We start from the raw sequence: 144,179 nt of genomic DNA, 5'->3' as shown, positions 1-144,179 counted from the left end.
GGTGTCAGAGATTTCAAATTCCTATAGTGTCCTTGCGCTTACTTCCTTTCCAGTCTTCCCTAAGTCTTCTTGTTGAAAAAGAGTCTGTGTGATGCATCTCTTTTATTTTAGTTCAATGATGCAATGTTGGTGTGGTGATAAATTGTGGGAGAGGGGGTGTATCTTATAACTTTCCAATTAAATCTCTGGCCTAGATTTTTACAGAGCTTTTTCTTTATAGCTCCCACCCTTTCCGCTTCAGGCCGTGACAAGATGACAAGAGGAGTCTGTAATGGGAGGAATGTCCTTCTTCCATGGCTCTAAGATGTGGCTGTATTACAGTATTTCCCTCCTGGAAAATTGATTGTTCATAATGATGGGATTAGCCATTCATCTTGCATTATATTGAGGTACATTGGCATTACCTTGGTGGAAAATTTATATGAGAGTTATGTATTATACTCAAAGACAGAAAGATACAGTACAACTAAATTTTTGGAAATTTATTTACATTGTTCTTCTATCTGATCAGCCACTACCCATTTTATAAGAAATAATTTGAGATTCATCTCCCTAAGGAAGCCTAGCTAAAACAAAGTGCAATTATCATATGACACTATATATATTAATCCAGCTATTGCCACTGTTATATGTAAGTCCCTAGGGGCAGAGTCCATCTATTATCATTTATTATAGTGTCCACAGAGTCAAACACAGGATTTGTTACACCATAATTTTTCAATACATGTATGTTACATTAATGTCTAAATATTTTTTCTTTTTCTTTAGAATTTTCTGTGCATTTCAAATTTTTCACAAACATAGGTTAAATATATTTTATAATCAGAAGAAAACAATATAGAACAATGAAAACCTCTACTTAGAAACTGACCTATTCTCACTTGCTGTTTCTTCTGGCATTATCCCTTCTTTTGACGAGATTTTTATTGCATATCTTATTTTACCTTATCTCCTTAGATGCTAATCTTCCTTTTAGTACATAAACTTTTCAAGTAAGAGAACAAAATTGTTTTTGCAGAGTTTTGAACGAAAGTTATAAACATTGGAAAATTTCTCTCAGTGGTAGACTGTTACTAAATAATTAGATGCAGTGCACATCTGTATGCATCTCTTCAAGTATGTATTTAAACACTATTTAAAAGGCAGCCATCAAGCACAAATGCTAGCTCTTAAACCTTTAGTAAACTACATCAGATTTTTTACTCTTTCCACTTCACCAGCAGGGTGTTGTTTATGTTGGTTATTTAAATATATATGCATATACAATGAAAAAATGTAGTTAAAATGGATACTTAGTTTCTCTATAATCTTCTACCTACAAGAGACTGCTGAGTTATGTTTAATCACAAAGCACATAGAAATCATTTTGTGAGACGCTATAATGCAATCTGTGTTTTCTTTACTTCTTCAGTTTTATTTAACCAATTTATATTTTCTTTTCATTGACTGAGAGACAAAGGAAGAGGAGATGGTTGGTTTTATAGCAATCTCTACCCAGTGTTAAAGAAAAATATTACCAGACCAGTTAAAGAGTCAAGGGAGGCTTTATTCAACACTATTGTGAAGGAGAAAGAATGACTCCACTCCACTCAAACAGAAGTTGGGTAAATTCTTAAGCACCAGGGGAAGCTACTGGAAAAGTACTGGAAGACAATGATGTTATCAAATAGGTTGTGCAATGTTATTAGGCCATTTGTGTTGCTAGTTGGTATTTATCTACAACTCCTATCATTTCACTGAAACTAGGAGACAAGGGTTCTTTCTTTCCTATTACTTTTCAAATTGATGATTCCCAGATACTTGAGACAGATATTACATCATCAGCAAATAAAAAATTAACATTTGCAATTTTTCTGAAGTAAGTGCTCCAAGAAAAGATTGGTCAGGGGCCTATAGTCAGGAAGACTTTAGTAAAGTTGAGATAAATTTTAAATCTTCTTGATCACCAGGCTGCAATTTATCACTCCTGAACCACACCTTTCCTTTGACTTAAAACAAAACCAAAACAAAACGAACAAAAAAATTGTTTCTTTATATCCTTGAGTTTATATATCTTATATCAATGCAATGCTTATGATTACACTTTACTCAGAAGCCTAATACATATTTACTTTATTCAGTTGACAGGATTATGTAAACTGAACCCATATTGACTGAGAAGACCTCTGGAAAATTATGACAAAGACACAAGGGGTATAGTTCAAGAAATGCAAAAGATTTAATAGCATTTGGGCTGAAGTTCTGAAACCAAATCTCATTTCTGTTCAATGGTACTTTTTTCAGGGTTCCCTCATAACTACATAAAATCCAGTTGCAACTCTAATACATGCTAAATAACCATTTTAAGTCAAATTCTTATTGCTCCTTGTCCTAGAGTGTATATCTTGATTTCTTGTTTCTACTCCATGTTGGGTTGTATTCCTTTCAACATGGCAGGGTTTCCTATTTATCTGTAGATAGAGAAAAACAAAACAAACAAACAATATTATTTTTCATTGATCTTATATGACTATAGTAACTATATTTTTTGTGTTTCAGAATTATTTTTCTATACACTTAATCTCTAAAGTCTTCAATAAGAATATCTTTTTTTTTGTATTATACTTTAAGTTTTAGGGTACATGTGCACATTGTGCAGGTTAGTTACAAATGTATACATGTGCCATGCTGGTGCGCTGCACCCAGTAAACTATCGCAAGAATAAGAATATCTTGATAAAACAATAGGAAATTAAATAAATCTTCACACTAAATAATTTTTTGAACAATTACTGTTTCCAACTTTGTTTTCTTTAAAATGCTTGCTATTTTTATTTTAATGATAAAAATAAATATTTTAAAATGACTGTAGATAAAATAATTTAATATTCACAAATAAAATAATGAGACATTGCTTAATTTTACATACCATTAAGTAACAGAGTGGGGACTGAAACTCAGAAATGTTGCTCTGATCTCTCCTGTGTACTCCAATGGTGCATTAATCCATATGGACTGTTGTAAAAATATGCTATAAACTAGGTAGCTTGTCAATAATAGAAATTTATTTTTTGACAGTTCTGGAGGCTGGAAGTCCAAGATTAAGGTGCTGGCAAATTCAAGGCTAGTGAAGGTGAAGGCCTGCTTTCTGGTTCATAGATGGTTGACTTCTACTGTATCCTCACATGGTGGTAGGTGCAGACTAGCTCTCTAGGGTCTCTTTTGTAAGGGCACTAATCGCGGTCCTTAGGATTCTGCTTCATGATCTAATCACCTCCCCAGAGCTCTACCTTTTCATACCATGTCTTTCAAGGTTAGGATTTCAACATTAAATTTTAGAGGACACAAACATTCAGACCACAAGAAATGATTTAAAAAGAGTTGGCAAAAGTATGTGTGCAGCCTAAGGGGAAACAATGTTAACAAGTAAATAGGGCTGAGTCAATCGTTTCAAAATATTGGCCTGAGAAAATGCTTTCAGAGTCACAGTAAGTGAATCTTAAATTTATATTTAGAATACAACAGTGTGACCTAGAGCCTGTTTGACTTGCAATTTTCTGTAACGTTGAAAGTATAGTTATTTGAACATTATTTGGTTACATTTATTCTGTTTTATCCTAGGTTAAAGAAAATTAAAACCTTGGGTAGGAGTCAGTTGTAATGGACATGACTTATTAAGATTATAGGCATATTTACTAGTTTATTTTTACTTGACTCACTCATTTGTTAAAATATGATTGTGCAGTTTCACATTCCCCCAAACTTTCTTTGTAGGGAGGCACATATTTTTGTGGTATACCATTTATATATCTTTATTATTTTATTATTCAGATTTTATCCACTCATGCAAAGAGAAGTGTTGGACAAATTTGTAACTAATTTAATTAATTTATGTATTCACTCTAAAAAATTTGAACCAATAAAACCACTTTTATTTTGAACAAGTTTATTTATTTTGATTACCTAAATAATAGTCCTTACCACCTATTCAAATTTGCTTACAGAGAAACCGCATTTTGAATTAAGAACCATGATTTTATGGGGTAGAATTTTCTTCAAAAACAATAGAAGAAAGCATTCTAAAATTACAAAGCTCTTTTATTTTAAATGCTTTTCTAAACAATGTTTTATTTTTATACCTAATTTTAAAATTCCTTTCTCATATGGATTGAAAGCTTGTCAGCCAAGTTTTAGTCCAAAAAAACCTTTACTGTAAAAATATAATTTTAGAGCGAAAATTTTGTGGATATGTATCTATATTCATGTTTTGATTTATTTATATAAAATTATATAATCATTGGCATAATTCTACCTAAGTCCACCCAAAGATATCTTTTATTGGTGTTTTAATTGTATAAGTAAAATTTTACTCCACCGATGGTTATTGTACCTGTTATAGCTGTGCATTTTAAGGCAAAGAAACAATTTGCCCTCTGCTAAGGAACCACAATAAACCCTGATATTAGTATAGCAGTATATTTGCGGCTTGAAAAGCTAAAAGTTTGCACATTTTATACAGATTCTTTACATTATTATAATATAACTCCTTTCGTTTCCTTCTACAATAGTGAAAAATAAATTTGTATTAAGTATACATCTCGTATTTATCAATTTCAGTAGAGAAAAGTGGCTTTTATGGCATTGATCCTGAAACATAAGCCGGTGAGCTCTGTTACCATTGAATATTTATATGCATCGTATCAAAACATCATACAGACAGAATATACAGCACCCAGAACTCAATTTCTTTATGACGTTAATGACCTGTATTTAAATGTATTCCGGCATTATTCACAATAGCAAAGACTTGGAACCAACCCAAATGTCCAACAATGATAGACTGGATTAAGAAAATGTGGCACATATACACCATGGAATACTATGCAGCCATAAAAAATGATGAGTTCATGTCCTTTATAGGGACATGGATGAAATTGGAAATCATCATTCTCAGTAAACTATCACAAGAACAAAAAACCAAACACCGCATATTCTCACTCATAGGTGGGAACTGAACAATGAGATCACATGGACACAGGAAGGGGAACATCACACTCTGGGGACTGTTGTGGGGTGGGGGGAGGGGGGAGGGATAGCATTGGGAGATATATCTAATGCTAGATGATGAGTTAGTGGGTGCAGCGCACCAGCATGGCACATGTATACATATGTAACTAACCTGCACAATGTGCACATGTACCCTAAAACTTAAAGTATAATAAAAAAGAAAAAAAAAATAAATGTATTCCTAGGGTCTCTGTGATCATAAGCCTTCGGTGACACATTGTTAAAACAAACAAATCACATGAACGATGTATAGCTCATTCATTATTAAAATGCCTCTAAGAGAACAAAGTTATTATCCTTTCACAATAGCGATATATTACATCCAGATGTATAACAAAACCATATCTCTTAAGACCACTCTTAGAATATTTTTATAGAAAGAACAATTTCCATTGCATTTCAGCTAAATAAAATGAAGTTGATATTATTCATAAAAGCCAGTTGTAGACATTTTTTGAGATACCTGAATTCTGAAGTGAATATGTACTTGTTCATTCCATATCTATTACTTAGGCATCTATTCATTTCTATTTTTTCCCTTACATACCAGATGGGCTAATTGGCTCTTCAGCATTTATTTAAAAAAATACTATGTGGGCAGAATTTTAGTGTCTTGGCAGAGTATGATAGGACATATAGTTGAAAGGGAATTTTATTCAGGACAAACTGCCTCTTGTTTGCACTTAAAATAATTTTAATACACAATTTATGTTTAATGCAACATAATTTGACACAGAAACTCTCTGATTATAAGATTGAAATGATAAATTTTTTGTCCGATTAAATAGAGCTAATTTTGGAAAATATAAACTTTCCAGTAAGTTATAACTTACTTGTGTTATTTTAGATAGCTTGAGATAACTGAAATTAGAGGTTAAGTAAACTCTTAATATAGTATGCATAATGGTTCTTTTATTCTTTTATCTTTGATATCATGACCTGCTAAATGAAGGACAAAAACTGAGTTTAGAAATGTCAGAAACAGCATTAGCAAAATTTAGTATCCATTCACATTTTTAGGTGCTACATTTACCTGCATATCTTCCATTCTGTCATTTTAAGCTCATCAATCAAATTTTATCATTTTTTCTTCCTCTTATTATACATATCATATTATTATCTCATCATCAGTGCTTTCCACTGTAAATGCTATTTAATCATGTTTATGAAACCAACAGGGTTAATCCTAGCTGTGTCTATAGACCAAGATAGTCAGAAAACTTTCCTCCATTATGCAAAAAGAAAATTGTCTATATTATTAAAAAATAATGTCTTTATATAAATGGCATAAATATGTGGTACCCATGAAAATATCCCTCTCAGGCTTCATAGTAGTGCTTGCATAGTTGACTGATGGCCCCAGCTGCTGCACTCTACATTCCATTGCCACATTGATGTTGAGGCCATACTTCTCCAGGGCTGCTCTCAGGCAGTGAATGTTTGTAGATGGTGAAATGCTTTGAATATTTGTTCCTTCCAAAATGTATGTTGACATCTATTCCCCAATGAGAGGTGGGGCCTTAAAAGGGTGGTGGGGTAAGGAGGGCTCTACCTTCATGAATAGATTACTCCATTAATTAGTTACTGAATTAATGGATTAATTCATTCATGGGTTATTGGATTACTGGATTACTGAGTTAATGAATGAATAGATTATCATGGGAGTCAAATTAGTGGTTTTATAAGAAAAGGAAGTAAAATATGAGCTAGCATGCTCAGTCCCTTCCTCGTGCAATACCCCATGCTTCCTTGGGACTCTACAGAAAGTCCCTACAGCAAGAAGGATCTCATAAATTGCAACCTGAATTTCTCATTCCAATAACTGTAAGAAGTAAATTTATTTTCTTTACAAATTATGCAGTTTCAGGTATTCTGCTATAAGCAAAGAAAATGGACTAAAACAGATGGCATAATAAGGTAGGCTAGTTTCTGTGAGACACAGAACCCCTCTGATGGACAACTTTGGCTTAAAGACTTGGCATTGCAGAAAATTTCTTAGAAATGCACTGCAGTCTGAGTCTTCCATGCAACCTTTTTTCTTCTTCTTTTCTCTTGTCAATGAACAGACCTGTAACAGGATCTAATGGCTCTCACAGCATTCATTATGTACCTCCCTATTTTCCCTCACTAGCATTTCATCCAAAAAAATCTTGTACATATAATCCTGTCTTGTCATCTACTTTTGGGAGGACCCAGAAAAACACAAGTGGATATGTGAAAACAGATATTAAGATTGGAATTTGGGACCAGCTCACTTATTAGACACAGGCAAAAAGAACACCATTTAAGTTGTTAGGTGATGCAGGGGAGTCTCTTGCCTAAAGTAGGGCCCCAGTTGCTAAAAATTTTACCAAAGGTGCCTTGGAAAATATTCAGGTTGAGGGGAATGTTTTTACAAGTGCGATCATCTGGGCATTTGAATGATAATTGGGTAAGTAATGCATACAGCTACAGTGGAGTTAGCTGACTACCAAGTTGTATTTAACCTCTTCCCTTCAAAAAATAAGAACTGAGGGTGACTTATAATCAGATAACGGCTACTTGTGTGAGAGTAAGGGGTTCCCCACAGTAGCTTACAAAACAGGCCTTATTTCTCCCCGGAGAAGAGCTGACAATGCTGAGCAACAGGATGTAAATACAATAGAGTTGCAAAGCTCAAGAGACATTTGAGTGTTCAGCCACTAGGATATCTTGAAGCACAGAAGGCATACCAAAAGTTACTAGGAATAGATGGGTCTACTCTTGCAGCCCCAGAACACTCACGGGGGTCTGCATACCAGCATGCTCAGAGGCATCCCTTTAGATAAACCCATTCCATGTTTTACAACCCCAGGTTTTCTCTACCAGACTATCGTCCTGTGCTCCAAGACACCACAGAGGCCTCTTCCAGCAGGAAACAAGTACATTGTTTTATCACCTCAAGACCTTTCTCAACCTCTTCTCTTAGCTCTCAGGCTGAAAAGTAGGAGTAAGTCTAAGCATAACTCACCTGGGAACATTATGGTCCTGAAAACGATTATGCTCTAAAAGGATTGTAAGAATTTGGTAACATGTACAAGCAAAAATCAAAGCAGTAATATTGAGATTGGGTTATGAGATTGCTTGACCAAAGAAAGCCTAAATATCAGAATGAATAAGCCAAAATGTATTAGGTTGGGGGTACTTTCTCAAGATACAGAATTTGACATTATGGAAAAGTTTCCGGGGGTGGGTCAAACTTGCTGCTGTGGTGGTAGCTCTTTGAAATCTGGAGGAGATACTGGCAAAGCCTAAAGTAGTGGAAATGCCCGAGTTGTCCTAGAAGGTAGTGAAGGGAAAATTAGAGAGGCTGAGGAAATTGGGCAATTGGGAATGAACGTTAGGCTAGAAAACTCATCAGAAGATTATATCACATGGGAGGGCCCAAAGAACACAACATTCACCAAGGCCACTAGAAAAGTGCTAGTGAGGGGGCACCAGCATCCCTGAGATGCTGTCATGTGTCTCTTCTGCAGTGCAGTACTGACAATGGGACAAATAGTCACAGAGCTGGGCTAATTAATACCCATATGGATAATACAGCCCTGTAGCAATACAAGCTAGGGAGCATCAGTTTAACATCAGGAAGCAGGAGGCTACAATTACCTAAAATACTGGCAAAGTCAGAGGACCAAGCAAGGGATCTTAACCTTCAGCTAGTTGTAGAGATGGCTAGAAGAGCTTGGTGTCCCTAAGGACAAAATAGATGAGATTAATATTTATAACATTAAAAATATCAAAAAGTCAAGAAGCAAAAAGTGAAAGTATAGTGATGAAAATGTCAGTAATATGTGCGATCTCTTGTCAAGTTTCTAATACTGAGGTAGTTTTCAAATCAGAAATCCACTGGGTCACTAGGTGATATTACACAACTATGCTATTGCAAGCATACACTACACTGGGAGAAGGGGGACATGGAGACATTTTGGGAGTTATTAGATAAAAGATCTGAGTTGACATTGGTACCTGCAGATGCAAAGCATCATTACTTCACTTCCACCCATATTAGCGTGAGCTTATAGGATCCAGAGAATAACTGGAATCTTAACTTCTGACCAAAGACCAACTCGCAGTATCCTCACTGGATTCATGAACATGCACCAGGATAATTTTCCCATTTTTAAAGGATATAATTAGAATTCATATACTTGGCAACTGGAGTAGCCCCCACATTATTCCCCTGACTTATGATGTAAGAGTGATCATAGTGGGAAAGCTGAATGAAAAACCTCTCAAACTGCCCTGTCCAAGATAGTAAATCGAAAACAATATTAACTCCTGGAAATGGGAAAATATTGAGGTAAGTAACTCTATTATATTGCACAAGCATGCAGGATTTGTGGTTCCTATCATGTTATATCTTTATGAAGTATACCAGTCTTGCCCTGCAGAAACTGGATGAACCTGGGAGAATGACTGTAGACTCTCACAGCATCAATTAAATAGTGGCCTTGGTCCCAGTTGTTGTGCTAAACATGGTATCATTTTAGAGCAGATTAATAAGATCTCAGGTACACGAGATATGGCCAGTGATTTGCAATTATATTCCTATATTCTATTCCTATAGAGTATACTTGCATACTCTATTCTAATGAGAAAGGAGTATCATAAATAACATACATTTAAGTGAAACACAAAAGAATATTTATTTACAGTTTTACCGCATGTCTAAGCAAATTCTCTCTCCCTATGTCATAATATAATCCAGAAGGATCTGGACTGCCTGGACATACTGCAGAATATCATACTGGCATTGTTGGTATCATGCTAAGTGGATGGGGCAAAAAATGTATGTATTGGTGCAAGGATTCCTTAAGATACAGTAGCTCCAAAAGGTGAGAGATGGACTCTATGAAGATTCAGGGATTACCTATTTTCAGTAATGTGTTTAGGAGGTCGAATGGTCAAGGGATGCCAGGATACCACAGTCAAAGCAAAAGAGAAATTGCTTTGTATGTATCTTCTACCAAAAAGAAGGAAACACAGAATCTCATTGGACCATTTGGGTTCTAGAGATAACACATTCCATGTGTAGATATGTGGCTCTAGCCTACATTCTGGGTAGCACAGAAGTCTGCCAGCTTCCAGTGAAATCTGGAGGAGGAAAGGGCTTCTAGTGAAGTCTGGAGGAGGAAAGGCTCTGCTGCAGGTACAGTTGCAACACAATAAACCTGTTGCTGGGACCATATTTCTGGCAGACCTTAAGGCTTGGGAAATGTCAGTGGTGGAAAAATACATGGTATACATTTTATGGCAAGCTCATACCCATGGACATAGAGGAGACCACATAGAGGAGATGACCAACAAAAACAACAAAAAAACATGTTGAGTTTAGATATGGTTTCAATGCAAACTATAAGTGGATGGTGGTTGCATTATAACACTATTCAGGGGTGGTTTTGAAAAGACATTGGAAGCTGAGCAGTAGCATTTGCCTGTAAGTCTAGCTACCCAGGATGCTAAGGCAAGAGGATTGCCTGAGCCCAAGAGTTTAGGGCTATAGTATGCTATGATCACATTTGTGAATAATCACTCCACTCTAGCTTGGGCAACATAATGAGACCCCATCTCTCAAACAAACAAACAAACAAAAAACAGTATAAAATGGTGAGGAGGGAAAATTTTTTCCATGCAGTAGATTCGCAACTGAGCTACTAGGAAACTGTTTATTCAGTTTGTGTGGAAAGAGAAGTGACCTGAAGTTAGTTAGAGTGTGAGTGTGCGTGTGTGTGTGTGCGTGTGTGTGTGTGTGTAGGAAGTGGGTAATGGTATGGTCACCTAGTTAGGGGTGTGGAAGAATAAAACCCGGAAATTCAAAAGCAAGGAGATCTGAGGGAGAGGCATAAAAATGAATGTATGCAAGTGAAGATAACATGTTAATATTTTTGCTTCACATATTAACACCCACGCAAAGCATCCATTCACTGTGGAGAAGGCACTAGACAACCTTCTAGTGGAGAAGGCAGTAGACAAAATGACTGAGTCAGTTGACATTATTAACCCTTTATCATTGAGTGCTCCAAAACCGATATAATGGGTATATGAGTATATGAGCATAGTGGCTACAGTGGCAGAGATGGCGCCTAGCATTAGCTTAATAGCATGGCCTCCAACTTACCAAGGTTGATACAACTTCACAGAAACAGAGAAATATGCTCTTCTAATGGAGACCAACCAGCTGATTAAGCCACCTTTATTGTACTCCTTCCGTTCTGGAAAGGCCACCAGTTTTTCCTAAGGATAGACACCTATTCCGGGTATTGATTTGCCTTTCCTACTGAGCTTCAGCCATCACTGCTATGTAGGTACTTATAGAATGTATGATACAGAAGCATATCATACCATCTAACCAGGAGACAGACTTTGCAGTGAAAGACATGCATGAGACAGACAATAACCATAAGATCCACTAGCTGTGTTGTATATCTCCCTATGCTGAAGCAGTCTGTCTCACACAATTCTAGGAAAGCCTTTTACAGCTGAAGCACCAGTTCAGAGGCAACCTGCTGAAAGGATGGGTGCCACCCTTCAGGGTGCAGTATATGCATGAAATTAGATACCTCTATATGGTGCATTGTTCCCAATAGAAAGAATATATAATCTGGCAATTAAGGGGGAAAGCACTAGTGTTTGCAATTACCATCACTTCCAATGATTCACTGGGAGATTTTGTTCTTTCTGTCCCTCAACTCTGGTCCCTATAGTTACCTTCCTGACAGCAGACACAGTACAGTTCCTATAGAATTATACATCACCATGCTGCCAGGGCACTTTGGACACATGTTCCGAGAGATTTGGAGACAAGAAGAGGAGTCACTGTCTGGCAGGAGTAATCAACCCTCATCTACAAGAGTTCATAGGACTGCTTTTCACAGTAGGAACAATAATAAGGATATTTGGATCTTTATTATATGTAAATTACCCAGTCTGTGATATTCTGTGACAGCAGCACACAATGAACTAAGACACTGTGTTGACATGTTTAAACTTTGCCGCTGTCTCACTTTCATTGACTCCAGGATGCTAAGACAGTGGTAAAGCTAATCATGGGAAGATAATTATCATCTCCAGAATTAATGATGTAGACCTCACTGTCTCTTATGGCAGCAAAACAAGAGGGTGAGGCATCTATATGCCCTGCAACTCCCTCTCCCCATTATACCTGTGAACAAATTCATACAGAAATCCCAACCAGAAAAAAAAATATATGGTATCCAAGAGTTTCAACCTCTGAGAAATAGAAGGATTGTGAAGGAAATAGAGAATGAGTTGCTGGTCTGAGATCAACTGCAGCCAAAGGGCTGTAGTTTATCCTGTCAATTCTTTTCTTATTTCTTCTTAGAAAGAGAGGCTCTGGGGGATCATGGAGTAGGTGGCCCGGAACTTGTTTGAGATAAGAAGTGTAGTATGGCGATAATGGAAATATACCATTCAAATCTCCTGTAAAAAGCGTAATTGACACTCTGAAGGTGTGTTGGCCTTCTGTGGGCACTTTTCATTTTTCCTCCCTGCCATTTCCCTCAGTAAACCTCTTGCACAGCTAATACTGTCTTGGTTATGCTTCTTGGAGGACCTATGCTATACTTTGATAGGCATTCAAGTATTTGTTAGAATTTCTTTACTTATTTTGTAGTTTTTTCATATCTCTATTTTTCTTTTTTTTTTCACATTTCTGAGTCTATAGTCCCCTTAAGTATTTAAACTAATCATGTAAATACAAAATGCTTGTTTCCTTCAGTGCCTTAACACTTTTCCTAGAACATTCTCAAAATAAACTAATTATAAGATGACCAAGTTATGCAATGGCATTGTAAAAATTACATTCAACTTTAAAAGTGATGATAATGTCAATGTACTTTCTTGGCTTCACATGTACTGTTTAATGGTGAGAGTTTCTATTAATGATGGATTTACATGAATGCATTTTAATTTGTAGAGATGGGGTCTCACTATATTGCCCAGACTGGTTTCAAACTCCTGGCCTCAAGAGATTGCCTACCTTGGCTCCACAAAATGCTGAAATTACAGATGTGAACCAACATATATGGGACATGGATTCATTTTTTACATTTAGAACACATCCAAAATATGGAAAATAAATGTATGGCCTGAAAAGCAAGGATATTTAGATAAATAAAGAGTAGTATAAGTCAAGTTTACTTTTGGACTGAGTTAATGGCTTATGGAGTATATGTTCTATTATATAACATCTTACTAAAGTTACTAGTTAATATTTTACAAATGTTAAAAATCAATTGATAATACATATACAACTGCTGTTACAAAAAGTCTCTGTTAATGTCACCAAAAAATCCTTTCTTGAATTATTTAATACATTCCACTACTATATACAAAGGCAGTTATTTAACAATAAAGAAAAATAAATAAAAACATATCCATAGGTTAAAAAATTAAGGTAACCCTTTTATGAATGATGCTAGATCAATATGTTTAACAATATCATATAATTTTAAACTTTAAGTGTATTCCAGCAGTGTGATGTAATTTTAGTTAACATATGATGTCATTCTATTCAGATAATAGCAATTTGTATTATAGATTGTTTTATATTATAAAGTTATTAATAAGTAGTAAAATATTAACATTTCTAAATATAACTATTTTTAAAAGACATTAATTAAATGTCAGCTATTGGTAGGAATAAATGTCTAAGATGTACATTAGGTTCATTATGGAGAACATATAGTCAAAATAATGAGCCTGGAAGTACTGAAAGGAATAAACAGACCAAGAACAGATACAGCATTTGAGGAAAAATGCTTTCATTTTTTTATATTTCTTAAAGCAACATTTGCATCATTTATGATCAGTTTAATTCATGGCTCTTCCCTACTTGTCAGAGGCAAGCATACATATATTATAAATAAATTATTAAGATAAAAATGGCATGGATATTTTAATGGTCTATTAAGAAACACCTTTGTTGTGTGATGATGCATGAAACTACTGTTGAAGTGTTGCCTGCAGTATTAATGGGGTGCTAAAATAAAATCCAGTAATAATGTTACGTTCTTCTAAATAATGTTAAAATTAAGTCAGCACTATGTGATCTGTCCTCTTAAAACAATTGATGCAATTAAACATTACATATTTGTATTATAATAGGTTTTCTATTTTCTTCTACTTTATAAATATAGGGTTAAGACAAAGAATACAAAACTATTTTATTTAAGCATATTAAACTTTTCTTTCATATGACAATCAGCATTAACTTTTATTAATCTTTTCATAAAAGTCAGATTATTAAAAATAGTTTTTTATTTGCATGCTTTAAAATACACCTTTAGGCCAGGTGCGGTGGCTCATGCCTGTAATCCCAGCACTTTGGGAGGCTGAGGTGGGAGGATCACTTGAGACCAGGAGTTGAAGACATGCGGGCAACATGGTGAAACCTCGTCTCTACCAAAAATACAAAAATTAGCCAGGTGCAGTGGCGCACCCCTGTCATCCCAGCGACCCAGGAGGCTGAGGTAGGAGAATCGCTTGAACCTGGGAGGTGGAGGCTGCAGTGGGCTGAGATCGTGCCACTGCACTCTAGCATGGATGACAGAGCGAGACTCAAAATAAAAAAAAATAATAAAATAAAAAACACCTTTAGAACTGTGACACAAATCCCATTTGACAATACAATTATACAGTTAAAAAACATGGCCTCAAGACAACATAACATTGACAGACCATGTGCATGTAGGTATCATTATGCCATAAGTTGTTTTTTAAAATTGAAATGAATGGTCTAATAATGTATAAACACTTACCCCTCACACTTGAAGTAACCTCTCACAGCCTGAAGTTCATAAACCATGAATTATTTTGACTTCATTAGCAAAAGTGATACTAGTAATGGTAATGGTGTAATTCACAGAACGTATTAGCCACATTCCATATTCCAAAAGTATATTCTCAGTGTCTGTACAAAACAACTACATAAATAGTTCAATATGTTAAGTTCAAAATATAAGAAAATTCTGTGGCTCTTTGAATGAACTAATTGGATTCTATTTTGATTTAATGAGTTTTTGAAATGGCTCTTGTCATTGCATGGGCTCTCAGATGATCTAACAAAACACCATTTGTAAGTTTGTAATAGCCTTAAAGGATGGCTATGAAGTCCTCCTTCTGCTGTTCTTTTATTTGTTATGTGTTATGCTCATGAGATTTATGTATGAAACCACTTGGAGCTCAGATGCCATATCTTGTGAACATTAGTAAAATTTTAATAAATAAAGAAGGAAGAACTTTGATCGATGTAGGAAATGTAAATTCAATTTGGGTCGGCTGAGCTTTTTCTTGCATCCAGCTTGGACTGAATGTTTTTCCCTCTTTCAAATGCTTCTTTACCTGCCTCACCCTCTTGTTTTGCTGCCATAAGAGACAGTGAGGTCTACATCATTAATTCTGGAGATGATAATTATCTTCCCATGATTAGCTTTACCACTGTCTTAGTGTCCTGGAGTCAATGAAAGGTGAGACAGCGGCAGAGTTTAAACATGTCAACACAGTGTCTTACTTCATTGTGTGCTGCTGTCACAGAATATCACAGACTGGGTAATTTACATAGAACAGAAATATATTTCTTGCAGTTCTAAAGACTGAGAAAGAGAAGACCAAGACACCGACATATTATCTTGGAGGGCCTTCTTGCTGTGTCTTCACATGGCAAAAATTAGAAAGGCAAGCTAGCCAAATGTTACATAAAGCCTCTTCTATGAGGGCTTTAATCCCATACCAGGGAAGAGCACTTATGGCCAAATTACCTCTTAAAGGCCCCACCTTTTCCTATGATGGTAGAGGAAACACTGGAATTTTGTAGGGGACATATTCAAACCATAGCAGAGACAATGAGCTGATAATTTGATTTCAAAGGACATGATTACCTCTGCTTTTCAGACTTAATTGCTGTGTTCTTGAGACAATTTGAACTTCTACTTTAGAATATGGAAATAGATGCTTCTGGCTTTAAAATGAAACCAAGTGGTGAAGTTACCTGGACAACCCCTTAAATATGGATAGAAACAGGAACCTGATAGAAAAAGTACAACTAATTTCAAACCAGCCATGTAATGCTCCTCTGTGCTGTGAAGGACGTCTAGCTTAAAATGTGATTCCCTTTTCCAAAATCCTCCCCTCAGAGACCTAGTTTGTTGTTTAATTTCCCTCTTTCTTAAACTTTTGAATTAGAAACATTTAAATGGCTACTGATTTAGCTTATAAGGAAATATGACTCTCAGACAAACTCCATGCTGGCAATATAGTTTTTATCTCATCATGTTGGTTGGAAAAACAGATAAATGATTGATTTGGGTAGAAATATCACCTTTTCTTCCATTACAAAAAATAAAAATAAAAAACCAATTTTGCAATGCTATGCTGCATCCAATCAAACTTAGAATGAGAAGAATTGAAAATGTATTTCTCCTTTTCATTTTTACAATTTTCATTAATCTATCATCTACGTGATATTCACAATATTATTGTAGCTCTCTTGTTTTCCTTCCTTTCTTCTTTATGACATTGAATTAGCATCTGAGAAATTAATTGCCTCACCACTCTGTGCCAGCAGTTCTGTTGTCTGATATTGGCCCCTCTGTCCAAGATTGTTCTACTTACATCACTGAGCAAAGAGCAGCATACATCTTTTCAGTGTTTGCTTCCTGACAGCTCTTGTCTTCAATTATAGCAAAACAGAGCTTTGAGAGGCTCTATTAAATAGAATTACTGAGTTTGTTTCTGCTTTTGCAGTACATAAACAAGCCTGAAAAAATATGTATATGCTGAAAATCCTATCTAGTATAATTCCCAGGTATGTTGTCCCAAATGATTTGCTTTTGAATTGTGAATTCCGTTTCTGTGGGGTAGGGACATAATCTGAGGTTCAGACACAAATTGTTGATGTGAGAAATAAAATTGTTGCCTTAATGAATCAATACAAAGACACTGTCTTAATTTGAGCAATAGGAATCCGTTATTATGGGACTGAATGAATGAATATTGGAAAACTAGCGCAGGAGGTGGAACTTTAAGTCATGGAAACAAAAACTAAATCTGGCTAAAATTCAGCCACAAGCAATAAAATTCGGCCTCAAAGTCCTCTTGACTTTATTGTTCTTGCTGTAAACCTTTCCTGAGGGTAAAGTAGGTAGAAAAATAAATGAAGACAACACTCTTGGGCAGATGCGTCTATTTAGCTAATTAATAATCCAATTTTTACCAAGAGGCAAAACAAATGAGATGTTTGGCTTTTACTTTTACCAGTATTAAAAATATAGCTTAAGAAATTTAAAAGAAGAATCTAAAATTTGGTGCTATAAGTTACTAGTAATTACAGGATGTGCTATTATTTTGTTTGATTTCCTGTCTTTTTGTTTTGTTTTTAGAAACAGTATAAAAAGTAAAATTTTACTTTATATTTTGGAAAAGTAAATTTTTTTACAGTGACATTTGAACTATGCTAGTCCATGAAATGCAGATCTGTCACTCAACTCCCTAGGTTTCACTCATTTGTGAAAGAGTGATATCTTCTTTACCTTATTCTGGAGATGGCAGAGGCTAAGCCAAGTGTGACTTACAAGAACTTGCTATTTTATATGCTACAAGGTGCTGGGGGTGACGGTTGTGAACATTCTGGGCAACATAAATAATACGTAAATATCTGCACACTCTCCAATAAGCTGTAACTGGAGAGGTTTTCCATAAACAATAAAACTAACATAGTATATTGCCTGATGCAGAATAAGAAATATGTGATTGTCCTAATATGCCTCTTGGGCTTTTTTAGTTCACTAAAATGTTTTTAGTGATTCAAAATTATCTCAGCTGAAAATTATCTGCTGCTCCATAAGGTAGAAGAAAAAATTATTTTCTGACATTTCTCCCTTTCTCTGTTTTGTCTTTTTTTTAATTGGCCAAGTAGTGTACTCTTTAAAGAGATAAAGATGGGTAAATTGGAGGAAGAGTTTCTTGAAGCTGGCAGTAATGAAGGAAGCTCTGTCTCTGAACTTAGATTTAGAAAGAGCGATTCTTGTGCTCCCATTCTCATAAAAGAGATTGGTTGAGGATTAAATCAATCTATTCCTTGAAGAAAAATAAGGATGCTTAATCTGAAGCAGGTTTTTCAAAGATTTATCAAATAAGAATCTATTCAGACTTAATGGGATTATTATGAAGACCAGTGAGATAGTATACTTTAACACTGTTAGATTCCTCAAGGAGGAGCATATTGAAGTGAGTAAAAGTACTATTATTGTGAAGTCATAGAATGCCGTAAAGCTAAAATATCATTTCTCAAAACCACTTCTTGCAAACTGTGAAACTATAAGCACAGCCGTTTCTACACTTTCTTTTTAAATCCAAGGAAAGTGCAGCCAACTAACTACTATTTAATAAAAGTAATAGAAGCTCTTTCTTTTGCAGAAAACATTTTTTATCTACCAACTGCAGAGAAGGAATATTAATATTGATTCAGACTCAGATATGAATCCTGACCTCAAAAGTACTGAATGTGATTTGCCTGTATGTGCATTGGCCCCATGGATTATGAATTCTGACTTTTTTCCTTGATGATGACATTTTAAATAAAAGAAGTTTGAGCTTTCTATAGTAACACTGAAGACTTGTATATTTTCAAATGCTTTTGCAACAGACTGTAAAGGACAGAAAACTAGATCTTTATTCACAGTAATTCTGTACAACACTATTCTATGTACTATTAGAATTCATTTCCTCAAAACAATTTTGGTGAAATCAAAGTGGTAGAATATGGTAAATATATGTTTTTCTTAGCCAACGATATAGATGAGATCCTGAGGGTAAAATGAGGAGATTCATAGATAATGACATGCATTACTTTAATTTTAAAAGAAGCTTTCTGGTCATAACAGCGTATTGATTCTAAAGCATGTGGGTGCCAAGTGCAGTTAAAATCAAAGAACTGTATATTTCTAAACGCCCTCTATGAATTTATGTGATTTTAAAATGTAATACTTCTCTAAAATGAGCGATTCTTTGTGATATCAAAAACGCAAATTTAAATAACACAGTTTTCAAGTTCGGCCATGTTAATGTTGAAATGATATTTATTACTAGCCAAAATTCTCATTCCAGTTTCAAAAACATTGTGAGCAGATTATTTTTTGTCTTTGACACCTCCCTAAATTTCTTCTTGGTGATGTACAGGCTGTATAGCGCATATTGTTTGTTGAAAATGACCCATGCACTCAAATATAAACATATGCATTTCTTTAAAGTTCACTTTTTTTGGTCTCAAATCAGTTATTCTCTTCCCCCAACCCCATTGTTTTTTCTTTCTTTTCCCTTCAGTTTCTGTATTTTTCTCATTTCTTTTCTCCCTTGTCTTGTTTCCCTTTCCCACATATATTGACTATTGAGAAATTTAAATTAACCACGTTATCCCTAAGTAGATCATGGGCCTTTAATGTATAGAGACATACCAGTATATCATTTAGGTACTTGATTCCCACTGATGCTGTATTGACTAAAAAGTGCAAAACCAAAGAGAATGACCCGTTCAAGAGAGTCAAAAAATGTGTACACATTAAAACAAAAATAAATTCAGCCACTTTCACCCCATAAGGATTTGATGAAAATAGAGTATAATTTGAAATGTGGTTCTTAAAATTTTTTAACAAGGTCTATAGTGTTTTCATTACTTCACTTATCAACTCTCCACACTCTTGAGGTGCTGCCCTGGTTACTGTGACCCTAGTAGCTTTAAGAAAGAATGATTTTTTTTTGCTTGTGAATGTGTGTTCTGTGGTGATTTTAATTATTTAAAATTATGTTGCAGAAATAGTTCACCTGTAGAGACTGACCAAGTGTTTGGTTTCAAAAAATGTTCTGGCCCCAAACTCCTTTGGGTTTTGCCTTTTTCACTTTTTCCTTTATGTAGTAAAATTACTGTATGATTTCTAGAATTTGCATGATTAATTATGCCTTTCAAAGTATCATCAGCTTCCTTTAGGGGTTTTGATTATTTATGCATTATCATTGGCTTTTGGTGATAAACAGTAAAATTGCTTTATTTTGTAGATCCTTCAGGAAATTATGCTTGATTATATGACCCCACAAAGTATCCCTTATTGTTTATAATTAAGGATCAATGAGAGGAAAATCATAAGAGCCAGCTGGCAGTTGAAATAACTAAAGGTGAACAGAGGTAAGTTGGAAAATTGTCACTAGGGGATTGATTCTCTCTTGTGTGCAGTTTAAGATGCCCTCCTGCCTACATCCTTCTTTGTCCCTCTGCCCATTTAACAAACACTGATGGAATAACTGTTATGATAGATCTATACAAGACAAAGGAAATACAGGAAATTTCATTAGGAGCCCACAAAGCAGACAAATGAACACACAGCTGAGGGATCTGATGGGCACAATTACTGTAAGGAAGATGAAGGGCTTCTGGGTATCTCCTGTGACAACTAGGACACAAGATGTTGTTGAGTTTCTCTGAGTGCTTTAGAAGCTTCTGAAATGTTCTCTAGGGCAAAGTGGCTTGAATCAGCCCAGTGCAGTATTCAGTAAACTAGACAGATATATTTCTTTCACAGATATTAATATCTGTTAAATTTTGTGCTGCCTTTGATTTTATGTGGCAAAAGCAAATAAAAATTTAGGCACTTAAGGTTATGAAATCATTACATTAATATGGAAGAGACTTTATTCTGATTAGAACTTATTAGCAAATATCACTTAAAGTGCAACCTATAACATGATACAAAATTTCTTAGATATCAAACAATAACAAACTAAGTAGCAAAGTGATATTTTCAAGAAGTTAAATAAATAAATGCTGCTCTATGGTCTATTTTATGAAAGAAAATTATGGAAGAGGTATTTTAAAATAGAATTTGTCTGATAGGTAAAACAGGTATGACCCATAAAAAAAAGAAAACTCATTAAGTAAGGAATTTCAAGAAATAAATATCTTTATATCTTTCCCAAAAGGAATATGGAGAGACCCTAGTGGAAAGCTAAAATAGAATGCACTGTGAAATTAACTAGTATGGCTGGAAAAAGAGAAAGTATAGAAAATTAGTTGTGTTAATAACAATAATTAGTTTTAAAGTTATATTCCATATGTACCAGTTTTCAATTTATTTTGCCTAATTTTATTCTGCTTATTATAACCCTGCTGTGGATTACCATCACATTTCTTGTTGGGGAGGCAACTGTCACGTGGAACTGAGGCTATTCATCTCACTTATTGAATCATAACAATTATACCATCTTAGCAGGAGAGCTGTAGAAGATAGTTGTGTACGAAAATTTATATCAAGAAAGATGGACCTAAAATGAGTAGACTTGTAGCCTTAAAGTTATGATTTGATAAACATAAAAACTCAACACATCCAATTCATTCGTGGGATTTCCTGCCACTACCTTTGACCTATATCTAGAATCTGAGCATGTTTTACCATTTCCATCATTGCCACTCAGCAGATACCTGTGGCCATGTCTTAAATTATTGCAATCCCCTCTGGACTGGTCCTTCTGCTCTCTCTCATATGCCGTTATAGATTGTTCACCCATTAATATGTAAGTCTAAGTACAACATGTGGCCACTTATGCCACTCAGGGTAGAAGCCAAAGTCTTCAGAGTGACCTGGTCCTTTGTCATGTCCCTAGCCTCCTCCTTTCCCACTCTCTTTGTTGTTCTGTTCTCTCTAGCAACAAGCTTGTAAAAGATGAAGCAAACTCCTTCCTCAGGACTTTTGAGGCATGCTGTTTCCCTTACCTGAGGTATTCTACTCCCAGATACTTGTTTGTATGCTTCTTTACCACCTTAAGGCCTTTACTTTAATATACTGTTGGTTCCTGGTTGTTAATGCAGTTTAATAATTTTGCTTAATGTTTAATGTTTTATTACTTTCATTAAACTACAGTTACATATTATGATAGAAAATCAAATGATATCATCTCACTAGATCTAATCAATTAAGTTCAGGTTTTAGGATGACTCAAATGGTAAAAAAAGATTGATAACCTTAAACACCCATTCTATGTTCTACTCCATTTATGTATTAATTCCTGAGTTCCTGTATATAGAATCAAGACATAAGTAGAATTCAGGATGTCATCATACAAATATGTACAATAATTTTTAAAAGGTTATATTATCAATGTCAATAATTAGTCATACGTATAATTTTAAAACAAATGAGCCATAATTTTAAAATATATAATCCCTTATAATTTGAAATCAGTACAAAGTGATTATGCATTTATACATGTTATTAAGTTTTTAATCTTATTATACATTTATTTATGAATATCTCAAACTTCCTAAGGTTTCAAGCTGTATAGAAAATAGATTTTTAAGCCAAACTATGCAGTTCAATGCATCCATTAGTGAGAATTTGAGGCCATTAAAATTTTACTCAAAACTTTTTTTGTTGACTAAGTTTTTATTTGTACTTTTTTAGGTAACATGTATAATTTCCTTAATTTAGGGGAGGAAGACAGTATGTGATATAAATATATGTAGTGGTCATTAAAATCTCCAAATACTAATTTTCAGTTTTAACAAATTCTTTGCCTTCAAAGTTCAGTTTTTTTAATCCTAAATATGCCCTTGCTTTAGCTGTTACATGTATAGGCAACATGAAAAAACATGTTTTAACTAATATAGTCAATTGTTCCTACTAACTAACATGTAAACATAGTCATCTTATAATAAGCTGCCATCAGTAAAAAAACTTCGGGTTGACATTGTCCACTATATTTTTAAATGTGTTTTTATTGTACATATTTGAGAAGTACATGATGTTTTAATGCATATATGTAGTGAAATAATTACTGCAAACACTTTTGCATACCCTACTCTATTTTTTGAGTAGTTCTCAGGTCTCATATATATTTGTGTCAAATGAAAGGAGAAAATAAAAGTGATCTCTGTGTGAACCCACAAAAATATAAAACCCTTCACTATTCTCCCATAGTCAAAGTCCCTTGGTGATTTTCTCTGAAGGCTTGACTCACATCACCTGATATACAAGGGCATTTATATTTCTAGTCATATTTCTTGGCACTTTCAGAAATTATAGTAAATGTTTCTCCTGTTTATTCCAGAAAAAACACCATTCATATTTTAACCATTTTTTAAACTGTTGAATTTTTATCTTCACACTTCTTGCACTTACTGCTTTATTGTTTTAATGCACATTTGGTGTAAATATCCTATTTAAATGGAATAGGTAATATTGTTCAAGCATGCTTTTATCATAGTCTTTTTTCTCTGTATTTTTGGAATTTTTGCATTCATAGGTACAAACAATATTTAAATTTATTGTATTATAGAATTCAAATTAATTTAACATTTTCTTAACCCAACCATCTTTCGTTTGTCAAAAGAGTTGAGTTATTTTTCAAACAGGTTTGGTTGACTATAACCCCACTTGCTTTTTCTCTGAACAAATTGAATTTTTAAAAATTCATAGGGGAATGGCCTTTTATTCTTTATTCATTATTTATGAAAAGTAAAAGTATTATCTTTATGATAGTGATCCATAAAACTTTGGGTAAAATTGCAAATGAATCTTCAAGTGAAATAAGATACAAATATTTGAGTGTGAAATTGAAACCTGTAGTGAAAAGGACTTTGACGTAAAGGAATTTTTTTTGTTGTTGGTACGAGAACACCAAACCAAACCAAACCTGAACAAACAACAAAAAACGAGACTATACAACACTGGATCTATATTCAAACATGTTACCCCATTATTCTGTTATATTAATGCTCTTTAATACAGTCCCAGAACATTGAGGCCAGTAAGTGTAGAACTCAAGTAGACTGAAAAAAAAAAATGTCTGTACCCTTTACTAGTCCTTTTCTAAAATTAACTCTGAATACTCAGATTTAACTCATATATAATACTTCTGGAAACATTTGTTTTTTTTTTTTTTGAGACTATTTGTTAGGCAAAGGATTAGGTATGTTAGATTTCATAGAATAATATCAAAATAATAAAACAGCACAAGGAAAATCACATAATTTAAATATGTTAACATGAAATTAAAACTTTTTATTAGTTGCTATCTCATTTACAACTAAAGATGCTTTTATTAGTTGCTATCTCATTTACAGTTAAAGATGCCGTGAACACATAAGGAATGTGGATACATGAACTGTATTTCATGAGCTTTAAATCATTCAAAAGAAAAACTGTAACATTTTATATATATATGTATAATATATGTGCTCATTTAAGTCAGAATATATATATATGTATATATACACACACATATATTCTGACTTAAATGAGCATCACTCTCAGTTGGTAAATTAGTATTTTCAATATTTACTCAGTACATTTCTTTAAAATGCCTTTAAAACTTGTTTCTAACTGCAAATATAATAATAAAAATAGAATAATTGTTATCGTGGTTCAATTATGGGTGTTTCCTTTTTTTCTGCAAAGTTTTATCTAAATATGTTTTCACAATCTTAATTAATAATAAAGAATGACTGAGATGTTGGGCAATTGGGGAAGGATGTTACGTACAATTACTTACTCATTTGAATCAATGGTATTAAAAGATTGTGTGTCAGTATTCCAAATCAGAACAGCTTTATCCACAAAGCAGGAAGTGAGCATAAACTTCTTCACATTCATTTTTACCCTTCTCCAACCTAAAACCCCTCACCATTACATTTCCTCTTTTATTCTCCCTAAAAGACCATTTATTCACACCTAAATGGGGATAATAACAGTAATAGCAATTTTTTTTTTTTTTTTTGAGATGGAGTCTCGCTCTGTCGGCCAGGCTGGAATGCAGTGGAGCAATCTCGGCTCACTGCAAACTCTGCCTACTGGGTTCAAGCAATTCTCTGCCTCGGCCTCCCGAGTAGCTGGTATTACAAGCGCCCACCACCACGCCCGGCTAATTTTTGCATTTTTAGTAGAGACAGGGTTTCACCATCTTGGCCGGGCTGGTCTTGAACTCCTGACCTCGTGATCTGCCCGCCTCAGCCTCCCAAAGTGCTGGGATTACAGGCGTGAGCCACCTTGGATGGCCAATAGCAAATATTTTTATAACATTTATTATATTACAGACCCACTGTAAAAGCATTGCATGAATTCGCTCCTTCAGCCTTCACACTAATCCTAAGGGGCTGGCTTTGTTATTTTCTCCATTTTTCAGATGAGAAAAACAAGGCACAGAAATGTTTTGTAAGTTGCATAACGTCACCTATCCTTTCAAGAGGAAAGACCACTTGAACCCAGCCAGTCTGGCTCCACAGTGCCTGCTCTTAATCACGATATCAGTACTTCCCAAGTGCATTACCCCCAGATCTTACTGAAATGTAGACACTAATGAACAGATCTATGCTAGAAGCTCCCCTTGTGCATTTCTAATAAGCTCCCAGGTGCTGCTGCTGCTCTGCAGAGCAGATGTCAAGCAGCAAAGCATTACACTATGCTATCTGTGTATGTTAGGCATGGGTAGAACAAATGTGAAATAAGAAAGGACCCTTTTCTGTCATGAAGGCTTTCCATGGCATCGTGCTCCTCGGTGCGATCTATGTATAATCTGTTAACACTATTTGGAAAACAAATAAACACAAATTTGCCTTCAAAACAAAAACAAAAACTAAACAAGCAGATGGTTTGAGGTGCCTGGCATTTAGGCAAGATACATCTGTCCTCATTGCACTTGGTATATTAGCACGTTGTCCTATAATTAGTTCATTTTAATTTTTGAGGAAAAAGAGTACTCTCAATATGGACTAAAGGCATAGTCTATGTCCATGTAGGCTTTTGAAAGTTTTTGTTAGGCAAATTATTGGAAGAATTTAATGTTATTATAAGACAACCTTCAAAGCCAGCTGTGAGATTATATAAGATGTCTCATGTCTTGTCTCTTCTAGGCTCTCTTTTAAATAATTCAAAATTTTCTCTAAAATGAACTTTTATATTCTTCCTAGGATTTGGAATTTCTTTAAGGCTATTCTAGTGTAGTAGAATTTTTTTTCTGGAAAGTATATATTTTTTAATAATTTTGGGGATACGTGTAATTTAAATCACCTTCCTTTAACATCCAAAAAACCATAGGAAAAGGATTTAGCTGAAATATTTATATCCTTTTTTTAAAAAGATTGCTTCCATTTAGAGGGGGTGATTTTTAGCCTTGTCCTATTCTAGGCTTTGGCTTTTTGACAGTCTTTTTATTGATTCCTTGGGATCTTTCAGCATTCTTTACAATTTCTCTAAAGCTTTTACTTTAGAGATTTGTTATTTTGACAGGTGATAAGCAGTTCTTAAATTTATTGTGTTTTATATTTGATGACCTTGGTTAGCTCTGACACATGCTTCTCTTTGATACATTAAGACTTTTTATCTTTGGGTGGTTTTTGCATAATGTGTATGCATTAGCACGCAACTAGCGTGTTCTGACTTCTAAGCAACAGGTAGAACAATAATATACATTATTAAAGAGTCTCTGGGAAAAGTAGTAAGTTATTTGAAACAATTACAGGTAGTTTACTTTGAAAAGTTGAAGTAGCTGAGATTTTAAATGTTAATTTAATGAGTCTTTTCTGATGATGATCAATTCCCAACTGCTTAAGGTTAATCAAGGGTCTGTAAGTTTATATCTCTCCCATGAGAAGAAGCAGTCCTCAAGGATTCTCAAGGCTCCTTTGCCCATAATATAAAGTGTACCTGCACTAATTAAATCTTTTGATTTCAGCATTTTACTGATCAGGTTATGTTTTTATTTCAATTGATTTGAAATTATTTTTGAACCAGCTATTCAAACCACTTAAAATGAATACATTAACCCCATTCAGAATATATTGTTGCTTTTGAAAGTTATTTAAGAAAAAGACAAAAATATATAAAATGATACTCAAGTCTAAGTATATAAGCAATTTCCACCCTGAAGAACAGTCAGATTAGGAAAGAAGGCTAGGCATCTCTTAGTGAACTATCGGGAACTGAGCTTTCTTGGGAAGGCAGCCGACCTGTTGTGGGTAGTAGCTGTTTCCAAGGTCCACAAGAGTGGAGCTCCGTAGCACAGAGATGGTTGAATAGAGGGTGAAATTTTAGAACCAAACAGTCTGACAGAGAGGGAGAGCATTTCTCTCCAGCAAGAAAATATGAGCATTTAGAATTGTGAAACGTATAATTAGGATTTTTAAAGTTAAAATATCTTGTAAAATGAAAGAAGAAGGTAATTGTGAGGTGAGAGCTACAATTCTATTTAGAACAAACAGAAGAGTTGAAAGGATATAGCTATAGCCTGAAAAGGGAAAGCACTGACATTATTCAAGAGAAAGAGAATTAGTAACTGCATTAATGAAATTCCAACAAATTGATTAAGGCAAAATTTTAAAACACAGCATATCCAACTGTTGGATATAAGGGATCCAGGACATGGCAGACTCTAAAGTAAATGTAAAAATCTCTCCACTTTGGAATAGCAATTATTTTGTCAGTAAAGGAATAAAAAAAGAGCATTTACAGGATAAATAACTATGACATTTATAAAAATGCTTACATTAGAAATAGGCAGAAATATCAGAGCTTCCACTGTAAAGTTTGTGCATCTGAAATTTATCACATTCAACAGAAAGTCTCTACAAGTGCACTTTTTCAAATAAATGCCCTGAAATATTGGTCTTGTTATTCTTCAGTGAAGTGTATAAGTTCCAGTAAAACCCATTTACCAGTTTAATACCTTTTTTATGATAGCATAACTATATACAACTCTGATTTATAAAAAGAAAAGCTCAAGCTCTTAACTTCTAGAATGAGTTTTCTTCACAGGGAAAGTGCACAAATTGAAAGAAATAGAAGAAAATGCTAATATGATGTGAAAATTAGAATTTGAAATGCATATAATGGGAGTCAAAGCTTCTCATTTGGTTATTTTTGTATTGAGTCACATGGAATGATTATGTATTTTTTTAGGCAAAGAAAAAAGACCAATGGAAATTCATTCATTCCCCCATCCCCACCCCAGATATATCCTCTGAATTTCCTTTTATTTTGGCAGTATGCTGAACTGGTATTTATATTATAACCCGGATCTTACTATTGACATTGAAAGTCACAATGAATGCTACAGGTCATCTAAATTACAAATATGTTAATTTTTTTGTTTATCATCACCTCAACTTTTTGAGTTAGAAAGTTATACACTGATATCCCCACACTCTGGAATTTAGGATATAGATAATTTTAAGTTATTTGTCCAAAGTCAGTGATAGATGAGGATCTCTAATTTTTATTCTAGAATGTTCTATCTTTTAGTAATGACGAATTTAATATATAAAAAGTAAACAAGAATAAAACACATTTTTAGAGTCCATCTTTCACCCTTAGAATACAATCTTCCTAGGTACTGTTAAGACCATGAAAATATTGAGATAGGAACCTTTCAAAAATGGTGACAGAAAATTTTTCCAGATCAAGAAGAGATTTGCTAAGAATAGGTTGAAAGATCCTTCCCACTTCTATATTTATGAACACATTGTTTTCACCCTGCATAATTCCTAAGAGTATGGGTAGGCATTATTTAGTACTTATCTTCAATTCAATTGCTAAAAATCCATAGTGTCACATGCACATATTCCAGCTTGCTTCTATTGCATGGAAAGGAATTGTGAAGTCGAAGTTTCCCTTTCCCTTATTTAAAGTAGATCAACGAGCATTATAACAATGAAGCTTTCACTTAATTTTCAAATATAATCACTGATGTTAAAAATGGCTAAAGTGCCAATTTTTAAAATATTTAACACACACATGCCACTTGCCACTTTCTATTACTAAGTAAGATGCATGTTGCCATTTTAATAAAATATTCAAAAAAACAAGATTTTGGAAGCATCAAAGACAAGCAATATGTGAATATTTCTGTAACTGTATTGAGCAGGGATTTACCTTTTTCTTTTTCTTTTCTTTTTTTTTTTAATTTATTTTTTGAGATGGAGTCTCATTCTCTTGCCCAAATGTTGCGATCTCTTGCAGTGGTGTGATCTCTTGCAGTGATGTGATCTCAGCTCACTGCAACTTCCGCCTCCCGGGTTCACACAATTCTCCTGTATCAGCCTCCAGAGTAGCTGGGACTACAGGCATGTGCCACCACGCCCAGCTAATTTTTGTATTTTTAGTAGAGATGGGGTTTCATCATATTGGTCAGAGTGGTCTCGAACTCCTGACCTCAAGTGATCTACCCACCTCAACTTCCCAAAGTGCTGGGATTACAGGAGAGAGAGCCACCAGGCCGGGCCACTGATTTACCTTTTCAAGGAGCATGCCATTTCTATATTTTTACATTAGTTCTAATTTGTGATTTCAATAATCATATTGCTATGTAGTAGCTAAGCTGTATTTAAGATTTCTATGCTAGGCACTCTGCTGGCATTTTGTCATGGTTTAACTTACATAATGCTTATAACCACCTCATGGGATAGCTAGACAATTCTCATATATCGCAGAAAAAGAAATTGAGACCACAAGTTAAGTAACTTATTAAGGTTACACAGTTTAAAAGATTAGTGCCAGGAATACAACCCAGGTCTTTTTGACTAAAAAAGCACGTTCTGAATCATTTTGTTCCTACAGTGTGGCTCATAAGGTGTTCTATAAGTGTTTCATTTTGTTCTTATTGGGCGTTCTTTAGAGTAGTAACTCAAACCAACAATCATCCCATATTTCATAAGTCAATTCTGTATTATCGGTTTAGAGCCAAGCATAATATAGGTTGAAAAAGCACTGATTAATTGTCTATCAAATACAGATTCGTCTTTTCTTGCTTACTAATATAACATGATTTCATTAAGAATGGCAATGTGCATAGCTAAAAAGAATATATTTCACAGCCTTCCTTGTGGCTAGCAATGGCAAAGTGAAACTATTTTGAACAATCAGATGTAAGCAAAAGTGTTGAGATAGGAATTCTGGAATGGCTTTTTCAGGGAACCATTTCATCTCAAACACACCTTTTAAAATCTTTGCTTTCTTCCTTCATTTAGTTTGAAACAAAAAAAATGATTCCCACATATCTGGCAGCCTTTTTGACACAGTGAAGGGAAGAGTAAGTTCCACAATGATGGCAAAGCTTAAAGAGCCTGAATGTCTATCTTTGGGTTTCTTTGTTTATGAGAAATAACCAATCCCCATTTTACAGTTGAAAACATTTTCCGTTTCTGGGTGTCTCTTAACAACTGAATATGATTTCTACTTGACACAATATGTAAAATTAAACTAATAATAATTGTTCTTGTCCTAGGTAAGTTTGATTCAAATTATTTGCTTTCTTAGGCCCTGTTAAAATCAAAAATTTAGCTGAATGAAATTTAAGGGAGTTTAATTGTGTAGTGAATGATTCACTAATTGGGCAGCCCCCAGAATCACATCAGATTCAGAGAAATTCCAGTGCAGCCACATGGTGGAAAAAAATTTATTGACAGCAAAAGGAAAGTGACATACAGAAAATGAAGGTGAAGAACAGAAACAACTGGATTGGTTACAGCTTGGCATTTGCCGTATTTGAACACAGTTTGAACAGTTGGCTACATTTGATTGGCCAAAACTCAGTGATTGGCAAAGGTGTGAGCTATGGTTGGTTTATACTGCCCCTTATTATAATTCATGATGTACAGAAAAACCTTTAGGCCAAACTTAAATATGTAAGGAGGCAGCTTTAGGCTAAGCTTGATTTAACAGCCCTCAGAGGAAAGTGTACTCTATGAAAAAAGATGCTCATATACTGTTTAGAAGAATGTGTTTTTCCAGTGGCTAAAGATGCATTTGATTTCAAAATTAACAGAATTAAAAAATTGATTTTGCAAAGACCGTATGTGGTTTGAAAGTTAAACTATTCTAATCACATCATATTTTAATTTTGTAGTCATTTGGTCTTATTTCAATGTAATTTTTACTTTTCAAAAAAACTTTTCATCTAATGGCTCCAAGATAAAAAATACATATCTAGAGGAAATCTCTTAGGCAATACTGTATTAGTCTGTTTTCACACTGCTATAACAAAATCCTGAGACTGGATAATTCATAAAGGAAAGAGGTTTAATTGACTCACAGTTCCACATGGCTGGGGAGGCCTTAGGAAACTTACAATCATGGCAGAAGGCGAAGCAAACACATCCTCCTTCACAATGCAGCAGAAGAAAGAAGTGCAGATTGATGGGAGAAGAGCCCCTTATAAAACCATAAGATCTCAATCCACTCACTATCACGAGAACAGCATGGGGGAGCTGCCCTCATGATCCAGTCACCTCCTGCAAGGTCCCTTCCCCAACATGTGGGAATTACAAATAGGATTGCAGGTCAAGATGAGATTTGGGTTGGGACACAGAGCTAAGACCATATTATTCCACCCTTTGCCCCTTCCAAATCTCATTTTTCTCACATTTTAAAACACAATCATGCCTTCCCAACAGTCTCCAAAGTCTTAACTTATTCCAGCATTAACTCAAAAGTCCAACTTCAAAGCTCATCTGACAGAAAGCAAGTCCCATCCACCTAGGAGCCTGTAAAATCATAAGAGTTATAGTTACTTCCTGTAAGGTTGGTGCAAAAGTAATTGCTGTTTTTGCCATTACTTTGCACGAACTTAATAGATACAATGAGGGTAAAGGCATTGAATCAGTGCTCTGATTCTAAATGGGAGAAATTGACCAAAAGAAAGGGGCTACAGGACCCATGCAAATCCAAAATCCAATAGGGCATTCATTATATCTTAAAGCTCCAAAATAATCTTTAACTCCAAGTCTCACATCCAGGGTACGCTGATGCAAGAGGCCTTGGGCAGCTCCCACGGCCTTGGGCAGCTCTGCCTCTGTGGCTTTGCAGGGTATACACCCCTTCCATCTATTTTCACATGGGCTAACATTGAATGTGTGTGGCTTTTTTAGTTGCATAGTGCAAGTTGTTGGTGGATCTATCATTCTGGGGTCTGGAGGACAGTGGCCCTCTTCTCACAGCTCTGCTAGGCAGTGCCCCAGTGAGGACTCTATGTGGGGGCTCCAACCACACATTTCCCTTCTGGACTTCCCTAGCAGAGGTTCTCCATGAGGGCTCCACCACTGCAGGAAACTTCTGCCTGGATACCCAGGTGTTTCCATACATCCTCTGAAATTTAGGTGGAGGTTCTCAAACCTCAGTTCTTGACTTCTGTGCACCCATAGGCCAAACACCATGTGGAAGCCACCAAGGCTTGAGGCTTGCCCCCTCTAAAGCAATGGCCTGAGCTATACCTTGACCCCTTTTAGCCTTGGATGGAGCTGGAGCATCTGGAGCTGGACCTGGAGCTGAAAGCAGGGCACCATGTCCCAAGGCTGCATAGAGCAGCAGGGCCCTGAGCCTGGCCCATGAAACCAGTTTTTCTTCCTAGGCCTCTTGGCCTGTGATGGGAAGAGCTGCTTTGAAGGTCTCTGACATGCCCAGGAGTAATTATCCCCATTGTCTTGGCTATTAACGTTCAGCTCTTCATTGCTCATGCAAATTTCTGCAGCTAGCATGAAATCCTCTGCAGAATTTTTCTTTTTTTTGTAATACATGGTCAGGCTGCCCGTTTTCCAAACTTTTATGCTTTGCTTCCCCTTTAAACATAAATTTCAATTTCAAACAACCTCATTGTGAGCATACATAACTGAACACTTTCAGAATCAATCAGGTGACCTCTTGAATGCTTTGCTGCTTAGAAATTTCTTCTACCAGATACTCCAAAATCATTTCTCTCAAGCTCAAAGTTCCACAGATCTCTAGGGCAGGGGCAAAATGCTGCCAGTCTCTTTGCATAGCAAGAGTGACCTTTTTTCCAGTTCCCAAGAAGTTCCTCATTTCCATCTGAGACCACTTCAACCTGGACTTTATTGTCCACATCATTATCAGCATTTTGATCTTAACCATTCAACAAGTCTCTAGGAAGCTCCAAACTTTCCCAAATCCTCTCTTCTTCTGAGTACCCCAGACTTTTCCAACCTGTGCCTGTTACCCAGTTCCAAAGTTGCTTCCACATTTTTGGGTATGTTTACAGCAAATCCTCACTACCTCGGTACCAATTTACTGTATTCATCAGTTCTCACCCTGCTATGAAGAAATACCCAAGATGGGGTAATTTATAGAGGAAAGAGGTTTAATGGACTCACAGTTCCACATGGCTGGGGATGTCTCAGGAGACTTCCGATCATGGCAGAAGGGGAAGCAATCACATCTTTCTCTACAAAATGGCAAGAGAGGAAAGTGTAGAGTGAAGGGGGAACAGCTCCTTATAAAATCACTAGCTCTCATGAGAACTCACTCACTTTCATGAGAACAGCATGAGGGAGCCACCTCCATAATCCAATCACCTCCCACAAAGTCCCTTTCCCAACACATGAGAATTACAATTCAGATGACAATTCAAGATGCAATTTAGGTGGAGGCACAGAGCCAGATGATATTAAATCCCCATGTTACATCCAAATAATCAAACAAAACCATGATAAAAATTAAAATTGCTTATGAAAATGTAAAAGAAATGAAGGAAAAAGAAAGGAAAAAGAAAAAATAGAAGAACAAAAATAATAATACACTAGTTCACTGTATAAAAAATAAAATATATTTTATTCAATGGTAAAGATAAACTAGTGTTATAAATTGCTCAACTTTAATTCTGTTATATTTTATAAGATTTCAATATATAAAATGAGACTGACCTATTTCAACCTTTACTATTTTGCTAAAGAACTATTATATTTCTTGTACAAAATACAGCCAAGGTGAGCTTTTATACATCAAAATGAATTCCGAAAAGGGGACATGCAGTTTTACATTTGCTTTGTTTAGAACAAAAATTATGAAAAAAAGAAAGCTTAGCGAAAGTAGAAAATGACTTTCATAAACAGGAAAAATACCAATTGAATTATACATTCTGAAGAGCAAAATTTCTAAATCTATTTTTCTTATAAAAGAGAATAAATAACTGTAGTAATGATTCTGTAAGATATACGTGTCATGGTACTAAGGAGGTATGGGGAAAGAATAAAAATTTAAAAAAAATAAATAAAAACTGAAAACTAAAATTGGAAAAGTAAATATTAACTATTCTCATATAGAACACATATGAATAGAAATGTATATTACGCTATTCAGGAACACAATTTTACTTTTTCCTGTAGTCTGTCTTTTCTCTTTATTATCTTCAAAGAATTAGATGTTTATCAACAATGGAGTTTCAGAAAGTAGCCCCTATGGGCATCCAATTACTTTCTTCTTCTGCAACCAGCTACTGGAAGATGAAACTTGATTGACAGATAACTCTAGAGTGTAATCCTCCAGGCTCAGTGGTGTTCCTCAGATTGAATCAATGTTAAGACTTTTCCAAGACTCTTCCAAGAACACCCTGGGGGACCCTAATTGAACTCCAGGGGATGGGGCTTAATTCATTTTCAACTCTTGATAGCTCTCAGCCTAAAGAAATCTCCTTAGGCTGAGAAACAGCTTGCAGTTGTAGAAAAAAGTAACAAAAGCCAAAACAGATCTAGACCCCTACTGCATCAGCATATCTGTCTTAATATGCAAGATAAGCTTCATGCTTTTGATAGTGGATAGTGCTATTCCCTCTGCCTGGACTGTCCTGTCTCAGTTCATTTTGACTGCTATAACAAAATATGACAAACTGGGCAGCTTATAAATAACACGAATTTATTTCTTACAGTTCTGGAGACTGAGAAGTCCAAGATCAAGGAACCTGGAACCTGCAAATTTGGTGTCGAGAGAGGGCCTGCTGTCTGGTTCATAGACAGCACCACCTTGCACTGTTCTCAAATAGTGTAAGCAACAAAGCAGCTCTCTGATATCTCTTTTATAAGAGCACTAATGTCATTCATGAGGGCTCTGCCTTCAGGACCAAATTGCCTCCTAAGGGCCCCACCTTCTAATAACATCACATTGATTGGGTTTCAGCATATGAATTTTGAGGGTGATATAGGCCAGGTGAGCCCCCAAATTGAGGCTTTGCCCATAAGTTTACCATCCCTTTCCATGGAAGCAACCTGGAAATTACCATCCCTTTCCTAAAAATTTCTGAATAACCGTCTTAATTTGCATATAATCAGAAATGGGTGTAAATACAAATGCAAAACTACTTCTAAGCTGCTACTCTGGGCACAGTACCTATGAGGTAGCCCTGCTCTGCTACGAGCAGTACTTCTGTATCCAAGGGCAAGCTGGTGGTGTTAGACATCAACTATTATTGATGCAACACTGTACAGCAGTAGCAGAGATACTGCTCCTAGCAGAGCAGAGCTACTCAGAGGCAGTGTGCTCAGAATATCAGCCTAAAATTAGTTTTGCAGTTGTATTTATACACACTTTTAATTACATGCAAATTAAGAGGCAGGTTATTCAGAAATTTTTAGAAAAAGGATGGTAATTTCCAGGTCACAGCCATGGAAAGGGGTGGTAACTTCTGGGTGTTGCCATGGTAATAGTAAACTGATGTGACACTCGTGGACTTGTCTCAGAGAGAAGTGCTTTCACTTCTTCCTTGTTTCAATGACTATTCAGTCTTGTGCAGAATTTGAGCCCTATCTCTGAAGTCACCTCAGGGAAACACAAACATTCAGACTATAGCACTCATACACAAGATGAGCTTCTTGGTTTTGGTAGTGGATACTGCTACTCCATCTGACTGGAATGTCCTTACTGTTCTCTGTTTCTTTCTAAAATTCTGCATATCCTTTAAAGTGTACATCTAAAGTCACCTTCCCTGAGAATCTTTTCCTAGGCTCCCACATCATCCTCTGAGTTTGCAGACTGTTTTATTATGGGCACTTATATTAGGTCTTCTATAGTAAGTGTTTGCTTATTTATTTGTGACAGCATCATGAAAAGGAAAGTGTAATTTCTTTTCTCTTACATATCCTTTTTTGTACTTACAACAGAGGGCTCAGTAAGTCCAATATGAATAAAAGTATTCTGGCCCAATTCATCAGACATCTCTATGTCTACTTCCTTTTATATAGAATGTGAATAATAAATTATGTCTCAGGGAAAATTGTTTTTGGGATAACCAAACATGAATGTGTTTTAGAATGTATGTAGTTTGAGGCTGTATATAAATATCAACCATAAATAAAAAAACAAATCACACATAGTATGTTGTATTCCACTTTTGTGAACTTTTATAAAATGAATTGGATAACACCAGAAAAGAGGTCCTGGGGTTTCACTACCTGCCTTGATAATCTGTAAATTATAAGATGGGACTCACTGTTTACTGGGAGTTGTAAAAATTCCTCCTGGGTCTGACTCACTGTGTCTCCAGATGTTTAGAAAGTACAGATATGCCAGGCTTGTAGGAACACAGCACAAGTATTTCCCAGTCCAGCTACATTTTAGCTTCTGGAAATGGCTCTGAGAGTGAAATTAGCATACGGCCAATTTGCTGGATGCCCAGAGGTTCCTGGATCATGCTGATACATCTTTATCTACTCATTAGCATTATGGCCTGAAATTTGGTTTTCTTGAGTTTATGCCTTTTACTCTTGAAGTATTGTAGATGAACAGTTCATTCACATTAAGCTTCCCTTTCTCCTTTGACAAAATGGGTTAATCAACACTAAACTACAAAATATATGTAGTAAATATCTTGACCTGCATCCAATTATATGTAATTTGTTCTCAATGGGCCAGGAATAGAAAATGACCTTCGCATTATATATACACCTATAGTGTTATTTGTATAGATTTTTGTTATTAATAGAGACACATTTAAGGCAGTATACAAATGTTTTGGTTTTATTATTTTTTATATTCATATAGTCTCTTTCAGGAAAATTTAAATTTAATTTGTCCCCTTAGCATTGACACCAACTTGTTGAACAAGCTTATCTTAATGTGATCTGAATGAAATTAAATTTTGCCTTTTATTTCACATAGAAAAATTTACTCAAGATCAGGTTGTTCAGTTTCCATGTAGTTGTGCGGTTTTGAGTGAGTTTCTTTTTTCCTTTGTTTCTTTCTTTTTTTTTTTTTTTTTTGAGACGGAGTTTCACTCTTGTTGCCCAGGCTGGAGTGCAATGGCATGATCTCGGCTCATCAAAACCTCTGCCTCCTAGGTTCAAGCCATTCTTCTGATTCAGCCTCCCAAGTAGCTAGGATTACAGTCATGCGCCATCATGCCCAGCTAATTTTGTAGTTTTAATAGAGATGGGGTTTCTCCATGTTGGTCAGGCTGGTCTTGAACTCCTGACCTCAGGTGATCCACCAGCCTCAGCCTCCTAAAGTGCTGGGATTACAGGCATGAGCCACTGCGCCGAGCCTTGAGTGAGTTTCTTAATCCTGGGTTCTAATTCGATTGCACCATGGTCTGAGAGACGGTTTTTTATGATTTCTGTTATTCTGCATTTGCTGAGGAGTGTTTTACTTCCAATTATGTGGTCAATTTTAGAATAAGTGCAATATGGTGCTGAGAAGAATCTATATTCTGTTGATCTGTGGTGGAAAGTTTTGTAAATGTCTATTAGTTCCCCTTGGTCCAGAGCTGAGTTCAAGTTCTGAATAACCTTGTTAATTTTCTGTCCCATTGATCTGTCTGATATTGAAAGTAGGGTGTTAAAGTCTCCCACTATTATGGTGTGGGAGTCTAAGTCTCTTTGCAGGTCTCTAAGAACTTGCTTTATGAATTTGGGTGCTCCTCTATTGGGTGCATATATATTTAGAATAGTTAGCTCTTCTTGTTGCATTGATCCTTTCATCACTACGTAATGCCTGTCTTTTGTCTCTTTTGATCTTTGTTGGTTTAAAATCTGTTTTATCAGCGACTGGGATTGCAACCCCTGCTCTTTTTTTGCTTTCCATTTGCTTGGCAAATATTCCTCCATCCCTTTATTTTGAGCCTATGTGTGTCTTTGTATGTGTGTCTTTGCATGGGTCTCCTGAATACAGCACACAGATGGGTCTTGACTCTATCCAATTTGCCAGTCTGTGTCTTTTAATTAGGGCATTTAGCCAATTTACATTTAAGGTTACCATTGTTATGTGTGAATTTGATCCTGTCATTATGATGTTATGCTGGTTATTTTGCCCCTTAGTTGATGTAGTTTCTTCATAGTTTCAATAGTCTTTACAATTTGGTATGTTTTTGCAGTTGCTGGTACCAGTTTTTCCTTTGCATATTCAGTGCTTCCTTCAGGAGCTCTTATAAGGCAAGCCTGGTGATGACAAAATCTCTCAGCATTTGTTTGTCTGTAAAGGATTTTATTTCTCCTTTTCTTATGAAGCTTAAAATTTAGGCAGAAGTAAATAAGTTATTTGAAACCAATGAGAACAAAGATACAACGTACCAGAATTTCTGGGACACAGTTAAGCAGTGTTTAGAAGGACATTTATAGCACTAAATCCCCACAGGAGAAAGCAGGAAAGATCGAAAATAGACACCATAACATCACAATTAAAATAACTAGAGAAACAAGAGCAAACAAATTAAAAAGCTAGCAGAAGACAAGAAATAACTAAGATCAGAGCAGAACTGAAGGAGATAGAGATACAAAAAACCCTTCAAAAAATCAATGCATCCAGGAGCTGGGTTTTGAAAAGATTAACAAAATAGATAGACTGCTAGGCAAACTAATACAGAAAAAAAAAAAGAATCAAATAGACATAATAAAAAATGATAAATGGGATATCACCACTGATCCCACAGAAATACAAACTGCAATCAGAGAATACTATAAACAACTCAATGCAAATAAACTAGAAAATCTAGAAGAAAAGGATAAATTCCTCGACACTTACATCCTCCCGAGACTAAACAATAAAGTTGAATCCCTGACTAGACCAATAACAAGCTCTGAATTTGAAATTGTAATTAATAGCCTACCAACCAAAAAAAGCCCAGGACCAGATGGATTCACAGCTGAGTTCTACCAGAGGTACAAAGAGGAGCTGATACCGTTCCTTCTGAAACTATTCCAAACAATAGAAAAAAAGATACTCCTCCATAATTCATTTTATGAGGCTAGGATCATCCTGATATGAAAACCTGGCAGAGACACAACAACAAAAAAAATCAGGCTAATATCCCTGATGAACATTGATGTGAAAATCCTCAATAAAATACTGGCAACCCAATCCAGCAGCACAACAAAAAGTTTATCCACCATGATCAAGTTGGCTTCATCCCTGGAATGCAAGGCTGGCATACACAAATCAATAAACTAATCCATCACATAAACAAAACCAATGACAAAAACCACATGATTATCTCAATAGATGCAGGAAAGGCCTTCAATAAAATTCAACACCTCTTCATGCTAAACACTCTCAACAAACTAGATCTCAATAGAATGTAATTTGAAAATACTAGAGCTATTTTTTAGAAACCCACAGCCAATATCATACAGAATGGGCAAAACCTGGTTTTGAAAAAATGGAACAAGACAAGGATGCCGTCTCTGACCACTCCTATTCAACATAATATTAAAAGTTCTGGCCAGGGCAATCAGGCAAGAGAAATAAATAAAGGATATTCAAATAGGAAGAGAGGAAGTCAAATTGCTTCTGTTTGCAGATGACATGTTTGTATATTTAGAAATCCCCATCATCTCAGTACAAAATCTCCTTAAGCTAATAAACAACTTCAGCAAAGTCTCAGGATACAAAATCAATGGGCAAAAATCACAAGCATTCCTATACACAAATAAGAGACAAACAGAGAGCCAAATCATGAGTGAACTCGCATTCACAACTGTTGCAAAGACAATAAAATACCTAGGAATACAACTTACAAGGGATGGGAAGGACCTGTTCAAGGAGAACTACAAACCACTGCTCAAGGAAATAAGACAGGACACAAATAGAAAAACATTACATGCTCATGGATAGGAAGAATCAATATCGTGGAAATGGCCGTATTGCCCAAAATGTTATCCCCATCAAGCTACCATTAACTTTCTTCACAGAATTAAAGAAAACTACTTTAAGTTTCATATGGAACCAAAAAAGAGCCCATATACCCAAGACAATTCTAAGCAAAAAGAGCAAAGCTGGAGGCATCACACTACCTGACTTCAAACTATACTACAAGGCTACAGTAACAAAAACAGCATGGTACTGGTACCAAAGCAGATATATAGACCAAATGGAACAGAACAGAGGCCTTAGAAATAACACATCTACAACAATCTGATCTTTGAAAAACCTGATGAAAACAAGCAATAATAGGGAAAGGATACTCTATTTAATAAATGGTGTTGGGAAAACGGGCTAGTCATATTAAGAAAACATAAACTGGACCACTTCCTTACACTTTATACAAAAATTAACTCAAGATGGATTAAAGCATTAAAGGTAAGACATAAAACCATAAAAGTCCTAGAAGAAAACCTAGGCAATACCATTCAGGACATAGGCATGGGCAAAGTCTTCATGACTAAAACACCAAAAGCAATGGCAACAAAAGCCAAAATAGGCACATGGGATCCAATTAAACTAAAGAGCTTCTGCACAGCAGAAGAAACTATCATCAGAGTGAACAGGCAACCAACAGAATGGGAGAAAATTTTTGCAATCTATCCATCTGACAAAGGGCTAATATCCAGAATCTACAAGGAACTTAAACAAATTTACAGGAAAAAAACAAACAACCCCATCAAAAGTGGGCAAAGGATATGAACAGACACTTCTCAAAAGAAGACATTTATGTGGCCAACAAACATATGAAAAAAAGTTCATCATCACTGGTCATTAGAGAAATGCAAATCAAAACCACAATGAGATACAATCTCACACCTGTTAGAATGGCGATCATTAGAAAGTCAGGAAACAACAGATGCTGGTGAGGATGTGGAGAAATAGGAACACTTTTACACTGTTGGTGGGAGTGTAAATTAGTTCAACCATTGTGGAAGACAGTGTGGTGATTCCTCAATGATCTAGAACCAGAAATACCATTTGACCCTGCAATCCCATTACTGGGTATAAATCCAAAGAATTATAAATGATTCTACTATAAAGACACATGCACATATATGTTTATTGCAGCAGTGTTCACAATAGCAAAGACTTGGAACCAACCCAAATGCCCATCAATGATAGACTGGATAAAGAAAATGTGGCACATATACAACATGGAATAATATGCAGCCATAAAAAGGATGGGTTCATGTCATTTTCAGGGATGTGGATGAAGGTGGAAACCACCATTCTCAGCAAACTAACACAGGAACAGAAAACCAAACACCACATGTTCTCACTCATAAGTTGGAGTCAAACAATGGGAACACATACACAGGGCATGGAACATCACAGCCTGGGCCCTTTTGGGGGGTGGGGGGCTAGGGGAGGGATAGCATTAGGAGAAATACCTAATGTAGATGACGGGTTGATGGTGCAGCAAACCACCACTGTATGTGTGTACCTATGTAACAAAGCTGCACATTCTGCACATGTATCCCAGAACTTAAAGTATGATAATAAGAAAAAGAATGTACTCAATGAGTAAAGTTTTCCCCTATCCTTAGATAATATTAGGTGGATCTCAAGGATTCTCTACTCAACTTCTTACTATTAATGAACTTCTAGGTTACAAAAACATTCTCAATTCAGATATTATAATGCCCAACCTGATGAAATAATCATAACTCTGAACCCAAATTGCTATCATTTCACCTCACCAGTTACACGTGGTGGGGCAATAAAATGAACACTTATAGAAAAAGTAAAAACAAAAACAAAATGTCTGGGCCTGCATGGTATAACTATGAGGAGGGGGAAGGCAGAGAGAATTGGAATTTGAGCTCAGCGTGGTGGCTCACGGCTGTAAGCTCAACATCTTGGGAGGCCAAGGCAGGAGGATTGCTTGAGCCCAGGAGTTCAAGACCAGCCTGGGTAATATAGGAAGACTGTCATCTCTACAAAAAAAATCAAAATATTAGCTGCATATGGTGGTGTATGACTGTAGTCCTTGCTTCTCAGGTACTTAGGAGTCTGACATGGGAGGAGGATTGCTTTATCCTGAGAGGTGGAGGCTGCAATGAGCTGTGATCATGCCACTACAGTCTAGCTTATGTAAGAGAGGGAGACTCTGTCTCAATAAAAAGAAAAAAAAAAGAAATAGACTCTTATGATTGTGGTAAAGAAGGAAAAATAAGTTAATTTTTTCTGATATTGGGGTTGCAATGGTTGCTAAGTGAGAAAGAGAGAAGTCTCAGCCTCACGGGGATAGCGAATATTACTCAAAAAAGGAGAGACATGATTTTGAGGAGTGTCACTTCTCTGAGGATGTATTGGGAACCTGAGAGCAGAAGCTTAGAAACATCAACAAGACTACCAACTACTTTCAAATATTTAAGGCAGATCAAGAGGCTTAGCAGACTGTGGAAACAAAGACAAGCCTTCATGGAGGTAGGATTTAAAAGAGCTAAGGAATGCCAGATCCTGGAAAATAAATTTCAGCAGAGAGCAAAGGAAGATACTTTCAGGACATTGCTGGAGAGAAATGCTGAAAAAGATACCAGATAATTGAGAGATCTAGACATGAAGTTTGCTTGAAGAGTTAACTGTTACAAATGTGAGCAACCTGTAAAAGTGGAGAGTATCTGAGGGGAAGCTCAGGCTCAGTGTAACTAACTCTGGGATTGCAAACACAGAGGCTAAGGTAGAGAATAAAAAAAGAAAATTAAACATACACACACACACACACACATATGGCTGGGCCTGGTGGCTCACGCTTGTAATCCCAGCACTTTGGGAGGTTGAGGAGGTGGGTCACCTGAGGTCAGAAGTTTGAGACCAGCCTGGCCAACATAGCAAAACCCTGTTTCTACTAAATATATATATATATATATATAAAATATTTATATATAAATTATATGTATATATATATTTATATATAGATAGACATGTATCTTACATACACATATCTTAAAATTCCTCCTATATGTGTGTGCTTATGTATATGTATATGCATATCACATCTGTGTGTGTGTGGAAGCTAGGGAAGAGGAAAATGATGAGATTAGACCTAGCAAAATTCTGCAACTGTGTTTCAAATTGCAACCTCAAAGGAGGGAGGTAATCTGAATAGGTGGTGGATTTATTTATTCTTGTATTTTGAGAGCTTATTAACACTTTAAGAGAAGTTAACTGAATTCAAGTATTATACACTATGGACATCACTGGCTGGCAAGTCTTAAACATTCAGTCTTTCTTTTTCTTTTATTATCTGTATCATAGTTCACAAATTATACTAGTCTATGTTCTAATTACCGGGGAAATTCTCTTGGGGAAAAAATGGTGGTGACAGTCTAATCTTTGTAAATATGGTAACTGGACCCTTGGATAAATTAACTAATAATATTTGTGAGGGCAGTTTTTACTTACAGAATGCTTTTAGTAGCTTATTTCTAGGTGAAGATTGCACATGGCAAACACAATATATATATATATATATTTATGAAGCATTGTTCTTTGGAGAATGTTGTACAACTTATATACTCTTGTAGTATAAAATGGCACTATTTCATAAATAAAATACTCCCTGCTGTATTAGATGACTAATCAAACCCATTTGAGTCCTCATCTATGACTCTGGGCCAAAAACACAAGTCCATTGTGGAAAGAAAGAACGTGGGATGCAACATGGAATGCCCCAGGCTTCTGCCTTCTTCGTCTCTTCCTCTAAAATAGAGTTCGATACTGGGTAAGATCTATGAAGTGTGGTAATCTGACTGGACAATCCGATCTGATATATTGGTGTCCACTCAGATCACTCAGATTTGTGCTATGAAAATTAATGTCCTTCGGTTCAATGAATCAAAATTTTGGCAAGAAAATTGAATGGATAGAAAATATAGTGAAAATAAAATAGTGGATGATTGCTACTCACCTTAGTATAAATAGATAAAAGATTTGATGCAAATTACTGTAAATGAGTCTTACCAATGGGATTTGGAAGACATAGGCATCAACTAGGATAAATTAAGGAAGTCAATTGATAACAAATGCAAGGCTAAGGAAAATGTGGCAAAAAATTATATTTATTTGCTGCTGTAACAGTTCTAGTAAAATCTATATCAGCACTGTCCAATAGAAATATAATGTGAGCCACAAATGCAAGCTGTATTTATAATTTAAAATTTTCCAGTAGCTCCAGTCACTAGAGTAAAAAAAGGTGAAATTAATTTTGATTAAACAATTAATTCAAAATATTATTCAAAATATTATTTTACCATGTAATCAATATAAAATTTATTAAAAGGCTATTCTATATTAATATCTTATACTAAAACTTTGCAAACCAGAGTGTATTTTAACACTTAGAAGGTGTCTCTGTTTGGACTAGACATATTTCTAGTGCTCAATGTATGCTCAACATATGGCTAGTGGTGAGTGTGCTGGATAGAGCAGGCCTAAGTCTAGATAAAAACAAAAAGAGGAGAGAAAGATGAGAGTATGAGAGTAAAAGATAATTCTGCAGGACTAGTTTTTTCTATCTCTGGATAATGTTCTTATAATTTTTTTTGCTAGCTGCAAGATTTATATTAACCTGCAAATTGAAGCAAATAAGGTCATTGATTAACCAAAAGACTGTATAGGTAGCCAGAGACTAAATTCAGATGACTATATAATGTGAATGCATTCTAGTAAACAACTGATATATTTTTAGAAGTAAATTATAACAGACAACTGTTGAATCATTATTGGTATAGATTCTTAGGTTTAATGATCAGGAGGGAACTTTGCTAATTTTAGATACTATTGAATTAAAGGGATTACTTGGTTGAACACAGATGCCAAGGTGGCTACAAGTTTTTGTGAGCAGATGCATCTACATGGTATGGCAGCTGATCTATTGCTGTGATTTAGGTGCTGGTTGAACAGACCTAACTTGGGAGGGTAGCAAGCAATCTTACCTTCTGCCCTCTGCCTCAAATTTAATACTCCGTTTTAAGGGTCTGGAATACTATTTGCACAGGTAATCTGAGACTATACTTTTTTGACGACTAGAGAGACACAACTAATTTAACACTGCTGTTAGTTTAACTCATATAGATACAGCTACACTGAATGAGGCTGGGTCTCTGTAGTGTTGTGCACTGTATATGACATTGTTCCTGAATATCCAGTTTCTATAAAAACTTGTACTATAATATGTGGTATATGATCATGTCCACAAACCAGGTGAAATCCAAAATTTACTGAAGAGTGGTCTCCATTCACAACCCTAGTCACTGGAAATGTGCAGTAAGTGGGAAAATTTCATTACTATTTGGCAGAGATAACTTGCCATTTTAGCTGAAATGTGATACATAAAACATTAGTTTAATCTTTCCATCTCAATTACATGATGTATCAAAGTGTTTATAAGTTTACTGACGAAATGAAATAAAAATGTGAGGCCAGGCATGGTAGCTCATGCCTGTAATCCCAACACTTATGGAGGACAAGGCCGGCGAATCACCTGAAGCCAGGAGTTCTAGCACAGCCTGGCCAACAAGGTATAACCCTGTCTCTATTAAAAATACAAAAATCGGCTGGACATGGGGATGCATGCCTGTAGTCTCAGCCACTCAGGAAGTTAAGGCAGGAGAGTCTCTTCAACCTGGGAGGCAGAGATTGCAGTGAGCCAAGATCGTGCCACTGCACTACAACCTGGGGAACAGAGCCAGACTCCATCTCCAAAATAAATTAATAAATAAAAGGGATATATGTCAATGATAATTCATAGGATAGGTAAAAATTTTTTATTTACTTTAAATTCTGAGATACATGTACAGAACATGCAGGTTTGTTACATAGGTATACACGTGCCATGGTGGTTTGCTGTACCCATCAACCCGTTACCTATATTAGGTATTTCTCCTAATGCTATAACTCCCCTAGCCCCCCACCCCCCAATACGGACCAGGGTGTGATGTTCCCTGCCCTGTGTATGTGTTCTCATTGTTCAACTCCGACTTATGAGTGAGAATATGTGGTGTTTGGTTTTCTGTTCCTGTGTTAGTTTGCTGAGAATGATGGTTTCCAGCTTCATCCATGTCCCTGCAAATGACATAAACTCATCCTTTTTTATGGCATAGTATTCCATGTTGTACATGTGCCACATTTTCTTTATCCAGTCTATCATTGATGGGCATCTGGGTTGGTTCCAAGTCTTTGCTACTTTGAATAGTGCAGCAATAAACATACATGTGCATGTATCTTTATAGTACAATGATTTATTATCCTTTGGATATAAACTCAGTAATGGGATTGCAGGGTCAAATGGTATTTCTGGTTCTAGATCCTTGAGGAATCACCACACTGTTTTCCACAATGTTGACCTAATTTATATTCCCACCAACAGTGTAAAAGTGTTCCTATTTCTTCACAAACTCTCCAGCATCTGTTGTTTCCTAATTTTTAAATGATTGCCATTCTAACTGGGGTGAGCTGATATCTCATTGTGGTTTTGATTTGCATTTCTCTAATGACCAGTGATGATGAGAATTTTTTCGTATATTTGTTGGCTGCATAAATGTCTTCTTTTTAGACATGTCTGTTCATATCCCTCACCCACTTTTTGTTTGTTTGTTTTTTTCTTGTAAATTTAAGTTCTTTGTAGATTCTGCATATTAGCCCTTTGCCAGATGGATAGATTGCAAAATTTTTCTCTCGTTCTGTAGGTTACCTGTTCACTCTGATGATAGTTTGTTTTGCCATGCAGAAGCTCTTTAGTTTAATTAGATCCCATTTGTCAATTTTGGTTTTTGTTGCCATTGCTTTTGGTATTTTAGTCATGAACACTTTGCCCATGCCTGTGTCCTGAATAGTATTGCCTACGTTTTCTTCTAGGGTTTTTATGGTTTTAGGTCTTATGTTTAAGTCTTTAATCCATCTTGGGTTAATTTTTGTATAAGGTGTAAGGAAGGGGTCCAGTTTCACTTTTCTGCATATGGCTAGCCAGTTTTCCCAACACCATTTATTAAACAGGGAATCCTTTCCCCATTGCTTGTTTTTGTCAAGTTTTTTAAAGATCAGATGGTTGTAGATGTGTGGTGTTATTTCTGAGGCCTCTGTTCTGTTCCTTTTGTCTATTTATCTGTTTTGATACCAGTACCATGATGTTTTTGTTACTGTAGCCTTGTAATATAGTTTGAAGTCAGGTAACGTGATGCTTCCAGCTTTATTCTTTTTTGCTTAGGATTGTCGTGGGTATATGGGCTTTTTTTTTTTTGTTCCATATGAAATTTAAAGTAGTTTTTCTAATTCCATGAAAAAAGTCAATGGTAGCTTGATGGGGATAGCATTGAATCTATAAATTACTTTGGGCAGTATGGCCATTTTCATTGATATTGATTCTTTCTATCAATGAGCATGGAATGTTTTTCCATTTGTGTCCTGTCTTATTTCCTTGAGCAGTGTTTTGCAGTTCTCCTTGAAAAGGTCTTCACATCCCTTGTAAGTTTTATTTCTAGGTATTTTATTCTCTTTGTAGCTATTGTGAATAGGAGTTCACTCATGATTTGACTCTCTGTCTATTATTGGTGTACAGGAATGCTTGTGATTTTTGCACATTGATTTCATATCCTAAGGCTTGGTGAAGTTGCTTGTCAGCTTAAGGAGATTTGGGGCTGAGATGATGGGGTTTTCTTAGCATACAAACATGCCAACTGCAAACAGAGATAATTTGACTTTCTCTCTTCCTATTTGAATACCCTTTATTTCTTTTTCTTGCCTTATTGCCCTGGCCGGAACTTCCAATACCATGTTGAATAGGAATGGTGAGAGAGGGCATCCTTGTCTTGTGCCGGTTTTCAAAGGGAATGCTTCCAGCTTTTGCCCCTTTAATATGATATTGGCTATGGGTTTGTCTAGAAACTGATGGAACTTATTTTTTTTTTTTTGAGACAGAGTTTCCCTCTTATTGCCCATGCTATAGTGCAGTGGCCTAATCTCAGCTCACTGCAACCTCCGCCTCCTGGGTTCAGGTGATTCTCCTTTCTCTGCCTCCTGAGAAGCTTGGATTACAGGCTCCTGCTACCACGCCCAGATAATTTTATGTATTTTTAGTACAGACAGGGTTTCATCATGTTGACCAGACTGATCTCAATCTCCTGACCTTAGGTGATGCACCCACCGCAGCTTCCCGAAGTGCTGGGATTAGACATGAGCCGCCACTCCCGGTCAAATAAGTAAATATTTTTGGAAATTTAGTGGCAGTTTATTTGAAGCTCCCAACTGATGAAATGCCTATGGAGACAGACTAACTGGGAAACATAAATTTGGCTATGAAAATTATCCATGAAAATAAATGTCTCCATCAGCATGGATACATTGATTCAAATAATCACGAATGGTAGAGGAAAAAGAGTACATAATCTGGACAAAGATTATCATAAATATGGTCACAAATAATTGAACAAATATCAAAGAATATGGTCACAAGTAACATGCTTAACAGAGAGAATTTACATCCCTATTCATGGTTCAAATCCTATTATTCATCTAGTAGTTAATTGGCATATTATTTTATATGTTGCAGAAAATTGTGGAATATCTATAAAATGCAATGAGGAGATAATATCCAAGGTCAGATGTGTAGCAGGCAAGAAAAAGTTACAGCTGCTGAACTGTGCTCAATTTCTTCCATGATTGGTAGGTGGGCGAACACTTTGGGAAAAATAAAAAAGGCTAGTAACCTTGTGTAATCAATTTCAATTTCCTTGTAAATATGATTTTTGAACTTCTTGGTAAGTAGACTAATGATACTAGTCACTGTCTATGTAATGACCTTAATAAGATGTCTCTGGATTCAAATTTCTCAAGTAAACAATTTATGGAGAATGTTACAAAAACAACTCTCTGGGTTATAAGACATAGATGTTTCGTAACTGAAATCCTCCTTGCTATATGTGACACCTAAAGCTGGAATAGCAACCCCTTCTGTTTTCCTGGAGCAGAAATCCCTTGTCTTATGTGGCAATCAAGGGCCTAGAGAGCCACATGGGATGATCCAAGTCTCTCTCTCTATTTTGTCTGGATTCCTGACTGTGTGATTCTAACGTATTAGTAAAGTTCCATACTGTGTAAATTAACTTGGGTGATCCTAGATTGGATTTTTTGGGGTTCTGAAAACACTGATTTGCTGAAAAAAATCTGTTTAAGATAAAATTGGTGTTTGGATTATAAGCAGCTGTTATTGCACATGAATTTTGAAATTTTATTTCATTTTTCTATTTTTTTTTCATGGGCATCTAGTGTTGTTATATTCTTATGTCCTGCCTTGCCTCTAAGAGCATAACATGAGCAAATTGGAGTTGGGGTAACCCAATGGTGGAGGTGTGAAAGGGGAGATGGTCTGGAAAAGATGGTAGAATCCACTGATTGAGAGAAGGAGACTCCAAACAGGCACCCGAGTGAAAGATTTTTGGCTTGCCTGGAACAGGATAAGAAAATTGAGTGGCAGAAATGCTTTTATATATGTATTGTGGAACATTAATTTCACTGTGGAATCAATAGTTTCACTTGAAAATGTGAAAGGTTCTCACTGTTAAAGTTAATGGAGTAGAAATAAATTTGAAGTACTTCATATTGCTAGCATTGTGATGTTATATGGCATACATCACATGACCTTTACACAGTGAGCTTGGATAGACAAATGCCTTCGCATTAATCAAGATGGGAGCTAGAAGATTAAAATTTTGTTCTAGAGCTTTGTGTTCTTGGAGAAAACTAACGATTGTCTTCTAACTTTCGATTTCTGAGTCATCTGTGGCTAAAACATATATGCCATTGTTTGAAGTAAAAATGCATGTTACATCAATGAGAAGAAGGAGGAAAAAAAAAGAAAAACTCGAGGTTTAGGTAAGATACTTGACACTCAAGTTTCCTCCTTCATGGGCACAGCTATACTCTTGGTTTAAAACAGTCTGAATTTTAAGCCCAATAGATAAAAATTAATAACAATAAATGTGGAAAATTTGGCTTCTAGGAAGAGTATAAAGTTCCTTCTTCTCCCTTCTGTTATTCATTTTTTCTCAAATACAGGTCAGATTCAGTGAATGATAAATATTCGGCACAATTTCTCTGAAAATCTATCATTCTTCATCTCTCTTTGCAGTATCTCTGTACCATCCACTTGAGCAATAATATAAGAGGATATCAGGCTGCCCTTTACTGTTTGAGAAGAAACTTCATACTAAGGAAAGTTTGGGGAATAGATATGATTGATACTTCCGTGTATTTCACTGCATTTTTTCTCCTTGATGTCTTTTGCCTTGGGTTGCCTTCCTTTAGTATGTCAATCTAGAGAGTCTGCATTCAGGATCCAAAAACCACTCAACACATTTCTGCCAACTGCACTCAGTGGCTGCTTAATGATTGTTGACTAAATCAAGGTGCTAGGCCTTACTCTAAAAATAGGGAGATTTTTGTTTTATATAACCTTTCTAAAAGTCTCTTTTGCAAGTCTGTGTCAGAAGAAAGCAAGTGGTCAGGGATTTTGGCTTTTGGGATTGTGGTTCTCAGCCAAGTATTATTTTATCCTGACTAACACTCACATTGTGCTTTATCACCACCTGTGACTTCATTCATGGAATTGACTGGGCATCGCAGGGTGAATAAGTGAAACATTACTCCTGTATTTTTGAAAATATTGTATCATTTTATGAATATTTGGAAATGTCAGGGTGAGTGCCCCTTGTGTAATACTTTCTTTTCTTGGTAGCTAATAATAATAATAATAATCCATGCAGATATACCTGTTAGTTGGGAATGAAGCCAAATCATTGATTTAAGATTTCATCATGAGCAGATGCTGCTAGAGGTCTCCCTTGCTTCACTTATTATGAAAATCATGTCTTTAAAAGAAGCATCATATCTCTTAAATCAACTTTAGTTGGTGGTGATAACACAGTAATAAAGTTTATCCTTTGAGTAAAGAAAGGGCAAGAAATTGTGAATTCTGTCTTTTATAAGAACATGCCAGTTTGCTATAATATCTATTCAAATCCCTAGATTCATCAAATGTGTAGAGTTAGCATTTGAAACTTATAATGAACAGCCACACTTCAATTGCAGTGTAGCAAGCGGGAGAGAAAAAATAACGTCAATTATCTGCTTTACTTCAACAAGACTATAAAGTATGTTGTATTTGCCGACTCTGTTTTTCTAGTAACCCTGGGTTATCAGAGATGAAAATAAGAAAAATTTACACCTGGGTAATTGTTTGGGTTACCAAAATGACTACTAATATTAGGTTGGTGCAAATGTAATTGTGGTTTTTGCCATTACTTTTGCACCAACCTAATAATAAAACCAGTGATTCAATTCCAAATAATACAGGTTTAATTTCTACTAATTAATACCAAAACATTACCTAAATTCTTTAAACCAGACTGTATTGGGACACATAATGTCTCTAGAACATTTAGGGCTCTTCACAACATTTTTTTCTATTAATTTTTTATTTTAGAAATAAGTCAAGCTGGGTGCAATGGCTCACGCCTGTAATCTCAAAACTTTGGGAACCCAAAGCAGGTGGATCACCTGATGTTAGGAGCTCAAGACAAGCCTGACCAACATGGTGAAACCCTATCTCTACTAAAAACACAACAATTAGCTGGGCATGGTGGCATGTACCTGTAGTCCCAGCTATTCGGGAGGCTGAGGCAGGAGAGTCACTTGAACCCGGAGGTGGAGGTGGCAGTGAGCCAACATCGCACCACTGCACTCCAGCCTGGGGACAGAGAGAGACTCTGTCTCAAAAAATAATAATAATAAAATAAATTAAAAAATAAGTGAAGATATATCCCCCTCCTTTTATTCAGTTTCATCTTTCTCATTGGCTGAGGAAGATAGATTTCTATCAAAAGATAGATTTCTGCTACCTCAGATTCAATAGTTTAAGTGCTAAATTTTCTTTATATCCATATATCTCATTCATGGAGAAGGTAAAAAACTGAGAAACTCAAAACCAATTTCATTTAAATCTCATTGAACTGTGTATTTATTTGTTTAGGATGCCTTTAAATTATGACTTATGATGAGCTGATTGAAAACCATTTTATAAATATTTGAGTTCTACTACCTTTTGGTCACATTTTAGGTACTGATGGGTATCACAGTAAACAAAAGAGCCATACATATTTGTTCTCATGGAACTTTTATTTATGATTTTGGTTGGAGGCAAAAAATCAAATAAATAAGATATATAATTGCAGGTAATAGGTGTTCAATACTATGGGAAAAAATAAAGGAGTATGGGGAAAAAGAAGTTCCACAAGAATGCCATTATAGATAGGATAAGAAAGTGAATTTTGACAAGAGATGTGAAGAAAGCTGCAATTATCTGAGAAAAATGTATGTCAGGTACTGATAACATCAAGGGAAAAGGCAGAAGCACTCTACGTAGCTGAAGTGCAATGAACTTGAAGAAAATCAGGAGGTTAAGAAAGAGAAGAGGCCAGGAGCTTAATCACATAGTTCATTGTAAACCATGGGGGAGACTATGAATTTTACCCTGATGTGATGAGAAAATAGTACAAATTTTGAATAGGGAAGCAATATAATTTGATGCATTTCCGGCATTTCCATTTTATGATAATAGCCATAAATGTTATTACATGCACATAAAAAGTAGAATAATGGATGAAGTTGGTTGAGCAAATAATATTTAGAATTTTTTCTAAAAAAAAAATTTCCAAAGAATTTAGAGTTTTTTTTTTTTTTTTTGGACAGTTTATCACTGTCTCACTCAGACTGGAGTACAATGGTGCAATGGCTCACTGCAACATCAAACTCCTCGGCTCCTGGGCTCAAGCGATCCTTCCACCTCAGCTTCCTGAGTAGTTGGTACTACCAGTGAGTGCCACCATGCCTGGCTATTATTATTGTTTTTGTAAAGACAGATTCTCACTATGTTGTCCCGGCTTGTATTAAACTACTGGCCTCAAACAATCCTCCCACCTCAGCCTCCCACAGTGCTGGGATTATAGGCCTGCCTGAGCAATGAGCCTGGCCAGTGAGAGAGATTTCATGCGTAGTTCCTTAAAATTGTATGCCATAAAATTCTCTCATAGACTAATTTGTGATTTTGAGGATGCAAAATCATCTATATTTACTATGTCTCCCCTTAAAAGCATTGATTAAAATACATATATATAAGCACACATATGTATTGTATATGTTATATATAAAATGTTTTCTATATATAAATATGTTAAACTTCTTTGGAATATGTATAGGAAATAAATTCTATCCAAAAACCACAAAATATTTTAATAGCAATTACATTTTACATAGATCTCATAAAATATATTTTGAAAGATAAAAATCTAAAAAAATTAATAAAATTATATTTTAGATAGTAGTTTTTTAACTAAAAAGTTTTACATTTAATGTCTTACCTTAAGTTTATATGTCATTGAGATGCCAATGTTTTAATGAAAAAGTAGACAATAGAGTATAAAATTCAGTATCACCTATTTGTCTCAAATAAAAGTACAGTGAGTATTAAATAAGAATGACAATATGGTAACAATAACAGAACTTGTAGGTTTTCCCAAATTGAATTAACTCTATTTATCTGAGTTCAAGGAGTACGGAAAATTGAATGTTTGATCTCTCAGCAGTTATTACATTATCAGTTTAACACTATTCAAACACTACAGACGGCATTTCTCTATTCACATTGACTTCTTAACTAAGTGTGCATATGCTGAGCTATAAATAGTTTTTTTCCATGTTTAGTCTCTAAGCACTAAATACGTAGACTTCAGATCAGTCTATGCAACCCAGTGGCCCTCTCTCCAGAGGCATCAGTAATGCATTTGGTAAATGCCTTGAACCATGAATTGTCAATTAACATAGTTATAATCTTGATAATATGAAAAAAGAGTTCCAAATACTTATTTTTTAAATGATAACATTAGAAAAAAGAAACAAACTACAATTATCATCATTTCTATTTCCTGAAAATTCATTTGAGGCAACCTCTGCAAGTCACAGCTCCACATTTACATACAGTTCTGACCCTCTTTTTGGCTGAGCTGTGGTCAATAAACTCTGAAGATATATCCCCAGAACTTTTTGTTTGATTGTCAAAAATCAACTCTTCTCCAGCATTTATAGTTCTCATGGAACACAGAGCTATTTAGGGAAGGCCAGTGTCAAGTTATCAATGAAAACATTGAACATATGAAGTTTTGGGTCACTACTATGATTCACAAAATGAGATACAGTTCCATATTGAGCTGCATCCTCTGTGAATTCATCAGATTCATAGTCCAGATCATTTGTTGTCATATAACTGCCCTCATCTTTCAGCTTCGTCACTTGTGATTACCTTTCCAACTTATTCCATGACAAAACTTATTCTTTTAATCTTCACATGGGTTTTTACACCCCAGCCATGGTCATTGATACTGTGAAAGATGCAAAGTGAATTACTGTGTGCCTTTTTGTACAATCCTATTGGTACAGTGAGGTCCACATTGACAGATTGAGATGCATTTATAGATGGGAGTAACAGGTGGGATTTTAATTTGTTGGTTTTTACTATAAGCCAAAAGAATTCCAGCTTCACCAAGACAACATTTTTCAAAGAAGCAATCTGTGCATGAACAACAAAAGGTAGCTTCATTTACTAAGCTGATTCCAGGAGCTGGTTTGTATTCATCAATATAGCAGAAGTCTGAAGGTGGGCCTTCTAAGTGAACCCTATTTTCAACAAATATCACTCCTTTATTATTCTGTCTTCTGCTGAGTTCATCTTGCCATCTCTGCAGAACTATCCTTTGTTTGGCCTTCTTTACAATGTACTTGGCAATGGCAGGTTTTGAAGTTTTGTTATTGTCTTTTGGAATTATTGCTTTGCCTTTATTTACCTGAGATAAATAATTATGCTCACTATTAAAGAATTGCTGAAACAGTCATGGGCCCTTGAGATTTTGCAAAGGTTCCTAAGTATTTGTAGAATCTAGCCATCATTTTCATTTTACAAGATAAAATTCCATATGCTTCACTGCCTTGTAGTCACACAAGTAGTCCACCAATAGATTGATTCCAATCTATTTACATGTGTGCTTTTCTTTTCTGCATATTTCCTGAAGAATATCAAGTGTAACTAGCCAAGGCACCATACCAAGCTCCTTTGTGCCTTACCCGCAGCTGCTGCCATCTTGTGGATATTTCATTCAAGGTCTAACAGGATAGCTCAGGTGACCTAATGCCCACCCTTGCTCAGCCCTGTGAGACTTGGGGCTAATGCTGGGGGTCTGGTACCTGAGCATCTTGACATCACTGGAGGCCCACTTGGGCTACAGTGTCCCAATACTGTATTGTTTTAATAACTACTTTACTAGACACTTACTATATGTCATCATCTCTCAGTATGGTACATATATTATTTAATATCTAACACTCTTTGTGTAGGCATTGTTATCTCAAATTTTCAGACAAGGAACTTGAGACTCAGATACAGTAAAATAATTAACCACAACTTGCTCAGATAATTAACATCATGGCTAAGTAGCAAATCAAGTTGTGGGTGATTGAAATACAAAATCTTAAGCACTACACCGTAATGCCTGGCATAGGAATCCATACTATGTATCATAAGCAATATCCTAAGATCATGATATTATATAGATACATTTGACAATCTTACTCTTTAGTACTGGTATTTTTGTATGACAAAGAAATCTACTCCACATAGAACAAATTATATCATTGGGTGATTTTCTTGAAAAGTTAACCTAATCTATATAATTGAGGGCCGTATATATGTAACTAAACTCCACTGGATTAACTCTGCACATTTTGAATTTATTTGAAAATATTTAGCTTTCAATGTTTATTTGTTTCACCTAAGGAGAATATCTCTCTGCCCAATGCCTTACACGATATGAATTATATTATGTGCCACCAAGGACTTTTATTCACTCCCAAACATCAATACACCATTAATTAAAAATTAGAAAAATCAAAAATGTTCATTAAAAAATTAATTTTTGGCAAAGTGCACTATTTAGGGAAACTCTTTGCACTTGTTCTTTCTTCCAATAATACATAGTTTTTTATTGCAAAGATGATTGAAGAATGACCTTAGAACAGCAAAGATTTGGCTGTATCGTCTGATAAGAAATATAAAACATTGTATTAAGTAATAATAGAATATTGCAATACATCTCCCATGCTGTATCTTTATGAATCTGTGCCACTGCTTTATATATTTAAGCACCCAGTAATTTTATTCTTCAATAATCAAAGATGTCTTAATATAACTACTTTATTTAATTTAATGCCTTAAGTTAAATCCCTTATGTTTAATGGGTATTCATATATGTATTTCAATTAATTGTTCCATTTTGTAGTTGTTACCACCTTATAAATGAGCAAAGCATTTTACATTTTTTTTCACTTTTAGGTGAAAACAAGAATAATTAAAAAACTGACACGTTTATTAAGCTCCAATGAAATGACATTTATTTTGACTGAAATATAAAATTCTTTATCATGTCATCCCAGCTTTTTTTCCCCAGCTTTCTTGCCACTATCTTTTGCCAAGCATTATAGGGTCTTATAACATGACTTTGTTCTTTCCCAAATGCTCAACACATGCTCATGCCTCAGGCCTTCATGAGTTTGTTTCTTTTCACGTTGTTCCTTCTCTTGGAATGCCTTCTTTACCTGTTAAAATTTTATTCATGTTTAAGCTGATTTATCCTCAGTCTTTCTTCAAGGAGAACTTATCACTCATTAATTCATTCTGATGAAATTTGAACAATAGATTTATTTTCTGATTCATTTATCTAGTTACTTATCAAATTCTTTATAAGTGCTAGCTACAGTGGGAAATCGAATAGTTAATAGAATATTCATAAATGCTTCATTTACACAATCTTTGTAATACATTTACATTACACGTGTTTTGTTATGATGTCATATTTATCTATCCCTCTCCCAAGAGGTGATGAAAGGATAGAGAGGCTATGGAGTAGAGTTTTTTGCTTATGTTTGTATCTTCAGCACTGAGCATTGCTACCTAATACATTCTTTAAATGTTTAAAGATGAACACATAGCAGCTTTTAAGTTCCATATATCTGAAAAATAAGGAAGTGAGAAGCAAAACTTAGATTTTCTAAATCCTATACTGTCAACTGTATTGTAATGGCTCCAATAAGAATTCACTAGGAATAATAATCATTCTACTGATCTCTCTGTGATTCAACCATTTTTTGTTTTTAATGGATGAAATTCACCGATTGCTTTCAAGCATCAAATTAGTGTCAAGTGTAAACTAGGCATATAAGTGAGGTGTTGCTAGTCCCTTTATTTGTTTTGAATACATTGCTAAGGAGTCCACAAATTGGGGACAATCATTATGGATGGTCAATTGTTTTAATATGTGGTGTAATAGTCTAAACCACATAATGGTTTAATAGTCTAAACCACATAATGGTTTAATAGTTTAGAGAGACGTTAGAAATTCTTTTAACCAAAGACAAAACTAGATCTATAGCACGGGTCAATAAACAGAGAATATTGATATGGTTTTGCTGTGCCCCCACCCAAATCTCAACTTGAATTGTATCTTCCAGAATGCCCACGTATTGTGGGAGGGACCCAGGGGGAGGTAATTGAAACATGGGGGCCTGTCTTTCCAGTGCTATTCTTGTGATAGTGAGTAAGTCTCACGAGATCTCATGGGTTTATCAGGTGCTTCTGCTTTTGCTTCCTCCTCATTTTCTTTTTCTGCTGCTATGTAAAATGTGCGATTCACCTCCTGCCATGATTCTGACACCTCCCTAGCCATGTGAAACTGTTAAGTCCAATTAAACGTTTTTTCTTTCCAGTCTTTGGTACGTCTTTGTCAGCACCATCAAAACAGACTAATACAAACATTAATTATAACTAAAAGAAAACGCCCTCCCCATAAAAAATCCTCTGCAATACCAAAAGAAGTCAATATGTGTGTCTTCACATTTGAATACAGCACATGATTACAAAGATCATAAAGATAATTTTAAAGCTTTTTATACGAATTAGGAAGCTGTGTCTTTTCAGTTACAAGCAAAGGATTACTGAACACTAAAGAGTCTCAATATTATATGTAAGCTATAATTACATGCCTGTGATATTGGCTTATGCTAGTTTTTGTTGTATTAGGTAACAAAAACTTCAAACATGTCTCCAAAATGATGGCAATAATCTTTCCAGTCATCAGATTAAGATAAAAGTCTGTAAGAAAAATGTGTCTACTGATCTAATATATAGATAAAATTTGAAAGAGACTAAAGATAGTAAATGGGAAAAACAAAAGTGTTTCAGTACCAGAATGGCTTGAGAATGGGCCAACATTAAAGACAAGGAAAGGTAATTTCTTTTGAAAAAATTGTAAGCTCTTCTACTGTAATTATTTTAAGCTTTTTAAAATTATTATTACACTTTAAGTTCTGGGATACATGTGCAGAACATGCAACTTTGTTACAAAGGTATACACATGCCATGGTGGTTTGCTGCACCCATCAACCTGCCATCTACATTAGGTATTTCTCCTAATGCTATCCTTCCCCTTGCCCCTCAACCCCTGACAGGCCCCCGGTATGTGTGATGTTCCCCTCCCTGTGTCCATGTGTTCTCATTGTTCAACTCCAACTTATGAGTGAGAACATGTGGTGTTTGGTTTTCTGTTCCTGTTAGTTTACTGAGAATGATGGTTTCCAGCTTCATTCATGTCCCTGCAAATGATATGGTTTTTTTAAGGATGCATAGTATTCCATGTTGTATATGTGCCACATTTTCTTTATCCAGTCTATCATTGATGGGTTGGTTCCAAGTCTTTGCTATTGTGAACGCTGTTGCAATAAACTAACATGTGCACGTGTCTGTATAGCAGCATGACTTATAATCCTCTGGGTATATAACCAATAATGGGATTGCTGGGTCAAACGGTATTTCTAGTTCTAGATCCTTGAGGAATCGCCACACTGTCTTCCACAATGGGTGAACTAATTTATACTCCCACCAACAGTGTAAAAGCCATCCTATGTCTCTACATCCTCTCTAGTATCTGTTGTTTCCTGACTTTTTAATGATCACCTTAATGACTACTGGGTAAATAATGAAATTAATGCAGAAATAAATAAGTTCTTTAAAACCAATGAGAACAAAGACACAATGTACCAGAATCTCTGGGACACAGCTAAAGCAGTGTTTAGAGGGAAATTTATAGCACTAAATGCCTATAGGAGAAAGCAGGAAAGATCTAAAATTGACACCCGAACATCACAGTTAAAAGAAGTAGAGAAGCAAGAGCAAACAAATGCAAAAGCTAGCAGAAGGCAAGAAATAACTAAGAACAGAGCAGAACTGAAGGAGAGAGACACGAAAAACCCTTCAAAAGATCAATGAATCTAGTAGCTGTTTTTTTGAAAAGATTAACAAAATAGATAGACTGCTAGCTAATCTAATAAAGAAGAAAAGAGAGAAGAATAAAATAGACACAATAAAAAATGATAAAGGGGATATCACCACTAATCCTACAGAACTACTATAATTTATTGAAATGTTTAGTTTACATAAATATTACAATTCATGGTTTATGAATAAATTATTTTTCAGGACAGTATCGTTTTTGCAGTAGCACTCACCTACTTCATTTCAGGCACCAGGTGCTATGTAAAAGCGATACTATGGCAATATTCTCTTTTGCGAGTATAAATTCTCCAAACCTTTCATCTTACCTCTCCATTTCACTAAGCTCAAACCTCATTACTTATATTCTTACTCCATCTTGTATTTGATACATAATGTTGGATCCTGATTAGGACAACTTCTTTCTATGATTATAGCATTAATCTTTAGGTGGTGCCTTAGATAATGAGTAGCTCTTTGCCACACCTCCTTCCTAAATATCTTTCCTTAAGAATGGCATTCATAACAGTCTTCTTTAAGCCTCTCTAAGAGCACAGGTATTACTACCTACCTTTGATTTCAATATATGTTGACTTGATAAAATAAAATTTTCATTAATAGAAAAAAAAAGAAATGTAATCCTAAAATGTTCCCCAGTAATGTGTTGTGAGTAAATATAAAGGAGTATGGTAGAAAGAAAGAATGAGGTAGAGGAAACAGAGGTAAATCAGTACAGGTAAGAAAAGTAAAGGAAGACATGCATCAAACAATTCACTCCTATTACATGCATGTATTCCTGCACAGAGTTAGGTCTTTGGATCATATTGACCATTGTGGAATTTAATTTCTTGGAAGTCTGACATCATAGTTTTTAAAGCTGTTTTGTATTTTTATTGATTTATTATTTTTCTATTTTGTTCATTATCAGGTCTATATTTACATATCCAAATCTAGCAGCCAACATTTTTGGATTTCAGGTAAGTTATATAAGGTCTCAATAAAATGTGAATAATAATAAATTACCCAGCAGGGGATATATTATAAATAAATAAAATAACATATATAAATTCCCAGTAAATATACTTAGAAACATTTAATACTTATCTATTATTATTTTAAAATTAGTATCATCATTATCATTATCATGCTATTATTATTGTTATGAAACATTTTTAAGAAACCATCCTTGACCATCCTATTTAAGTAGCATTGCTTTTAATTTAGCTTGTATTACATAAAGGCATATTCTTTATAGTATCTTAGCGCAAATGCAAATAAACTGGTTCTTCTGTTTAATATTTATAATATACCTCTTCATCCTTTCCATGTTGCCATTAGTCTGTCTTATTCATTTTTTAAAGCTTAAAAGAGATTCTTAATACATCTGAATAAAATGATGTGACTATTATAAGTAATGTTTATTCACAGCTTACTACATACCCACCCTAATTCTATAACATTTTATATATTTTTAATTTATTTTACTTAAAACTATCTTATCTCCTTTTTTATATTGTAAAAATTTAGACTTGTAGAAGATAAATGAATTTCCCATTGAATTCCCATTAATAATTTGGAAGGCCAGAATATGAACTCACCTCATGATCAGTCTCAAAGATTCTTTAAGTATTCTGCTATAAATCCTCCTATACTGCCTTTATGCTAATTTCATAGCTATAATAAAGTTACCATTTCAAATGTTCATGCCATGGCAAAAACTAAGAAATTATCATACAAATAAACTAAGGAAAACTTAACATATGCATGTACGCTTTCCTAGTATTTATTCAAAATTAATTTTCCCTTTTATTCTGTCTGAGAACTAAATGACCAAGAAGCAAATGTTCAAAAATAGTGTCCCTCAAGTTTGGTAGATGTTATTAATGACATAGTAAGGGAAAAAGAAACAAAATTGAAAATCAAAGATTAATATTAAAACACAGCCAAATAAAAGCACTTTCAATGTGAATTTGATTTTATGTTATTTGTGGTTGAATGATATTTGGGTTTAATTAAATTTACCTTTTAGACACCTAGATGTAGACTTAAAGTTTATATCGACTGAATCTCCTGTAGGTTTTGTTTGTATTTTGTGAAAGAGTGTCATAATTACTTCAAGATAGTCCATGAGAGTGGACTGATTACCTTCCTTTCTATGTCCAAATGTTGCCTAATTATTAACAAGTATACAATAAAATGATTAAGCAAATCCATAATCTTTTGAAACTTAACATCAATTTGAACTAGCTCCCACAACGTTTGAAGTAGTTCTTTGAAAGTTTTTGAAACAACGTGTCATATAAGACTTACATTTAAATGATGAAAGAATCTTGTGCCTTTTACTACATTTTTACTAAATCTTTGTGATAGCACATATATGGTAATATTCAGAGCCAGAAAGAAAAATGTAAGTTAGAAATGCGGGAAGAAATGACTTTTATAATTATCATTTTTCTCATCAAGTGTTCATAATATTTAAGAAATTAGAATGCAGCTATTAAAGCAGTACTCAGATTTTTTATTTTGCTTTCCAATCTGCCAAATTAATCTGCATGAATATTTGCATATCTGAATGTGTTTATCTATTTGTATCTTAGTCATCTTTGGAAGAATAAAATTATTTTCTTTGGCACATATTAATTTTTATTTCTATAATTATTAAGTAGACAAGGTAAAAATAAAATTCCTTTTGGCAATATCTGAAGAGGAAATTATATTAAATTATTAGAAATTTTTTGGATATTTTTTCATGATTTTGCTACATTTTGAGTAGCATAAAGGAACCACATAGATAGATACTACTATACATATATATGTTTACATACACATACATACATACACAGAGAGAGAAAGAGACAGAGAATACTAAGCTAAATCACCCACTAGTGCCTATAATAGGTCCTCAATGAATAAGTACTTAGAAACCTGAAATATGATGGACATTTCTGGCTATATAAAGGCAAGCAAAAATATCAGTATCAAAAGAATAAATATTTGAAAAAAGAGTAAAATAAATATTTAACTGAAAGTCAAAAAGCAAATCTTTAGTGAAAGTAGACCTAATGACTTAGAGCATTAATATCAAAATATACTGCTCAATTTATATTTACATAATAAGAATTTATAGTCAATTCATTGGGAAGAATAAATCAAATAAACAATAATTTGGAGCAATTTGATTAGAGCCTTTCAAGGAAGCTTAGAAGAATAATTTAGGTTTGATTTATGTGCTAGAGGCTTGAGTTAGCTTTTAGCCATCCCTTTACCACCAGAGTTGGTTTCAAACACAGAATTATAGAACACTCTCTCATTTGATAGGTTTTTTGGTAGAACGAAATGTTATCACTTACTTTTATATGCAAATTTGTATTCTAGCTTTTGCTTCATCAGAGTTAGCAGGGAAAATGAATGTAACTACGAAAGGCTAACAAAAAGCTCTGGATAGAGCTCACATCTCACTGCTGCTGCAGTAAAGTTGATTCATTTAAAATGGAAATCTATACCGGAGTTTGCACTACTTTCTTTAAATCTTTCACTTACCAAGTAGTTGCATACATTTTATATCTAAGTGCTGTAGGGCTTACCTACTTAGGGATAGCTGTTTGTTTAAAATATAGTGGTGATTGAATAGCTAGAAGCCATAACATTTGTCCTGCGGAATAAAACATCTCAAGAGAAAGAAACTGCTTATATGGCTGTAGGGCTATATCAGACACAAAATACACCTTTCTAGCAGTAGCTTCTGAGCTGATCAATGGCAGAATTATGTTTTTAAAAAGACCAGTGCACACAAATGTTCTTTGTAATATTTGATTTAAAAAATACACATTGATGAATAAATTTTGTGTTGTAGATAACAATTAGCTCGATATCTAACTATGTCTAGCCTTATCTTGAGAATATGTATTATGGTAACACAAGTACTTTTCCCTCCATATACTTTTAGGGCAAATTTGCTCCATATGCTATTAAGCCAAAGTTTTTCAGTATTAGTGTTCCTCACAGTTTTTCAGAGTAGAAACTATTTTCTATTTAGAATGCCTTCAGAAGCCTGAGGCTTGAAAGCACTTGCCATAGTCAACAACTTATAAAAATAATACAGCCTTCAGATCTCTGCAAAGTCACAATAGATGAAATATGTTTACACTGGAAACAGAAAATCATGCTATGGTCCAGATTCTTCTGGGATCAATGAGTAAGTAAGCTATAATTAGATACTCAAAGGTAGTTCACCAGAGTTATAAACAAATGCTAACGTTAATGGGTTGTAAGGGAACTCAAGCAAGAACCAATCCTGATGGGATTTAATTATTTACTTAGAACAGAAAAGGTATGGGAGGCCCTGAAGCTGAGAACAACCTCAGAGGCTATTAGTCTAGTTACACAAATTAAAGATCACTTCAATTTTATTATCGAGAAGGAAATGTTGTTGTTGGTGTTTTCTAATGGTTTAACTTACAATCTCTTTCCTTTGTCTTCTTTTTACTTTTCCAAGAGGATCTCTCATCCATTCTCATGATTCTGATACATCTAATTCACATAAGTCTCCAAGTGCTACATATCCTATGACATCGTGAATGTTATGGAAGACTACAGAGGTGAAATGTCATTTTCATCACATCTTATCAAGCATATAAACTATTCACTTGTTGTGTCACACCTGAATTATCACTTTTGTCAAGTTTCCCCACTGTAAAGTTCTTTTTGTTCCTCTTTCCATTATATGATCTCTGGAAGGGAATCACTATGTGACTTCTAATGGTTCCTAGAAAATTTGTTGTTTTTCAGTTTGTTGGTTTTTTGTTTTTTTTCTTGTTATATGGATAAGAGTCTCAAATTACGAGATTTTCTTCATACTGGAATCCTGAAATCTCAGAATGCCTTTTAAAAGTATAAATCAGATAATGTCTTTCTCATATGCTTACTTTATGACATGGCTATCCCACCTCAGGTTGTTTCTCAAAGAGAAAGGATAACTTTTGTTCAGATAGAAATTTGTATGCCAATATTTATAACGGCTTTACTAGGAATCACACTGAACTAGAAACAACACAAATATCCTTCAATTGCTGAATTGATAAAAAACAAAAACAAAGAAAAAAGTGACTGTGCTACAACACTCTTCAACAATGAAAGTAGTGAAGCACCAATACAGGAGAAAACAAATGCATTATGAACTTCCCTTCTCGCTTCATTTCATTCATTTCATCTTCCATCACTGATACCCTTTCTTCCAGTTGATCACATTGGCTCTTGAGGCTTCTGCATTCTTCACGTAGTTCTTGAGCCTTGGCTTTCAGCTCCATCAGCTCCTTTAAGCACTTCTCTGTATTGGTTATTCTAATTATACATTCGTCTAAATTTTTTTCAAAGTTTTTAACTTCTTTGTCTTTGGTTTGAATTTCCTCCTGTAGCTCGGAGTAGTTTGATCGTCTGAAGCCTTCTTCTCTCAACTCGTCAAAGTCATTCTCTGTCCAGCTTTGTTCCGTTGCTGGTGAGGAACTGCATTCCTTTGGAGGAGGAGAGGCGCTCTGCTTTTTAGAGTTTCCAGTTTTTCTGCTCTGTTTTTTCCCAATGTTTGTGGTTTTATCTACTTTTGGTGCGGAGAAAACTGGCTAGCCATATGTAGAAAGCTGAAACTGGATCCCTTCCTTACACCTTATACAAAAATTAATTCAAGATGGACTAAAGACTTAAACGTTAGACCTAAAACCATAAAAACCCTAGAAGACAACCTAGGCATTACCATTCAGGACATAGGCATGGGCAAGGACTTCATGTCTAAAACACCAAAAGCAATGACAACAAAAGCCAAAATTGACAAATGGGATCTAATTAAACTAAAGAGCTTCTGCACAGCAAAAGAAACTACCATGAGAGTGAACAGGCAACCTACAAAATGGGAGAAAATTTTCACAACCTACTCATCTGACAAAGGGCTAATATCCAGAATCTACAATGAACTCAAACAAATTTACAAGAAAAAAACAAACAACCCCATCAAAAAGTGGGCGAAGGACATGAACAGACACTTCTCAAAAGAAGACATTTATGCAGCCAAAAAACACATGAAAAAATGCTCACCATCACTGGCCATCAGAGAAATGCAAATCAAAGCCACAATGAGATACCATCTCACACCAGTTAGAATGGCAATCATTAAAAAGTCAGGAAACAACAGGTGCTGGAGAGGATGTGGAGAAATAGGAACACTTTCACACTGTTGGTGGGACTGTAAACTAGTTCAATCATTGTGGAAGTCAGTGTGGCGATTCCTCAGGGATCTAGAACTAGAAATACCATTTGACCCAGACATCCCATTACTGGGTGTATACCCAAAGGATTATAAATCATGCTGCTATAAAGACACATGCACACGTATGTTTATTGCAGCACTATTCACAATAGCAAAGAATTGGAACAAGCCAAATGTCCAACAATGATAGACTGGATTAAGAAAATGTGGCACATATACACCATGGAATACTATGCAGCCATCAAAAATGATGAGTTCATGTCCTTTGTAGGGACATGGATGAAATTGGAAATCATCATTCTCAGTAAACTATCGCAAGGACAAAAAACCAAACACTGCATGTTCTCACTCATAGGTGGGAATTGAACAATGAGAACACATGGACACAGGAAGGGGAACATCACACTCTGGGGACTGTGGTGGGGTGGGGGGAGGGGGGAAGGATAGCATTAGGAGATATATCTAATGCTAAATGACGAGTTAATGGGTGCAGCACACCAACATGGCACATGTATACATATGTAACTAACCTGCACATTGTGCACATGTACCCTAAAACTTAAACTATAATAATAAAAAAATAAAATAAACAAACAAAAAAACAAATGCATTATAATAAATTAAAGAGTCCATACACTAATGTCAATATACAATATGATATTATTCATTTTATATTGTGTTATAGGCAAAACTATAGGGGCAGACAACAGAATAGCTGTTTATAATGGTTGTGTTTTGGAGGATGGTTTGAAGCAAAAGTGCCTGAAGCCAATTGTTCAGTATGATGAATTTGTTCTACATCATGATTGTGTTGCCAGTTACATGATTATATGCTTTGCCAAACATTCAGAAATATATACCAGCAAGGATTAATTTTACTCCATGTGAATTATACCTTAATATTATATATTTTTACAATGAAAAAACCTACTATATTTAACATTATAAAAGTTCAAGCTAGGAAATTTCCTTTCCTAACACTGATTAATTTTAGATCTTACACATGTCATTTCATACATAATGGCTTAAGTGGTAGAGAGTCTCTTTATTTGCAGTTCAGTGATTTTCAAGGGTAATATTGACGTTAGATTTTTTTTTTTACATACTGACTTTAGAATACCATCTCTGAGTACAAGACAACTCTTCTGAAAACAAATAACTAAATAATATTTTGCATGTCATGATTAGCTTTGAAATGATTACACGGGAAAGGTACCAATCTTAGTTCTGGTGATCTTTAGAAATGGCAAAAATGTCATGATAGGTAAAGAAGAAATAGCCCATAAAAGTGGCCAGAAGGATAAATGTTCCTATTTAAGTAAGGTATTTGAAAATACTTACAGTAGAGTTTATAGTGAGTTTGGCTAATCCAAAATAATTCAGAATTCCTAGAATACAGAATGTGTTTGAAGAAAAGGATAGACATCATTCCTGGAGAAGTAATGAGGCAAGATTTTGACAATTGTCAACGATTTTCTCCTTACTTCTTATCCATAGATTCTTTCCTTTTCTCATTATCTTCTCACCATTTTGAAGCCTGAAACAATGACAGAAAGAATTCTGGCTTAGGGGGTCGGAAGGGCCAGGATTTTGTCATGGGCAACTTTATTAATACATGATCATCTGCTCCAGTACCATTAACTGAAAGAAATGGTTATACATAATAATCTAGTTTATCAAATTCACTTAAACAATTTGGGGCTAGAAATAGTATTATAAGTTAAATCTGTATCACACAATTTCTAAAATAAGTAATTAAACATTTCTTACAAAAATATTTGAAACCATTTTTGTAGGCAAGCTTATAGATTTTAAAATTCGATTTGAACTCATAAATTAGGATAACTAAATTTTATTCTAATTTCAAATAGCATCCCTGTTGCATTTAAATATAATTACAAAAGATATTAGCATTTTGTTAAAACATTTTCTCTCTGAATTCTCTATTATTTTTATAGCAATTACATATTTTTAAAGAACAAATTGAGACCTTAAAACAGGCAAAACTTAGTTTAGACAGCATTTAACTTTCGTCAGTCGTTTTTTAAAATTTTTATTGTTTATAGAAATACTTCAGATACACTTATCAATTTGGCATTTAATTTTGTGGCTGCAAATCAATTTTAATTTAAAATTAAGAGCTACACAAAAACAATAAGATATTGGAACTGATTGCAGGATAAATTGCAGCTGTTTCATTTTTAAAATGTGTATATAAGTGAAATAAATGCTTTCAATACCAAGGTTGTCCATTAACATTTTTTAAGTCTCCTTCCAGAAACATATTTTTTGTTGTTTGTATTGACTTCAAGAATCTGACTGATACATAGAAAATGACCTAGTTTTTTAAAAGTGTTTGGTATGCAATAGTTTTGTTTTCAGGTTGTTTTTCAGTGGATTAAACATAACAATAATAAAAAGGCAAAAACAAAACATGTTAATTTTTTTACATTTCCAACTTTTTAAAAATTTTGCTTTAAGTTCCAGGATACATGTGTAGAAAGTGCAGGTTTGTTACATAGGTATGCGTGTGCCATGGTGGTTTGCTGCACCTGTTGACTTGTCCTCTAAGTTCCCTCCCCTCACTCCCACCCCCAACAGGTCCTGGTGTGTGATGTTCCCCTTCCCTGTGTCCATGTGTTCTCATTGTTCGACTCCCAATTATGAGTGAGAACATGCAGTGTTTGGTTTTCTGTTCCTGTGTTAGTTTGCTGAGGATGATGGCTTCCAGCTTCATCCATGTCCCTGCAAAGGACATGACTTCATTCCTTTTTATGGCTGCATAGTATTCCAAGGTATATATGTACAACATATTTTTTATCCAGCCTATCATTGATGGGCATTTGGGTTGGTTCCATGACTTTGCTATTATAAATAGTGCTGCAGTAAACATATGTGTACATGTGTCTTTATAGTAGAATGATTTATAATCCTTGAGGATATACCCAGTAATGGGATTGCTGGGTCAAATGATACTTCTGGTTCTAGATCCTTGAGGAATCACCATATTCTTTTCCACAATGGTTGAACTAATTTACATTCCCACCAACGGCGTAAAGCGTTCCTATTTCTCACAGCCTTGCCAGGATATATTGTTTCTTGACTTTTTAATAATAGCCATTCTGACTGGTGTGAGATGGTTTCTGATGGTGGTTCTGATTTGCATTTCTCAGATCAGTGATGTCAAGCTTTTTTCATATGTTTGTTGGTCAAATAAATATCTTCTTTTGAGATGTGTCTGTTCATATGCTTTGCACACTTTTTGATGGGGTTGTTTGTTTTTTTTTCTTATTTCAAATAGCATCCCTGTTGCATTTAAATATAATTGCAAAAGATATTAGCATTTTGTTAAAACATTTTTTCTGAATTCTCTATTATTTTTATAGCAATTACATACTTTTAAAGAACAAATTGAGAACTTAAAATATGTAAAGCTTAGTTTAGCCAGCATAATCCTGATTCCAAAACAGAGAAGAGACACAACAAAAAAAGAAAATTTCAGGCCAATATCCCTGATGAACATGGATGCAAAAATCCTCAATAAAATACTGGCAAACCGAATCCAGCAGAAAGTAAAAAAGCTTATCCACTACGATCAAGTCAGCTTCATCCATGGGATGCAAGGCTGGCTCAACATATGCAAATCAGTAAACATAATCCATCACATAAACAGAACCAAAGACAAAAACCACATGATTATCTCAATAAATGCAGAAAAGGCCTTTGATACAATCCAACATCTCTTCATGTTACAAACCGTCAATAAAGTAGGTATTGATGAATGCTATCTCAAAACAATAAGAGCTATTTATGACAAACCCACAGTCAATAACATATTGAATGGGTGTCTGGGAAAAAACTGGAAGCTTTCTCTTTGAATGAAAACTGGTACACGACAAGGAAGCTCTCTCTCACCACTCCCGTTAAATGTAGCATTGGAAGTTCTGGCCGGGGCAATCAGGCAAGAGAAAGAAATAAAGCATATTCAAATAGGAAGAGAGGAAGTCGAATTGTCTCTGTTTGCAGGTGACATGATTTTCTATTTAGAAAACCCCATCATCTCAGCCCCAAAACTCCTTAAACTGATAAGCAAATTCAGCAAAGTCTCAGGATACAAAATCAATGTGCAAAAATCACAAGCATTCCTTTACACCAACAACAGACAAGCAGAGAGCCACATCATGAATGAACTCCCATATACAATTGCTACCAAGAGAATAAAATACATAGGAATACAGCTAACAAGAGATTTGAAGGGCCTCTTCAAGGAGAACTACAAACCAACTTTTCTTCTAAGTTCAGGGGTACATGTGTAGGATGTGCAGGTTTGTTACATAAACATGTGCCATGGTGGTTTGCTGCACAGATCACCCCATCATCTAGGTATTAAGCCCAGCATCCATTAGCTATTCTTCCGGTTCCTCTAGCTCTTCCCATGCCCCACCCCACACCCAGTAAGCCCCAGTGTGTGTTGTTCCCCACTATGTGTCCGTATATTCTCATTATCTAGCTCCTACTAATAAGCAAGAACATGCTCTGTTTGGTTTTCTGTCCCTGCGTTAGTTTGCTAATAATAATAGCCTACAGCTCCATCTATGGCCCCAAAAAGGACAGGATCTTATTTCTTTTTATGGCTGCATAATATTCCATGGTGTATGTGCACCACATTTTCTTTACCCAGTCTGTCATTGATGGGCATTTAGGTTGATTCCATGTCTTGGTTATTGTGAATAGTGCTGCAATGAACATATGTGTGCATGTATCTTTGTAATAGAAAGATTTATAGTCATTTGGGCATATATCCAGTAATGCGACTGTTGGGTCAAATGCTATTTCTGCCTCCAGGTTTTTAAGAAATTGCTACACTGTCTTCCACAATGGTTGGACTAACTTATACTCCCACCAAGAGTGTAAAGGCATTCCTTTCTCTTTACAACCTCACAAACATCTGTTGTTTTTGGACTTTTTAATAACAGCCATTCTGACAGGTGTGAGATGGTATCTCATTGTAGTTTTGATTTGTATTTCTCTAATGATCAGTGATGTTGAGCTTCTTTTTTTTCATATGTTTGTTGGCCGCATGTATATCTTCTTTTGAGAAGAGGAAGAGTATGTTCATGTCCTTTGCCATTTTTTAATGAGGTTGTTTGTTTTTTTCTTGTAAATTTGTTTACTTTCCTTATAGGTGCTAGATATTAGGCCTTTGTCAGATGGATAGATTGCAAAAATTTTCTCCCATTCTATAGGTTGTCTGTTTACTCTGTTGATATGAATAGTTTCTTTTCCTGTGCAGAAACTCTTTAGTTTAATTAGATCCTATTTGTCAATTTTTGCTTAACAAAACATTTTTAAATGCATAAATTATGTGTTATCTATCTCTGGGTGCTGCTTGTAATTGCCAGTGGTCTAGTCAGCATTAAAATGTGAATTATGCTATAATGTTTCATACAGATCTGGCTTTCATGATTAAATGTTTCTCAGCAGAGTTATTGGGGCTATTTAATAAAGTCAATGATGAGAATTAGAAAGGCTGGGTTAAATTTCATCATAGCCAAGCACATATGCCTTATAAAGTGCTTCTTAAGGGCTACTGTGTTATATGATCATTTTCAATAATTTTGCTAGGCAATTGTTTCCCAACTTCAGACAACAACTGTATGAACCCAGAAAGATTATATGTAAGACCTGGCACTATCTCTTTTGATCATTATTAGGAGTTTACATCTTTCTTCTGCATTCATAATAAAATGTCTACATTTATAAAAATATTGCTGTAATAGACTTTTTTATTTTAAAACATTTTTACTTGGAAAAGTATAAAGATTGCTGTCTTTAAAAATAATCAGTAGATCACAAAATGTAACAATTAAGGAACAATCACCACACTTCCTCCCTTTTGGAAGTCAATGTTGTTAGAAAAATAATCTGGGCTTCTGAGGCTTTCTCTGCACTATTTAGTGAACTGTCAAATATGACAATATTATAAATAAGTAATAATCTTTAGAATCTTTCAAAATAACTTAAATTTATATTAAATTTTATTTGAAGCACTTCAGGTGGGAACTCCAATTAAATAAGGCTTGCTGTATACACATTTTTCTCTTTTACCTTTTTCCTAAATATGATTAAATGATATTACAGAAAGCACATGGGCTTAAAATAGTAAAAAGAATTGGAAAGGAAAAAAAAATCAGAAAAGATTTCAACAGATTGTGAGAACACTAAATGAAGAGAGAGGAATGCCAACTGATAAAATAAGTTGGCAGAAGCTGCAGGTTAGAATATTCAGTAATCCTGCCCAAATATGCTTGGGAAGCTTTCGATTTGGAAACACCAGGAATGTTAGAGGCAAGTCATGAGGTTGAAAGCCAAGGAAATTAATTGAAGTTACGCAAAGCATTTAAACCACCAATTTATCTATCTTACTTTATATTCAGAATGTCAAGAAACTATGAGTCAACACTTTTTCTTAAAAATGTCAAATGCACCTTAGAGGAGTGAATTTCTGCCCAGCAAAACAACCAGCCCTAAGCTCCAGCAAAGAAAATAAAGAATAACATTGAACAGATTCTGCCCACATATGGAATTTCTCTCCCATAGTTGCAGGCATCATTGTTAAATACGAATGGCCCATTCTGGATCAACAGAACTTAAAAAAATACAAAATTAAAAAAAGGATAAACAAACGTTTAAAAAATAAAATATGTGACCAAAATAAATAAAAATAATTTCAGAAGCAGAATATGTTTTTTTAAAGATAGTCATTTAAAAAGTCCACAAGGAGAAATTGAAATCATAAATGAGAACAGAATGCTATTTTAAAAAGTAACAAGAGCACAAGAAAAATATTTTAAGACATATATATGTATACATATATATATTTAAATTCAGACATAGACTTAGTTTCAATTTTGATATGTAAAAAGCTTGAAAATTCCATGCTGAACATTAAAAGAAGAGAAAAGATGAACAACCTGAAAATTGACAGCTTTTCTCGGACCATCAGAGAATTAGGGTCCTAGTACAAACCCTCATCTAGATATCTGAAAACAAAACAAAACAAAACAAAAAAAAACGTGAATTTAAGAGAAGCACCAAATGCTGTTTCTTAGAAAATTTCAATATAATTAATAAATTGGTAAACTGAGAAGACTGATATACTTTTGGTCAATTTAACCAGCGGAAAAAGGAGAAAAGATACAGTTTACCGATATCAGAAATGAAAAAGAGGGCAGAGTGTGGTGGCTCACGCCTATAATCCCAACACTTTGAGTGGCCCAGGCGAGTGGGTCGCTTGAGGTCAGGAGTTTGGAGAGAAACCTGGGCAACGTGGCCAAAGACCATCTCTACAAAATATACAAAAATTAGCTGGGCATGCTGGCATGTGCCTGTAGTCCTAGCTACTCTGTAGACCGAAGTGCAAGAATCACTTGAGCCAGGCTGTACAGGTTGCAGTGAGCCAAGATCATGACACTGCACTCCAGCCTGGGCAACAGAGCATGACCTTGTCTCAAAAAAACCAAAGCCAAAACAAAAACAAAAAACAAACAAACAAAAGAACTAAAAAAGAGGGTATCTTTTTGATTCCATGAGGCCATCACTGTTTATTCCATGGACACTACAATTTTAAAACTTTGATGAAATTGATTAACTTATTGAATAACACAAACTTCCAAACTCATGTAGGAGAAATATATAATCTGAAAACACCAATATCTATTAAATAAATTAAACCAAAATTAATAATCTTTCTGAAAAGAAAGCATCAGGAACAAATGATTTTAAGAGGTAAATTTTACCAAACATTTAAAGAATAAATGATACCAATTCTCCACAAACCATCCTAGAAACTACAAGTAGAATGAAGACTTTCCACTCATTCTATGAGGCAAAAATTACCCTAATGCCAAAAGTAGACACAAACATTACAAGAAAGGAAAAGTACAAACCAGTATCTCTCATGAACCTAGATGCAAAACTTCTCAAAAGATACTAACTTATTGGATCCACCAATATATCAAAATAATTATATTTCATGGTCAAGTGGGATTTATTTCACGTATGCAAGACTGGTTCAACATTCACAAATCATTTAATGTAATTCACCAAATCAACAGACTAAAGAAGAAAAATCATACAATCATATCAATTGATGCAGGAAAAGTTTTGACAAAATATAACTTCCAGTTATGATAATCACACTTAGCAAACTGACAATATAGGGGAACTTGCTCAATGTGATTAAGAACACCTACAAAAAATCAATAGTAAATATTATATTTAACTGTGATAAATTAGATGCTTTCCTCTAATATTGAGAACAAAGCAAATATTGCCTCACCATTTTGGTTTCTGTAGCTTTGTATTATATTTCGCAATCAGGAAGTGAGATAACCACTGTTTTGTTTTTCTTTCTCTAGATTGATTTGGCTATTTATGATTTTTGTGGTTGCATGTTGATTATAAAATTTCTTCTTTTTTTTTCTGTAAAAAATACCATTGAAGTTTTGGTGATGACAACATTGTGGATTGCTTTGAAAAATATGCACATTTAAAAAATATTAGTTTTTAAATCTGTGAACACATGATGTCTTTTCATTTTCTTGTGTCTTTTAAAATTTATTTTATTAATGTTTCATAGTTTTTAATATATAAGTCCTTCATCTCTGTAGTTTGTTTCTAATTAATTTATTGTTTGTTAATGAAATTGGTTTTCTAATTTTATTTTAAAATAGTTTATTGTTAATGCACAGAAACACAATTTTTTTATGTTTTAATTTTGTATCCTGCAATTTTACTAAATCCATTTGTTAGTTCTAACATTTTTTAACGGAGTCTTTAAAGTTTCATTATACGAGACCATGCCACTTGTAAACAGAAACAATTCTACTTCTTCCTTTCTGATTTGGAGGTCTTTTTATTTCTTTTTCTCACAAACTGGCAATTTTTTTTCTCACAATTTCTCACAAATAGCCAAGATATGGAAACAATTCAAATGTTCTTTGACAGATGACTGGATAAAGAAAATATGGTGTATACATACAATGGGATATTTTTTAGCCTTTAACATGAAGGAAATTTCATAATATATGACAGCATTGATGAACCTTGAGGCCATAGTAAAATGAAATTAAAGTAAAAACACAGTAAGCGAAATAAGCTAGTCACAGAAAGATAAATACTGCATGATTTCACATATATGAGGTGTCTAAAATACTCAAATTCATAGAATCAGAGTGGAATGGTAGCTTATAGGGCCTGGGGATAGAGGAAATGGGGAGTTACTCATCAATCAATGGGCAAAATATTTCAGTTAAGCAAGAAGAATGATTTCTAGAGATGTGTTATATAACATTGTACCTATAGTCAACAATACTGTATTGTACACTTTAAGTTTGTTAAAAAGGCGGGTCTCATGCTGGGTTCTTACCACAATAAGATAAAATTATATTCAAAATTCTCTCCATCATTACTATTCAACAATATACTATAAATCCTAGCTAATACAATGAGAGAAAAATTAAATATACACATTGGGAAAACTAAATAAAACTATCTTTGCATGCAGATGACATACCTGTTTATGTAGAAAATCCCAGAGATTTGACAAAAGTTCTGGAAATAAATGATTATCTCAATTTTACACAGGATATAAGATTAATATAGAGAGTAAATTTCTTTCCCATATACCAGCAATGAGCAATTTAAATTAAGACCATATTTATTTATAATGACTCTAAAATATGTATAAATGTAACAAAATATGTACAGAAACTCGACATGGAAAACTACAAAGCTCTTTTAAAAGTAATTGATGACTACCCAAGTAAATGAAAAGATCTTGTGTTCATATATTGGAAGGCTCAATATTCTTAAAATGCCATTTCTTTCCGAATTTATCTAAAACTTCAACTTAATCCCAATAAAAATTTCAGCAGACTAATTTTTATTATCAACAAACTTATTATAAAGCTTATGTGCAAGAGCAAAAGATCTGGAGTAGTCAACACAATATTAAAGAAGAGCAAAGCTGGAAGACTTATACTATTCAACTTAAAGATTTACCATAAAGCTACAGTAGCTAAGGAGTCATTGTATTAATGAAATAATAGGCCCATGGAACAGAGTACAAAGCTCAGAAATAGAACCATACTAATACAGTCAAGTGATCTTTGACGAAGAAGCAAAGGCAACTCAATGGAGAAATGATGGCTTTTCCTCAAATAATGCAGGGATAATTGGAGCTTCTAAAGGAGCTCCTACTTATTGCTGATGAGCGTGTGTTAATAAAATAGTATATCCTCTGTCAAAGACAATATGGCAGCTTCCAACATAGTTAAACATGTCACCATACAATTTGACAATCATGCCCTGAGGTTCTTATACAATGGTTTAAAATCTATGTTCACACTAAAACTTGCAGGTAGAAGTTTGTAGTAGTTTTATGAATAATTACCCAAAACAGGAATACACCAAGAAGTCCTTCAATAGGTGAACAGATAAATAAACTGGAATATAATATAGATGGAATCTATAGCATGTAGCCCTGTCAACTGGCTAATATACTTTTAAGGTTTTTCCAGGTTATTGTTTGGCTTGATAGCTCAGATTGTTGAAAAATATTTCATTGCATCAACAATCTGTGCTATCAAGCCAAAAAATAACAGGAAAAAACTTAAATGTATAATAGCCAGCTTACAAGGCTATGTGCTATATGATTCCATTTATATTATGTTCTAGAAAAGGCAAAACTAATGGGATAATAAAAGATCAAATAATTACTAAAGGCTGAGAATAAGTGAAGCACAGGAAATGTTTAAAGAGTACGACTATTTCGTATGATACTGTAAATAAGGATATTTGACACTATGCATTTGTCAAGAAATGTAGAAATATAGAAAATAAAAAAGAACCTTAATGAAAACAAATTTTTAAAAATTACATAGAAAGTCATGGGATAGGCCAGGTGCAGTGGCTCATGCCTGTAATCCCAGCACTTTGGGAGGCCGAGGCAGGCATATCACGAGGTCAGGAGTTGGAGACCAGCCTGGCCAACATAGAGAAACCCCGTCTCTACTAAAAATACAAAAATTAGCTGGGTGTGGTGGTGTGCACCTGTAGTCCCAGATACTTGGGAGGCTGAGGCAGGAGAATCCCTTGAACCTGGGAGGTGGAGGTTGTAGTGAGGTGAGATGGCGCCACTGCACTCCAGCCTAGGCAACAGAGTGAGACTCCATCTCAAAAACAAAAAACAAAAAACAAAAAACAAACAAACAAAAAGGAAGTTGTGGGATAACAGGAAACAATGTAGACTGTGACAAGATAATTTAGTTTTATTGCAAGTATAGGAAACAACCCCACTAAATGGGTTGGGAAAAGAGTGCTGATTTAAATATTTTCAGAAATGAATGGAGTCTCTAAGATTAAAGGCAAAATTAAAATGCTCATAAGGAATTTATTTGATAAAGTTGTTTTCTGTAGAAATATGAGTTAACATTTCTGCTACTACTACAGATGTATACTGAAATTGAAGAATTAAGAAAAAAGTTGGCTTACACTATGAGTCAGGTTCTCACGGTTGGAGTCGGATGTTGTAGATACACAAGAGGTAGAAAGTAGTATGATACATTTGGTAATATGGATTAAGGTTACCTATCTCACTGGGAATTTATTTAATTTCATGTATATATGAACAGTTACATATAGAATTATTTATAAAATATGTCTATACACATGTTAGTGTACACATACATGTATTTTTTGCTTTGTCCCCTTATAGGATCTGAAGAAACATACAAGTAGCAACATGCACATCTATTCCCACATCTTGGTTTCTCTAATAAATATAAGTGGAGCTTCTTGGAGAAGTGGTTGATTTTAGGACTGTGGCAGGAAATATATAAGATGAGTCTGGAGTATCTTATAATGCCAGAAAGTAAGGAAATGCTAAAAAAAGAAAAAGAAAGAAAAAAAAGAAATGACAGTTGGAAATATATCAAAGTGCGACACAACAGCCAAGTGAAAGAAATTCTACTATCCAAAGCTGGAACAATTTTAGCAAAAAATGAAGTAGTGCTGGATTATAACATAGAGGATAAAATAAATACCTGTGCATCTATACTGATATAAATACATAATTGAGCAAATTAATAAGTCATGAAAAGAGACAAATCTCCCATGAAGAAGAAAGCCAAATAATTTATCTACAGACACCCTAGAGACAAGTATAAATCTCCACTCCTTAAGTCTGAGCTGCAGACATTGGCCCCCTTTCAAAGAGTACAGAATAGAATGAGGAAAAAACATATAGCATTATAGTGGAGAAATCTGACAGATACTACTTCAGCCAGGTAACCACCATCAATATCAATAGTCATAAATAATTGATAGTATGTACATTTGATTTACATACATGTGAGGAAAATTACACTTTAGCTTTGTGTAATTTGAGAGGAAATTACACCTCCTCTCAAAATCCCATGAACTCAGTGTAATAATGAGAAAAAAAAAAAAACAGAGAAAAAATCCAGTATTGGGGCAACCTACAAATAATTTGACCAGTATTATTCAAAATTATCAAGGTCATCAAAAGCAAGAAAATTCTGACAAACTGTCACCACAAAGAGTTTCACAAAGAGACATGACAATTTAATGTAAGGTCCTGTTTTGAATGGGCTCCTCAGACAGAAAACAAACATATGGTAAAAACTAAGGAAATCTAAATTTATGATAGTCTTTAGTTAATTAAGAAAAAAGAGGGCCAGGGGCAGTGGCTCACGCCTGTAATCCCAGCACTTTGGGAGGCTGAGGCGGGGGAATCACCTAAGGTCCGAGTTTGAGAAGAGCCTGGCCAACATGGTGAAACCCGGTCTCTACTAAAAATACAAAATTATCGAGGCGAGGTGGCACATGCCTGTAATCCCAGCTACTTGGGAGGCTGAGGCAGGAGAATCACTTGAAACCGGGAGGCTGAGGTTGCGGTGAGCTGAGATAGTGCCATTGTACTCCAACCTGGGCAACAAGAGCAAAACTCCGTCTCCAAAAAAAAAAAAAAAGGAAAAAGAAAAAAGATATCTTTTCAATAATATGATGTTTGGGAAAAGACAAAACTATAGAGACAATAAAAAGTCATTGATTCCCAGAAGCTCTGGTAGGTACACAGCATGAGAATTAAATAGTAAAGCACAGAGTATTTTTAGGGTAGCAAAGTTATTCTGTGTGATATTTTGTTGAATACATGATCTTATGCATTTTTCAAAACTAGTAGAAAGCATAAAGATGGAAACTTAATATATGCAAATTACAAAAAAAATATTGGGGAGGTTTGAGGACTCCCAGGAAGGAATGAAGACTGTGACAAGAAAAAATAACTATTACAAATGTATGAAATAATTTTTGTGTAAGGTCAAGAATAAAAAACGCTGACTTAAGTAATTTTTGAAATGAGTAGTCTACAAGAAGAAAGAAAAAATGAACAGCACACAAGGAAGGTTCTTGTTACACAAATGTAAGTACTGTTGATAACATGCACCTCTGATGTGATGTGATGGAGCTGAATAACTTGTTTCCCATGAAGGTAACGATGAACTATTCTGGTACAATTATACATATATACTGAAAATAAACAATGACCTAAATGGATGGCAAACAGTGAGAGCCAGGTTTTTTACTATCTGAGTGGGAATTTACATATTAGCAAAGGGAGGCCAAAATGGTGTATATGGTAATGGATTAGAGTTGGAGACATTAGTATTAATATACATTTAATGTAATATAAATGCAAATGTCTACTTGGAAAAAATTAGATATGTATATATAAAAATAGGTTAGCAAAAACATGTATATTTCCTTGCTATGTTAGCTGAGAAGGCCTGAAAGCACTGATACCCCATTAGCAGTGAGTACAACAAGAACGTAGATCTTAGTTTCTAATACCATTCTTTAAAACAGGAAGGAGAAAGGAAGAAGGAAGAAAGAAATAAAAGAAAAGAAAAGAAAAGAAAAAAAGAAAAGAAATTGAGGCTCCTTAGAGAAATGGCTACTGCTAGGATTGGGGCAGAATATACAAGACGAGCCTGAACCATCATGCCAAAAACTAAGGAAGTACAAAAACAAACAAAAAAAAGGAACATTGATTTGTATATGTCAAAGAAGAGGACACAGGAACCACCAAAAAGAGATCCACGTTCCAAAGCTGAAATGATTTAGTAACAAAATAAAGTAGTATTGGATTATAATACAAAGTGTAAATTGAATATTCGTGAGTCTATACAATATAAATAAAAATATAAATAATGATTGGAAGAGCAGAGACAAATCTCTCATGCAGAAGAATGCCAAGTAATTTATAGATATTATGCCCTTCAAAGGAAGGAGGCATATATCAAAACTTCATAAATGCTGACTATGCATAAATACATTCCTCTTGAGAGTATGATGTGGAAAAGGGAAAACAAGGGAAACCTCAGGGGAGAAACCTGAGAATAACTATCTCAGCCTGGTGATCAAGGTAAGCAACAGTCATAAATCACGTTGCTAGTATGTACCCTTAGTATGATGTGATAAGAATGTTACTTTATATTTGTAGCTTTCCTCTTAAATACCCACAATTCCAGCCTCGTCATGAAAAAAAAATCAGATAAATTCCAACAAGGAGCATCCTTAACATACCTAATCAGTACTTCTAAAAACTGTCAAAGTCATTGAAAATAAGGAAAGTCTGAGAAGCTGTCACAACCAAGAGGAACCTCAGAAGCTGTGATAACTAAAAGTAATATGGTTATTTAGGGGAACCTGAAACAGAAAAGGACATTAAATAGAAATCAAGAAAATCTGAATAAACTATTTTTTTAGTTAATAATAAAATAAAAATATTGGTTTGTTAATTGTAACAAAATGTATCATACTAATGTAAAATATTTATAAAATTATTTACAAAAATATTTATAAAATTAAAAATTTCTGTACTATCTTATATTATTCAATAAATATGAAACTTTTAAAACTTATATTTTTAAAAAGGAAAGGAAACATAAAAACTTTTTCACACAATAAAAACTGAAGAATTTTATTGCCAGTACATCTACTCCACAAAATATGTTGACAGTTTTTGAGATAGAAGAAAATTGATGTAGGTTAAAAACTTGAATACGTATAAAGAAGAACATCAGAAAAGGAATAAGTCAAGTAAAATATATGTATTTATACTTAATTGCTCTCAAATTAACTTACTTAAAGTAATAATTGTGATAATGTAAATTGGATGTTTTTAGCATATATAAAAGTGAAATGAATGACAATGATATGAAACATCAGAGAATTAGGATCATTCTGTTAAACAATAGCTATACTACATATGAAAAAGTATAATATTATTTGAAGATATACTTATGTAATCTCCTTTGTGAACATCTCATTTATACTTCCTAAAAAAAATTTGTGTTGGTTACCCTTGGATTGACAGTATACATTTTAAAATAGTGTAGATTTATAAACAATGCTCAATTAACATGAGTAAAAATAAATTTAAAAAAGAAACGAAAGGCAGAGCAATTAAAAGAAAAATAAACATTAGCAATATGGTCGATTTCAGTCCTACTATATCAATAATCACTTCAGATGTGCATGGTATAAAAATAACAATCAAATGACACAAATTGTCAGATTGGATTTAAAAAAAAAAACCCACAGCTATATCCTGCCTACAAGAGAACCACTTTACATATAAAGACTCAGATGGGTTAAGAGTAAATAAATGGAGAAAGATATATTATACCAACATTAACCAAAGAAAACAGGGAAAGTTACATTAACTTCAGGAAAAGCTGACTTGGAAACAAGGAAGATTATTAGGGATAAAGGGAAATATCACATAATGATAAATGGCACAGATTTCCAAGAAGAGATAAGAACCTTAAAAAGGTATGCATGTAACAACAGAGCATCAAAATACATAAGTCAAAATGTTAGAACTGCAAACAGATATAGATAACTTTACAATTATCATTGGAGACTTTGTCTCTTGTTCATTAATTAATGTATCATGCAGGCAGAAAATCAGTGAGAATGAAGATTATCTAAAGAGCGTTCTCAATCCACTTGACCTAACAGAATTTCTTTTTTGCCATGAACCACAATGGAAGTCTACATCCATTGTTGACACCTATGGATCTCTACTTAGAATAAGAGCTTAAATGCATATAAGAAATGCATACAATTACAATGAATGTCAATTATATTAAAATGTCATTGGGAAAATTTTAAAATAAAATATTTGATGTATAGAAATATATGTTTCTTTACTAAAATATAAAATTAAAATATCTTATAATTTGTCTATTGATTAGCATAAAAGATATTTTGAGATATCTATAACAACTGTAAAGGGAGTGATCAAACCTCACATCTTAGGTACAATAAGCATTACTATGATTTGTTGCCTACGATCAAAATGGAATGTAATGCAAAATGTCCATTGCAGGTAAGTGGAAAATATATATTTATAATATTGCTCATTCAACTTCACAGATTACCCACATCTATTCATAGACCCCAGATTAGAAAAGTGATATTGACAGGACAAAGTGTAAAAATTTCAGACTTTGACCTTCTGTACTTGAAGTGCCTACTTTGCTAGTTGTAGTCTTGAAGACTTCATCACATAATGGAGGTTAATAATAGGTTTGAATAAATTTCTGAGTATTTAATTCTATAATAGTTGTTTACTAGTATTATCAATTCAAAAATTCATATGAATTTCAAGTGATTACTTGAAATAGCAAGTATACTTTCCCATTGATCTGTACAAATTAACAAATGTGATGTTTATTAATATGATAATCTTACAGGCTTTATCAACACATATAAATATTTTCACTAAAAATTTTTTCTGTTCTATTTGCCATTGTAGGGTCTCAGAAATCTGAGTTTCAAAGTTCATGTATACATGTTCTATCATGTGTGTGCATGCGCGTGTGTGTGTGTGTGTGTGTCTGTGTGTGTGTAGTTAGCTTGCTTTTCAGGACACCAATGATAATGTGTCACTAAATAATTAATATAATTAAATAATAATTTTGCCCTGTAGTGGGCACCTAAGATTTGGCTTATTATTATATTTTTAATCACAGCTAGTTTGTAGAGAAATAGGAATCTCAGTTTGAGAAATATTCATAAGAAAAAAATAATGATTCATTAGTCTTTTGTGGATGAGCACTATTGCATTAAAAGTACTAAGTTTTGAGATTGCTGAACTATAGAAAGAAAATAGGTTTCTGTAGCATTCTTGTTAAAATATTTAATCCTAAGAACATTGGTTTCTTTTAAGACTTAGACCTAGTGAATGTAGTATATATTACATTTTGTGGCTTTTGAAATTATAAAGATGAAATATATTTTTCAAGCTCAAATGCTTTTATATAATTATGAGCCTTGTTTTTAAGATTTTTTTTATTTTTGTTGATATGAGGCCTTGCTTTGTTGCCCAGGCTGGTCTCAGGCGATCCTCTCACCTCGGCATGCCAAAGTATTGGGATTACAGATGTAAGCCACTATATCCAGCATGAATCACTTTTCATTAAAACAAAATATGAGTGATTCTCCTGGCCTGTTATTTCCCACTTGTTGATGAGAATGAACTCCAATTTATACAGATAGCATTTATTTTTATATGAGTAAATTTAAAGGATAGTTTTTTTAAAAACTTTTATTTCAGGTTTGAGGGTACATGTGAAGATTTGTTACATAGGTAAAAATGTGTCATGGGACAGTTTGTTGTACGTATTATTTCATCACTCATGTATTAAACCCAATACCCAATAGTTACCTTTTCTGCTACTCTCTCTCCTCCCACCCTCCCCCCTCAAGTAGACCCCAGTGTCTGTTGTTTTCTTCTTTGTGTTCATAAGTTTTTATCATTTAGCTTCTTCTACCTATAAGTGAGTACATGTGGTATTTGGTTTCCTGTTCCTGCTTTAGTTTCCTAAGGATTATAGCTTCTAGCTCCATTCATGTTCCTGCAAAAGATAGGATCTTGTTCTTTCTTTGTGGCTGCATAGTATTCCATGGTGTAGATGTACCACATTTTCTTTATCCAAACTGTCATTGATGGACATTTAGGTTGATTCCATGTCTTTGCTATTGTGAATAGTGCTGCAATGAACATATGTTTGCATGTGTCTTTATAGTAGAATGATTTATAGTCCTTTGGCTATATATCCAGTAATAGCATTGCTGGGTTGAATGGTATTTCTGCCTCTAGGTCTTTAAGGAATCAGCACACTGCCTTCCATAATGGCTGAACTAATTTTTACCACAACAGTGTAAAAGTGTTCCTTTTTCTCCACATCCTTGCCAGTACCTGGTTTTTGGTTTGTTTTTTACTTTTAATAATAGCCATTCTGACTGGCATAAGATGGTATCTCACTGTAGTTTTGATTTGCATTTCTGTAATGGTTAGTGATATAGAGCTTTTTATCATATGCTTGCTTCTTGGCCATCGGTATGTCTTCTTTTGGAAAGTGTCTGTCCATGTGCTTTGCCCATTTTTAAATGCGGTTGTTTTTCTCTTGTAAATTTGTTTAACTTTCTTATAGATGCTGGATATTAGACCTTTGTCAGAAGCATAGATTACAAAAATTTATTCCCATCCTGCAGGTTGTCTGATAGTTTCTTCCGCTGTGCCAAAGCTACCACTTATCAATTTTTGCTTTTGTTACAATTGTGTTTGGTGTCTTTGTCATAAAATGTTTGCCCACTCTTATGCCCAGAATGGTATTGCTTAGGTTGTCTTCCAGCATTTCTATAGTTTTGGGGTTTGCAGTTAAATCTTTAATCCATTTTGTGTTATTTTTTATGTGGTATAAGAAAGGAGTCTAGTAAAAATCCTCTGCATATGGCTAGCCAGTTATCCCACCAACATTTATTGAATAGGGAGTTTTTTCCCCATTGCTTGTTTTTGTCAGCTTTGACAAAGATCAGATGGTCATAGATATACAGCCTTTTTTCTGGGCTCTCTATTCTGTTCCATATGGTCTATGTCTGTTTTTGTACCAGTTTCATACTGTTTTGTTTGCTGTAGCCTTGTAGTACATAGAGTTTGAAGTTGGATGATATGATGCCTCCATCTTTGTTCTTTTTGCTTAGGATTGCCTTGGCTATTTGGGCTCTTTTTCTGGTTCTATATGAATTTTAAAATAGTTTTTTTTTCTAGTTCTGTGAAGAATGTTATTGCTAGTTTGATAGGCATAGCATTTAATCTATAAGTTGCTTTTGGTAGTATAGCCATTTTCACAATATTGATTCTTCCTATTCATGAGCATGGAATGGTGTTCCATTTGTTGGTGTCTTCTCTGATTTATTTGAAGAGTGGTTTGTACTTCTTATTGTAGAAATCTTTCACCTCCCTAGTTAGCTGTATTTCTAGGTATTTTATTCTTTTGCAGAAATTGTAAATGGGATTGCCTTTTGATTTGGCTCTTGATTTGGCTGCTGTTGGTGTATAGGAATCCTAATAATTTTCTACGTTGATTTTGTATCCTACAGCTTTGCTGAAGTTGTTTATCAGCTGGAAGAGCTTTTGGGCTGAGATTATAGGGTTTTCTATATGTAGAGTCATGTTGTCTGCAAATAGAGGTTGTTGGACTTCCTCTCTTCTTATTTGGATGCCCTTTATTTCTTTCTCTTGCTTGATTGCCCTGACCAGAACTTCTAACACTATGTTGTATAGAAGTGTTGAGAGAGAGCATCCTTGTCTTGTGCCAGTTTTCAAGGGGAATGTTTTTAGCTTTTGCTCATTCAGTATAATATTAGCTATGGAATTGTCATAGATGACTCTTATTATTTTGAGGTATGTTCCTTCAATACCTAGTTTATTGAGAGTTTTTAACATGAAAGGGTGTTGAATTTTATTAAAAGTCTTTCTGTGTTTATTGAGATAATCTTGTGGTTTTTGTCTTTAGTTCTATTTATGTGATGTATCACATTTATTGATTTGTGAATGTTGAATCAACTTTGCATCTGGAGAAAAAGTCTGCTTGATCATGGTGGATTAGCTTTTTGATATGCTGCTGGATTCAGTTTGCAAGTGTTTTGTTGAGGATTTTTGCATCAATGTTTATCAAGGATATTAGCCTAAACTTTTCTTTTTTGTGTGTGTCTCTGACAGGTTTTGGTAAGATGACGCTGGTATCAAGAATGATTTGAAGAGGAGTCTCTCCTGCTCATTTTTGTTTGTTTTGTTTTTCAATAGTTTCAGTAGGAAGGGTACCAGCTCATTTTTGTACATCTGACAGAATTCGGCTGTGAATCCATGAGGTCCTGGGCTTTTTTGTTTGTTTGTTAGCTATTTATTACTGATTCTATTTCAGAGCTCATTATTGGTCTGTTCAGGGAATCATTTTCTTCCTGGCTGCTATCATAGAGGCAGAAAATTAACGAAAATATTCAGGACCTATACTCAATGTTAGACCAAATGGATCTGATAGAGCTTTTCAGAACTCTCCACCCAAAAGCAACAAAATATACATTCTTTTCATCATCACATGGTGAATACTCTAAAATTGACCACATGATTGGACATAAAACAATCCTCAACAAATGTAAAAGAACCAAAATCATACCAAACACACTCTCAAACTACAGGATAATAAAAATATAAGTCAAGATTAAGAAAATTGCTCAAAACTGGCCAGGCGCGGTGGCTCACACAAGAAATCCCAACACTTTGGGAGGCCAAGGCAGGCGGATCACGAGGTCAGGCAATCGAGACCATCCTGGTTAACATGGTGAAACCCTGTCTCTACTAAAAAATAGAAAAAATTAGCCAGGCGTGGTGGCAGACACCTGTAGTCCCAGCTACTCAGGAGGCTGAGGCAGGAGAATGGCATGAACCCGGGAGGCGGAGCTGGCAGTGAGCCGAGATCACACCACTGCACTCCAGCCTAGGCGACAGAGCGAGACTCTGTCTCAAAAAAAAAAAAAAGAGAGAGAAAAAAAAGAAAGAAGTAAAATTGCTCAAAACCATGCAATTACATGAAACTTAAACAACATGGTCATAAATGACTTTTGGGTAAATAATGAAATTAAGGCAGAAATCAGTAAGCTATTCGAAACTAATAAGAACAAAGATATGACATACCAGAATCTCTAGGACACAGCTAAGGCAGTGTTAAAGGGAAAACTCATACTAATAAACGCTCACATAAAAAAGTTAGAAAGATCTCAAATTAATAACCTAACTTCAAAATGGAAAGAATTAGAGAAGCAAGAACAAATCATGCCCAAAGCTAGCAGAAGACAAAAAGTAACAAACCAGAGCTGAACAGAAGGAAATTGAGACACAAAAAACCATTTAAAAGAGCGATGAATCCAATAGTTGTTTTTTTAATAATAAAATAGGCCCCTAGCTAGACTAATAAAGAAGAAAAGAGAAGATCCAAACAAAAAAGAGACACAATTAGAAATGACAAAGGTAATGTTGACTCGACAAAAATAAAAACAACCATTAGAAAGTACCTGCTGAGACCAGCTCGGTCATGCAGACCCTAACCCAGTGGCACCAGAGGAATTAAAGACAAACACACAGAAATACAGAGTGCAGAATGGGAATCAGAGGGCTGACAGCCTTCCGAGCTGAAAGCCATGAACCAAGTTTTACCCACATATTTATTGACAGCAAGTCAGTGATAAGCATTGTTTCTGCAGATTATAGATTAAATAAAACGGGAAACAAAGGGATGGGCTCTGGCTAGTTATCTGCAGCACGAACATGTCCTTAAGGCACAGATTGCTCATGCTATTGTTTCTGGTCAGAACGCCTTAAGCGGTTTTCTACCCTGAGTGGGCCAGGTGTTCCTTGCCCTCATTCCGGTAAACCAACAACCTTCAGCGTGGGCATCATAGCCATCATAAGCATGTCACAGTGCTGCAGAGATTTCATTTATGGCCAGTTTTGGGGCCTGTTTATGGCCAGATTTGGGGGCCTGTTCCCAACACTACTATAAAAAGCAGAGCTCTGTGGCCGACGCCTGTAATCCCAGCTCTTTGGGAGGCTGAGGCAGGTGGATCACGAGTTAAGGAGATCAAGACCATCCTGGCTTACATGGTGAAACCCCGTCTCTACTAAAAATAGAAAAAGTTAGCCGGGCATGGTGCCACGCACCTGTAATCCCAGCTACTCGCTATGCTGAGGAAGGAGAATCGCTTGAGCCCAGGAGGCGGAGGTTGCAGTGAGCTGAGATTGGGCCATTGTACTCCAGCCTGGGTGACAGAGCAAGACTCTGTCTCAAAAAAAAAAAAAAAAAAAAAAAAAAGAAAGAAAGAAAGAAAAATAAAAAAAAAAGAAAAAAAGAAACTACAATAAACACTTCTACACACACAAACTAGAAAACCTAGAAGAGATGGATAAATCCTAATACACCCTCACAAGATTAAGCCAGGAAGAAACTGATTACCTAAAGATAGTTTTAAGATCACAGTTGTTCAGAAAAATGAATAAATTTAAAATAAATAAATAAATAAAAATCATTTGAAACTATTGCCCATTTCTGAGAGATGGAAATTACATACATAAAACCCATTATTTTTATTTATTTTTCTCATGTTTTAAAAGAATATTAAATTCTCTTCTAAAAATGTAGGTCCACATATTCACATAAAATCATATATATAATTTTGATGAGCAGTCTTATCTACAAGAGGCTACAAATTATTAATAGTTAGACTATTTCCAGACAAAAGAGACTATGTTCTTGTTTTCAAAATGTTCTCATCGATGGTTTTCCTCAAGAACAAATAATCTCCCCCTGGAAAAATATAACATGATTAGGAATTGAATGTAGATATTTCAAGTATAAAACAGTATTAAAAATTATACTTACATAAAGATAGATGATAGAGAGATAGATAGATGACAGATATGAATGGAAGGAAGGTCAACTATCTCTCTAGAAAATTGAAAATATTTTATTTAAATATTAATACAAATTCAATTTTACACTGTCTCTACTATTTGCTTTTTAAAATTTTCTTATAATAATTATACAAATGCAATGCATCACAAAGTGCCACACAGCTCTATCATTTACTGAGTATGCCACCACTGAATAAGGATGAGAAGCAGTGCTGTCTTCCGGTTTTAGGGTCAGTTGACTGACTGTAAAGGAAACAGAAGATAGATGACTTCTAAAGTAATATAACTTAGCATGAATTAAAATTGCTTCTACCTGATTAAAAAGACAGATATGAAAGTATTAACTGTACAGACTCATGAACAAAGGTGTCTGGGATAGAAAGTCCCTATATGGATGTAGAAAAGCCAAGTTCTGCAACTTTAGTTCGCCTATTACTGGAGGATTTTAAAACAATTTTTGTCCTTGGTCTCAAATTAACATTGCTACTTATTATATATTATACAATAATATAATAATTATTTTATATTACATATGTTGATTTTATAACATACAATAACTGTAAATGCTTTCCTACATTGAAATTTAGTTTTCCCAACTCCATATTATAGTAAATAAGTTCTCTATTGTGTATTTGAGGAGATGAAAGTTTAAAGAAGCTAATCAAGTTGTTCTTTATGTCAAGTTTTTCTCACAATCCACATACATTAGCAAAGACTGCCAGGTTGTCTAAAAATTGGCCACTTTTTACTACTTCAACCACTATACTATGATTTAACCATTACCTTTAGGCTATACTATACTATACTATGATTTAACCATTACCATAACCATTAAGTCATTACTGACTAGAGTTTAGACTATTATAATAGTTGCTAATCAGTTTCCTTGCCATAAGACCTTGCCTCTTTCTCCTGTGCTCACATAGTCTATTCTTTTTATGATAGTGCCATGGACTGAATGTTTATGTCCCTCCAAAACTTATGTTGAAACCCTAATCCCCAGTGCTATGGTACTTGGAGATAAGGCCTTTAGGAGGTAATAAGCTTTAGATTAAGTCAGGAGGGTGAGGTTCTCCTGATCGAATTAATGCCCTTTTAAAAAGAGTAAGAGAGGTGAGCTAGTTCTCTGTCCACCATGTGAGGACACAGTGAAAAGGTGCTGTTTGTAAACCAAGAAGAGGGCCCTCTGTAACAAAATAACCATGCTGGTTCCAGGATCTCAGAATTCCAGCCACCAAAGTCTAAAAAATAAATGTTTGTTCTTAAAGCCACCCAGGTCAAAATTATAATATCGACTGACCTAGATAAGTAGCCAGTGTGATCTTTTAAAAACTGTCAGTCAGGGCCGGGCACAGTGGTTCACACCTGTAATCCCAGCACTTTGGGAGGCCAAGGAGGGCAGATCACAAGGTCAGGAGTTTGAGACCACCCTGGCCAACATACTGAAAACATGTCTCTACTAAAAATACAGAAATTAGCTGGATGTGGTTGCACGCGCCTGTAGTCCCAGCTACTCAGGGAGGCTGAGGCAGGAGAATCACTTGAATCAGGAGGCAGAGATTGCAGTGAGCTGAGACCATGCCATTGCAGTCCAGCCTGGGTGACAGAGCGAGACTCCCTTTCAAAACAACAACAACAACAAAACCAAAACAAAACAAAACAAAACAAAACAAAAAACACTGTCGGTCAGATTAAAAAGTTGCAGTTAAATCGAAAATCTAAAGTGCTTATTATGGTCTAAAGGCCCAAATGATCTGATTCTTGGTTTCCTCCACAACTTCACCTGCTGTCTCCCTTGCTTGTTGCATAACCTCACATGCTTCCTTGCTATACTTCCCTTCTGTTCTCTGTCACTTCCTTTCTGCGGCTACTAAAATGTCTCTACAACCTACACTGGCTATCTAATCCTCTCAATCTGCTTATTCTTCTTAATAATAGTATTACCATCTGAAATGCATATTTGTGTTTACTTTTAGATTCTCACTTCTCTATCATGTCGTTGAGAATAAAGAACTTAATGTGTTGTATTTATGGCAGCACTCTCAGCTCTTAGACTAGTGCCTGAAATTCTGTTATTGCTTAATGAATATTTGTTGAATGAATAAAAAGTTCACTGAGCTCAGTTATCAAGTCTCAGAGCTTACATTTGATCCTGGATTTCTCTGATTTCTAACCATACACAATACTGAATTTATTGTCCCCCATATGTCTAAATAGTTCACTAATATGTGTTCGATGCAACTAATCTCTGAGGGAGGCAGAATAATTGTACAAATTTCATCAGATTTTAGACGAGAAATTTGTAATATTAGGGGATGTTTTAATTAGCTCCAGATGGTTAAATTCAACTGTTCCTAATATGGAAAGCCAGAATGAAATCTTCTAACTCACAATTCTATAAACAAACAAAGTAGTTGAAAAAAAAACAAAACAACAATGTAAGTTGAAAAAAATCACTTAATATTTTAAAATTACTTAAAAATAATTGTGTCTCAATAATTCGGATCAGTTATCTCTACTATTAAGGATGATTCGTTCCTGATTGTTAGTAAAGATTTACGCTAAATAGCCTGTTAATAAAAACTCAGTTTAGTGAATTCATGAGTTACTCTAAATCAATTTCTATGTCCACCTTTGAAATTCCAAATTTTCCCCCATAACTGTTATGAATCCAGCTGTTAGCTGGATCATGCTGAGGATTCATTTGTGAAATCTTCTATGCTATTATAAGATTAAAATTGGGTTCAAAAACTACCTACCAGGTATGATGCTTATTACCTGGGTGGCAAAATCATCTGTAAACCAAACCCCCATAACACACAATTTACCTATATAACAAACATGCACGTGTACCCTTGAACCTAAAATAAAAGTTTTAAAAAATGAGGTTCATTAGCACATAATATTCATCCCTAAATAATTCAGTGGCTTCAATATGGTTTTAGGCTAACATTAGAATTAGGTATTTATTGAACCTCTTCTTGTATGGAAGAATAATATATAATAATAATAATAATATAAGATAATAACATATATTTATGAATACACTCATTATTAGTTGAATTCAAAATACCAAGAGAGCAATTGTCAGTGGTAAATTATTTCAAAATGACAGATTATTAAAATACTCTCATGTATATTCAGACATTTGTAAATTTTTGAAAAATATTATTTTATTTTTTTCCCGCTGATTAGAGAAATGAGTAAAATGTTAGTCAGAAGGCAGCCAACTTGCTGCAATAGAAAGAACAAACTACAATAACAAAACTGACTTTATGTATTACTGTAGTCCACAATTCTCTTAAATTATGATGAAATTCAGTTTTTCATGCACTGACACTGATGGATTGTTGTTATTTTTAGACCCAGTGTTGCAACAACAAGTCGCCAGTGTTAGAAGTGCCCTGGCTATACATGGTGATGGTTACAGCTTTGACTGAGATTACTCCTGACACAGGTCAGGCAGAGCAGTAGACTGGGTCATACTGTCCTGGCAGCTGGTCTTTTTCTTGCCCTTGTATCTTAGAGAAATATGAACCTGTTCAGCCCATACAGCATTGTGGTGGTAATCATTTCTAATGGAGTGTGGTTACAAGATGTTGCAGAAATATATATATATATCATTTTTTCCTGGTAATACATCTTCTTTCTAAAGAGCAAACAATGTCCTACTTAACAAGAATGGCCGCATTCATCTTGATCTGCCTGGGTGTTAAACTTTTCATGGTTGCTGTACTGATTTTTTTAAACAAAAAGCAGTAGAATGCTTAAACATGTTGGAACACAAACAAAGGATTTATATACATAAGGATTGAATGGCATAGTTATTTTTTGTTGTTGTTTTTCAGGATGAGTGCCCAATCATTCAAGCAACAAAAGCTTCTGTTATGTTTGTTTTGTCTGGATTTTTAAAGACAGCTAAATAATAATACCTGTAGTTAGGGGAGAAAAGTGCAAAAAAAAGCTACTAAAATGCTATCTTCAAAATTTAACTTCCAAGTATTACAATTGTTTTTTTCTTATTCAGACTAAAAAGGAGGCAACCAGACAGATGGTAAATGTAGTCTAATCCTGTGGCAGAGAAGAATGGCTGCATACTCAATATCCATTCTGTTTATCTTCCTTAGTAACAGCATAACAACTTTATTTCAGGATGGAAAAACAACAACAACAAACTTTTGCAGCTTTCCTTGCCACTAGGAGTGAATGAAATGTAAATGGAAAGTAATACTTCAGAGAACAATTTTTTAAAAGGGCCCTAATTTAGCTAGAAAGTTGCTTATTTCCCTGAATATTTGTCTTATTCCCACTTCCTTGGCACCAGAAATAATGTTTGGTTCCTCCATAAGCGTCCTGTGACAGTGACGTGACCTCAGATAGGAAAATCATATACTAAGAATGGCTGAGTAGAAAAGAACCACCATGGATTGACTTCCTCTGGATTTCTTTATGAGAGAGAAAGTATAATAACCTGTGTAAGCCACTGTTTTAATGACCATCTTACGAGCAAAAGGATTTCATTACTGCATGAGACAACTCCAGACTCTGTGAGTGGGAAGTTATTCTTCTTATATCCACTCTATGGAAATTGTAGCATTTCCAATTTCCAATTAGCATTAGATTTTTTTCCAGAGAATTGTTCAGAGCCACCATAACTAGAAAGATCATGTTGTTAAGTAGATGAATGGCCTCCACACGTCCTGCTCCACCAGTAATTTTCCCTACCGTCTCCTTGTAGATAGTTGTATGTTAACAATCTGTATGTTTGTTCAATAATTCCTTGCCCCAGTTGAATTTACATAACGTGATTAAATTTCATTGAGGTCAATGTTGTAAAATAATTCACAAAATCTCTTCTGCATATGACAATTATGAATTAAATGGAAATTTTTGCTGTGAACTAAAATATCTGCTTTCTTTGGGGTAGAGAATAAAAATAAGGCCAAAGATCACGTATTGAGAGGGACAGCTGTACAAAGCAAACTGAAATGTTTGGTTCCAAATCAGTTATCCTGGTTCTTGCAGATTCCATTTGCTTTGTCTATCTTCATTAGTAAGCACTAAATAGCAGGATTTTATACATTATACTGTTTCTGTGATTGAATGTGTGTCTTTGGGATAATTATCACCTAATCTTTGAAATATATTTTGCATATTTGGTAACAGAAATTTTATATTAGAAAATATGTAGACTCAAAAATTTTTGAGCATGCCAGGCAAAGTTACAGTGGCAGCAGTTTTTTAATATCCCTAAATCATCCCACGAAATATAGCAAAGAAATGAACAAAACAACAAAAATTATCACAGCCAACATACACCATAAAACCAACTGACAAAGTAACTCCACGAGTCCCAAAATGCATGCAGGTAAGGCCAAATCACTGACAGCAACAATATCTGGAAAGTATAGTAAAACAAATTTGATGGCCTAACCATAAACTTAATGGAAAACATCCAAAATCTTACTAAGACTTCCCTTTGTCAGATGAGTAGGTTGCGAAAATTTTCTCCCATTTTGTAGGTTGCCTGTTCATTCTGATGGTAGTTTCTTTTGCTGTGCAGAAGCTCTTTAGTTTAATTAGATCCCATTTGTCAATTTTGGCTTTTGTTGCCATTGCTTTTGGTGTTTTAGACATGAAGTCCTTGCCCATGCCTATGTCCTGAATGGTAATGCCTAGGTTTTCTTCTAGGGTTTTTATGGTTTTAGGTCTAATGTTTAAGTCTTTAATCCATCTTGAATTAATTTTTGTATAAGGTGTAAGGAAGAGATTCAGTTTCAGCTTTCTACATATGGCTAGCCAGTTTTCCCAGCACCATTTATTAAATAGGGAATCCTTTCCCCATTGCTTGTTTTTTTCAGGTTTGTCAAAGATCAGATAGTTGTAGATATGCAGCGTTATTTCTGAGGGCTCTGTTCTGTTCCATTGATCTATATCTCTGTTTTGGTACCAGTATCATGCTGTTTTGGTTACTGTAGCCTTGTAGTATAGTTTGGTTACTATAGCCTTGTAGTATAGTATAGACATCAGGTAGCGTGATGTCTCTAGCTTTGTTCTTTTGGCTTAGGATTGACTTGGTGATGCAGGCTCTTTTTTGGTTCCATATGAACTTTAAAGTAGTTTTTTCCAATTCTGTGAAGAAAGTCATTGGTAGCTTGATGGGGATGGCATTGAATCTATAAATTACCTTGGGCAGTATGGCCATTTTCACAATATTGATTCTTCCTACCCATGAGCATGGAATGTTCTTCCATTTCTTTGTATCCTCTTTTATTTCATTGAGCAGTGGTTTGTAGTTCTCCTTGAAGAGGTCCTTCACGTCCCTTGTAAGTTAGATTCCTAGGTATTTTATTCTCTTTGAAGCAATTGTGAATGGGAGTTCACTCATGATTTGACTCTCCGTCTGTTATTGGTGTATAAGAATGCTTGTGATTTTTGTACATTGATTTTGCAACCTGAGACTTTGCTGAAGTTGCTTATCAGCTTAAGGAGATTTTGGGCTGAGACAATGGGGTTTTCTAGATATACAATCATGTCATCTGCAAACAGGTACAATTTGACTTCCTCTTTTCCTAATTGAATACCCTTTATTTCCTTCTCCTGCCTACTTGCCCTGGCCAGAACTTCCAACACTATGTTGAATAGGAGTGGTGAGAGAGGGCATCCCTGTCTTGTGCCAGTTTTCAAAGGGAATGCTTCCAGTTTTTGCCCATTCAGTATGATATTGGCTGTGGGTTTGTCATAGATAGCTCTTATTATTTTGAGATACTTCCCATCAATACCTAATTTATTGAGAGTTTTTAGCATGAAGCGTTGTTGAATTTTGTCAAAGGCCTTTTCTGCATCTATTGAGATAATCATGTGTTTTTTGTCTTTGGTTCTGTTTATATGCTGGATTACATTTATTGATTTGCGTATATTGAACCAGCCTTGCATCCCAGGGATGAAGCCCACTTGATCATGGTGGATAAGCTTTTTGATGTGCTGCTGGATTCGGTTTGCCAGCATTTTATTGAGGATTTTTGCATCAATGTTCATCAAGGATATTGGTCTAAAATTCTCTTTTTTGGTTGTGTCTCTGCCCGGCTTTGGTATGAGAATGAACAGACACTTCTCAAAAGAAGACATTTATGCAGCCAAAAAACACATGAAAAAATGCTCATCATCACTGGCCATCAGAGAAATGCAAATCAAAACCACAATGAGATACCATCTCACACCAGTTAGAACGGCAATCATTAAAAAGTTAGGAAACAATAGGTGCTGGAGAGGATGTGGAGAAATAGGAACACTTTTACACTGTTGGTGGGACTGTAAACTAGTTCAACCATTGTGGAAGTCAGTGTGGCGATTCCTCAGGGATCTAGAACTAGAAATACCATTTGACCCAGACATCCCATTACTGGGTATATACCCAAAGGACTATAAATCATGCTGCTATAAAGACACATGCACACGTATGTTTATTGCGGCACTGTTCACAATAGCAAAGACTTGGAACCAACCCAAATGTCCAACAATGATAGACTGGATTAAGAAAATATGGCACATATACACCATGGAATACTATGCAGCCATCAAAAATGATGAGTTCATGTCCTTTGTAGGGACATGGATGAAATTGGAAATCATCATTCTCAGTAAACTATTGCAAGAACAAAAAACCAAACATCGCATATTCTCACTCATAGGCGGGAATTGAACAATGAGAACACATGGACACAGGAAGGGGAACATCACACTCTGGGGACTGTTGCGGGGTGGGGGAAGGGGGGAGGGATAGCATTAGGAGATATACCTAATGCTAAATGACGAGTTAATGGGTGCAGCACACCAGCATGGCACATGTATACATATGTAACTAACCTGCACATTGTGCACATGTACTCTAAAACTTAAAGTATAATAATAATAATAATAATAATAATAATAAAAGACTTCCAAAAGACACAAAAGTAGCTTAAACAAATGAGAATGCATATATCATCTTTGAATAAGAAAATTCAATACCATAATGATGTCATTCCTTCCCAAGTTAATTTAATGCAAAAATGACAATACCATTAAGTTTTTGCTTTTATTTATTTGTCTGATTGTTTTGCCTGAGTCAGACAAGTTCATTATAACAATCAGTTTGAAGATTAAGCAAGCCAGAATGACCACAAAAGGCATAAAATGGAACAGCAATGAATGGGGCAATTGTTATCAGATATTCAAACAAATTATAAAACCTCAATAATTAAAGTAAATGTGATATTGCTGCATAAATAAACAACAGGACCAACAGTACAAATAAAATAACATACAAACCAAGTCATATGTGGAAATATAATATGCAATGTAATTAGCCTCTTTAATTTGTAGGATAAATTAACTTACTAAATTTCTTATTAAAGAAAATTCAATACAAGTAATTTTAACAGAAAAAATATGTAATTGGACCCTTTTCTCAGAATCTACACAAAAATTATTCAAATTGATCAAAGATTTACATCTAAAAATCTAAAATATTCAAGAAATAAAACACGGATAAAATTAAAACTTGGGAATGAGGTAAATTTTTTCTAATAATTTAAAATCTAGACTCAACAACAGAAAGATGGATAAATTTGACTTTAACCTAAAAAACTTATGGAGATCTGAGGACACCGTAAGCAAATTTTATTTCCAATTCTCAGTGAAGATTAACTGTAAATGTTGTTAATATATAAAGAACTTCTAAAAATGGAAAATGAAAAGCCTAAAACATGATAGGAAAACAGGTAGATAATGTGAAGAGGGTCTATAGGGGAAAAAATGCAAATTTTCTTTACCATAAAAAAGGAAATTCAGCTTCACTTACAGTAATGCAAATTAAACCTATACTGAGGGAAGCATTTTCCATTTTACAGATAGGCAAATCCAAAAGTTTGACTCCATATTTACCTATTGAGACTGTGAGAAAACAAGTTGTTTTACAAATTGCTGGAGTGTAAAATAGTTTAATCAGGGGGAAAGTTTGACAATACCTAGTAAAACTACATATACATGTTTTTTTTTTAATTCGGCAATCACACTGCTAAGAATCTATTCCAAAGATATACTAAAAACAATCCCAAAAGACAAATGTATAATTTATAAGTGCAAATAAATAGAAAGTAAACACAAATAGGGAATTAATTAAATATACCACAGAACATCTATACAATGTCATATTATGCAGCTCAAGAAAAGAAGGAGGAATATCTTTAAATAGTTCTGTGGAACAATTTCAGATTATATTCAGGGAAATTAGGTAGAAAAGTGTTCAAATTAGGTTTCCATTTATTCAAGAAAAGAGGAGTAAAACATAAAAATAAACAGTTAGCTTCCAGTTTCATTTTTTCTCTGAAATACAGTAATTTTCAAAAAGTTTCTTCAGGTTTAAAATTATGTAAATTATTTATGCAGGTTTAAAGTTACATCTGCAAAACAAGATCTATTTGGAGGTGTTTTTTCACTTTTGCCCTAGCCAGCCTTTTTCCTTTCTTCCTAAGTTTGATGAAAAATTTTGTTGTTTCATGTTTCTGTGGTTCACCCTTCATTGAGTTTAATTACAAGCACATGTGTGTGTATGTATATGTGTTTGTGTGTATGTATATGTGTGTATGTGTGTTGTGTTTGTACATACATTATGCTTGATTTATAATCATAAAGAAAATAATTTGTAAAAATTACTTTAAAACACAGCATTATACTGCATATGCTAGTGGTAAATACCCTAAAAAAGATAAAGGCAAAATTAAAAATAAAGTAATTAATATGACCCATCCCTGGACAAATTCCTCTCTATCTATGAGATAATTAAACTAAAAATCAAGTTATCTGTCCCCAACATGTAATATAGTGGGTCTGGCATAGCGTAAGAATTACAGACACTTCCATTTCCAAAGAAGATCAAAGAAAGAAAGGAATCTCCAGCTGTATTAGTCAAGTTTCTCCAGAGAAACTAAATGAACAGCATATGTGTGTGTGGCTGTGTGTGGTGGGGGATTATTTTGACTAAGATCCAAATATAGAAAATGTAAATATATATATTATTCCTACAAAATTAGAAAATTGGGCGAAAGAAGAAACAATGTTTTTTACTAGTTGGAAAACAGACAGTAGTGAATGTTGATTCCTGAGAGATAGGAAATATATTAACTGAAGGCCATAGTCTTCTAGTCTTCTATATAGTCAGTTTCCAGACTAAAGTGCAAAAAGAGGATGCCCAAGCAGAAGACGACAGTTTCGTGGAGTCAAGGAGACAGAGATCAGATTTCAGGGAGATAGAAACATTGGGAACAGATGTAGTCTAGAACTGGAATAGAAGGAGGTTTTGAAAAAACTTCAGAAATTTTTATGCACTTTTCTTGGAATCTTGGATTGAATATTATTCTGCCAATGTGTGGGATGAAAAGTAAATGAAATACAGAGATCTATAAACTGAGCTTTTAGAAAATAATATCAGACAACAGATGAGGGAAAACTTCCAATTGTGGAAGAAATGAAGTGGTATAGTTTCTTCACCCATGGGTAGTTTTGTGGCTGAGGGCACTATAAACGAAAGACATTCTAAGGTCCTCTGAGCAGGCTGCACCATGGTCAAGCCATCGTGACCCCTGTGACCCACAGAAGGTCTCCTGGAGCCAGAAAGTCTAGGACAACAGGAAAACCACAAAAGAAGAAAAACGGCTAGTTCCTGTCTTAGCTGATTAGCCAACCTTGCAACATTCTGTCATTGTAACAGGCTTACCCTAACTGATCAATCAACCTCGTGACACTGTGCTCTGTAACCTTGTGATAATGTACCTTATGACATTCTTCCCCTGCCCGCAATAAACGGCTCCTAACTGTAACTTTCCGGTGCTTACCTCTAACTGATAAAACTAGCTCCAACCCACCACCCTCCACTGACTTCCTTCGCACTCAGCCCACTCGCACCCGGGTGAATAAACAGCCTTTGTTGCTCACACTTAGCCTGTTCAAGTTGTCTCTTCAATTAGATGCTCGCATAACATTTGGTGCCGAAAGCCCGGGATAGGGGAACTCCTCCGGCAGACCTCTCCTCTATCCTCCCGGTACCCACGTTCTCCCATGCAAGAGACTTCCCTCGCCCTCAGGACCTCAGACCAGCTCCGCGAGCACTCCGGCCTCTGTCTATGGATATGGTAAGCTGCCTCGGTCTCTCCTCATCTCTCCCTCTCTTTTTCTCTTTTCAAAATTGAGACAAAGAACCTTCCTCTTATCCGTGTTTCAGAAATCCAACACCGGTCACGGACTCTTCTTGGGGAGACAGCCTTCCTTCAGTGTTCGGTCAATGCCCGGGACGCCCGCCTTGGCCATTTGCCAGCCACACAACCCAGGACCTCCAATGGGGACGCCCACTGAGGATCCTAGTGGTTGCTCTTTTCCTTGTCTCTTTCTTTCCCCCCAGTCTTTCCTTGTTCTATCATGGGCAATTTCCCGCCTTCCATCCCTCTTTCTTCTGTCTGGCTTGTGTCCTCAGAAACCTCAAACCTCTTCACCTTGCACCCAATCTAAAGGCTAAACGTCTAATTTTTTTCTGTAACACGTCCTGGCCCCAGTATAAATTAGAAAATGGCGCTCAGTGGCCAGAAAACAGCACTTCCAATTTCTCTATTTTGTGGGACTTAGACAACTTCTATGGAAAAATGGGCAAATGGGTCTGAGGTACCCTACTTCCAGGCATTTTTTACATACGATCTCTCCCTAGCCTATGCTTCCAATGTAATCCATCCCCAATTTTCCTTATTTCCCTTCTGTCTACCCCTCCTTCTTCCACTGGCGATGCTGACTCCTCTTTGTCTGTTGACCCCTCCGATCTTTCTCCCCCACCACCTATCCGAACCTGCTTCTAATTCTCCCCCAGAACCTATTTCTACCCACAATCCACCCTCTTATGCCCCTCCCATTACCACCCTTCCTCACATCCTCTATGGCTTACAGTTTGGGCCTGCGACCAACCCCCAGGCCCCTGCCTAGCAATTTCCCCTCGGAGAGGTGGCAGGAACCAAAGGAATAGTTCGGGTTCAGGTCCCTTTCTCCCTGTTCGACCTTTCCCAAATTAGTGAACATCTAGGCTCTTTCCCATCTGACCCCACCAAATATATACGAGAATTCCAATACTTAACCCAGTCCTATAATCTTACTTGGAATGACTTAAATGTCATCCTTACCTCTACCCTCGCTCCTGAGGAGTGAGAGTGGGTTTGGATCCTAGCTCAATCTTAGGCTGATAACCGCCGGTGCCGTAAGCCTGGCCTCCAGTAAGGTGCTAGGGCAGTACCCTGTGAAGACCCCGGATGGACTTACCAGGCCCTGGGACCCAGGCATAGCCAGGCGGGACTACATGATCTCTTGCCTAGTTAAAGGGCTTCAGAAGGCTGCATATAAAGCCGTCAATTATGACAAACTAAAAAACAAAAACAAAAACAAAAAAAACCACTCAGAACAAAGATAAAAATCCAGCTCAGTTTATGGCCTGTCTACCTGCCACCCTCAGGCGATATACAGCACTAGACCCTGAAGGGATAGAAGGCCGCCTTATTCTTAACATGCATTTTATTACCCAGTCAGTTTCTGACAGTAGAAAGAAACTTCAAAAATTAGAGTCTGGCTCTCAGATCCCACAACAGGAATTAATCAACCTCGCCTTCAAGGTGTTCAATAATAGGGAAGAGACTGCCCGGCGACAGCGCATTTCAGAACTACAGATGCTTGCCTCCGCCATAAGACAAACCCCAGCTGCACTGCCTACCTGCAAGAACTTCAAGGCATCTAAACGCAACATCCAACAGCCCCTCTGGGACTTTGCTTCAAGCGATGAAAACCTGGCCACTGGGCCAAGGAATGCCTGCAGCCTGGGATTCCTCCTAAGCCATGCCCCGCCTGTGCGGGCCCTCACTGGAAGTCTGACTGCCCGACTCTCATCGCCACTTCCGGAGCTCCTGGAGCTCAAACCCAAAGCTCCCCACCGACTCCTTCCCAGATCTCCTCGGCTTGGCGGCTGAAGACTGACGCTGCCCGAACGTCTCGGAGGCCCCTTAGACAATCGCGGATGCCGAGCTTCGGGTAACTCTTAGGGTGGAGGGTAAGTCCGTCCCATTCTTAATCAATACGGGGAATACCCACTCTACGTTACCTTCTTTTCAAGGGCCTGTTTCCCTTGCCCGCACAACTGTTGTGGGTACTGACAGCCAAGCTTCTAAACGCCTTAAAATTCCCCAACTCTAGTGTCACATCAGGCAACACTCCTTTTTGCACTCTTTCCTAGTTATCCCCACCTGCCCAGTCCCCTTATTATGCGGAGATATTTTAACTAAATTTTCTGCCTCCCTGACTATTCCTGGACTACAGCCACATCTCACAGCTACCCTTTTATTCAATTCCAACCCTCCCTCCAACCTCCCCTTTCATCTCCCCACTTCAACCCTGAAGTATGGGATACCTCCGCTCCTTCCCTTGCAACTGACCATTCACCCCTTATCATCCCATTAACAAATAACCACCCCTATCCTGCTCAACACCGGTACCCCATCCCACAACAGGCTTTAAGGGGCCTAAAGCCTGTTATTACACATCTAGTACAGCGTGGCCTCTTAGTTCCTACCAACTTCCCTTACAACTCTCCCATCCTACCTGTTCAAAAACCAGGTAAGTCGTACAGGCTAGTCCAAGACCGTCATCTCATTAATCAGATTGTCCTCTCCATCCATCCTGTTGTGCCAAACCTTTATACTCTCCTATCCTCAATACCCCCTTCTACAATTCACTATTCTGTTATTGACCTCAAAGATGCCTTCTTTACCATCCCCTTACATCCCTCTTCCCAGCCTCTTTTCACTTTTACTTGCACTGACTCTGACACCCACCAGTCCCAACAACCCACCTGGACCCTTCTACCACAGGGTTTCAGAAATAGCCCACACTACTTTAGCCAGGCCCTCTCCCATGACCTGCTTTCTTTTCATCCATCTGCTTCCCATCTCATTCAATATGTGGATGACCTTCTTTGCAGCCCCTTTTACCAATCTTCCCAGCAAGATATTATCCTGCTTCTTCAACATCTCTACTCAAAGGGGTACAGAATATCCCCCTCCAAAGCTCAAATTTCTTCCCCAAGTGTTACCTATCTCGGTATAATCCTCCATCAACATATGCGTTTACTTCCGGCAGACCATATTCAGCTAATCTCCCAAACTCCAATCCCCACCACCAAACAACTCCTCCTTCTTAGGCATTGTTGGATACTTCCGCCTTTGGATACCAGGTTTTGCCATCCTAACCAAACCATTCTGTAAACTCACAGAAGGAAATTTAGCTGAACCCATAGATCCTAAATCCTTCCCTTGCCCCTCCTTTTACTCTGTAAAAAAGGCCCTAGAGACAGCCCCCACTCTAGCGCTCCCCAACTCCTCTCAACCCTTCTTCCTTCACACAGCAGACATGCAGGGCTACGCTATAGATATTCTTACTCAGGGACCAGGCCTGCAACCATTAGCCTATTTATCCAAACAGCTTGATCGTACAGTCCTGGGCTAGCCATCATGTTTGCACGCCACAGCGGCAACAGCCCTTATACTCTTAGAGTCTCTCAAAATCACAGACTATGCCTCACTTACCCTTTATAGCTCTGACAATCTCCTAGACTTAGTTTCCTCTTCACGCATAAAACACATATTCTCGGCCCCCTGCGTCCTCCAACTCTATTCACACTTTATCAAAAATCCCATGGTAACCATTGCCTTTGGACTGGACTTCAACCTGGCCTCTCACTTAATACCCACTACAAATCCTGATCCCCACAACTCTATTTCCTTAATCCACATAGCCTCCTCTTCTTTTCCCCATATTTCCCTTTTCCCTATCCCTGACCCAGACCACATTTGGTTTATTGACGGCGGTTCTTGAAAAACCAGTTGATCATCACCAGGTAAAGCTAGCTATGCTGTTGTGTCTCACTCATCTATCATTGAAACTGCCACACTCCCCCCATCTGCAGCCTCTCAACAAGCTAAATTAATAGCACTAACTCCTGCCCTAACTCTTACCAAAGGACTGCATGTTAGTATCTATACCAAATCCAAATATGCCTTCCATATTCTCCACCACCATGCTGTCATCTGGGCAGAAAGAGGTTTTCTCACTACACAAGGGCCCTCTATTATCAATGCTCACTTAATAAAAGCCCTCCTTTAAGCTGCCCTCCTTCCAGCCAAAGCTGGAGTAATCCGCTGCAAAGGACACCAAAACACCTCTGACCCCATTGCCCCAGGAAATACCTATGCCGATAAAACAGCCAAAAACGCAGCAAACTCCCCGGTATCTGCTCCCAGTGGCTAATATTTCTCTTTCTCATCTATCACTCCTACCTACTCTCCTTCCAAAACCTTAACCTACCAGTCACTTCCCACTCAAGACAACTGTTTTTTAGATCATGGAAAGCTCATTCTCCCTGCGTCTCAAGCTTACTCTGTCCTTTCGTCCTTTCACGACCACTTCCATGTAGAATATAAACCTTTAATCCGCTTTTTAGAACCTCTCATTTCTTTTCCAGCCTGGAAATCCATACTTAAAACAATCACCTCTCAATGTGCTATATGCCACTCTACTACCCCCCAGCTCTTTCCCAAACCTCCTCCTTTCCCTATGCATCAAGCACGAGGGTTCACCCCTGCGCAAGATTTGCAAATTGACTTTACTCATATGCCCCATGTCCAGAAACTCAAATACCTCCTGGTTTGGGTCAACACCTTGACCAGATGGGTTCTGGCTTTTCCCAGGAGGTCTAAAAAAGCCAGGGCCATTATTTTGTCTCTTCTAACAGACATAATCCCCCGGTTTTGTCTCCCTACTTCCATACAGTCTGATAACAGGCCGGCCTTCATTAACCAGCCGTTGGTATCCAATGGAATCTTTATGCCCCCTATCACCCTCAGTCCTCTGGAAAAGTAGAGAAAGCCAACGGCCTTTTAAAAACACACCTCGCTAAACTTACCCTCCAGCTTCAGAAAGACTGGACCACTCTTCTACCCCTTGCACTCCTCCTAATTCGAGCCACACCCCAGGAACCCACCAGGTACAGTCCATTTAAACTCTTATATGGTCGCACCTTTCTGCTTGGGCCCAACCTTATTCCAAACACCAGCCCTCTTGGTGATTATCTTCTTGTCCTTCAACAGGCTAGACATAAAATCTGCCAAGCTGCCAATTTCCTGTTACCTACTCCAGAGACCCAGTGATATGAAGACACCCTAGCTGGACTGTCAGTTCTCGTTAAGAACCTAACCCCTCAAACTCTACAACCTCTGTGGACAGGATCCTACCTGGTCATCTATAGTACCCCAACAGTGGTCAGTCTACAGAATCCTCCCCACTGGATTCATCGCTCCAGGATAAAACTATGCCCATCTGACGACCAGCCTAGCTCCTCCACCTCCTCCTGGAAGTCACAAGTACTCTCTCCTACTTCCCTTAAACTTACCCGCATTCCTGAAAAAGAACAATAAACCTGTATACCTTTTATTTACAGTAGACCTTTACACAGTCACCCCACTATTTAAACTCTGTCTACTTATGCCCCTAATCACCATTCTCACCTACTTCTAAATGCCCTGCTTTTGTCTATACTGCCAGTTCACGCTTTTCCTCCAGACCATTGTAGCTGATACCTCATGGAGTCACCCTCCAGCTGCTACCCTTAACTCTCTCTTAGAGTGGATAGATGACCTTCTGTGGCAAAGTACTCTCCAATTCTTCCATCCTGATGAAGTTCTTTTCTTTTATACTTACTCTTTGTCTTACTCCCGTTCTCCTGCCACCCTCTATCCCTCCCTAATTATCTCCAGAATACCATCAACCTCACCCACTCCCTCTTCACCATCTCCAATCCTTCCTATGCATTTCCCTCTCTTCCTCCTACTATACAGGTGTCCCTGCCCTGCCAGCCCACTGGGCAACTTCCCCCATCTCCCTATACCTCCAAACCTCTTTCAGTGACCCCCAACTTTACCCTCCTGAACAACTTCTTTACTTCCTAGAAAAATTCAGCAAAAACTCCCCTGATACCTCATACCAACAAGCTGCTGCTCTCCTCCATACCTACCTACGAAATCTATCTCCCTACGTCACTTCCACACCTCCTGTTCTTGGACCCCTCACTATACAAACAACTATCCCCATTGCTGCCCCCTTATGCATCTCCCTACAATTACCTGCTGGAATTCCCTTGGGTTACCTCCCATCTTCCTTATGTTCCTTTACTCTTTACCTCCAAGGCCCTGCCACCCACATTAACCAAAATATTGGAGCATTCCAGCTTCGTATTACAGAAAAGCCCTCCCTCATCACTAACACTCTTAAAAACATCAGTAGCAACTTTTGCCTAGGAAGACATTTACCCTGGCTCTCACTCCATCCTTGGCTATCCTTCCCCTGTTCAATGGATTCCCCTCCAAGGCCTTCTGCCTGCCTGTTTATACCTAGTCTTATAAATAACAGTGAATGGCTACTTACAGATACCAAATTCTTTTTTTCACACCATTAAAACAGAACCTCTCCCTCTACACAGTTATCCTACCAAACCCCACTACAACCTCTAATAGCCGCTGCCCTTGCTGGATCCCTAGGGCTCTGGGTGCAGGACTCTGCTTCCAGAACACACTCTCATTTTTTTTACTCTCCACTTCCAGTTATGCCTGCCTCATGGACTCTTTTTGTTTCTGTTGGTTTTTCCGCATACATGTGCCTCCCTGCCAATTGGACAGGCACCTTCACTTTAATCTTCCTTACTCCCAAGATCGAGTTTACAAATGGAAACAAACAACTCCCCATTCCCCTCATAACTCCAACATGACAAAAAAAAAAAAAAAAAAAAAGTCATCCCATTAACTCCCTTGCTTGTAGGATTAGGAGTTTCAGCCACTGCCAGTGGAACAGGAATAGCAGGTCTTATAACTTCCATCAACACGTTTTGCAGTCTTTTCAGTGACTTCTCCACTAGCCTTACTGATATAACTCAAACACTTTCTGTCCTCCAAACCCAGGTCGATTCCTTAGCCGCAGCTGTCCTCCAAAATCGCCAAGGCCTCGATCTGCTTACTGCTGACAAAGGAGGACTCTGCCTATTCTTAAATGAAGAGTGCTGCTTTTACTTAAATCAATCAGGCCTTGTATATGACAACATTAAAAAACTTAAAGACAGAGCCCAAAAGCTCACTAATCAGGCAAATAGTTATACTGGCACTACCTGGCCATTCTCTAGCTTAGATTCATGGTTCCTTCCACTGACAGGCCCCTTTGCACTCATCCTTCTCCTCATCTTATTGGGACTTTGTCTTTTTAGACTCATCTCTCAGTTCATACAAAATCGCATCCAAGCTATTACTAATCAGTCAGTACGACAAATGCCCCTTCTAGCAACTGCACAGTATCCCCCTTACCCCAAGATCTTTCTTCTGTTTAATCTCTCCCACCTTAGGTTCCCACGCCGTCCCTAAGCCTGCTCGAAGAAGCCCTGAAAAACATCGCCCATCATCTCTCCATACCATCCCCAAAATTTTCACCACCCCAACATTTCACTACTTTTTCTTGTTTTGTTTTGTTAGCATAAAAAGACAGGAATGTAAGGTCCTCTGAGCAGGCGGCGCCATGGTCAAGCCATCGTGACCCCTGTGACTCACACGTACACATCCAGAAGGTCTCCTGGAGCCAGAAAGTCTGGGACGACAGGAAAACCACAAAAGAAGAAAAACGGCTAGTTCCTGTCTTAGCTGATCAGCCAACCTTGTGACATTCTATCATTGTAACAGGCTGTACCCTAACTGATCAATCAACCTCATGACACTGTGCTCTGTAACCTTATGATAATGTACCTTATGACATTCTTCCCCTGCCCTCAATAAACAGCTCCGAACTATAACTTTCCACTGCTTACCCCTAAAGTATAAAACTAGCTCCAACCCCACCACTTCCTTTTCGGACTCAGCCCACCCGCACCCAGTGAATAAACAACCTTGTTGCTCACACTTAGCCTGTTCAGGGTGTCTCTTCAATTAGACGCACACATAACAGACAGATTAACAAGAAAAACACATACAGATTAATTTAATATAAATTTTTTTTTATTATACTTTAAGTTTTAGGGTACATGTGCACATTGTGCAGGTTAGTTACATATGTATACATGTGCCATGCTGGTGCGCTGCACCCACTAACTCGTCATCTAGCATTAGGTATATCTCCCAATGCTATCCCTCCCCCCTCCCCCCACCCCACCACAGTCCACAGAGGGTGATATTCCCCTTCCTGTGTCCATGTGATCTCATTGTTCAATTCCCACCTATGAGTGAGAATATGTGGTGTTTGGTTTTTTGTTCTTGCGATAGTTTACTGAGAATGATGATTTCCAATTTCATCCATGTCCCTACAAAGGACATGAACTCATCATTTTTGATGGCTGCATAGTATTCCATGGTGTATATGTGCCATATTTTCTTAATCCAGTCTATCATTGTTGGACATTTGGGTTGGTTCCAAGTCTTTGCTATTGTGAACAGTGCCGCAATAAACATACGTGTGCATGTGTCTTTATAGCAGCATGATTTATAGTCATTTGGGTATATACCCAGTAATGGGAGGTCTGGGTCAAATGGTATTTCTAGTTCTAGATCCCTGAGGAATCGCCACACTGACTTCCACAATGGTTGAACTAGTTTACAGTCCCACCAACAGTGTAAAAGTGTTCCTATTTCTCCACATCCTCTCCAGCACCTATTGTTTCCTGATTTTTTAATGATTGCCATTCTAACTGGTGTGAGATGGTATCTCACAGTGGTTTTGATTTGCATTTCTCTGATGGCCAGTGATGATGAGCATTTTTTCATGTGTTTTTTGGCTGCATAAATGTCTTCTTTTGAGAAGTGTCTGTTCATGTCCTTCGCCCACTTTTTGATGGGGTTGTTTGTTTTTTTCTTGTAAATTTGTTTGAGTTCATGGCAGATTCTGGATATTAGCCCTTTGTCAGATGAGTAGGTTGCAAAAATTTTCTCCCATTTTGTAGGTTGCCTGTTCACTCTCATGGTAGTTTCTTTTGCTGTGCAGAAGCTCTTTAGTTTAATTAGATCCCATTTGTCAATTTTGTCTTTTGTTGCCATTGCTTTTGGTGTTTTGGACATGAAGTCCTTGCCCATGCCTATGTCCTGAATGGTAATGCCTAGGTTTTCTTCTAGGGTTTTGGAGGAATCACACTACCTGACTTCAAACTATACTACAAGGCTACAGTAACCAAAACAGCATGGTACTGGTACCAAAATAGAGATATAGATCAATGGAACAGAACAGAGCCCTCAGAAATAACACGCATATCTACAACTAACTGATCTTTGACAAACCTGAGAAAAACAAGCAATGGGGAAAGAATTCCCTATTTAATAAATGGTGCTGGGAAAACTGGCTAGCCATATGTAGGAAGCTGAAACTGGATCCCTTCCTTACACCTTATACAAAAATCAATTCAAGATGGATTAAAGATTTAAACTTTAGACCTAAAACAATTTAATATAAATTTTAAATGTCATGGGAGCCTTCAAAGATAAAGACCCAAAGAAACAGGGGAAAGTATATATTTTTATGCTTAGGTTTGATGAAGAGTGTGTATGTAGAAGTATGATTAGAAAAAACAGGTATAATTTAATGGTAATAAACTAGGGAGTGGGCATGGGAACATGGCAAGGCCTGTCTGTTCAGATTCTTCCCTGCCTTTGTGCCTTCCTGTCCTTTCCTCTATAAGTATAGGGAGCATCACTCTGAAAGGATGGTCTTAAGTCCTACTTTAGAGGAAAGGCAGATAATTATTTTATGGCCTGTTTTAGGGGAGGGAGAACAGTGGGAGAAGGTCAGAGAGACCTTTCTGCTTCTGCTGTTTTTGCAAATGCCAAGGTGTTATATTTTGTGGTAGCATATCCTGAACCCCATCACAAACTCATTTTATGAGGCCAGCATTACCCCATACCAAAATCATAAAAACACATACAAAGAGAAAACTATTATAGAGCCCAATATCTTCCATAAGTGTAAATTTTAAAAGTCTTTAAAAATATTAGCAAATTAAATTATTAATATGTAAGATAATGGTGAAACGGCCTTTGCAAAATTATAGCTGAGGAAATTATGACAGTGAAAGAAATCAGACCTAACCGACTCTATCTTGCTTCTAATCCTCAAGCTGCCCTTGTTCATTCCTGAGCATAGGCTGAACTAATGTTGGGAATGAATTTAGTTCATATTTTGACTCTGACACAAAATTGATAATAGCCCTTTACCCGAAAAGACCCCCTTCTTTGCAGGACTAACAAATTAGCTACAAGATTGGAAATTACAATTTATGGGAAATGCAGCCTCTGGCTGCAAGAGTCTGAACCTCCCCAAATTGCTCCTGGGGATAACATCATTATTGTAAAACCTAAGAACAGAGCTTGAAATATTTTGCAGACCCTGCACTCCATGGATCAGCTGATACGACCCAGACCAGTAATCTGGCCCAACCAGTTCTGCCATCACACCCAGGAACAGAAGACATTAAGAAAACCTAACTTCAACCCCCTATAATTCCATTTCCAACCTGACTAATCAGTACTCCCCACTTCCCAAGCCCCTACCCGCCAAATTATCTTTAAAAACTCTGATCCCTGAATGCTCGTGGAGGCCTATTTGAGTAATAATAAAACTCTGGTTTACCGCACAACTGGCTCTGTGCGAATTACTCTTTCTCCATTGCAATTCCCCTGTCTTGATAAATCGGTTCTGTCTAGGCAGCTGGCAAGGTGAATCTATAGGGCGGTTACAATAGTACATTATAAATAAAGCAAGGCTGGCTTAGCCTTCAAAAATTAATCAATACAAGCCATGGTACTAACAAAATAAAGTAGAATAACCATATATATATATGTTTTTTTAGCTACAAAATAATTATTGATAAAAATCCCACATCCAATAATAATATGAACTCTTTCATTTGCAACCTGGAAGTATAAAGAAATGGGCTCAACCTGATAAAGGGGATCTACAAAAAATCCTGTAGCAATATTACATTTGGTGTGAAAGACTAAATATTTTTTCTCCATAGTTGGTGAAAAGAGAAAGGGTATTTATCCTCATCACTTCTATTCAACATTAGATTAGTGATTCTAAACAGTGAAATAAGTCAAGAAAAGTATATTTAAATAATTTTGTAATACATGAAGTTAAACTTACTATTCATAGACCACCCGGTAATTTTCATGGAAAGCCATAAGAAAGCTACAAAAATAATGACTAGAATTTGTAAACAAAAGAATAAAATTCTATGACCCTCAAACATCTGAATGGACTTAGTCCTCAGCCAGGGGTCTTTTAAAATTTAATCTGTAAGACTGGTTCAGGCCATGACTTGGACATGCTTCATTTTACTTCTCTGGCGTTAACATCAACACAGACTTTAATTCTGATAAGAAACATTTTACAACCTATTCTCTCTAAAGCATGCTACCTGGAGTCTTCATCTGCATGATAAAACTTTGGTCTCCACAAACTCTTATCACAACCCAGACATTCCTTTCTATTGATTCCAGGTCTTTGGATAAACTCAACCAATTGTCAACCAGAAAATTTTTAAATCTAAATAATAAGCTGTAAGCTCCGCCCCCTTCAAGTTGTTCTGTCTTTCTGGGTCAAACCAATGTATTTCTTAAATGTATTTGATTGAAGTCTCATGCCTCCCTAAAGTGTACATAACCAAGCAGTACCCTGACCAGCATGAGCACATGTTCTCAGGACCTCCTGAGAGCTGTGTCATGGGCCATGGTCGCTCATATTTGGCTCAGAATAAATCTCTTCAAATATTTTACAGAGTTTGACTCTTTTTATCGACAAATTAATAAATAAATTTAGACTCGTCTTAGGATACAAAGTAGTGCAAAAACCCACTGCATTTCTATAAGCTATCAGCAAACTATTTGAAAATGAAAAATTAAAATAACATGGAAAATAGGATCCTAAGTCATGTCACAGTTAGGAATATATTCACCATAACATATGCATAATCTGTACAATTAAAAAAGCCAAACTATTGCTTAATTAAACTAAAGATCTATCATATAATTAAGCCTCAGAAATCTGTTTTTTAGTTTGCCTGCATCCCTAGGCTGTAACATTCACATGTGCCTTACCCAACTGCCCCCACAACACTACCACTTAGGTGAGACAGAAAAGCTTCAAGATCTGCAGTTGGATAATCGCTCTTCTGCCTATGTGAGGTAAACTTTGTTAAAGTCTTTTTCCCTGGGCAGTTGGCTTTTGTTAGAGAGAATAAACTCTCCATATTTTTATATGACTACTATTCCCTTTTCTCTGCCAGGCACATGGCAATGTTTATTGATTCTTGACTGTGAGAATGTGGTAAGGTACCTAGAAGCAAAACCTGCAATAGAATATGGTCCCTGAAGTTGTGGGATTCAAAAGCTTTTCACTCTGAAAAGTAGTCTAAACCAAGCCACCAGCAGCCTATTTTATTGATTATCTTTTATTAAAATTAAAGTCATTTTATGTCCTGTGGGAAAAAAAATCTTATACTTTGAATTGAATAGTTATTTTACTTTGCATTAGTCAATAATTAAATAATGTATGTATATATTTGTGTGTGTTTATACACTTGATAAGTACTAAACATAAAAAGTAAAATTTTACTGAAAATGCATGCATTTTTCTCTTAATGGCAGAGGTAGTTGTGTGATTGAACACTTCTTATTTTTAAAATGAGACAGGATTCAGAATAAAATCTAGTCTGCAAGCACTGAGAGTCTGTGATAATGGTTAATTTTGTGTTAATGTTGCTGAGTCATGGTGCACAGATATGTGATCAAGCATTATTCTGGATATTTCTGTGAGGGTGTGTTTGGATGTCATGGACATTTAAATTGATGGACCTAAATAAAGCAGATTGCCCTCCATAATGTGGGTGGGCCTTATGTAATCAGTTGACAGACTGAATAGAACAAAATGACCTACCTACTCTGAGCAAGAAGAAGCCTGTCAGCAGAGAGGCTTCAGACTTGAGCTGCAACACTGGTTGTTTCCTGGACCTCCAGCCTGATGACCTCTGGACTTGAACTGCAAATTTTGGATTTGCCAGCTTCTGTAATCATATGAGCCAATTCTGTAAATCAATCTCTCTGTCTCTCTCTCTCATATATATATGGGATTTGTATTATGACATTACAATATGTCATATCATGACATATCATAATATCTCATGTTGTTTCTTTTTATGTAGAAACACTATTACGGAGTCCTTGTTCAAATTACTCAATCCTTCAAACTTTGTTTATATTATAAACATAAGTCATAAAAAATTGTCAATAAAATTATTTTTATGTTCTGTTAGCTGACAACTTTATAGCTCTTCTTTCAAATTTCTTGAAACCAAGAATTAGGAACAACTAGAATTTTACAGGGATTTTTAACATGTTCATCACACTTATTCACTTTCTACTATCTGAGAAAAATACCAAAAATATCTTTTGATCTTAGAAAATGACTAGTACATGTAACTTATACACATTCACTTAAAAACATTTTAAACTTTTCTTTTAATTTAATTTAATTTAATTTTAAGTTCCAAGATACATGGGAGGGATGTGCAGGTTTATTACATAGGCAAACATGTGCCATGGAGATTTGCTGCACCTATCAACCCATCACCTAAGTATTAAGACCAGCATACATTAGCTATTTATTCTGATGCTCTCCCTCCCTCCACCTTCCTCTGACAGGCCCCAGTGTGTGTTATTCCCTCCCTGTGTCCACTTGTTCTCTTTGTTCAGCACCCACTTATAAGTGAGAGCATGTGGTGTTTGGTTTTCTGCTCCTGTGTTAGTTTCCTGAGAATAATGGTTTCTAGCTTCATCCACGTCCCTGCAAAGGACATGTTCTCATTCCTTTTTACAGTTACATAGTATTCCAAGGTGTATGTGTACTCTATTTTCTTTATCCCGTTTGTCTTTGATGGGCATTTGGGTTGATTCCATGTTTTTGCTGTTGTGAATAGTGCTGGAAAGAACATACACATGCATGTATCTTTAGAAAAGAATGATTTATATTCCTTTGAGCATATACCCAGTAATGGGATTGCTGGGTCAAGTGGTATTTCTAGTTCTAGGTCTTTGAGGAATCATCATGCTGTCTTCCACAATGATTGAACTAATTTACACTCCCACGAATAGTGTAAAAGCACTCCTGTTTCTCCACAGCCTCACCTGCATCTGTTGTTTTTTGACTTTTTAGTAATCACCATTCTAAATGGCGAGAGATGATATTTTTGTGGTTTTGATTTGCATTTTTCTAATGATTAGTGATATTGCGCTTTTTTTCATGTTGCTTGGCCACATAAATGTCTTCTTTTAAGAAGTGTCTGTTTATGTTTTTTGCCCACTTTTTAATTTTTTTTCTTGTAAATTTGTTTAACTTTCTTTTAGTTTCTGGATATTAGACTTTTGTCTGATGGATAGGTTGTAAAAATATTCTCCCATTTTATAGGTTATCTCTTCACTCTGATGAAAGCTTCTTTTTGTCAGGCCTCTGAGCCCAAGCTAAGCCATCATATCCCTTGCCACATGCACATATACATCCAGATGGCCTGAAGCAAATGAAGAATCACAAAAGAAGTGAAAATGGCCGGTTCATGCCTTAACTGATAACATTCCACCATTGTGATTTGTTCCTGCCCCACCTTAATTGAGTGATTAACCTTGTGAAATTCCTTCTCCTGGCTCAGAAGCTCCCCCACTGAGCACCTTGTGACCCCTACCCCTGCCTGCAAGAGAAAAATCCCATTTGACTATAATTTTCCACTATCCACCCAAATCCTATAAAACGGCCCTACCCCTATCTCGCTTTGCTGACACTCTTTTCAGACTCTCTTTTCAGACTCAGCTTGCCTGCACCCAGGGGAAATAAACAGCTTTATTGCTCACACAAAGCCTGTTTGGTGGGCTCTTCACCTGGACGCACGTGACATTTGGTGCCGTGACTCAGATCAGGAGACCTCCCTTGGGAGATCAATTCCCTGTCCTCTTGCTCTTTGGTCCATGAGAAAGATCCACCTACGACCTCCAGTCCTCAGACCAACCAGCCCAAGGAACATCTCACCAATTTTAAATCAAGTAAGCGGCCTCTTTTTACTCTCTTATCCAACCTCTGTCACTATCCCTCAACCTCTTTCTACTTTCAATCATGGCGCCATCCTTCAATCTCTCACTTCTCTTAATTTCAATTCCTTTCCTTTTCTGGTAGAGACAGAGGAGATGCGTTTTATCCGTGAAACCAAAATTCCGGTTCCAATCACAGACTCAGGAAGACAGTCTTCCCTTGGCGTTTAATCACTGCGGGGACACCTGCTTGATTATTCACCCACGTTTCAGAGGTGTCTGATCACCGTGGGTATGCCTGCCTTGATCCTTCACCCTTAGTGGCAAGCACCACTTTCCCGGGGGGCAAGCACCCCCCCCCCCACACCCCTTCTCTCTGTGTCTCTACCCTCTCTTTTCTCTGGGCTTGCCTCCTTCACTATGGGCAACCTTCCACCCTCCATTCCTCCTTCTTCTCCCTTAGTCTGTGCTCTCAAAAACTTAAAACCTCTTCAACTCAAACCTGACCTAAAACCTAAATGCCTTATTTTCTTCTGCAATGCCACTTGACCCCAGTACAAACTTGACAATGGTTCCAAATAGCCAGAAAATGGCACTTTCTATTTTTCCATACTACAAGATCTAGATTATTTTTGTCATAAAATGGGCAAACGGTCTGAGATGCCTGACGTCCAGACATTCCTTTACATATTGATCCCTCCCTAGTCTCTGTTCCCAATGCAACTCATCCCAAATCTTCCTTCTTTCCCTCCCGCCTGTCCCCTAAGTCCCAATCCCAAGCATTGCTGAGTCTTTCCAATCTTCATTTTCTACCAGCCCATCTGACCTCTCCCCTCCTCCCCAGACTGCCCCAGGTCACTCCCCTCCAGGCTGAATCAGGCTCCAAATCTTCCTCAGCCTTCTCTCCCCCACCCTTCTATCACCTCCTCTCCCCACACCCCATTCGGCTTACAGTTTCATTCCGAGACTAGCCTTCTCCCACCTGCCCAACGGTTCCTCTTAAGGAAGTGACTGGAGCTAAAAGCATAGTCAAGGTTAATGCTCCTTTTTCTTTATCCGACCTCTCCCAAATCAGTTAGCATTTAGGCTCTTTTTCATCAAATATAAAAACCCAGCCCAGTTCATGGCTTGTTTGGCAGCAACCCTGAGATGCTTTACAGCCCTAGACCCTGAAAGGTTAGAAGGCCGTCTTAGTCTCAATATGCATTTTATTACCCAATCTGCTCCCGACATTAAATAAATCTCCAAAAATTGGATTCTGGCCCTGAAACCCCACAACAGGACTTAATTAACCTCACCTTCAAGGTGCACAATAATAAAGAAGAGTTGCAATTACTTGCCTCTGCTGCGAGAGAAATCCCAGCCATATCTCCAGCACACAAGAACTTCAAAACGCCTAAGCCAGAGTGGTCAGGCATTCCTTCAGGTCCTCCTCCCCCAGCATCTTCTTTCAAGTATCAGAAATCTGGCCACTAGGCCAAGGAATGCCTGCAGCCCAGGATTCCTCCTAAGCCATGTCCCATCTATGTGGGACCCCACTGGAAATCAGACTATCCAACTGGCCCAAGGCTCTGACTGACTCCTTCCCAGATCTTCTCAGCTTAGCGGCTAAAGACTGATGCTGCCTGATTGCCTTGGAAGCCTCCTGGACCATCACAGACACTTTGGGTAACTCTTACAGTGGAAGGTAAGTCCGTCCCCTTCTTAATCAATACGGGGGCTACCCACTCCACATTACCTTCTTTTCAAGGGCCTGCTTCCCTTGCCTCCATAACTGTTGTTGGTATTGATGGCCAGGCTTCTAAACCTCTTAAAACTCCCCAACTCTGGCACCAACTTGGACAATATTCTTTTATGCACTTCTTTTTAGTTATCCCCACCTTCCCAGTTCTCTTAGTAGGACAAGACATTTTAACTAAATTATCCGCTTCCCTGACTATTCCTACGCAAGAGCCACACCTCATTGCCGACCTTTTCCCCAGTTCAAAGCCTCCTTCGCATCCTCCCCTTGTATCTCCCTACTTTAATCCACCTCCCTCCTTGGTGACTGATCATGCACCCCTTACCATCCCATTAAAACCTAATCACCCTTACCTCGCTCAACGTCAGTATCCCATCCCACAGCACGCTTTAAAAGGATTAAAGCCTGTTATCACTCTCCTGTTACAGCATGGCCTGTTAAAGCCTATAAACTCTCCTCACAACTCCCCCATTTTACCTGTCCAAAAACCACACAAGTCTTACAAATTAGTTCAGGATCTGCACCTTATCCAACCAAATTGTTTTGCCTATCCACCCTGTGGTGCCAAACTCATATACTCTCTTACTGAGCATTAACCTTGACTATGCTTTTAGCTCCAGTCACTTCCTTAAGAGGAACTGTTGGGCAGGTGGGAGAGGGCTAGTCTCGGAATGAAACTGTAAGCCGAATGGGGTGTGGGGAGAGGAGGTGATAGAAGGGTGGGGGAGAGAAGGCTGAGGAAGATTTGGAGCCTGATTCAGCCTGGAGGGGAGTGACCTGGGGCAGTCTGGGGAGGAGGGGAGAGGTCAGATGGGCTGGTAGAAAATGAAGATTGGAAAGACTCAGCAATGCTTGGGATTGGGACTTAGGGGACAGGCGGGAGGGAAAGAAGGAAGATTTGGGATGAGTTGCATTGGGAACAGAGACTAGGGAGGGATCAATATGTAAAGGAATGTCTGGACGTCAGGCATCTCAGACCGTTTGCCCATTTTATGACAAAAATAATCTAGATCTTGTAGTATGGAAAAATAGAAATATTGAGATACCTCCCTCCACAAACCATTATTCTGTTCTGGATATCAAACATGCTTTCTTTACTATTTCTTTCCACTCTTCATCCCAGCCTCTCTTCCCTTTCACATGGACTGACCCTGACACCCGTCAGGCTCAGCAAATTACCTGGGCTGTACTGCTGCAAGGCTTCACAGATAGCCCCCATTACTTCAGTCAAGCCCAAATTTCTTCCTCATCCATTACCTATCTCAGAATAATTCTTCATAAAAACACACCTGCTCTCCCGTCTAATCATGTCTGCCTAATCTCCCAAACCCCAACCCCTTCTACAAAACAACAACTCCTTTCCTTCTTAGGCATGATTACATACTTCCGCCTTTGGATACCTAGTTTTACCATCCTGACTAAACCATTATATAAACTCACAAAAGCAAACCTAGTTGACCCTATAAATCCTAAATCCTTTTGCCACTCCTTTCCATTCCTTAAAAACAGCCCTAGAAGCTGCTCCCACACTAACTCTCCCTAACTCATCCCAAGCCTTTTCATTACACCCAGCCAAAGTACAGGGCTGTGAGGTCAGAATTCTTACACAAGAGCTGGGACTGCACCCTGTAGCATTTCTGTCCAAACAACTTGACCTTACTGTTTAGCCTAGCCCTCACATCTGCATGAGGCAGCTGCCACTGCTCTAATACTTTTAGAGGCCCTGAAAATCATAAACAATGCTCAACTCACTCTCTACAGTTCTCATAACTTCCAAAATATATTTTCTCTCTCACACCTGACACATATACTTTCTGCCCCCATCCACTACCTCCCAGCAAGCCAAACTCATTGCCTTAACTCAAGCCCTCACTCTTGCAAAGGTACTACATGTCAATATTTATACTGACTCTAAATATGCCTTCCATATCCTGCACCACCATGCGGTTATATGGGCTGAAATACGTTTCCTCGCTACGCAAGGGTCCTCCATCATTAATGCCACTTTAATAAAAACTCTTCTCAAGGCCACTTTACTTCCAATGGGAGCTGGAGTCATTCATTGCAAGGGCCATCAAAAGGCATCAGATCCCATCGCTCAGGTCAATACTTATGCTGATAAGGTAGCTTAAAAAGCAGCTAGCGTTCCATCTTCTGTCTCTCACAGCCAATTTCTCTCCTTCTCATCAGTCACTCCCACCTACTTCCCCACTGAAACTTCCACCTATCAATCACTTCCCACACAAGGCAAATAGTTCTTGGACCAAGGAAAATATCTCCTTCCAGCCTGACAGGCCCATTCTATTCTGTCGTCATTTCATAACCATGTAAGTTACAAGCTGCTAGCCCACCTCTTAAAACCTCTCTTTTCCTTTCCATTGTAAAAATTTATCCTCAAAAAATCACTTCTCAGTGTTCCGTCTGCTATTCTACTACTCCTCAGGAATTTCTCAGGCTCCCTCCCTTCCCTACACATCAAGTTCGGGAATTTGCCCTTGCCCAGGACTGGCAAATTGACTTTACTCACATGCCCTGAGTCAGGAAACTAAAATACCTCTTGGTCTGTGTAGACACTTTCACTGGATGGGTAGAGGCCTTTCCCAACAGGGTCTGAGAAGGCCACCAAGGTCATTTCTTCCCTTCCGTTAGACATAATTCCTTGGTTTGGCCTTCCCACCTCTATACAGTCCAATAACGGACCGGCCTTTACTAGTCAAACCACCCAAACAGTTTCTCAGACTCTTGGTATTCAGTGGAAACTTCATACCCTTTACCATCCTCAGTCTTCAGGAAAGGTAGAACGGACTAATGGTCTTTTAAAGACACACCTCACCAAGCTCAGCCTCCAACTTAAAAAGGACGGGACAGTACTTTTACCTCTTGCCCTTCTCAGAATTAGATCCCTCAGGATGCTACAGGGTACAGCCCATTTGAACACCTGTATGGGTGCTCCTTTTTTATTAGGCCCCAGTCTCATTCCAGACACCAGCCCAACTTGGACGGCACCCCAAAAACTTGTCATCCCTTCTATCTTCTGTTTAGTCATACTCCTATTCACCATTCTCAACTACTCATAGATGCCCTGTCCTTGTTTACACTGCCGGTTTACACTTTTCCCTCAAACCATCATAACTGACATCTCCTGATTTTACCTAAAACTGCCACACTTAAGTCTCTTTTAAAGTGGATAATCTTTGCTGACAGAGTACACTCCAATACTTTCACCCTGATGAAGTCCTATTCTTTACTTTTATACTCTCTCTTATTCTCGTTCCCATTCTTATGCCACCCTCTACCTCTCCCCAGCTATCTCCACCACACTATCAATCTCACTCACTCTCTCCTAGCCATTTCTAATCCTTTAACAAACAATTGCTGGCTTTGCATTTCTCTTTCCTCCAAAATCACCGAGGCCTCTACTTATTCACTGCTAAAAAAAAAAAGAGGATTCTATATATTTTTAAATAAAGAGTGTTGTTTTTACCTAAATCAATCTGGCCTGGTGTATAACAACATAAAAAAACTCAAAGACTCAACTTACTCACTGTTAAAAAGAGGGGACTCCGTATATTTTTAAAGAAAAGTGTTGTTTTTACCTGAATCTATCTGGCCTGGTATATGACAACATAAAAAAACTCAAGGATAGAGTCTAAAAACTTGCCAACCAAGCAAGTAATTAGGCTGAACTCCCTTGGGAACTCTCTAATTAGATGTCCTGTGTCTTCCCAATTCTTAGTCCTTTAATACCTATTTTTCTTCTTCTCTTATTCAGACCTTGTGTCTTCCGTTTAGTTTTTCAGTTCACACAAAACTGCATCCAGGCCATCACCAATCATTCTACACGACAAATGCTGCTTTTAACAACCCCACAGTATTGCCCCTTACCATAAAATTTTCCTTCAGCTTTATCTCTCCTATTCTAGGTTTCCACGCAATCCCTAATCCTGCTCAAAGCAGCCCTGAGAAACATTGCCCATTATCTCTCCATACCACACCCCACCCCCAAATTTTCTCTGCCCCAACACTTCAACACTATTTTATGTTATTTTTCTTATTAATATAAAAAGACAGGAATGTCAGGCCTCTGAGCCCAAGCTAAGCCATCATATCCCCTGTGACCTGCATGTATACATCCAGATGGCCTGAAGCAAGTGAAGAATCACAAAATAAGTAAAAATGGCCCATTCCTGCCTTAACTGTTGACATTCCACCATTGTGATTTGTTCCTGCCCCACCTTAACTGAGTGATTAACCTTGTGAAATTCCTTCTCCTGGCTCAGAAACTCCCCCACTGAACACCTTGTGACCCCCACCCCTGCCTGCAAGAGAAAAATCCCCTCTGACTGTAATTTTCCACTACCCACCCAAATCCTATAAAACGGCCCCACCCCTATCTCCCTTTGCTGGCTGTCTTTTTGGACTCAGCCCACTTGCACCCAGGTGAAATAAATAGTTTTATTGCTCACACAAAGCCTGTTTGGTGGGCTCTTCACATGGACGCATGTGACACTTTTGCCCTGCAGAAGCTCTTTACTTTTCCATGTGTTCATTTTTGCTTTTGTTGAAATTGCTTTTGAGATTTTTATTATTAAATATTTGCCTGTGCCTATGTTTTGAATGGTATTGCCTAGATTTTCTTCTAGGGTTCTTATAGTTTTGGGTTTTACATTTCAATCTTTAATCCATCTTAAGTTAATTTTTGTATAAGGTGTAAGGAAGGGGTCCAGTTTCAATTTTCTGCTTATGGCTAGCCAGTTTTCCCAGAACCATTTATTAAATAGGGAATTCTTTCCCTATTGCTTGTTTTTGTCAGGTTTGTCAAAGATCAGATGGTCGTAGATGTGAAGTCTTAATTTCTGAGATCTCTATTCTGTTCTGTTGTTCTATGTGTCTGTTTTTGTACCAGTCCCATACAGTTTTGTTTACTATAGCCTTGCATTATAGTTTGAAGTTGGCTAGGATAATGCCTCCAGCTTTGTTCTTTTTGCTTAGGATTATCTTGGCTATACAGCTCTGTTTTTGTTCCATATGAATTTAAAATTTTTTATTTCTAATGCTGTGAAGAATGTCAATGTTAGTTTAATGGGAATATCATTGAATCTATAAATTACTTTGGGCAGTATGGCCATTTTCACAATATGATTCATCCTATCTATGAATGTGAAGTGTTTTTCCATTTGTTTCTGTCCTCTCTGATTTCCTTGGGCAGTGGTTTGTAGTTACCCTTGAAGAGGTCCTCACTTTTCTTGTTAGTTGTATTTCTAGGTATTTTATTCTCTTTGTAGCAATTGTGAATGAGAGTTCATTCATGATTTGGCTCTTTGCATGTCTATTGCTGGTGTATAAAAATGCTTGTGATTTTTGCATATTGCTTTTGTATCCTGAGATCTTGCTGAAGTTGTTTATCACCTTAAGGAGCTTTGGGCCTGAGACAATGAGGTTTTCTAGATATAGGATCAGCTCATCTGCAAAGAGAGACAGTCTTATTTCCTCTCTTCCTTTTTGAATACGCTTTATTTCTTTCTCTTGCCTGATTGCCCTGGACAGAACTTCCAATGCTATGTTGAATAAGAGTGGTGAGAGATGGCATCCTTGTCTTATGCTGGTTTTCAAGGGGAATGCCTCCAGCTTTTTCACATTCAGTGTAATATTGGCTGTGGGTTTGTCATAAATGGCTCTTATTATTTTGAGGTAAAAACATTTTAAACTTGATATGCTCAAAAAAACAATAGCAAAATTTAATTGAAATATTGTAATTATACCCTTTCCCTTTTACAAACAAAATGTTTTGATAAAATACATTTATTATACACCATGCCTTAAATGTATTTGTGTTAATCACTGGAACTCTAGATTCAGCTTTTCAATGAAACATATTCACAGTATAGACTAATTGTTAAAGGCAGTACTCATTTTCAAGCTAGTCAGTCAAATTAGAATTGCTTTTTATGAGGAGAAAGTCTGAACTTATTTTGTTGCCTATAACATGTTATTATATGACTTCCTATGAAAAAAAATCATCTGACCCCTAAATTATAAGAAAAATATATAAGTAAACATAATAAGGCATCATAGGAGTCTTGCCACGAATTTGCTATTTGAATGGAATGCACTCACTCTTAAATGCATCTTATTGACATTCTTTACTTTCTTTTCATGAAATGCTGCCTAAAAATTATGTGAATATAAGCCCTTGAATCAAATTTCTTATTATTTCTGCCAATCATACCTTACATTAAACCTACATTTATAATTCAAAATATTTTCTCACATAACCTGGTTGTGATGCCAAACTTTTCCCTGAGCAGGACCACGCACGGGACATGGAAGAACATAGTGTCTTACTGCAAGTATCTGAAATCTTGACAAAAGGTGGTCTCTCTAACTCCAGCATATTTTTTAGTCTTTAGATTTTCAAATTCTTTTAATCTGTCCACTTGAAATTTTTCTTTTTACAACTGGGCAATCAATCATAATAAGGCTCAGGATGAATTAGAGATATGCCTACCTTTGTTTAAGTAGAATAATGGTGATCATGAAAATTGAGGTGGAAAATAAAAATCACCAGGATTTCTGGAACAAAACAAATTTTGTCATAAAAATATTTACGTCTTTATTTTATTTTATTTTTATATCAAATTATAGATATATGATTATATACTTCTGAAAGTCCTGCATATATTTTCTTGTTAAATTTATAAATATCTTAAAATGTATAATATCAACATCTTCTGGCCCAACTGAAGGCAATACTTTAGCATTCTTTTATTCTCTGTCAATCACTATCTTCCATAACTGCCAAACTCATTTATTTCATCCACAGTGCTTTGAAAATTTAATGTGCTTATAATCAAATTTGGGATCACGTGGAATCATGTTAAAATTCACAGTGATTCACAAGGTGTGATATGGAGCCTGAATTTCACATTTATAGTAAGTTCCAAGTGTGTCTTCTACACTTGTGACTACAAAACTGGGCCTTGAATGAACTGCATCAGAATCACCTGAGAGCTGGTTAGAAATATGGAATCTCAGGTTCTACCTGAGATGTACTGGAATAGAATTGCATTTAAGAAGATTCACTAAAGCTTGAGAATAGGCTTAAAAACAAGAACAAGGTGATGTTGATCTTGTGGGGGCCATAGGTTTTTGGCCCCATATGGGTTTCCTAAAAATTATTGACATAAGGCAGATTGATTAATAGGAGAAAAGACATACAAATTTATTTAAAATGTATACACAGGAGTGTTCAGAATTAGGACTCAACTTCTCAGTAACTTACAGAAACTTACATCATCCTGAGGCCAATAAACTATGCAGACTCAGAACATGGCCAGAAACAGGTAAATTGTTTAATGCCAAGAAAAGTTAAGAGAGAGAAAGGAAGAAGCTGGGCAAGGCAGGTGGTCTTGTTATGTAGATGAAGTCTCCCTCAGAGAGAATAGATGATAAAGTTTCTTTTCAGACTTCAAAAGGTATCAGACTCTCAATCTCTCCTGGATTTGGGGAAAGGAATAGAAAGGGGAAGAGGGCATTTCTTCATTAATGGAGATTCTCTACAGATGCAATTTTTTTCTACTTAAGACAGTTTTGCAAGGCCACTTTTGTTAGGATGGCCAAGTGTCAGCCATTTCAAAATATGTCAAAGAAATATACTTTGGAGTAAAATATTTTAATTTCTTTCAGTCCCACTCTGAAACTTAAAACAAGTTTCACATATTAAAACCCAAGCTGTTAGCTTTAGAGAAATTTGGGTTAGAGGTTGTTAGTGATAAAGATTTAGAAAGACAAATTAAGATAGAAAAAGAGCAAATTTAAACATATTGTCCTGTATCTTCTTTAGTCATTCTCTTAGGACTGAGAGTAAATTATTTCATTTAAGAAACTACATCCCATTCCCAGACATGGCATTGCAGATGGGCTAAGCCTCTATATATGATGTAAGGAATCAGATCTCTAATAAAGAGGCATTTCTATAGAAACAGGAAAAAAACACACAAAGGTTAATGTCTGGAGTAGTTAGTATATAGACTAGCTTTTTTAGAATCTCTGAGTCATCTTCAGATTGCAGTGGCAATTTGACAGATTCTTCTGGATTGATGTTCAAATCAGGTGTTCAGGCGAACTTTCTGAGAACTTCATACATTAGCAGGCAGGCACAAAGATTGTTTATATACATAAGTTGCTATATTATTTCCCCAAGTTTAAATTGTCTAGCACGGCTTTAAGAATACCACAGTTTTAATTTCTACTGATGTCAAATAAGAAAAATGGAAGAAAAAATTGAAACGTTAGTTTGGAGACTTATAGCTGGAAAAATACTCAGGATATAGTTCAAATTCAGGAGTCAGTCCAAGAAAATAATAAAAACCACAAAACAATGGACAAGATTAGAGTCTAACAGCAGGTATAATCTTTCTGTCTCCAATACTTCAGTTATATTAAAGACAAAGTAATACTGAGACCAATTTATTTGCCAAATAAAGTCTAGTCTTTTATACGTGGACTGATTATTTGCATAAAGTGCAGCCAAAACAATTATTTGCCATATCCTTTAAAAAACCGGTTTGGCTGGAACATGTCTTTTCATAAGGAATATCAAAATAGATCTTGTAAAAGAGTTAAGCCCAAACAAAGATTTATTTGTGACTGCAGATAATGGTATGAATTAGGTGAATTCCTTTCTTCTTGACATTGCAAGGCAATTTGTGGTTCCTAGGCTTGTCAGAAAGTGTCATTCATTACCTACCACTGATCAAAAATCCCATAAAAAAGCAAGATATAAGTTCAGTTTTACCAAGGAGCTTTTACTGGCTTTATATGTCAACCTCAATTCCTCATGCCTTTGGATTTATCTGAAAGTATGCCATTCTAGTCAGAGCCTTGGTAAAATAACCAGTATCTCAACTTTTTTTACATTACAATATAAAAAAGATTCTTATTGAACTTATGCAAATAACTATATTGCTATGAGTTAAGAATACTCACAAATGGTTTCCAAATTTTGGAGAAATCAGAAAGAGAGAAATATACTTGAAAATTGTTCGTTAAAAGTTATAAATAGCTTAAAAGAAAAAGATAGTTTTCTCGACTCTAAAAAACAAAACAAAAAGAATCAGCAATGTTTTAAACAAAAGTCATAAGATTATTATATTTGTAAAAAGAAAATAAAATTTGAGACACTAATTCATTAAGCCAAAAGGAAAAAGTTAAGCTGAAAGCAGTCATGGAAGCAGCTGCCTTTCCTTCTGTTCCTAAGCAGATAGCTACAGATAAAAGGATAAATATCTCCACAAATTGCTACTCCATGTTCACCTCATCTTGTGAAAAGTGCTGATGTACTGAGGGTGAGACAATAGATAATTGGCCATTCCCCTACCTGCTCCCTTTCCCTTGCAACATGTGGATTTAGTAATGTGACCATAACCTCCCTCAGTTTCCTCCAACCCACTTTTCCCATTTAAATACTGAAGCCCTCAAAATCATCTTTGGAGAAAGGCACAGACCTCTGTCCTGGGCATCTACTTAACCTTGGTAAAATCAACTTCTAAACTGACTGAGACCTGTCTCAGATACTTTTTGGTTTACAAATTGGCAACCAACAGAAGAGACCCTGGGGGAGGTGATACTGACCTTTGACAAATCTTCTATTAGTTCTAGGCTATTTTTATTGATCAAACCAATCGGAAAATTTGCTGAGGTCTGGGAGCTCTCCTGTCTAGAGAATCCTGGGTTCCTCAAATTTGTTTGAGATCTAAGATTTATTTTGCTATAAAACTCCTTTTCTAAAGTTTTACTTGATTCCATCAAGAAAGGAAAGTTTTCCTGCTTCCATGATGATGGAGAACAGGCAAACTCTTTTTGGAGTTTCAGCTAACTTCCAACATGGAAGATGAGTTTGAGTATTTTCCTGTTTCTAAGATGCTAGAGAGCTGTCTATAGCCTGGGCCCAATTCCTAGGTAACTAGCTGAATTGAAGATTTTTCTGGAAATTATCTTTAATGACTAAATTTTAAGATTAAAAACCAGCTGGTCTCAATTTCTCCTTATCATTAGAGCTGTCAGTAATGGTATAAATTGTAAGTTTTTTTTTTCTTTTGCTTAATTGTATTTTTCTTTATTTGTTTTTGTTGTTGTTTCAGTCTTTTTCCAATTGGGTTTGACCAACTCTATCTGACTTGATTAAATCTGAAAAAAGGTCCAGATAATGAGGAACAAGTCCTCTGAATTGGCTAGATTCTCTCAGCTGAAAAAAAAGAAAAAAAAAAAAAAAGGAAAGTAAATGGAAAAATAGGAAACAATGGCCAGCAAAAGGGGAAAAATGGAGAGAAAAAGGTTTTGACAACCAGAGGGGCTTTATTTACTCAACACCACCAACTTTTCCCAGTGAAGCCAAACTGAAAGAGCAATAGCGTTTACCCCATGCTGTATTTTAGTAGCTAAGATTCTGCCCTTTTTTTTTTAACCAAGACAGCCTGGGTTTGGTTCCTAAATCAAGTTATTTCTGGTTTGAAATTTGTGTTACTTTTGAAATACCAGCAGTTTGTCACGGGTAAAATATAATAATAACAGATTAAAAAGGATATTTTTAAGAGGTGTATGGTAAAAGTCAGCTTAAGTAAAAGCTGATATTCTAGGGGTGTGTGTGTGTGTGTGTGTGTGTGTGTGTGTGTGTGTGTGTTCAAAAAGGTCTTTATGCGGTTTTTTTTTTTTTTCAAGATGGAGTTTCGCTCTTGTTGCCCAGGCTGGAGTGCAATGGCGCAATCTTAGCTCACTGCAACCTCAGCCTCCCGGGTTCAAGCGATTCTCCCACCTCAGCCTCCCGAGTAGCTGGGATTACAGGCATGCGCCACCACACCTGGCTAATTTTTTATTTTTATTAGAGATGGGGTTACTCCATGTTGGTCAGGCTGATTTTGAACTCCTGACCTCAGGTGATCCACCCGCCTCAACCTCCCAAAGTGCTGGAATTAAAGGCGTGAACCACCACGCCCAGCCGCTTTGTTTGTCTTTTAGGATCTTGTTTTTTAGTTAAACATTTTTTTTCCCTGTTGACTGAATTCTCTTCTCTCCATTTACTTTGTCCTGTTTCTCCTTCCTATTGCCATTCTCTGCTGCATGAGGGGTCTAAAATAATTTATATTAGCCTGGGATTCCTTAAAGAAAACGGAGAAGACATCGGACTCCTATTTGGGGAGAAATCTACTTTCCCTTCTGAAACCCCAAAGGTATAAATAGACAAGCTTCTCTCCTATTTAAACTGCTTATTTTTGTACTACATTGCCTGATTTTTTGACTAAAATAGTTATTACAATAGTGGCTGCTCTTGGGTGTTTAAGATAATAAAGGTCATGATTTAGATACTTAGATAAATATCTTTATAACAAAGTGCACTCTGTGGCCTAGGTTCTATGGTATCTGCTTTTGGAGATCCAGGAATCAGTGTGGGCTTTTCCCACAGCTTAGAGGTCCAATTAAAAATAGAAACTAAATTAAAGCCTACCGTTCTAAATGAAATTGGTCTTTACATAAAATCTTGTGGTAGATTTCTCTAATTTTATGTTTGACGTGGCATCCATTTTTAATCTCCCTCCAACATACCATAATTTCTCTTCATACTTTGAGATATATATTTAGCTATCTGAATTTCACCTAATAGTTGTTCCATTAGTATGCAAATTTGGAGCCATGTAGCTGACAATTGCCCAGAATAATGAAACAGGTTATCAAGAAATTGAGTCTAAAATAGGAGAAAAAAATGGGAAAACTTATGAATGTATGAGATTTACTTTTACATTCATGTCTAAAATACCTATGCATGTATGTGTTTTATGTATGTCTCACTGCCAAAAATATATTAAAAAGCCGTAATTATTTGGCTTTAAGAAAGAAAAAGCACTTAAATATTTTTCAGAAAAAATAGAGACTTTAGGACATGATGCTTTTTCAAATTCACATGACTTAAGTAAATCTTTAATAAACAAGCTGGTTTAAAATTTTTGGATAAATAAAATTAGAAATGTCTTCAGAATTGCAACATATATTATTTTTAGATATATTGGTCAAGTAGTTTTATATTTATCTCTGCTAAATATTATAAGGTATCAAAATTTGGCATGGGGATTATAAATCTTTAAATGCAGCCCAAAAGATAATTATCCTTGTTTAATTATTTATTTTTTTATAAATAAGGCATCTAATATTGTTGATTTAATGAAAACAGCTAAATTCTGAATTACTGGCAAAAAATAAAACACCTGACATTCACAGGCATTAAAAGTGGTTAAGAGGCAAATAAATTTAAGTAATTACTATCACAGTTTTCATAGGTACTCTAGATAAGCTATTAAAAAAATTAGGCAAATGCAATGAAATAAGTTCTGAATAAACATACAGTTTAGAATCTAAAGAGATATTAAATTAAATAGTAGGTACTTATCAAATATCTACGTAATTTCCAATTTTTTAACAAATTATATAAAATACTTTTTAAAAATTGTGTTCTTATTTAAAGAAAAATTGGTCAGGTATGGTGGCTCATGCCTGTAATCCCAGCACTTTGGGAGGCTGAGGTGGGCAGATCACCTGAGGTCAGGATTTCGAGACCAGTCTGGTCAACATGGTGAAACCCCGTCTCTACTGAAAAATAGAAAAGTTAGTCGGGCATAGTTGGTTACACCTGTAGTCCCAGCTACGAGAGAGGCTGAGGCAGGAGGATCACTCAAACTTGGGTGGCAGAGGTTGCAGAGAGGTGAGATTGTACCACTGCACTCCAGCCTGGGTGACCGGGCAACACTCTGTCTCAATTAAAAAAAAAAAAAAGAAAAAGAAAAAAAAATTTCATCTTACTTGAAGGTCCTTTAAAGGTCATTTATAGAACAGTGTAAATGGAACCAGTAAATAAGAGAGATGTAAAAAAAGGTTGCAAATATAATGAAGTATTTGGGGGTAAGAATTTTTAAAAGAAAAATAATTTTATGTAAGGAAGAATCTTGTATGGCAAATTTTGTTCTAAAATAAAATTACTAATTATTTAGAAAAGAGGGGGATTCATGATAAAATTGGCAGTCCAAGCATGTTTTGAAAGATTTGTTTAAGTCGTAATGAGGTTTGTAAGTAGAGGATTCATGGGGGAAAAAGACTTTATGTAATCTAGTTGGCTATAATCTAAGAAAATTATTAATAATAGTTTAGAGATTGGACGTTGACATTAAAAATACAGCAATACCCTAATGAATTGGTAAGGACAATAAAATTTTCTTAAGATATTGATTTACCTTTAATAAATATAAAAAAGATTCCATTTTTTTAAATCCAAAAATTCAACTTTTTATTGCATCTCATTGTTTTCAGCTTTCTCTCCCTTTTGAAAAGAACTGAGATAATAGTTCTCTTTCAAATTTTTAATCAATTCCTGTAATTTTTTTCCCGCAGGTTCTAACTGTTGTTGTGGTCTCATGCTGAAAATGTTTTATCTTAAAAGTCTAAAGGAAATGTTTTCTTCTTATATAACATTCTGTGATCATGAATTTAGATTGTTCTATAAAACTGAAAACTTTTACTTGTAACCCAGGACACAATTTTTCTATATCTAACTAATGCAAATACCATTTTCATTGGCTTTGACCTGCAGGTTACCTAAATGGACTGCCAATAGAGAAAAGCAATTACACTGCAGAATTTTTTTTTTTTTTTGACTTTTGGTAACTGGTCTAACAAACAGATTTTATGTTTGATCAAAATAATTTCTATGCCATTGTTATTAAGTTTTTATTTACTTAGGAAAACTGAGACAAACAATTTTCTAAAATTAAGGTTATTACCTCCATGTAACTTTCCTTGTGGCTTTTAAAGTACCTGTGCTGATTAGTTACAGGACTTTGACTCCTGGGTCTAAAAAGGACAAGTCCTGCTAAATCTTAAGCACTGACTGTATTTAAAGACTCACCTTTATATCCAGGAGAAGATGACAATCAAAATAAACTGCACTCATGAGACAGGAGGCCAGAATGAAAACTATTCAAGTCCTCTAGGGACAGGGACTGTTGCAGAAGAGGTGGGCATGTGAGATTTTAAGGGCTGATCTTGAGAGATAAAATTAGGTCAGAGTTTCTCCATAAATTAAACATGAACATCAAAGGCACACTGATGCAAGACGAGCATCTGGGTTCCTGTGTCAAATTGACAAGATTTTCTTGGAGCATTAACCCACTTGTTAATAAATAATTATAAAAGGTCATAAAAAGTTTCACAGAACTTAAAATTTAACAGATTGTTTATAAGGTTTGGGAGACAGATTTAATTGTTCTCGTGCCGTGTTTATTAGGGCTTATATTTTAGGAAATTAAGACTCCTATCAAAGAATAAAGGTTTTTGCCTTTTTTTGATATCTATGTGTTGTCACTTTGGCTAAATGAATTTTTTTTTTTTTTTACAGTAACCTGTGATCCTATTTTGTGGTGTCAAGTGTTTTAAACTTTTTATATTTGACAAAATTTCCCAAATCAAATTGTAAATTCAGTTCTTTTGACCTCATTAGTTTTTTTTAATATATATTAGGTCTCTTGAAGTCCAAAAGAGACATATTCAGCCTATTTCGTATTATAAAATCATACAGGAATATGATTTTGGCAACTATAAAATGTTGCTTAATTTCTTCAGATTATATTCTGTAAGTATGCCATTAGTATGTGTTCCAAAGTTGCATGAGATTTCTATGATTCTGATGTGTCTTAGTATATGTTATCAGTAGTAATCATAACTAGTATGTAATATTGTTGTATGCTACTAAAGTAACCAAATTTCCTTGTCAATGGTGTCATTAACCATGACTGTTCCTAGACTGTTGTCATCCACAATTTTTGTGTTACTTTTATCCTTTCATTGGGTAGTTTATAATCAGCTATAGAACTCTAAGGAGCATCTGTAATGTGGCCATACTCTCCTTCTTTCCTCTCCAGCCCAGTTTCCCCTTTAAATATTGAAGCCCTCAAAATCATCTTTGAAGAAAATCACAGACCTCTCTCCTGGACATGTCTTTAACCTTGGCAAAATCAACTTTTTTTTTTTTAATAAAGGAAAGATGTTTAATTCGCTCATGGTTCCACAGGCTGTATAGAAAGCATAATGCTGGCATCTGCTCAGGGAGGCCTCAGTAACTTACAATCATGGCAGAAGGGAAAGGGGAAGCAGGCATGTCTTACATGGCTGGAACAAGAGGAAGACAGAGTGGGGGAGGTGCCACTCATTTTTAAACAACCAGATATTGTGAGAACTCTATCACAAGACAGCACGAGGGGGCTAGTGCGAAACCATTAGAAATCACCTCCACAAGCCAATCACCTCCACAAGCCAATCACCTCCCGCCAGGCCCCACTTCCAACATTGAGGATTATAATTTAACATGAGATTTGGGTGGGGACACAGATCCAAACCATATCATACCATAATCAAGATACTTCCAGTACTGTCACCACGGGATTCCTGGTGCAATTCATTTCTAGCCACCAACTCCACATCCATTCCCTTGCCACTAGCAAAACTAGCTTGTTTTCTATATGTAGAATTCTGTCATTTCACAAATACTGTATAAATGAAATTGTGTAGTGTGTATCCTTTCGAGATTGGATTTTTTTATTCAGTGTAATTTCCTTGAAGTTCATCAAAGTTCGGCAAAATTAACTTCTAAACTGATTGAGACCTGTCTCAGATACTTTTGGCTTACATAGTGTTCTGTTAGTTTAGTCCATGTAATTAACTCCTGTTTTGCTTCAAATCTTTCATTAGTCCACAATCCTCATGAACACATCAGCTGTCTATGACAGTCCTGGATGTTTTTATCTCGATTTTAAAGACATAATCTTTAGTGTTATCAGAAACCTTCATTTAACGTCACCTGTTCAAGTCATACAGCTGACTATACACCATCTTTTATTTTATTTTTACATTTTAATTTTATTTATTTAATTTTTTTAATTTTATGGGTGCATAGTAGGTATATATATTTATGTGCTACATGAGACATTTTGATAGAGACATACAATGTAAAATAAGCACATCATGGAGAATGAACTATCCATCACCTTGAACATTTATTTTTTGAGTTAAAAATAATCCAATTACATTCTTTAAGTTATTTTACAATGTACAATTAAATTATTATTGACTATAGTCATTTTATTTTGCTTTCAAATAGTAGATCTTATTCATTTTTTTAAATAGGGATTCGTTGCATGTGTAGATTCCTTTGGATAATGTGTTAGTCCATTCTCACACTGCTAGTAAAGACATACCAAAGACTGGATAATTGATAAAGGAAAAAGTTTAATTTACTCACAGTTCAGCATGGCTGGGGAGGCCTCAGGAAACTTATTTACAATCATAGCAGAAGCAGAAGAAACATTTCCTTCTTCACATGGTGGCAGCAAGGAGAAGTGCTGAGCAGAATGGGGAAAAGCCCCTTATAAAACGATTAAATCTCATGAGAACTCACTCACTATCATAAGAACAGTATGAGGGTAACATGATGATAAATTTTTCTTTTTCAGACTTTAAAAGGTGTCAGACTTTCAATCTCCCCTAGATCTGGGGAAAGGCATAGAAAGGGGAAGAGGGCATTTCTGCATTAATGGAGATTCTCTACAGATACAATATTTTTCCACTTAAGACAGCTTTGCAAGGCCACTTCTGTCAAAATGGCCAATTGGCAGCCATTTCAAAATGTGTCAAAATATTTTGATAAATATATTTTATTTTTCTTTAATATAATGGTCTCTTGATCATCTTTTGTGTACCAAGTGTATAGAGGAGCATATCTAAAACTGAGTACACATGGAAATCACCCATTTGTTTTAAATATTGATGCCTGGTTTCTACCCACAGGGATTCTAATTTAATTAACATGTGGTCTGTACTTAGCATTAGGATTCTTCAAAGATCCTCAGGTAATAATGATATGCAGCAGTGTTTCAGAACTATGAAACAAAATTTTTTATTTATTAGCTATAAAAAAATACCCTTCCTTTCTTCCTTTCTGCCTCCCTCCCTTACTCTATTTATTTCCTTTTCTTTTTATTTCCAATTTTTTTGAAAGGTTTAATGTTTTTGTAAGGAAAGAAAAATGCCACCTACTTGAGCATTCTTACATTTCTTTACCTATTGTATCATCCTCCACATATTTGTTTGTTTATTATTGGTAAAATACTTCCTCCAATACCTTTCCAAAGCCTTGAATTATCTCTGACTCTTAGGGTTTAAATTTCAGCTTTACCGTTTATTAGCTGTATGAAAAACCCACAGAAGCTGAAAGAAGACTGAATTTCAAAAGATTTTGAATCTGATGCATTCCAAAATAGAATAAAATTTGAAAGTAAAATATAACCCATTGTATTAGTCAGGGTTCTCTACTCCTCCAGCAACACCCTCACAGACACACTCAGAAACAATACTTTACCTGCTATCTAGACATCCGTCACTCCAATCAAGTTGACACCTAATATTCACCGTCACACCCATAAAAGGCATAGTAATTGGATCCCAAAATGAGAAGAAAACCAAACCTCAGTCAGGATAATTTTGTGTGCCACAAAGGGGCTCAAGCCAAGAGAGAATTTTCTGTTTATTCCCATTTCTCTTTTCCACCTTTCCCTGACATTGTCAATCTATTCTTTTGCCATTGAAGAGCAGCTATAGAACAGCACTGGGCCAGCACTGTCACAGGCATTTAAACTAGAGTGGCTCCATCTTGAATAAGGGCTGTGTAAAATAAGGCTGAGACTTACTGGGCTGCATTCTCAGGAGATTAGGCATTCTTAGTCACAGGATAATATAGACAGAACAGGATACAGGTCACTAAGATCTTGCTGATAAAATGGGATGCAATAAAGAAGCTGGCCTAAACCACCCAAACCAAGATGGCAACTGAAGTGACCTCTGGTTGTCCTCACTACTCATTATATGCTATTTATAATGCATTAGCATGCTAAAACACACTCTTGTCAGCACCATGACAGTTAGCAAATGCCATGGCAATGTCTGGAAGCTACCCTATATGGTCTAAATGGGGGAGGAACACTGTTTCAGGAATTGCTCACCCCTTTTCTGGAAAACTCATGTATAATCCATCCCTCGTTTAGCATAAAATCAACAAATAACTATAAGTATACTCAGTTGAGCAGCCCATGCCACTGCTCTGCCTATAGAGTAGCCATTATTTATTCTTTTACTTTCTTAATAAACTTGTTTTCAATTTATTCTATGGACTCACCCTGAATTTTTTCTTGCGAGGGGTCCAGGAACCCTCTCTTGGGGTCTGGATTGGAACACCTTCCACTAAAAACACAACTTTAGTATTGAAAGAGAAAAATAATTAATGCACATTAGTTAGCACACATAATCTACAAAGGACTGAGAAAGCCAGGTTTAAAGAATAGTCTATCTTCATTATTCATGGATTCTATGTTTGTGAATGAATTTGCATTCCTATCATCCTTTGTTGCTTTGATAGATCAACCTTTCTTTCAGGTATCATTTTTCTTTTAGCTGAAAAATGTTGTTTGGAACGTCTTATAGCGCAGATTTGTTGGTGATTAATTTTCTCTGCTTCTGTTTTTTTCAGAAGTCATTTTATACCTTAGTTTTTGAAATAAATTTTAATTGGCTATATAATTCTAGATTGACATTAAAAAATTAATAGTTTAAAAATGTTCTAGTTGATATAGTTCTGGTGAGTAGTCTATTGTAAGTTTTATCTTTGTTCCTCTGTGATGTGTCTTTTTTTCTAGATCTTCTAAGATTGATATGTTTATTAATAGTTTTCAGAAGATTGATTATTGTATGCTCTTCTTATTATCATTATTATTATTGTTCAGCATAGGGTTATTATACTTCTTGGATCTTTATATATCTATATTTATGTATTCAAAATAGAATATTTTTTAGCAAATATTTGTCTAAGTATTTTGTCTATCTATTTCCCTTACTGGGATTGATATCTTATATCTTCAAGAAACTTTAAAATTTTTCTAAAATTTACCATTGTTGTATTCATTTTTTTTTAATCTATTGCAATTTTGTAAGTACACTGATCTTTTTCTGTGCTAATTATACTGAATTCTATCCAGGGCATTTTTCATTGACTATACACAATTTTTTATTTTCAGAGATTCTACCTGAATTTATTTTATATTTTCCATCCCCCTCCTCATTGTGTCCATGTTTCCTTCTACCTACATAAATATAGGAGCCCTAATTTATAATGGCTATATAAATATAATTATGAATTTCATACTTTTAGTCTTTTTTAATGTTTTATTTTTGTTTTTACTTGACATAATAATTATACATATTTGTGGGGTACAAGGTGATGTTCTTATACATATATATTGTGTAATGATAAAATCAGGGGATTTGCATATTCATCACCTCAAACATTTGACATTTTTTGTAGTGGAATTCAGAAATTCTCTCTTCTAGCTATTTTGAAGTAAACAATACACTTTTTACCCATCCCCTCAAGTATTTATCCTTTGTGTAACAAATATTCCAATTACTTTCTTTTAGTTTTTTAAAAATGTAAAAGTAAGTTATTGACTATAGTCACCCTGTTGTATTACCACATATTAGGTCTTCTTCATTCTTTTGAACTATTTTATTGTTTTGCATATTAACCATCTTGACCTCCCCCTCACCCCACCCCCCACTACACTTCCTAGCTTCTGGTAACCATACTTTTACTCTCTATGTCTATGAGTTCAATTGATTTGATTTTTAGATCCCACAAATAAGTGAGAGCATGCCATGTTTGTCTTTCTGTGCCTAGCTTCATTCACTACACATAATGATCTCCATTTCTGTTCATGGTGTTGCAAATGACAGAATCAAATTATTTTTATGGCTGAAGAGTACTCCATCATGTATATGAATTGCATTTTCTTCATCCATTCATCTGTTGATGAACACTTAAGTTGCTTTCAAATCTTAGCTATGTCTGTGTTTATTCAAGTATCATGCTCTTTTGGTGACTATCACTCTGTAGTATAATTTGAAGTCAGATAATGTGATTCTTCCAGTTTTGTTCTTTTTTCTTAGGATAGCTTTGTCTGTTCTGGAACTTTTGAGGTTCCATATAATTTTTTTTTATATTTCTCTAAAGAATGTCATTGGTATTTTGATGAATATTTCATTGAATCTGTAGATTGCTTTGGATTGTATGGAAATTTTAACAATATTGATTCTTCCAATGCATAAATATACAATTTCTTTCCATTTTTGATGTTCTGTTAAATTTCTTTCATCATTGCTTTATAGTTTCCAATAAAAAAGATCTTTCACTTCTTTGGTTTTAAGTGAATTCCTAGGTATTTAATTTTATGTGTGGCAATTATAAATGGGATAACTTCATTTATTTATTTGAGACAGAGTTTCACTCTTGTTTCCCAGGTTGGAGTGCCATGGCATGATCTTGGCTCACTGCTACCTCTGCCTCCTGTGATTGAGCGATTCTCCTGCCTCAGCCTCCAGAGTAGCTGAGATTAGAGGCCTGTGCCAGCACGCCTGGTTAATTTTGTATTTTTAGTAGGGACAGGGTTTCATCATGTTTGTCAGACTGGTCTTGAACTCCTGACCTAAGGTGATCGGCCCATCTTGGCCTCCCAAAATTCTGGGATTACAGGCATAAGCTGCTGCCCCGAGGATAAATGGGATAACTTTTAAAATTTCTTCTTCACATTGCTCACTGTGACACATAGAAATGCTACTGGTTTTTGCATGTTGATTTTGTGTTCTGCAATTTCACTGAATTTGTTTATGAGTTCCAATAATTTTTTTGTGTGGAGTGTTTAGGTTTATCATATCATCTGCAAACAAGGGTAATTTTACTTCTTTCTTTCCTATTTTGATGCCTTTTATTTCTTTCTTTTGTCTGATTGCTCTGGGTAGGACTTCCAGTACTGTGTTGAATAATGATGGTCAAAGTGGACACACTTGTCATCTTCCAGATCTTAGAGGAAAGACTTAGTTTTTCCTCATTCAGTATAATACTAACTGAGGGTCTGTCATATATGGCTTTTATTATGTTGAGGTGTGTTCCTTCTATATCCAGTTTTTTGTGCTTGTATTATGAACAGATGTTGAATTTTATCAAATGCTTTTCCAGCATCAGTTGAAATGATTGTATAGTTTTTGTTCTTCATTCTCTTGATATGATGTGTCACGTCAGTTGACTTGCATATATTGAACAATCCTTCTCGCTGTATTAAATCCCATGTTGTCACAATGAATAATCTTTTTAATGTATTGTCGAAATGTTTAATTAGTTTTCTAGTATTTTGTTGAAGATATTTGCATTAATATTCATCAGATATATTGGCCAGTAATTTTCTTTCTTTGATACGTTTTTGTCTGTGTTTTTTGTTGTTGTTGTTGTTTGTTGTTATTTTAAATCAGGGTAATACTGGCCTAGTAGAATAAGTCTGAATGTATTCGCTTCTTCTCTATTTTTCCAAGCAGTTTGAGTGGGATTGATATTATTTCTCTAAATGTTCAATAGAATTCAGCAGTGTAGTTTGTCATTGTGTCCCAGGCTTTTTTTTTAAAGAGAAAATTTTATTATGTCTTTAATCTTATTATTTATTATTAATCTGTTTAACTTTTGGATTTCTTCCTAGCTCAATCTGGGTAAGATGTTTGTGTCTCAGAGTTCATCTATTTCTTCTAGATTTTCCAATTTATTGGCAAATAGTTGCTCATAGGAGCCAATAATAATCTTTTGAATTTTTGCAGTGGCTGTTGTAATATCTCCATTTTCATCTCGAATGTTATTTATTTGGATTTTCTCTGTCTTTTTGTTAGTCCAGTTAAAGGTTTGTCAATTTTGTTTAACTTTTCAAATAACCTACTTTCTGTTTCATTGATCTTTTTTATTGTTTTGTTCATTTGCATTTTATTGAAAATGAAATTTATTTCTGCTCTGATCTTTTTTATTTTTTCTACTAAATTAAAGTTTGTTTTGCTGTTGATTTTCCAGTTCTTTAAGATGTGTTAGACTGCTTACTTGAAAATTTTCATCTTTTTTGATGTAGGCACTTCCAGCTGTAAACATCCCTCTTAGTACTGCTTTTGCTGTATCCCATAGGTTTTGATATGTTATGTTTCCATTATCTTTGGTTTCAAGAAATTTTTCTATTATCTTCTTAATTTCTTCATTAACCCAGTAGATATTCAGGTACATATTGTTTAATTTTTTGTATTTGTATGGTTTATGAAATTCTCTTGTTATGGATTCCTAATTTTATTCCATTGTGATCAGATAAGATGCTTGATACTCTTTCCAATTTTTTGGAATGTTTTAAGACTTGATTTGTGAACTAACATAGGGTCAAACATTGAGAATAATTCATGTGCTGAGGAAAAGAATGTGTTTTCTGCAGCTCTTAGATGAAATTTTCTGTAAATATCTATCAGGTCCATTAGGTCCATAGTGCAGATTAAATTCAATGTTTCTTTGTTGATTTTCTGTCTGGGAGATCAGTCCAATGCTGAAAGAGGGTGTTGAATTCTGTGACTATTATTATATTGAGGCCTATTTTTCTATATATCTTTAATAATAGTTGCTTTATACATCTGGGTGCTCTAGTGTTGGGAGCGTATTTACTTACAATCATTATATCATCTTTTTTAACTGACTTTTTATCATTATATAATGACTATGTTTGTCTCTTCTAATAGTTTTTGTCTTAAAATCTATTTTGTCTGATGTAAGTGTAGTTACTTCTGCTCTTTTTTGGTTTTCATTGGTATGGAACATCATTTGCTAACCATTTATCTTCAGTCTATGTGTATCTTTATAGGTGAAATGTGTTTCTTGCAGGCAATAGATCATTGGGTCTTGTTTTCTCATCCATTAAGCTACTCTATATCCTTTTATTGAAGAGTTTAGTGCATTTTCATTCAATGTTATTATTGGTAAGTAGGAACTTACTACTGCCATTATTTTATTTGTTTTCTGGTAATTTTCTCTCAAGGTATTATTACATTTTTTGCTCTTTATTTTTATGTATTGTTGTATGTTTTTTGATTTGACGTTACCATGAGGCTTGTAAATTATATCTTATAACCTACTATTTTAAACTAACAACTTTACACTAGTTGCATAAACAAACATGCAACAGAAAACAACTATAGTACCCTATACTTTAAATTTGTTCTCCCACTTTTTACCTTTTTGTTTTTTCTCTTTATGTCTCATAATATGTCTTGAAAGTTGCCATAGGTATTAATTTTAATTAGTTAAATATTTAAATATTTAATTTTTCTAATTAAGATAAGAATAGTGTGCACACCACAATATCTATGGTATAATATTATGTGTTTTTCTGTAGGTTTATGATTACCAGTGAGTTTTGTGCCTTCAGGTGATTTCTTCTTGCTCAGTAACATCCTTTTCTTTCAAAATGAAGAATTCCCTTTAGCATTTCTTTTAGGATAGTTCTGGTGTTAATAAAATTCCTTAACTTTAGTTTGTTTGGAAAGGTCTTTATTTCTCCTTCATATTTGGGTGATATTTCTGCTGAATATACTATTCTAGGATAATAGTTTTTCCTTCAGCAATTTAAATATGTTAAACCACTCTCTCCTGGCCTTTAATTTTCACTGAACAGTCTGGAGACAGATGTATTGGAGCTCCATTGTATGTTGTTTGTGTCTTTTCTCTTGCTGCTTTTAGGGTATTTTTTTTCATTCTTGACCCAAGGTCCACAGCATACTACCTAGATATTGCTCCTGGTTATTTAAGGCCTATTGGTTCTTTAGTCAGCAGGTGATGAATACTGCCAGGACTTGGTCCGTCCCTTCAAGGAAGCAGTTTCCCTTTTAGCTCAGGGTCTATTTGGAAATGTCACCTTTGAGCTATTGCCTGGAATGGGGGACTCAAAACTCTGTCCGGTGCCGTATCCTACTGTGGCTGAGCTTGTATCCACAATGCAAGACAAAGTCCTCTTTACTGTCTGTTCTCCTCTCCTCTCCTCTCCTTAAGCAGAAGAAAGGAGTCATTTTCGTTGTTGTGAGATGTACTGCCTAGAGTTGGGGGAGGAGTGGCACAAGCACTGACTTAGCCACCCTAGCTGTTGTCTCCCTAGGTTACACGCCACCCTGGTCCACTGGCTCTGAGCCTAGCTCAGTACTAAGAATTGTCTAGGAATTGCAGTTTTTGTGTCCTAGAGTGCCTTTTGAGTTTATCTAGAACTCCAGAGCACGTTGGCCTGTGGTGGCAAGGCTTTCCAGGAAACTCAAGTTCTGACCCCTGGGATGGGAGATTCCCCTCTGGACAGATCTTGTCCAAATGCTCTCTCCATGTGTGGATGCTAGGTGAACCCAGCGCAGCCTTGCTCTCTGATATTCAATGTAAAGTTCCCCAGTCACTGCGCTCTCCCTCCTCCAACTACATAGACTCTCTGTGCCACACAGCTTCTTTCAGGGGATAGGAGAGGAGTGGTGTCAGTGATTCAAGGCTGTTTCTCCTGCCTTCTTCAATGCCTCTTTCAGTGACATGAAGTTAAAATCAGGTATTATAATTGGTCACCTGATTTTTTTATTCTTACGTTGCTTTTGTATATAGAGATAGTTGTTATAGTTTGGGTGTCCCAGGAGAGGGGACTGATGGTATAGGCTTTTATTTCATCATTTTGCTCCATTCTCTCTCTATTAATAATTTTTTTTTTTTTTGAGATGGACTCTTGCTCTGTCGCCCAGGCTGGAGTGCGGTGGCATGATCTTGGCTCACTGCAACCTGTTAATAAATTTTTTGTGTTCTGACTGCTCCACCAACTGACCATTTCCTCATTTCTCTCATTCTCCACCGTCCCTCTATTGCTTGATACATTATAATATTAAAATTAGGACAATAAAAACACTACAATAGCTTCTCAGTGTTCAAGTGGAAGTAAGATCCATATGTCTCTCATTTTAAATCAAAAGTTTAGTAAGGAAGTTATGTCTAAAACCAAGATAAGACAAAAGCTAGGCCGCCTGTGCCAAAAACACAGGCAAGTTGTGAATGCAAAGCAGAATTTTTTGAAGGAAATTAAAAGTGTTACTCCAGGGATTACACAAATGATTAGAAATCAAAACAGCACTATGGCTGATATAGAGAAAGTTTGAGTTTTCTGAATAGAAGATCAAACCAGCCATAACATACCCTTAAGCCACAGCCTAATTCAGAGCAAGGCCATAACTCTCCAATTTTATGAAGGCTGAGAGAGGTGAGAAAGCTTAAGAAAAACTTGAAGCCATCAGTGGTGAGGCATGAGATTTAAGGAACGAAGCCATTACCATGACACAAAAGTGTAAGTTGAAATAGAAAATGCTGTTGTAAAAGCAGCAGCAGGTTATCTAGAAGATGTAGCTAAGATAATTAGTGATGGTGACTACAATAAACAACAGATTTTCTATTGGAAAAATATGCCACATAAGACTTTCATAGCTAAAAGGAGAAGTCAATGCCTGGCTTCAGAGCTTCAAAGGACAGGCTAATTCTCTTGTTAGGGGCTAGCGTAGCTGGTGACTTTAAGTTAGAGCCAGTGCTCATTTACCACGCTGAAAATTCCAGGTTCTTTAATAATTATGCTAAGTCAATCCTGTCCTTGGCCTATGAGTAGAACAACAAAGCCTTGATAAAAACACATCTGTTTACAACATGGTTTACTGAACATTTTTTTTTTTTTTTGAGATGGAGTCTGGCTGTGTTGCCCAGGCTGGAGTGCAGTGGCACGATCTTGGCTCACTGTGAGCTCCACCTCCTGGGTTCACACCATTCTCCTGCCTCAGCATCCCGAGTAGCTGGGACCACAGGTGCATGTCACCACACCTGGCTAATTTTTTTGTATTTTTAATAGAGACAGGGTTTCACCATGTTAGCCAGGATGGTCTCGGTCTCCTGACCTTGTGATCCGCCCACCTCATCCCCCTAAAGTGCTGGGATTACAGGCGTGGGCCACCATGCCCGCCAGTTTACTGAACATTTATAGCCTATTGTTAAGACCTACTGTTCAGAAAAAAATTCACTTGAACATATTGCTATTCATAGACCATGCACCTGGTCCCCCAAGAGCTCTGATGGAGACATACAAGGAGATTAAAATTGTATTGCCTGATAGCAAAACATTCATTTTGCAACCATTGAATCAAGGAGTCATCTTGACTTTCAAGTATTATTGTTTAGAAAGTACATTTTGTAAGGCTATAACTGCCATAGATAGTGATTCCTCTGATGGATCTTGGCAATGTAAACTGAAAACCTTCTTAAAAGAATTTAATATTTTAAATGCCACTAATACCATTCATGGATTGGTTGGAAGAGGTCAAAATATCAACATTTATAGGAGTTTGAAAGAAGTTGATTCCAACCTCCATGAATGACGTTGATGAGTCCAGAAGTTTAGCGGACAAGTAATTGCAAATGCTCCAAATGCAGTGGAAATAGCAAGAGAAGTAGAATTAGATGTGAAGCCTGAAGATGTGACTGAATTATTGTGATGTCATTATAAAATTTGAATGGATGAGAAATTGCTTCTTATGGAAGAGCAAAGAAAAAAAATTTTTTTGAGATTGAATCTACTTCTGGTGATGATGCTGTGAACATTGTTAAAATGACAACAAATAGTTTAGAATATTCCATAAAGTTAGTTGATAAAACAGTAGCAGGGTTTTAGAAGATTGGCTCAAATTTTGAAAGAAGTTTTACTGTCAGTACTAAAGAAATAGATGATCATTAACATTTTTTGGGAATAAAAATTCTAAATAAAGGCAGGTACATTGTTATTTAAACATAAAGCTAAATTGTGCACCCATAATAGACAGTACCATATAAACATAACTTTTATATACACTAGAAAATAAAATAACTTGTGTGATTTGCTTTTTTGGGATATTTGCTTTATTGTGGTGATCTAAAGTTGAACCAGAATATCTATGAGATAGGGCTCTATTTCTAACAGGTTGTTGTTTTGTTGTTGAATCTTTAGAGTTTTCTATATATATGAGCATATCATCTGCGAACAAATAATATTACTTCTTCTCTATAAACTTGGATGCCTAATATTTCTTTTTCTAGTGTGATTTCTCTAGCTTCAACTCTCAGTACTATGTTGAAAAGAAGTGGTTAGAGTGAGCAGCTGTGCCTTATATCATATTTTAGAGGGAAAGTGTTCAGTTTTTCCCTCATTTATTATGATGTTTGCTGTGGTATTTTTACATATATGTTTTTGAATGTTAAGGTAAGTTCCTTCTGTATCTATCTGAGAGTTTTAATCATGAATGAATGTTTTTTTCTGTGCCAATTTACATGATCATTTGTTTTCATTGTGTTAATGTCTTACATGACATTAACTGAGTTTTGTACATTGAACCACCCTTGCACTCTAGTGGTACACATCATTTGATCATGGTGAATAATCCTTTTAATGTGCTTTGCTGGCATTTTATTGAAGATTCTTACATTTTGTCCATCAAAATTATTTCCCTGTAGTTTTTTGTAGTGTCTTTAGTTTTGGTATCAGGGTGATGTTGGCCTCACAAAATGTGTTTGGAAGTTGTTGTGAATATATTCTAGGTAAGTGATTGG

General features: G+C 35.9%; 2 long non-coding RNA genes and 1 pseudogene across 2 annotated transcripts, besides 2 other annotated features; 1 reads left to right on the top strand and 2 right to left on the bottom strand.

Annotated features, from left to right (window-relative positions):
* Positions 32,076-32,276: a silencer, noted in NCBI's record as "peak5878 fragment used in MPRA reporter construct". NCBI's record gives its function as "represses an SCP1 promoter by STARR-seq MPRAs in K562 erythroleukemia cells {active_cell/tissue: K562}" and the evidence as "EXISTENCE:reporter gene assay evidence [ECO:0000049][PMID:32103011]".
* Positions 52,289-52,583: a silencer, noted in NCBI's record as "tiled region #13069; HepG2 Repressive non-DNase unmatched - State 24:Quies". NCBI's record gives its function as "represses a minimal TATA promoter and a strong SV40 promoter by Sharpr-MPRA in HepG2 cells {active_cell/tissue: HepG2}" and the evidence as "EXISTENCE:reporter gene assay evidence [ECO:0000049][PMID:27701403]".
* On the bottom strand, positions 53,831-55,237 carry LOC100128293 (histone-lysine N-methyltransferase SUV39H2-like; annotated as a pseudogene).
* Positions 56,502-101,726, bottom strand: LOC105377845 (uncharacterized). The gene is made up of 3 exons (XR_942662.1): positions 100,819-101,726; positions 67,054-67,249; positions 56,502-56,728 (listed from the first exon to the last, which is right to left on the bottom strand). It is a non-coding gene; the product is annotated as an uncharacterized LOC105377845 (long non-coding RNA).
* On the top strand, positions 59,993-64,238 carry LOC107986610 (uncharacterized). The gene is made up of 3 exons (XR_001744194.1): positions 59,993-60,433; positions 63,493-63,651; positions 63,952-64,238. It is a non-coding gene; the product is annotated as an uncharacterized LOC107986610 (long non-coding RNA).
* Positions 101,727-144,179: the final 42,453 nt, after the last annotated feature.

Source organism: Homo sapiens, chromosome 6 (assembly GCF_000001405.40).
Source record: "Homo sapiens chromosome 6, GRCh38.p14 Primary Assembly".
NCBI lineage: Eukaryota > Metazoa > Chordata > Mammalia > Primates > Hominidae > Homo > Homo sapiens.
Note: the sequence above shows the minus strand (reverse complement) of the source record. Positions and strands in the feature narration are given on the sequence as shown.